The sequence below is a fragment of the Haliotis rufescens genome, unplaced genomic scaffold, assembly GCF_023055435.1.
Source record: "Haliotis rufescens isolate VD_foot unplaced genomic scaffold, xgHalRufe1.0.p SCAF_13, whole genome shotgun sequence".
In the NCBI taxonomy this organism is placed as follows: Eukaryota; Metazoa; Mollusca; class Gastropoda; order Lepetellida; family Haliotidae; genus Haliotis; species Haliotis rufescens.
The window spans coordinates 13,859,087-14,003,265 of record NW_025963813.1 but is presented as its reverse complement, the minus strand read 5'-3'; the positions used below and the strand labels follow the sequence as shown (position 1 = coordinate 14,003,265).

Genomic DNA, 144,179 nt, shown 5'->3' with positions numbered 1-144,179 from the left:
TGTGAGTAGATCCTGACCTCCACCCTTCCATGTGAGTAGATCCCGACCTCCACCCTTCCATGTGAGTAGATCCAGACCTCCACCCTTCCATGTGAGTAGATCCCGACCTCCATCCTTCCATGTGAGTAGATCCTGACCTCCACCCTTCCATGTGAGTAGAGCCCGACCTCCACCCTTCCATGTGAGTAGATCCTGACCTCCACCCTTCCATGTGAGTAGATCCTGACCTCCACCCTTCCATGTGAGTAGATCCCGACCTCCCTCCTTCCATGTGAGTAGATCCCGACCCCCACCCTTCCTTGTGAGTAGATCCCGACCTCCCTCCTTCCATGTGGGTAGATCCCGACCTCCCTCCTTCCATGTGAGTAGAGCCCGACCTCCCTCCATCCATGTGAGTAGATCCGGACCTCCACCCTTCCTTGTGAGTAGATCCTGACCTCCCTCCTTCCATGTGAGTAGATCCCGATCTCCACCCTTCCTTGTGAGTAGATCCTGACCTCCATCCTTCCATGTGAGTAGATCCCGACCTCCCTCCTTCCATGTGAGTAGATCCCGACCTCCACCCTTCCATGTGGGTAGATCCCGACCTCCCTCCATCCATGTGAGTAAGAGATCCCCAAAGTCATCCCTTCATTTTATGAGATCGCAATATGCACCTTCATCTAATGAGACCATTCTCCACCAATCAACAACAAAGATCCCCACCTTAATCATTCAACTGATCAGAGCCCTGGCTTCCATCCACCCACCCACCCTTTATTCATAGGAGAATCTAACTGTCCTGAGACACAGAGTTTGCAAGTATGCTGTGTGTGGAGGGTGTGCTGTATTTTGAGGATGTTCTAGTTCTTTGTTCCTGTTGCAGCTATCGCTTGTCTCTCTTCGGCGTCTTCGATGGACACGGGGGCGGCAGAGCATCCAGGTTGGCATGCCAGGTTTTCCCACGAAATCTGCGGGATAGGTTTCCCAAGGGTAATCCCCAAAGCTAAACCTGAAAATATGTGTACCTAACATTAGCCGATTACCTGTTTTGTTTACCTTAATTCATGGAGATTGTTCGATACATTTCTGAATTCAAAGGATAAGTATACTGAAGTGTCGGCAGGGCTCGATTTTAGGAACTTGATTTAACTTGCACCAGGACATGAAAACCTAGTTTCACCAGACAAAACCAGGTTGCACCTTGGTCAAGTTGAAACATAGATGCATAAACTTGTAATAAATAAAGACTCAGATCTCTCATGACTGTGTCATGATTTTACACCAATTAGTGTAAATTGTAATAGGAACATGTGCACATAATCTTGAAGTACCCACAGTTTGATGACACCAAGCCCCACAAAGTATGACAACTTACACGTAACACAGGGATTAGTGATGTAGTATGGTACATAAGGCTTTGAGGTATTGAATGTGTTGAAAAATTGTTGATGTGGTGAATGTAGACAAAAATATAAGGTTGCACTTTTCAATAATGTGTTGCACTGGTGCATGTTTTCTTTAGCAAAATCGAGTCCTGTCAATAATCATTCAATCGTTATATTATGGATAACGTAGATGTTTCAAGATGTGACTTCTCCATGGAATATCAGTCTCAGTTTAAAATCTTTGTCAGATGATAATTTCTGAATTACTTTTTCTTTCAGGAGATGTGTCCCAGGTGGAGAGAGACATAAAGAAGTGTTTTATCGAGGCATTTAAGAAAACTGATGAAGATTTCCTCAAACAAGCCACAAAAAAGTAAATTTCAAATTATTCTGTTTAGTCATGTGCTGCCTCTGATCTGAAAGGGTCTTAAGTGGCCGTGGCATCTAAGGCGCCACAATGCACTGTGTAGAGTTGTGTCCCTTAGACGTACCAGGAAACTGTGATCACGGGTTTGAATCCCACATTCATGCTTATTATGTTATGGGGTTGTCAGCGCCAGATTTATCATGGGTAAATGTCTGAGACCTGCATCTCTTTGGGTTTTCCTCCCATGTCAGGCTGACTCGCCTTGATATAACTGGAATTAGAGGTGTCGCGATAAATCGTGGACACTGTGAGTGGGACCAGGGTATTGATCACAACGATATGGATCATAACGATATTGATCATAACGATATGGATCATAACGATATTGATATTGATCATAACGATATGGATCATAACGATATTGATATGGATCATAACGATATTGATCATAACGATATGGATCATAACGATATGGGTCATAACGATATGGATCATAACAATATTGATCATAAAGATATTGATCATAACGATATGGATCATAACGATATGGATCATCAAGGATGGAGTTAACAGGGTTGGCTGGAAGTGAAAATGACTCTTCTAAAATGGTTTATTTTATTCCGCACGTACAAAACATATTATCTCACCTTACATTAAAATACTAGCTTCAGATTGGTTAAGGAGCAGGCAATTATTTTCTATGTAGCCCACTCTTGTACCCCGCTGAGAAATCAATTTGAAACCTTAGGAAAAGGAAGAAAGGAAAAAGGAATATCAAGGTCTGCTCGGCCGGTACATGTTAAGTTCAGGAAGCCGTCGGTGTTCATTTCAGAAACTAGAAAAATGGACCCAGTGACCCCTACATTTCTAAGAATTGGGGACATTCGATGAAACCATGATACACACAAATATTTTTGAAATAAAGACGTAAAACTTAGAGAAAGTTGTCTTTATTTACTGTCCATCAGAAATTCAACTTGTCAGTGTCACTGTATGTAGTCAAATATTGTCACACAATTTTACGTGTTACATTTCATTTATTCACTTTTCAAAGGCGGTTCATTCTTCCAGTGAGTTATAGTCTGGAATGTAATATAAGGTACTGACGTTTACTACAATATCTGAACAACTATCGGACCTTCTCCAGTCACAGTTGGTATGAGATTATTAAACAGTCATACATAACTGGATATTACCTTTAAAGACAACTCAACTCGAAAGGGTGCACTGGAATCACGCACGTTGAGACACCCCGCGGTAACACCGTATTCGTGCATGCGTGATTCCTGTGCACCCTTTCGAGTTGAGTTGATTGGTTCAACTGTGTCATATGGCCCTGTGATGCCGGGGTAGCATTATGCAGATGGCTGTTTCAATGAATGCTCGTTCCACCCGTGACGAACAGGTCTGGTTGTTGATGAAATACAGTGATAGCTAAATAGACAGATTTTGTATTCATGCACCGATTGTCTTTAAATGTAATATCCAGTTATGTTTGACTGTTTAATAATCTCTTACCAACTGTGACTGGAGTAGGTCCAATAGTTTTTCAGATATTGTAGTAAACATCAGTACCTTAATTTACGTTCCAGACTATACAGATCTATGCGTTCTTCAGTTCTTTAACAGTGATGTAAGGGAGATAACTCTCAGTTCGGAATTGATTATTCCAGCCAATCAAGACATGCGTTACATTGCAATGGTCAATAACTTCAGAACTTTTCGCTAATCCTAACGTTACTGATGCTACCTGAAGACTTTCAAGGTTACGATAAATGGTTAATGTATTCCAGTCGCTAAAACATGTTTACTTCCATTTTGGACAAAGATTGATGAAGCGTAGTCATTTGTCGGGGTACGATCGACGACATATTTTTGTGTTAGTTTGGGATTTGATGTTGCATCCTTTTGGCGCCGTGATATTTATTTTATTGGCCATTAGGAATTTTGCGTGTAAACGTCCTCATGGCTGCCTTGTGACATAAAAATTGATCGGTGCAAAGTTTTGGGTGTGAAATGCACGAGTTAATGTTTTGAACTTGTATGTATTTCAGTAAACCCACATGGAAGGACGGCACCACAGCTATTCTTGTACTTGTCATCAATGAAACACTGTTTATCGCAAACCTAGGAGACAGCAAGGTAGGACTACTTTCTTAGGCCACACTCTTTTTATGTCTAACAAATTGTTTGCTACTATTAGCATGATTAGTTTGGTTAGGTCGGGATAAAAATATGCAGAGTTGCGTCCCTTGGGATAGCCCGAAACCTATGATCAGGGTTCGAATCCCAGTTTGCCCAAATTATGTTTCAAGGTTTGTCAGCACCCTACCCATGCTCGTGGGTGTCACCAAAGTGGTAAATGTCTGAGACCTGCATCACTTTCTTCCTACATTAAGCTGACACACTGTGATATAACTGGAATACTGTTCAAAGCGGCGTTAAACCTGACTGACCCTCTCACTTATGATTATGTCAGATGTAAATTCAGGAGTTTTTAATGTTGAAGCAAGGTCTGTATCAGAACCAAGGGAAATGTTAATGATAAGCAGTAATGAAGACATGACCTTTGTTATGGATCACTACTTCTTTAGTCCTTGTAACAATGTTTCAGGACTACCATTTTTTGAGTATAGTGCACACTTTTTTTCCAAAAAACACAGCGGTGTATTAGGGGGTGCGCATTATACACGCCATAATGATTTTTTTTTTTGCGCATAATATTCAAATTTTTTCCCCCCAAAGTACTGAATCCGCTCGAGGTGGGTGTGCATTATACGTGGGTGCACACTATACTCAAGAAAATACGGTACTTCTTGTAGTATATTTGTAGTGTTCAGTCAAGAAGTAGCCCTGAAACGTCGTTACAAACAGTAATGAAATTGTTATCAATAAAAACCTGTCATGTCTTCCAATTTCTAAATGCCAGCGGGGCGCTCGGGTAGCCTAGAGGATAAAGCGTTCGCTCGTCACGCCAAAGACCCGGGTTCGAAACCCGACATGGGTACAATGTGTGAAGCCCATTTCTGGTGTCCCCCGCTGTGATATTGCTGGAATATTGCTAAAAGCGGCGTAAAACCATACTCACTCACTCTAAATGCCAGCCAAAAACTTCATTGGTTGTTATATGTTTATTTATTTACTTTTAGATACAATATGGATAGCGTAGCTTTGCATTTAGGTTAACTATTGATATTTAACTGCCATCAATGTGTTGTAAAAAGGCCAGGGATAATCTGATCGGCCATTACACTCATGTTGGACAAGGTCCAAAACATTTAGAATTACATGAGGGGGCGGTCGGGTAGCCTAGTGGTTAAAGCGTTCGCTCGTCACGCCGAAGACCCGGGTTCGATTCCCGACATGGGTACAATGTGTGAAGCCCATTTCTGGTGTCTCCAGCCGTGATATTGCTGGAATATTGCTAAAAGCGGCGTAAAACCATACTCACTCACTCACTCATAATTACATGATGACGTTGTAGATATAGTGTTTTGTTATTTGTTCCTTCAGTCCATCTTGTGTCGCTACAAGGAAGATCAGGCGAAGTGTGTTGCCGTGCCGCTATCTACGGACCACAGTCCCGGGGTGTATGAGGAGAGGATGAGGATACAGAAGTCTGGGGGACATGTTAGGTCAGTTGAAAAGGTCCCCCATCCTCCATTGTCACCTGTATACAGTAAACTAAGTTTATAACAAACATGCTATAACAAACTGACCGATATAACAAACTTATTTTTTAGTCCCGGACATTTGTTGTATATGTGCTGTATACAGTCAAGTCTCGTTAATCCGACACTCTTTAATCTGACAATCGGCTTTATCCGACACTAATGGTGGGAACCAAATAAATCATTGCTATTTAGACTCCGACTATCTCACACTCCGACTCCGACACACCTAATTTGCAACAAATTACCGAAATTACTCATTCTTCAGTCTCGTAAATCCAACACAGCGATCAGCATACTCCGTGGTCATCTGCATGCGAGTACACAGCCCGTGTTTTTATGCAAGACGAGTCGGCTGATAGCTGCATATTACAAAGGCTGCAAAGATAATCTTGCTTAACAATAAACAAGTTATGTTTTAAATAAGGACAACAGGATTAATCACAAATACAAGTTCTTGCTTGATCCCATTTCAAGGTCACAGCAGGCAAATCTGCTTTTGGAGTTGGAAAACGGTGTTGCCGCAATATCTCAAGAACTAAACACTGGATTGTCTTCATATTTGGTACTATGGTGTATATACAGGCGGGGGACATTTCGTCACTTTGTGACAAATACTTGTTATAGGTAACAATCAGGGCTACTGCATGTCCTGTCATCAGGCAGGATCAGGTGATGAACTCTCATGGGTAACAACTTCCTAATTATAGGTAACAATCAGGGCTACTGCATGTCCTGTCATCAGGCAGGATCAGGTGATGAACTCTCATGGGTAACAACTTCCAAATTATAAATAACAATCAGGGCTACTGCATGTCCTGTCATTGAAAACACACTATGTTAATCTCCTGTTTTATCATGTTTTACTTCACTCATTCACTCCAACATGTCCAAGGAATTATATATTATCCCTTATATTGAATCTGAGTGTCATGTCTTCCTTGTCCACCCCTTTGTTTCTAATATTGGATTTGTGGATGGGGTGGTCAGGCTCGGTGACCTAGGATGGGCTGTTCAGGCTCGGTGTCTGTGGATGGGGTGGTCAGGCTCGGTGACCTAGGATGGGCTGGTCAGGCTCGGTGTCTGTGGATGGGGTGGTCAGGCTCGGTGTCTGTGGATGGGGTGGTCCGGCGAGGTGTCTGTGAATCAGGTGGTCAGGCGAGGTGTCTGTGAATCAGGTGGTCCGGCGAGGTGTCTGTAAATCAGGTGGTCCGACGAGGTGTCTGTGAATCAGGTGGTCAGGCGAGGTGTCTGTGAATCAGGGGGTCAGCCTCGGTGACTTGGTTGCTTGCATGTTGTCAATCATTATAACCAGACACTTTGGATTGACAATAACTGGATTGTTTACAGGCTGTCATGTCTTCCTTGTCCACCCCTTTGTTTCTAATATTGGATTTGTGGATGGGGTGGTCAGGCTCGGTGACCTAGGATGGGCTGTTCAGGCTCGGTGTCTGTGGATGGGGTGGTCAGGCTCGGTGACCTAGGATGGGCTGGTCAGGCTCGGTGTCTGTGGATGGGGTGGTCAGGCTCGGTGACTGGATGGGGTGGTCAGGCTCGGTGACCTAGAATGGGCTGGTCAGGCTCGGTGACTGTGGATGGGCTGGTCAGGCTCGGTGTCTGTGGATGGGGTGGTCAGGCTCGGTGACCTAGGATGGGCTGGTCAGGCTCACTGTCTGTGGATGGGGTGGTCAGGCTCGGTGACCAAGGATGGGCTGGTCAGGCTCGGTGTCTGTGGATGGGGTGGTCAGGCTCGGTGTCTGTGGATGGGGTGGTCAGGCTCGGTGACCTAGGATGGGCTGGTCAGGCTCGGTGTCTGTGGATGGGGTGGTCAGGCTGGGTGACCAAGGATGGGCTGGTCAGGCTCGGGGACTGGATGGGGTGGTCAGGCTCGGTGACCTAGGATGGGCTGGTCAGGCTCGGTGACTGTGGATGGGCTGGTCAGGCTTGGTGTCTGTGGATGGGGTGGTCAGGCTCGGTGACCAAGGATGGGCTGGTCAGGCTCAGTGTTTGTGGATGGGGTGGTCAGGCTCGGTGTCTGTGGATGGGGTGGTCAGGCTCGGTGACCAAGAATGGGCTGGTCAGGCTCGGTGACTGGATGAGGTGGTCAGGCTCGGTGACCTAGGATGGGCTGGTCAGGCTCGGTGTCTGTGGATGGGGTGGTCAGGCTCGGTGACCTAGGATGGGCTGGTCAGGCTCGGTGTCTGTGGATGGGCTGGTCAGGCTCAGTGTGTGGATCAGGTGGTCAGGCTCACTGTCTGTGGATGGGGTGGTCAGGCTTGGTGTCAGTGGATCAGGTGGTCAGGCTCACTGTCTGTGGATCAGGTGGTCAGGCTCACTGTCTGTGAATCAGGTGGTCAGGCGAGGTGTCTGTGAATCAGGTGGTCAGGCGAGGTGTCTATGAATCAGGTGGTCAGGCGGGGTGTCTGTGAATCAGGTGGTCAGGCGAGGTGTCTGTGAATCAGGTGGTCAGGCGAGGTGTCTATGAATCAGGTGGTCAGTCTTGGCATCTGTGAATGGTGGGGTCAGGCAAGGTGTCTGTGAATCAGGTGGTCAGGCGAGGTGTCTGTGAATCAGGTGGTCAGGCGAGGTGTCTGTAAATCAGGTGGTCAGGCGAGGTGTCTTTGAATCAGGTGGTCAGGCGAGTTGTCTGTAAATCAGGTGGTCAGGCGAGGTGTCTGTGAATCAGGTGGTCAGGCTAGGTGTCTGTGAATCATGTGGTCAGGCTAGGTGTCTGTGAATCAGGTGGTCCGGCGAGGTGTCTGTAAATCAGGTGGTCAGGCGAGGTGTCTGTGAATCAGGTGGTCAGGCTAGGTGTCTGTGAATCAGGTGGTCAGGCTAGGTGTCTGTGAATCAGGTGGTCAGGCGAGGTGTCTGTTAATCAGGTGGTCAGGCGAGGTGTCTGTGAATCAGGTGGTCCGGCGAGGTGTCTGTGAATCAGGTGGTCAGGCGAGGTGTCTGTGAATCAGGTGGTCAAGCTAGGTGTCTTTGAATCAGGTGGTCAGGCGAGGTGTCTGTAAATCAGGTGGTCAGGCGAGGTGTCTGTGAATCAGGTGGTCCGGGGAGGTGTCTGTGAATCAGGTGATCAGGCGAGGTGTCTGTGAATCAGGTGTTCAGGCGAGGTGTCTGTGAATCAGGTGGTCCGGCGAGGTGTCTGCAAATCAGGTGATCAGGCGAGGTGTCTGTGAATCAGGTGGTCAGGCGAGGTGTCTGTGAATCAGGTGGTCCGGCGGGGTGTCTGTGAATCAGGTGGTCAGGCGAGGTGTCTGTGAATCAGGTGGTCCGGCGAGGTGTCTGTGAATCAGGTGGTCAGGCGAGGTGTCTGTGAATCAGGTGGTCCGGCGAGGTGTCTGTAAATCAGGTGGTCCGACGAGGTGTCTGTGAATCAGGTGGTCAGGCGAGGTGTCTGTGAATCAGGGGGTCAGCCTCGGTGACTTGGTTGCTTGCATGTTGTCAATCATTATAACCAGACACTTTGGATTGACAATAACTGGATTGTTTACAGGCTGCCATCATACAGCTGGAATATTTCTGAGTGTGGCGTTAAACAACAAACAAAATGAAGAAATAAATAAAGCAATGCATGTGTCTGTTGTTGCAGAGAAGGACGAGTGATGGGTCAGCTGGAGGTTTCTCGGTCTATCGGGGACGGGCCCTACAAGAACCACGGTGTCATCTGCCTCCCTGATGTCAAGCGGTGCCAACTCACCGATCATGATCGGTCAGCTTTGTCTCATTGCTTAAGTGTATACTCTACATAGAGTTCAAAAGACTTCTTGAATGAAATGTCATAATATCAATCAGTGGATTGTCTGGTCCAGACTTGATTATTTACAGACTGCCCGTGATGATCCAGTGTAGAACTGGTCTTCAGCAACAAATGCTTTGCGTAAAAGGCGACTATGCTTGTCATAAGAGGCGACAAATAGGATTGGTTGGTTATCCCAATTGCGATGCTGATGATATCAATCACTGGATTGTCTGTTCCAGACTCGAATATTGCTTAGTGCAACAACAAACAACAGCAAACAAATCAGAGGCTTGATCCAGACTGGCCGACATGATATTGTTGGAATATTGTTGAGTGCGGCATAAAAACAACATTCACCCACTCACAAGGATGAAGATCCGGGTAGAATAGGTCTTCAGCAACCCATGCTTGCCATAAAAGCGACTATGCTTGTTGTAAGAGGCGACTAATTGGATCGATCGGGTAGTCTGGCTCGCTGACTTAGTTGATGCTCATGATATCAATCACTGGATCGTCTGGTCCTGACTCAATTATTTACAGACCGCCGTCATATAGCTGGAATATTGCTGAGTGAGGCATTAAACAACAAACAAACAAACAAACAAACAAACACTCACAAGGAGGTAATTTGGATCCAATAATGCGAGGGAGTGTATATTTATCCCAGCAGTACCTTGGTGAGAATTACCCTATTTATGGTGCTATTCGGGCGGTCGTGTAGCCTAATGGTTAAAGCGTTCGCTCGTCATGCCAAAACCCCGGGTTCGATTCCCGACATGGGTACAATGTGTGAAGCCCATTTCTGGTGTCCACCGCCGTGATATTGCTGGAATATTGCTAAAAGCGGCGTAAAACCATACTCACTCACTCACTCACTATGGTGCTGTTCCAGTAATGTCATGGCTTGTTGCACCAGAAATGGACTCTCCACATTATACTCAAGTGGGAATCAAACTCTCTGGCCTTCAGTGCGATGGACCAACAATATAGGCTACCCCACGCACCCCCAGTACCACGATGCCGGACACCCAGAAATGGGCTTCACACATTATACCTATGTCCTACACATTGGTGACATGGTTACAGGTTCCTGCTGCTGGCCTGTGATGGTCTGTGGAAGAGCTTCAGTTTGCAGGAGAGTGTAGATCTGGTCAACAACATTGTTAACTCACAGGTGAGTGTATCACTATTAGTTGTAGCAGGATCACGAAGGGTACATGGAGCCGGAGGCGATTGGTATGATACCTAACACGGGACATATAAAAACCCTTGTACCCTTTGGGATCTTGCTACAAGGAATGTATCTTACTGACAGTGTAAATGAATTAAAACAAGTTCAAAATTGATAGAAAACAGCTGTTAGATTGACCTGAAGTTAACTTGCGCTATGTCACTTCCATTGATTCGGGACCCGTGAAGATTCCGGGGTAGAATAGGTCTTCAGCAACCCATGCTTGCCGTAAATGGTGACTATGCTTGTCGTAAAAGGCGACTAACGGGATCGGGTGATCAGGCTTGCTGACTTGGTTGATGCATGTCATTGATCCCAATTGCGTGGATCGATGCTCATGATATTAATCACTGGATTGTCTGGTCCAGACTCGATTATTTACAGACCACCGTCATATAGCTGGAATATTGCTGAGTGCGGCATTAAACAACAAACCAACCAACCAATCCATTGATTCGGGGAAAAAAAGTGCAGGTTTTTGTTCGAAGCCAGGTATAAGGGATTTATTCAGCCTCTCACAAACCCATGTGCAGCCTGACTTGCTTGTGGCAGGTTATAAGGGATTTATTATCCCGCTGAGAAGTTTATTCCCTCCAAGGCGGGATACATAGTATTTTATCAAGATCACATGGACCAATCAGATGGCATCATTCTGACATGGAGGTATGATAGTTGATATTACACACTTATCAGTGCTAAACTTGGCCTGTGATTTGATGATGCTACACTACTTTGATTAACTTTCCTATGTTTCTGGGAAAGAATAATACTTGTCCTTAATTAGAATCAGTGAACACACAATGCCATTTAGAAATTGGTCAAATGTTATAATTGGGATAACACTTTGTTAGTAAAGTACAGATTCTAGTACTTTTGGGGGTTGAGTCTCATCTGGGATTCAAACCCATACTGCCAGAGTGAGGTAACTTATTGCCAGCACACCAAGTCAGCGATCTAACCCACTCAGCCACCGAGACTTCCACATAAATGAAAGTCTGACAACTGGTAGTCAAGATCACATACTTTGTGTACCCCTCTGACAAGTGCAAATTGGCATGGCTCCCTTGGAGCCTCGGTGGCTGAGTGGGTTAGATCACTGACTTTGTGTGCTGGCGATTAGGTGCCTCACTCTGGCAGTGTGGGTTCGAATCCTGGATGGGACTCAACCCAAAAAAGTAATAGAACCTGTTCTTTACAAAGAAGGTGTTATCCCAAATATAACATGTGATATAATTTGAATCAGGTAGCAGGCTCTGACACTTGGTTAATTGCATGTCATTTTACTCTGTTGGTGTTCATAATATCAACCACTGGTTTGTCTGTCAGAGACTTGATTATTTACATGCCATTGGGATAAAGCTGGAATATTAGTACCATCTAAATCAAGAAACAAAAAAAAATATCCAAAACCTCACCTTCACCAAGCTGATCATAATTCACCTATGTCACCAGTCATCATGTCAAGATTTTATTTTATTTTTCAGCCCAAAGGAGAAGACAAGAAGACCTCGGCAGACACCTTGTACGAAGCAGCGTGTAACAAGCTTGCCAATGATGCCGTTTTAAGATTCAGTGGTGATAATGTCACCGTTGCCATTGTTAGCATCACACGATCACAACATGCCGGTTCCTGATGTCTTTCAAAGAGTATAAAAACAAAGTTATTGATTAATATATGGCAAGGTGAATCTGCTATCCTTGCATGTTACCATGGTAACTGGCCATAACTTACCCCTAACTGTAAAGGTGCTATGTGTTCCTGTCTGCCTGGCTGTACTGGTTGCACATTAACAAAACATTGAGAAGAGAAGGCAACAGCATTTCCTTCTTATGCTCTGGCAGTGTGGTTGACATTTATCACACTTGGCAATGACAAGACGTGTTTCTCATCATGTGGGTTGTTTAAAACATGCTTTTTGAACAATTTGTTCATTTAATCCCTTGTGTAATTGGATATGTGCTCTTGTTGCCAGATGATGATCTGTAGCATATGTCTAAATAACAGCTCAGTTAATTTTACAGCGTTCGAAACTAACAGTTTTAATCCACTAGTCCTTGTCATGAAAACATGTAGCAAAATCCTTTAAAAGGGCAGATGTATACTCGTCCTTATGATGCCTTAACTATTGGGCAGTTTGGCAAGGACTGTAGGACAAGTGCCAGTTTCTAACACTGTTACTTAGGTACTACCATTTGTTACAGGGGTGGGGTGGATGGGGCTTTTTTCATGGGGGTTGGGTGTCATGACAAAACTACAGCAAGAGAGGAATGAATGATGAATGATGTTTATTCTCGTAAATCACGGCAGTGATACAGAGATGTAATTGGATACAGGAATTAGATACAATAGGAGAAAACATGAGGAGGGGTTGCCAATATTTATCACAACTATGTACGGGTGGGATGTGAGGGTGGTTGTGGGTGGTTTTTTTTGTAATAGTTTTTTGTCATGAAGAAATGACATCCAATATTTATATGGGGGTGGGTATGAAAAATGACAGATTTGGGTGGCCATGAATAATGACATAGTTCTGTTGAAAATTTCATTGTGAGGAATCAAAAGGGAGAGGAATAGGGAAATTAATATGGTCTCCTCTGTGATTTATTAACCGGGGGATGGGGGGTTATTTATTAGGGGTATGACACAGCAAAAGGGGGAGGGTCACCAAAATTTAACACAACCATAACTAAAAATATGATACAGTCCTAAGATCAATCTCACTGGCCCCACCATAACCGCCACCCCCACCCCCACCCCAATAGGTGGCAATTTCAGGGTTGCCTCATATATCCATTCATTTATGAGGCAATATTGTCTCTCCTGACATGATGCGATTTAACTGAAACATTGTTCAAAGCAGTGTTAAAACATCTCACTCATTATTTCTGTTGGTGCATATCAAGGGCAGGTAACTCTAACCACATATGTTGACCTATCCCTGCTCACCTCTGACTCATCGAAAATGGCTGACTTCTTGAAGGAAATAATGTCTAGATGTCATGTCTGTGTCCATGGAATATTGTTGTTACTGAGGGTTTCAAACCACGCTGGAAGGAATCCATATTAAACATATGGAACTTGTTTCAAACACCTGACACAAGATAAGCTGGCGACCATTAGGCCAGTTTTTGTGTTTATTTTTTGTATTTTTTAAACACATATTTGGCTGAAAAACTCAGGTCAGTAGGTCAAGAAAAGTAACTAAGATTTCAGTTACAAATTCATTATAATTTGTGTGTGTCTTGAAGTTCTTAAGATATAAATTCAACACTTTTTGATCATGGTATTTTAAATGATTTATGTATTTTGAAAGCGACAGTAAACAAGTATTTTTGTAACATTTTATGTATTTCTCGGGGTCGGAACATTCATAAGCCAAGTTAAAAAAACCATCCCACCTTACCATTTGCCTTTGTCTTCAAATCCAGGGGGCACGGGTGGCCCAGTCGTCTAAGTCACCACGATTTGCTGTGCAGAGTTGCGTCCCTTTGGCAAGACAGGAACTTATGATTGTGGGTTCGAATCCCGGTTCGCCCCAATTATGTTTCTAGGTTTGTCAGCACCATACCCGAGCTCGTGGGTTTCACCGAAGTGGTACGGGCTTTCCTCCCACATTAAGCTGACATGCCGCGATATAACTGGAATACTGTTAAAAGCGGCGTTAAACCCAACTCACTCACTCACTCATTGTGTATCCTGATTACTGTTCCACACAGATCCGGAATAATATGTTTTCAGACATGGCCATCATCTTGTACAAATTATACTACTCAACAGTTGGTAAGGGCCAATATAGTCCTCTTCAGGGAGAGGTGTGGACCTTAGTACATGTTGTGTAGTATATTACCAGACATCACTGGTTGTGTGTGTGTTGCTCAGTGGTGGTGAGGTGAGGTGTATTTTTCCAGATTAATGTCATTTGAAGTCACTGTTTCTTGCAGCTTGTCTGGAGTATTGAAATTTGATTCACAAGACGTTGAGTGTTCTTGCCGTGGATACACAAAATAGTAAATGACGAAAGACTTTTCTGCTGTATTTTCTTACAAGCTCTGAATCATGAATAGAATCTTATTTATCACACAGAATCTTTTGGCTGAATTGTTGTTAGTGTCGCCATGCAGTCACAGTGTAGGGATGGCGACTCATGATGAACTAATATGGATAATTCAAGACTGTTGGCATTTTAAAGGTGCAAGATTTGGATTTCAAGATTATTTTTACATTATTTTAGAGTTATATGGAAAAGAAAATTCCTGTTATATAAAAATTGTTACACTTATCCAATCACACACATGCATTTCTTCTTTCGATCCTATATGTCATGGTTGAACAAAGTTTCCAGCTTCTAAAAAAACAAATAACCCGAACACATCCCAGCATTACCATGGCCACTACCCAAACAAATGGTGTGAGATTGGATAAGTTTATGAATATACAATTTATTGTGAAAGTTCTAATTTTGTAATGTCTACTGTGCATTGTAATCTGCTGTTAAACAAATGGGTGTCCCAACATACTTATTGGCTAAAAATAGATTAATAAAATTTACTTGCCTAATATTAAGCAAATTAGATTGCCATCTCAATGGGTTCTTACATAGATTACACTGTTTGGCCTTGAAATACACATATACATTGTTGAGGTAATGAAAACCTAGAAACATTTGAGTGTGAGATCATCTGGACAAAAAACAAATGTTTGACCTTGTAATAAAATACATAACCCAGGGCCCACATGCACAAATTGACTGTAGCATTATGACTATTGTAAATCTGTAAAACAATAGGAGTTTGAAGAGATTTATAGCTTTGTCTCTTCACTCTGAACAGATATTGAAAAGTTTTCCTTATAACTTTCATGTTGCATAATAAGTAATTGAGTATATATGAACTACATGGGGTGCAGGTTCTCTTTAGAGCAGGTCCCCGTATAGTCTGTCTTACAGACCCTGACACAAATATATATCAAATACAGCCCATGCAAGTCTATAATGTTTGGCAAGTCTAGATCACTGCAGTATCTGAAAATGAAGAGAGTCACTGGGCTCCTTTTTATTGTATTTTTATTAAGATAACTGAACAACTGTTTTTTTATGTACGATATGTTCATTTCAGAGACTAGATGTTAGTCTAGTCCCCGTATCAACTCCAGTTTTAAGATTAGATCCAGCCCTTTGGAAAACTGCTGTCATTAGAGACTTGACCATGGTCCCCTTTGTATTTATTTAAGCATTACACAATGTTTAAACTGCTTTGAAATTTTAGACAACAAGAAAAATAAATAACATTGACTTTTTTGCCATGCAATGTGCTTAGAAGGGCAGGTTTTGTTTTGGGTATTTTGGGGAGAAAATTAAAAGCTGAAACTGACTCTGCCCTAATTTGAGGCCCAAATTATACATTTCCAAACCTTACATCTTAAAAAAGTTGATGAAAATTGCAGTATTGCAAATATCAGCATCAGCTTGTGAAAGCAAAGAGCATAAGACATGATGTCACAGACTACCGTATTTCCTCTGTTAGATGCCTGAGCACCAATACATAACCTCGAATTGAGGCAAGGTCATATGATCTGTCAAAAAATTGAACCAGGGTCCATCATTTTCATCGATGAATTTAATGATCCCCCCCATCACATTAACATATGGCATGTAATGATTACTCCCTTTTTCTTCCGGTATCTGGGCGTCTAATAGAGGAAATACAGTGCGTGGTTGCCATAGTTACTAAAATATTGTTAACTGCAATACAGCAATAAACCATAATTTGATGAATTGTTTTTGAATGTTGCTGCATATCAATGGCGCAGTTTAATTTCTGTTGGGAGACATAGACTGGTTATGATTTGTGTGAATGTTTGTCATGCACACAATACATTGTTCCTCCACTTTCAACCCCTCATTCATTTAATTAAGGGACCGCCTCCGTGGTCTAGTGGTAGAGTGTCCGCCCGGAGAGCGGAATGTCCGTGGTTCGATCCCCGGCCATATCAGACGTTAAAAGATGGTACTTGTTGTGACCCTGTCTGGCGCTCGGCATTAAGGGGCTAAAACAGGGACTGGGCGGCTCGGAGTCAGTATACTGTGTCCGAGTGGGGTATTCATGTTAAACTGCGGCATGGTATCTCAGTGGGCTAGCACTATAAATCGGCATCAGTAGTACAAGCAGCCACACACACACACACACGTGCATGCAAGTCGCTATATAAGTGCAATAATCTTGGGCGCGACGTTAAACCCAATTTCACCTCACCTCATCTATTAAGGGGGCTATGGGTGGTCCAGTTGTCTAAGGGACAGCAATTCCCCTGTGCAGAGTTGCATCTCTTGGTCTCGCCAGAAACCTATTATTATGGGCTTGAGTCCCAGTTTGTTCCGATTATTATTCTAGGTCTGTCAGCACCATGTTGGTTTCACCAAAGTGGTAAAAGTCTGAGAACTGCATAGCCTGAAATGACACAAAAGAAAAGTCACACACGACAGATATATTTTCCAGAACTTAATTGCCTTTAATTAAGGGTGCAAATAACACACAATTGTGTATTTTACACGAATAAATAAGTGTACATTGATCAATTGGAAGTGGTGCTAATTGGGATTGTTCACTTGCCAATATATAACCAAATATTGCCGTGGGCGCTTATTAGGTCGAATGCGGTAATTTTAAAGATATCCTTCTGAAATCTCGAGAATAATGATAACATTGTTTTGAGCATCAAAGTTACCAGCATCGAAAAGGGAACTATGCAAAAGGAGACTGTTTTTCACATGGTTCTATTTCCCGCCTCAGTGGCGACAGGTATGGTGGATAGAGCAACTGCCGGAGTGCGGAGGGCAAGTGATTTGATTCTCAGCCGAATCATATCAGAATGTTAAAAGTTGGTACTTGTTGTACTCCCTGGCGCTTGGCATCAAGGGGATAAAACAAGAACTGGTAGGCTCGGAGTCAATATTCTGTCCCCTATTGGGGTATCTCAGTGGGCACTATTAAACTGGCATTTGTCCAGACTTGTAGAAGCAGACACTGCAAACTCACTTCGCTATTGAAATGCAATAATCTTGAATGCTATGTTTAAACCCCATTTACCTCATGTATTTTATAGATCGCCTCTGTGGTCTAGTGGTAGAGTGGAAGGTCCGGGGTACAATCCTAGGCCGCGTCATACCAAAAGACGTTAAAAGATGGTACTTGTTGTTACCCTGTCTGGCGCTCGGCATTAAGGGGCTAAAACAAGGACTGGTCGGCTCGGAGTCAGTATACTGTGTCTGAGTGGGGTATTCATGTTAAACTGCGGCATGGTATCTCAGTGAGCTAGCACTATAATTCGGCATCAGTCTGGACTAATACAAGCAGCCACACACACACGTGTATGCACGTCGCTATATAAGTGCAATAATCTTGGACGCGACGTTAAACCCAATTTCATTTCACCTCACGTATTTTATTAATTTGTCAATTAACAATTTCAAGACATGTTGACCGAAATGTATAGACGTAAAAAAAAAAGTGAAACTGATGTATTTTATTAACCGACTATAAAAGTCCAGTTTCTACCCTTGCCGAACTAGGATCGAATATCTGGGTTCGATCTTAGCGTCACTTGTGGCTATTATGAGTTATGTCCCTTCTATGTCCCTCCTACTGACCAATCAGATTCCACCTCTGATATCACTTGCATTTCAAACAACATGCTAGCGCCCAGTGAAGAGCACCTTTATCCAAAACATGAAAAGATTTGAAAAATATCTGTTGACAGTAAACATGCTTTGCAAATCCTGCAGTCAACCCAAATCTGCATAGCATGATCTAGATGTTGATTTCATTACGCGATTTTGATTGGACTGTTTAGTCCTGCCAAAATGTAAGTCCATAACTGCAGTTAACTCCTTTGCCTCTTGAAGATGGATGTGATGAATCGTCAATCTCACTGGTATGTGGCAGAGTTACTGACATTCTTGAGTGAGTGAGTGAGTATGGTTTTACGCCGCTTTTAGCAATATTCCAGCAATATCACGGTGGGGGACACCAGAAATTGGCTTCACACATTGTACCCATGTCGGGAATCGAACCGCTGTCTTCGGCGTGGCGTGCGAACGCTTTAACCACTAGGCTACCCGACCACCCCGACATTCTTGAAGAAAGAACACCAACACAAATGCTCATTACTAGAAAATGTAGTTTATGCATACAAACACTGAAATATGCAAAAGTCAACAACAATGTACAAGTCCACATTAATACAGATCGATGTGAAGGTATGCTGGTTATGAGCAAACACATTCTAATTCCAGTTCGATGGACGCACTCCGATTCACAAACTATTGTTCCAGTAACCCCCTTGTAATGTCAAAAATGACTGCAGAAAATATTCAACATTTAATTCAAAATCTGAAAATAGGCTTGCACAAACAAATATTTGAACAATATTTTTCCGGATTTAACAAATTGGTCATACTGATGAAATAGTATGGTTTTATTATTGATTGTGTTTGTTACTTTGTTGTACACTGACGATAATCGCCTATAGACATAAGCAATTCATTGGTCCAACTCCGCCATGCTCAGTGGGTCCATTATAAGTGAAGGGGTGGAAGACAATGATATCACTGACACAAAGGTTAACATCATAAGTACATACTGAAAAAGTTTAAAAGGGTTAAGTACAAATAGGGGTGGGGCTATTGCACAAAAACATGACTTCCTGTTAAAACACGTTCTTCGAGACCAAACCGCATCTTGTGTGACAAGGAATGGGGAGTACAGGTATGGCACCAAAATTAAAATATCCATTGCCAAATCTGAACTTGTGCCATTTTCTAAGATTTCAGGAACTGTTGTTGACGTTCCACAAGACTTGCAATAAATGTTGGTATGTTTATGTTTATTGGAAGTGGCTTTACATATACTACCAAGGAAGTTTAGGACCATCCGATTCTTTCATATAACCATAGTTGATCTATCTTGCCTTAATATATTAACTATAGTAATATGAAAGACTCGGGTGGTCCTTAACTTTTTTTGAGTAGTATATTTTCAGAAAAACTATGGCATAAATCTTCGTAGGTTTGACACAACTACTGAAGTAAAGCGATCTCCCATTTCATCCCTCAAGCCTGGCATTCATGGAGGATGTCACCTAGTGTCTTATGACATATTTTAAATATTCATTTTTCCAACTTTTTCAGTTTGTAAACAGTATATACCAGTGTTTTCAGTGTAAAAAGTACAGCTAACCAGCTTCATTGTGGAGAATAGTGATGTCATTTGATTGTGATGTCATTTGATTGTGATGTCATCACAATGATCTGCAAAGCATTGTGATGCAATTTCATTGGGGGATTATCTGCTGTGGAAATATGACATTTTAAGAATTAATTTCATGTGTAACGTGCTGTTGGTGGGATTCATTTGATTACTGTCCTATTCTTAAGCTATTAAGAAATCAGTAGTTTGAGTGTCAGTTATACAGAGCTTGGTGGGAAGTTCAAAAAGAACTTATTTCAACCCAGAGTGACAGAAACGGCCACTCGTAAATATCATTCTTATTATCAACAATCAACAACCAACACACGATGGAGAGTTGGTCTGCTGTCACTTTACCACATTCTAACATGTATACGTCACTCTGACAGCACACGTCTTATCAACCATATGGACTCAACGACATCACCGCTAAGACATGACATGCATATATATATATACTTTTACCACATTCACAATCAACATTGTTTACAATGCAATTATAGACTGAAAAAGTAAATATATCTGGTTCTCAGGCCAATGACTCATCTCAAAACAGCATCTTAGTGCTTAAGTTGCTCTGGTTATGTGACATGGAAACGAAATGAAAGCAATCATACTTTTCAGAAATCACTTTTTAAAAAAAAGTTGTTTTTTTATTTTCAATATTATTCTTATTTCATTTATAGAAACTGTCTATGATATAACTTTTTCAAAAGTATAAAATATGAGTAGAGAACCATTTGTTTATATTTTTAAAGCCTTGGCATGAAACATCCTTTCTTGAGCAAATGAATGATATTAATCTAATACTCGCACACCAGACTTTTCCTCAAATCTGTTTTCAAAACTCAATACACATTAAAGACATCATTAATGTTAACAAAAAAAAAAGAAGTACATAAGTTCTCTGGCATCAGTCAAGGTAATTCCAAATATACAGCTCCCATTTGACAGTGTTACTGAGAAAGACAGACTGTTAGGCTAAAATAAAATAAAAAGTCATGGTTCTCAGGCTCCGCCCACATCATCATGAAGTCTGCTTCATGTGACGTTTTTATTTCCATTTTCCCCCCAAAATAAATCCTAATACTTAAAAACAATGTGATCATTGACCTTTTCATTGCACTGCTTTACTGCACATCTCGTGTTATGGTGACAGGTCATGGTGGGAATTGGAGTTTGTATGCTTATTTATGAAGTGAGACCTTTTCTCAGCTTGATGGTACACAACTGTTTATTTGATTACATACTAGTTTTAACAAGCCAAAAATAAACGCTCTATATTTCAAAAGTCATTGCCTGAGAACCAATCCTTTTATTTATTTAAGCCTTACAAAACAACAGCCCTTAGAAATGTGTACATACACTGAAATGAAGATGCCGCACAAGTAATATTTGATATTTGATATTTGATATTTTTATCTCCAAACAACTGGACACATTCACTTTCCAACTGGACTTTTAGAATATCCCAAACCACAGTATATTTGGACTTGCATCATAAACATTCCATGTTTTTCTTTTGTCTTGCATAGGATATGCATAAAGCATGAGACACGAACAAAAAAACAGCTGTACCCAAAAATATGTTTTGTGTCTATGCCACAAGAAGATGCACTGTTGGAGAATGTGATCATGGTCTGATATTTATACATCCTTCAAGAATATTATACAACCATAACCATTAAAATACCTGTTTTACATAATTCTCACTGTGTACAAAATGAATTTTCAAAGGCAGGATTTGAGAAAAATGCAAAAACAATTCCTCTATTAAGAATATATAATTAATTGATTAAACTTTATTACCCCCAAGGTGTCTTCTAGTCTGCTTCGAAAGAGAGATGAAAAGTAAAACAGCAACTCATCTGCTCCGGTTCATCAATTCACCTGCCACAGATCATCAGCTTTGAGTTGCAGGGCTCTCTAACTCCCCTTTTCTATTGCATCAAAAGTAAAGTATTGATCGTTGACAAATATCCACCCTTGTAACTAAATATTAAACTAAAACTCCAGCTATTTGTGGAAATTGGCCCTCCTCCCATAATCTTGTGGGACTACAGTTACATTTGTCAGTTGTTGTTTTTTAAATTACAAATAAAAACGGTAACCATGGCAACAGTCAACAAATGTTAAGGCAGACATACAAATCTAGCTACATGAGCAAAGTGATGTAAATAGTATATATAACAAGTCAACAATGATATTGTTCTCTTTTGCTGCCAATAGATAACATTGTGATGTCTTGAAGAAATCTTTTAAACCCAATACTCTCATGTTGAACTACTCAAAATCTCAGAGTCATCATCAAAATGATGGTCTGTCCACTGTGCTGGTATTTAGAAACATACAGAGGACTATGACAACAAAAATAATATCAGTCTTTCATATAAAATGGAGAATTTGATGATGTCCTCAACCTGGGCTAATCTAAATGTTGGGAGGACATGGAACATGGATAGAAAAAAAATGAAAACTGGTTTACACTATGCATTAGCATGTCTTGAATACTTTGTACAAAGTTTCATCTTGATTATAAATCGCAACTGGGACAAATCATCCATAATTGGCAAGAGAAAGCACACAAGCACTTAAATAGCTATACTTCTACAAAACATGGCTGTAAATATAGCACATCTAAATCAACAAGGATGCTTCATAGAATTATATTCAACTCATGATATCTCAGAGGGAACTGTGGCAAACAATAACCAACATATGCTCCACAGGGAGCTGAGAATGCAGAATGGATCTACACTGATCTGATGACTTGGGTAATACATGCTTGGTAGTAGTGGTGAGTAAATTGGGCTTAATGCCGCTTTGATTGGTTGGTTTGTTGTTTAACGCCGCACTCAGCAATATTCCAGCTATATGACGGCGGTCTGTAAATAATTGAGTCTGGACCAGAAAATCCAGTGATTAATATCATGAGCATCAATCCAGGCAATTGGAATCGATGACATGCATCAACCAAGTCAGCGAGCCTGACCACCCGATCCCGTTAGTGGCCTTTTACGACAAGCATAGTCGCCATTTTACAGCAAGCATGGGTTGCTGAAGACCTATTCTACCCCAGATCTTCACGGGTCCAATGTCGCTTTGAACAGCATTCCACTCATATCAAGGGTTGCAACTTAATGTGGGAGGAAAGGCCAGTAGCAGCAGCAGCACCACCACCAGCAGCAGCAGCAGCAGCAGCTGTGAATTCAGAATGTATTGTCCACACTGAAAACTGACTGTGGTAATACTTGCATTGAAGTAGTTGCCACGAGAAAATTTGCTAATTTCTAATTCCATTGGTGTGTGCATGTTAATATTCAAGCATTAATATTTGTTACTCTCATTGAAATCTAATTACCAGACTAACATTTAGTCTATGAAATCTTATATTACACAATACCCTTTTCGACTCTAAAAATAAAATAAAAATTTTCCCTATGCTGTGGAATAGAGCTAGCTAGAGCTTGCTAGACTTTTGTATACGTTTCTAGATTGGTTTTCTTTTCATAAAATAAATTTATTCAAGTCATGGTGCAGGACTATCTCATTACTAGCACTGAATGAATACTCACCGGAAAGAACAGTTGCAGTCTAACATAAATACAAGTGCCAAGCGATGTTTTATGAAACAGACCTTTCCCCTCTTTTATTATTTCAGGTATTTTTTTCACTCTTGTTTATTTATTTGGAACTCATTTCACTTCCTATTTTATAAGTTTGCCACAACCTGCTCTGAAATAACTTGAGTCGATTCAATTACACATAAAAATATGGAGGGAAAAAGCAAGAAAAACAAAGAAAATATGTATAACAAGAAAAACTATAACATAAAAAAGAAACATACGTTCACACTTGTGGCGGCAGATGAATATAACATTGTAGGATGTTTCCCGGAATTAATATCTCTCATTCAAAGAAGTTATTCAAAGCAATGAATTCAGAACCAAAATTAAAGCGCACCAATGCATCTCTACCAATACTCTGGTAATAGTTGAGCACGCCATACTAGGACAACGAAGGAATACTGCATCATGCACTTGGTCATCTTCCCGAGGCAAGTGAGTTAACTGACTATAAAAGTCCAGTTTCAACCCTTGTCGAACTAGGCTGGTATTATGGAGTTACATTTTGGCTGGACTAACGAGTCTATCCATAGTCCAATCAAAATCGCGCACTGAAATCGAAGTCCAGTTCGTAAACTGTCATGTGCACCACCAACCTCGTTGTCAGCAGATATTTTCCAAATCTTTTCATGTTTTTAATCAAGGTGCTCACGTGATTTGATGCATTTCGCGATGTAAGACCCGTTTTATCACAATATAGATCTTGATTATTGATCAGATCGTCCTGACTGGGCACCACCATTTTGTGTGAAGCAAACGCAAGTGATACGAGTGGTGGAATCTGATTGGTCCATAGGAGAGGCTTAGAAGGGACATAGCTGGTAATATCCACTGGTGGCGCTACGATCGAGCCCAGTAATCCCAGCCTTGTTCGGCAAGGGTGGAAACTGGACTTGTAAAGTCAGTTAACTCTCTTGCCTCGGGAAGATGGCACTTGGTAGATGGATAGCGATACAAAACTTAGGCACAAAAATAGTAATTGCCAAATGTGTAATATGCTGAACAAGGCATACTATGAACTGCCATTGACTATACCACAAGAACATATATACCATATGGGCATCTGTACAAGTTGGGGCAGGGAAAACGAAAATATGTTGACACAGATACATCTGACAGCTACTGTTGAAATCAGTGTTTATTTTTTATCTTTGTCACTTCAGTCACCTATTGTTCATACCAAGGTGTCGGGTCTTCAACTTGACGACTTTAATAGAAAAATACAAAAATAACAAATAAAAAGCCTCTCTCCTCACTTTTTAAAAAAAAAGTGGATAATAACGTAGCAATTAATTTATTATGAGCTTATTCACTTATTTCGTGACATTCAACAGAAAAAGAGATTCAACACAATTTAATCAATATGTTGAATTCAGGTGAAAGTATGATACCGGTACCATCTTTAACATAATTAATATGCCAGTGTTTCCAATATTCCCCATCAGAAGTGATCATGATGATGACCACTCAAAGTGCAGCTTTTTCTCAATTAATTTCATTATTTGAAAAGATTAATTATACTGAATTATTGTCATTTATATTGAAACTTACTCCATCACTCCTACTGTCCTAATCTAATGATTCACCCCCAAATAGATGTCGTAGGGTCCTGTCCTCAAGTGGCCGCAGTGATAGGATTGCCACTAGTCTGTTAGTTATGGGAGTTATGATCATCTTAGTGCTAAGATCGTTTTCTGAACAGTGCTCAGGGAATTATAGCCAAACCACAGACTTGCAAACAGCAATCTGAGGTGTATCCAACACGTACCGTATTCGATGTAATAAGCGCCCCGCTCTAATAAGCGCCCACGGCGATATTTGCTAATATATTTGCTAGTGAACAATCCAAATTAGCACCCCTTCCGATTGATCAATGTACACAAGACTTATTTATTCGTGTATAATATGCACTTGTGCGTTATATGCGTGGTGGGTGAGTTCGGTTTTACGCCGCTTTTAGCAATATTCCAGCAATATCACGGCTGGGGACACCAGAAATGGGCTTCACACATTGTACCCATGTCGGGAATCGAACCCGGGTCTTCGGCATGACGAGCTAACGCTTTAACCACTAAGCTACCCGACCGCCCCGTGATATATGCACCCTTAATTATGGGCAATTAAATTCTGGAAAATATATCTGTCATGTATAATACGCACACACTTTTCTTTTGCATCATTTCGGGCTGTCAGCATAAACCACGAAATTTACGATCTTTTGATTCTGTTTTTTTCTCACTAAAATTATATTCTAATAAGAGCCCCCTATTTCTAATTTGGAGAGCGCCCTTGGCGTTTATTACGTCGAATGCGGTATGTCTATAAGTTTCAGCTACAACCTATGTAGGCTGACCTCTAATGGTCAAAATAATGTCTGGCTTCTATATTTTCAAATAATGCCAAAGCTACAGTGACGATAATTTGTGTGCATGAACAAAAGATATTAAAGAATACGTATTCTTATCTGACAATCAACATGTAAATATGGATGAAATATGCTTGCTTTAGGTGATAAAGCTAAATATATATATGCCACACAGAGTAAACAGAACTTGATTAAGAAACCCTGAATCCTAAGCCAGACTATGCCAAGCTATGAATATGCAATGATAATTTTCACAAAAACTGTTCATTATTCATAATCAGTGTTATCATGATCAACATGATATAAATTTTCTTCATCATACATCTGAATGAATTTAAGTTCATTTGTAAATATCACTGACAATGAAAAAAAGCACAACATTTTAAAAAACATTCATTTCCATAGCCATTATAAAATCAGGCCAAAGTTTATCGAAGATTTCTTGACATGAGAAAAGTTTCTTGCTAACATATGATTTTTATTACCACGTAATTGTAGTATCATCTAAGTGTTATTGATGGATTCAATGTTGAACAAATACTCCATGCACACAGAGCTTGCCTCTTGGCTTAAAAAAACAAACATTGAAGATTCGGGATATGAAACGGAAACCTCCAACCATGAATCCTTGTTTCCGCACTATTCCAGCTCCATGACACCCATCTGTAAACGATCGAGTCTGGACCAGACAATCCAGTGATTGATATAGCAGTTTCGGGGTACGATGTCACACAATCAACCAAGTCACTGAGTATGATCACCCAATCCATGTTGTCGCCTCTTACGACAAGTAAAGGCTGCTGGGGATCTATTCTACCCCTGGGGGGGGGGGGGGGGGGGGGGGGCAAACCACAAAAGTACATGATAGACCCAACCTCTGCCATTCTCAGACTTCACTTCAATCTGTAACAGACCGCCTCTGTGGTCTAATGGTAGAACGTCTGCCCGGAGAGCGGAAGGTCCGGGGTTCGATCCCTGGCCACGTTATACCAAAAGATATGTTAAAAGATGGTACTTGTTGTTACCCTGTCTGGCGCTCAGCATTAAGGGGCTAAAACAAGGACTGGTCGGCTCGGGGTCAGTATACTGTGTCTGAGTGGGGTATTCCTGTTAAACTGCGGCATGGTATCTCAGTGGGCTAGCACTATAAATCGGCATCAGTCCGGACTAGTTCAAGCAGCCACACACACACACGTGCATGCACGTCGCTATATAAGTGCAATAATCTTGGACGTGACGTTAAACCGCATTTTACCTCACCTCAACCTGTAACATGAAACATGCTGATAAATGTATGCACTTCGATCGAATTTGTCATCTGTGTTTAGCAAGCAGAAATGTTGAACTGAAACCTTCAAACTTGTTGGAAATTAGTACACAATTCAGGGTTTGACAAAGCAAGACTTCCTATTGCACAAAACTATATATTTTGTTGAAACAAAAAGAATAAACTCCAATCTGCGAAAGATTATGACATTATTTTGACTTCCTTTAGAATGGTTAGAATATGAAACATTAACATGACAATATTTAGACTTCAAGTTCTGCATCGAGACATTTATATATGCCAAAGTAACCATCACATAGCCATCTTTTGATCTTACTGGTTTACAGATTGACCAACTGGAGCTAGCAGCCTGATCCCACAGAACATTTGTACCTGCCATAAGTCTTGAGTGGAATAGAAAGATATATATATCACTTGAAAGTCCAAACATTGCTTCATGCATGGTTTGTATCCTGCTAATACGACCCCCTGGTCGAGTGGATAGAGTGTAAACCTGGGACGAGTCCAAATTTACTACCCGGGTACTCGACACACTGTTACCCGGCCCTACCCGGATACCCGCTATAGGTCTCAAGAGTTGGGTACAAAATGTCCGAAGAGGAATTGTTTTACTGCAGCCCTGGCAAAAACTATTTAGATACACGTAATACACTGCAGTTGATAGACGCTTTATCCTTACTCAAACATATAAAAGTCAGTACAAATGCTTGCATAGTGAGAAAGAAATGTGAACATTAGCTATACTTGTAGTGTAACATTGAGTTTTATTGTTAATGTCATTAAACAGTATATCACGTGACTAACCACGGGTCCGGGTAGTCATGTGGGTACCCGGGTCCTACTCAGGACCCACCCGACCCCCGAGTTCCCGAATTACCTGTCCCAGGCCTAAAAGAGGGTTGGCCTGGAAGGTTGGTGGTTCGATCTCTTGGCCATGATACTTTTTGTTACTCCTCTAAGCACTCGGCATTAAGAGGACAAAACAAGGACTAGTTGGCATTGGGAACCTATAATGACCCGAAAGTCTCCCACAGTTTACCCTAAGCTTGTAGGACCTATTCCAGCCTACATTCCTACGGTGTGTGGGGCACTGGCGATCCGGACTAGTACATGCTGACAGACAGACAGTGAGTGAGTGAGTTGGGTTTAACGCTGCTTTTAACAGTATTCCAGTTATATCACGGCGTGTCAGCTTAATGTGGGAGGAAAGCCCGAAGTGATGCAGGTCTCAGACGTTTACCACTTCGGTGAAACCCACGAGCACGGGTATGGTGCTAACAAACCTAGAAACATAATCAGGGCGAACCCGGGATTCAAACCCACAATCATAGGTTTCTGGCGTGCCCAAGGGACGCAACTCTGCACAGCGAATCACGGCGCCTCAGACGACTGGGCCACCTGTGCCCCCGAGAGACAGACAGACTATATACATGATATAAATGCAATAATCTTGAACACCACATTAAAACCCATTTCATCTCACCTCGGTCTACTCTTCATCAATGGAGGTGAATACTGGTTTTAACATGAAGCTTGGCTGAACTACACCATACCACCTCACCAAAAATAATACAAATCATTTTAATTTGTCAGAAGAAGTCTGTAAACAATAAGATAAAAAAGTATGGCCTAAGTATAATTTTATGATAAACAATTAACAGACCCTGTAAAGTATTACGCCAATAAACATTAATACTGTAATCAGATCTATAAAACAAAGCACCTTAGAATGATCACCAATGATTAGCATAATAAAAAATATAATAATACAAAATTAATTAATAACTGAGGACGTTGTGGCAATGGAATGACTAATGTTTGATAAATCAATATACATTACACAATATTTCTCGTATCATCAATACTTGTCAGCAAAATATATTCAGATCGAATTAATATAAATTAATATAAACTGTGAACATGAAATCAAAACCTTGATCCATTTTTTATACTTCTTGTTTGTTCTAAATGAACAAAGTGTAAATGAGAAATATGTTTTTTACATGTTTCCCTCAGAATAATATATGATGTATAATACAATATAACCTTCTTATATTTGCTCGTGATAAATTATCTAATATAAGCTTATGTCTTGCAGGATATGTTGTTTTCTTATTTCAAATTCAGTTTCCATCTTGAAATCATACAAACAGTGTATTGAGCATAGAATATGTATTATGACACTTCTATATGATTTCATGACAATTATTATCGTATGCACTATCACTGCCTCAAAATATTACACAACAGCAAGGTAAAACGTTCCATTGCTATATCACCATTTAAGAACACTGAACAAAGTTTTAAACATTCAACTGTACAATCCTCTTTTGCAGTTATTCAACAAGATCAAAATGGCAAAATATCTTACTAATGTCACCAAGACATTAGAACTACAAACCTGTACAAACATCCACATGTCCCGTCAAACATTTAAGCCAATTACATCTCAAAATACTTTCTTACTTTCTTATTTCAAATATCCTAACACCAACCAATAATTAATTCTTGAATGTTATTTTGGAAATACAACTACATTCTATGTGAGAGTTAACTCCCTTATTCTATATTTCCAGGACATAAAATGAGAGTTGTCTCCCCATTCGTTTTCCTCTGGTCGTACGGGAGTGACCTCCCTTACTGCTGACCAAACACTTCCCTTTTTGCCTTAAACGCTTGTCTTCTTTCTTTAGCTTCCTCAGCTTCACGTTTCTTATCCTCCTGCTCTTGACGAATCTCATCCTCAAATTTGCTCTGAATAGTTTGTGTCTTGATCTGGAAGGGAAACATGGGGATTTTTGTTGATACAGTGAGTGAGAGAGTGAGCATGGTTTTATGCCGCTTTTAGCAATATGCCAGCAATATCACGGCAGGGGACACCAGAAATGGGCTTCACACGTTGTACCCTTGTGGGAATCGAACCCGGATCTTAGGCGTGATGAGCGAACGCTTTAACCACTAGGCTACCCCACTGCCCCTATTTGATACAGCTTGTCAACAGGAATAGTGCAATATTTTGTCATATATACTACATCCATCATGTACTACACACTCTACAGAACATGAAATATTTCACTCAGATCATTCCTTTTCAGTATCTAGTAATAACAAAATTATAACTGAGTGAGCATGGTTTTATGCCGCTTTTAGCAATATTCCAGCAAAATCACGGCAGGGGACACCAGAAATGGGCAACACACATTGTCCCCATGTGAGGATCTGAGACGGGTCTTCGGCATGACGAGCGAACGCTTTACCACTTAGACCAAACTGCCCTACAAAATTATAAGGCAGCAAGTATTATTTTACTTCACAAGCTTATCGCTGTGCAGAGTTGCGTCCCTTAGGCACGCCAGAAACCTATTATTGTGGGTTCGAATCCCGGGTTCGCCCTAATAATGTTTCAAGGTTTGTCAGCACCATACCCGTGCTTGTGGGTTTCACAAAAGTGGTAAACGTCTGAGACCTGCATCACTTCGGGCTTTCCTCCCACATTAAGCTGACATGCCTTGATATAACTGGAATACTGTTAAAAGTGGCGTTAATTCCAACTCACTCACAAGCCTATCTTCCATTTATCTAGTTGGGGCTACTACTGCAACAGGCCTTCATATTGTCTGTTATTAGACCTTGGGTGCTTCATACATATTACACCCTGTATATTTCCCCCGAAATGAATTGAAATGAACTAATACAACAGTTAAACAATTCCACATATTTCATGACTGATTCAATGCAATCAACTATATAGAACATGCTGTGCCACCGATCGAAATGCAGGTCATACGCCTGATCAGAGCAAATTCTGATTAACTAAAAGTTGTAGTTGTATGATAATCAGTACTGCTGACTTAAAAGAGAAATATTCTGCTGACTGAGAAAGGCCATCAGAAGGGCTGGCTTGGCAAGAATACCAAAACTGCTGACGTAGCTAGAATATCAAAACTGCTGACTTAGCAAGAATATCAAAACTGCTGACAGCAGGAATATCAAAACTGCTGACTTTGCAAGAAATTGAAGAATATCAAAACTGCTGACAGAAAGAATATCAAAGCTGATGACTAAGCAAGAATATCAAAACTGCTGACAGCAAGAATATCAAAACTGCTGACTTTGCAAGAATATCAAAGCTACTGATAAAACTACCTTTGCTTCGAAGAAGTCCTTGGCCCCTCTGACTCCTGTCTCGTCAACGTCAATCTCGGATATGTTGGCATACAGCTCGTACAGACCGCTGTCCTCAGCAAGCTCCCCAGCAGCAGCTTTGCGGAATATCAGCAGGAACTGGAGGGATGATGGAAATGTGAATAGTGAGGTCATGTTTGAAAGAAGCAAGTACAGGTGTAACCCAAATAACACTACTACTACATTGATAGTAACGACATAATCATGATAATTGGAACTGTTTTCTGTCCATTATTTTATACCAGTAAGGTGAAAACAGACAAGCAGATTTTTACCGAGTAAGTTGTCTCAGGTTTTAATACCCTTGTTCTTACACAGTGGCACAGACATGTGATGATGATAAAAGCTTCATAAATCTCTAACAATTGCCTTGGGCAACAAATAATCATGCCTTGTCAACATCTTTCAAAGAAGTTATAAAACATCAAAATGAACATTCAGGTGAGGTGAGGTGAAATGGGATTTAACGTCGCATCCAAGATTATTGCACTTATATAGCGACGTGCATGTACGTGTGTGTGTGTGTGTTTGTGTGGCTGCTTGTACTAGTCCGGACTGATGCCGATTTATAGTGCTAGCTCACTGAGATAACATGCCGCAGTTTAACATGAATACCCCACTCAGACACAGTATACTGACTCCGAGCCGACCAGTCCTTGTTTTGCACCTAAATGCCGAGCGCCAGACAGGGTAACAACAAGTACCATCTTTTAACGTCTTTTGGTATGACGCGGCCGGGGATCGAACCCCGGACCTTCCGCTCTCCGGGCGGACGCTCTACCACTAGACCACGGAGGCGGTGAACATTCAGGAAATGGAAAGCAAACTTTACCCAAGTTTAAATAATTTCCCTTCCATTATATTTTTTAATTTAACATTTGGAGTTCAAATATTGTAAAACTGCTGTCAAATTGGTCATGATAACATGAATGATAACTAAAACACTGAGAAATAAACTGTTATGTCAACACATGGTGAAGTGAATGAATAATGCAGCAGTCAGCAATATTCCAATTACATACAGGTATTGTATTCAGTCCTTCAGGCCATATGGTTCACAGTTCAGTTTGTCTTACATATAGTCACGGACCGACCATCTGATATTCTGGGAGGGGCCTGGGATTCGGTGTAGAGACTGGATATGGTTTCGGCTTTAGATACAAAACCAGACATATCTTTATTTCTCACTATGTGTCTAAATATCTATTTGGAAAAAACATCTTGTAATTTTTATTTTTTTTAAAAGTCAAAAGGATAAATATTTTTTCAAATTTCTACAACAATATATTTTGGTGGATAAAATCTCAGCTCATTCTATTATTTTTACTGAAAACAGTAACCTCCCTGATGGTAATATGTTTACTCCTGTCACACTGTCCAAAAGTGCTAACATCTCTCTACACGGAAACTCAGTCAACGTTTCCCACATTACGATAGGCTATTGACCTGTCTCCATCCCTCTTGACAGACAGACAGACCGTTTCACGGCAATGGGTCAATGTTTCAATACAGCAAAATGCTGATGGTGAAATATGTCAGATTGAGCTAGACATGTACCCTGCCTTCCTTCTCCATGTAGCTACAGATGAGGCATGCAAGCCCTCTAGGGCAGGTTGGTTGGTTTGTTGTTTTACACCGCACTCAGCAATATTCCAGCTTTATGACGGCGTTATGTAAATAAACGAGTTTGGACCAGACAATCCAGTGATTAATATCATGAGCATCGATCCACGCAATTGGGATCAATGACATGCATCAACCAAGTCAGCGAGCCTGACCACCCGATCCCGTTAGTCGCCTTTTACGGCAAGCAGGGGTTGCTGAAGACCTATTCTACCCTGGAATCTTCACGGGTCTCTAGGGCAGGTAAACCAGCTAAGGACAGGACATTGCTCACTGTTTTGATTGTTGACGAATAACATAAGCATGTTAAGTGTAATAATCTACAGTTAGGAATGTTTAAAAAAATATTTTCATTCAGTAAGCTACGGTTATAACAAACTCAAAGGGACTACTTGTTCTTTTAACATGTTAAACCGTAATTCGTTATGAGCATGCATACAGCATGTATACAGTAAATGGCCAGGAATAAAAAACACAGTTCGTTACATCCGTCAGTTTATCATTAGCTTATTCGTTATTAACATAGTTTACTGTAATTATTTACGTATTTCGTACGTATGCACATCATTATACACGTGCGAGACAAAGATAAAGTTTCTTTTAAAAGTTTGGTCACATCTTCCCGACAGTTACTCATCCCCATGGCCCAAGCTCCAATGTAATTTTTCAAACCCCTAAAAAATAAGGCATGGCTCCTGGTGCTGTGCAACAAGGAAGTAAGTAATCTGAACAGTATTTAGTTATGTCACAACATGTCAGATCGTGGGAGGGAAGCTGAAGGAGAAGGTCTTTGGTGAGACTGACAGGCAGTGACCTGTAAATAATCATGTTTAGGTCACACAAACACGGTACAGTATTATACGTAATAAGCGCCCACGGCAATATTTGTCAATATATTGGCTATTGAACTATCCCAATTAGCACCCCTTCCGATTGATCAATGTACACAAGACTTATTTATTCTCATATAATATGCAGGGGCACAGGTGGCCCAGTCGTCTGAGGCGCCGTGATTCGCTGTGCAGAGTTGCGTCCCTTGGGCACGCCAGAAACCTATGATTGTGGGTTCGAATCCCGGTTCGCCCTGATTATGTTTCTAGGTTTGTCAGCACTATACCCGTGCTCGTGGGTTTTACCGAAGTGGTAAACGTCAGAGACCTGCATCACTTCGGGCTTTCCTCCCACGTTAAGCAGTGTTATATCAAACTCACTCACACTCGCTCATATAATATGCGCTCGTGTCTTATATGCATCCTTAATTATGGGCAATTATATTCTGGAAAAATATATCTGTCGTATATAAACATTTCAGGCTGTCAGCATAAACCACAAAATTTACAATCTTTCAACTCTTGTTTTTTCCCACCAAAATAATATTCTAAGAGCCCCCTATTTCTAATATTGAGAGTGCCCTGGGTGCTTATTACGTCGAATACGGTAAATTAAAATATTTATCGGACATTAAATTATGAAATTCTCCCCGAGTTCTATGGTGGCAAGACCAAAAAGAAATGTTGGATGAACAAAGTGAGGTTGGTGAAACGGGATTTATTGTTGTGTTCAAGATCCTTTCACTTGTATAGCAATGTGTATGCATGTGTGTGCGAGTATGTTTGCTCAAGTCCACTGTCTGCAGTTCATTGCTGGATATCCTACTTAGTGACACGAGACTGACTCCCGACCCGGTGAGTCCTAGTTTTACCCCCATTATGCCGAGGGCCAGGCAAGGTAACAGCAAGTTCCATCTTTTAATGTCCCCCACCCCATTGAGAAGGATGAACAAAATGGAGAAATGTTTAAGATGATGTAGGTACTTCTCTGAAGCTGATCTTGGAGTCGTTGTCCTCATCCACCTCGTTTATCATGTTCTTCAGGGAGACGTGGGTCTGGGGTGCACCCAGCTTCTCCATCATCCGCTTCAACTCCATCAAATCGATAAACTTGTCCTCGTTCACATCGTACCTGCAAAAGAAGTTGCTGATGAATGTCTCTGCCTTGCTACATTCCCTCCTGAAGGCAGCCTGGGCAGAGGATTTGGTTGGTCGGTTGGTTTGTTGTTTAACGCCCCACTCAGCAATATTCCAGCTATATGACGCCGGTTAGTAAATAATCGAGTCAGGACCAGACAATCCAGTGATTGACATCATCAGCATCAATCCAATTGGGATACGATGACATGCATCAACCAAGTCAGCGAGCCTGACCACCCGATCCCGTTAGTCGCCTCTTGCGACAAACATAGTCGCCTTTTACGGCAAGTATGGGTTGCTGAAGACGTACTCTCCCCCCGGAATCTTCACGGGTCCAAACACTGTTGTATCAAAGTTGAATGGACCTACATAAATACTTTGAGTTATTTGAGATTCAATATAATCCAAAGCATAACGTTGACACATCTGATTTTTTTTTGATAACGGAGTTAGAATCTACACCGAAACGTCGCCCAATTGTAATAAAGAAGTTGCTCATCCATAACAATTTTGTCTTAGTCAATACAGACTTGTTGATTCATTTCAACGACCAAGTTAATACCTCGGCTTATGTATGAGATCGGCTTATCTCCAGTCATATCCGGTATTGAATGTATACATTGATTTATTTTTTTACTGTGGTAAATAGGAATTACGAATTATGATTTACATATCCCTTGTGAATTTATCCTGTAAATATGTAATTCACCATGTTCACTGGGAAAGATTATATTTATTTATTTATATATTTATTAGCTCATATCAACTGTCAACAACATGAAATGACTACAAAATAACTGAGGAAGATAAAATGTCTGCAACTTGACACGCTGAAGTATGCACAGGGTCATGTATCCCTTTGGGAGACAAGCATCAACGTGTTTCAAACAATGACAGTTTGCATCCTGCTTCCTTTATTCCAGCTGATATTGATATCATATATCATCAACAGGGGAATGTACTTGACCCTGTTTATGCGTCATGTCTCTTGCTGTGACACAGAATGTCACAGAATATCAGTTGTAACAAGAAAATACATGTAGTAATTAAATTTTACATGGGCTTATTACCTATGCTTTGTTTGCTAATGCTAATAACAGTCAATTAATTTTGCAGCAACAAAATTTGATTTAAGTACCATCAAAATGTAAAATGTTTTGTTTATTTGTTGTTTAACATGTTTAAAGCTGCACTCAGCAACAATCAAGCAATATGACGGCAATGTTGATAAATGTTATGTTTTCAGATTTGGTGGTGTTAACGGGTATTTTATGCCTGAAATTTTAACATTTGAATTAAGTTGAAAAGAATGAAATAAAAAGCATAAGTTTAAATTTTATATCATTTACTAAACATGTGAAATGTGCTTTTAATGCATTGTTTAAAAATACTCAAAGGAAACATGAAATGGCAATAGCAAAATGTTGATGCAGACTTTCCTGGAATGTTTGACTTGGCATGCTTTGTGTGTTTATTCTAAGCGTGTGGTTGAATAAATTTTACTTGGGAGTTTAAATCTACAAAACAATGCCATGTTAACTTTAAGAATACTTTCCACTGATACCCAGTTTGCATGACGTGTCTTGTCACTGTCTTTTTAGATTCAGAAGTAAATGCACATATTTGCACAACATTTGTTTTATCCGTCAGGGATTTTGCACGAAACAAACTGAAATAGGGCATTTTCATGATTTTATCACCTTTTAGAGGACATTCTTCTATATCATTACCAAATTTGAAATAAATCTATCAGACTTTTTGGAAGACAATCAGTCAAAGTCCGAGTTTGTGATCTTCAGTCCATATTAACACAATAAACAGATCACTGTTTAGTTCGTTTTTCAATGCAGTCTGAGTGTCCGTTTGATTTTAATAGACAACACCGATTGAACTATCAATGAGTATGAAATAAACATGATATAAACCGCGCAGCTTTCAAAACACATACTGTATTGCTTGCCACGCCCCCTGTCAAGTTGAAAACATGTGCTTGTCAAGATTGGATTGTTCGTTTCGTATGTAGGTCAGCAAGTCGGATCTCTATGCTTTCTGCTACAGTGATGTGCATTGTCTACGACATATCTGCGTCTATATGAGATGGGTTTATCAAACCAAATTGTGACTGGTAGAAGGTGACACGAAAATGACAATGAGTCCGGAAAAAAAACTTACTTTTTAAATGTCGCTTCGAAATCTTTGATTTGCTTCCGAGAGAACTCTTTAAACTCGGTGTACGGATTAAAGACACGTGCCGAGGGCAATGACCCTTCTTCTATTCCATCATTGATATTGTTTCTTCTCATCAGTTTCTGGGCAAGCTCGTCTGTTTCGGACATTTTTTTACTTAGTGATCGGGGATATATCGCCACGGGCCTTGACACACGGAGGTACTTGAATGGCTTCCGTTCTGCTTGGGGATTTCCTCGTCACGTGATACCAAATAATGACGTAGCATGCGAAAGGTCGGAGGTCAAAATGGTGTTTTCCTAATACGGAAATAGCGTGCTGAAGAAGTGTTTCGTGTGGAAACAAACTGTGTGTTTTTTTCATGATTGTGCTGAAAGTTTGTCTTTACAAATTCCAGTTCAAAAAGTAATTTATGATATTTCGCATTTATTTAATTATGCCTAAAAGTATGGGCGGCCATTCGGTCAAAAAATACAAAGTTGAAAAATAGGACAAAAGTACGCAATTAAGGTCAAATATTACGAATAAAGAACTAAATGTTTCTACTAAAGGTCAAAATACAATATTCATACTCAAATGTTACGAAAAGACGTCATAAGAAAAGAAAGAACAACGTGTACGAAAGAACGTTTTCAGTAAAGAACGTCAGTGAGCACGAAAGGACATTTTCAATAAAGAACGCCAGTGAGCACGAAAGGAAATTGACAATAAAGAACGTCAGTGAGCACGAAAGGATGTTGACAATAAAGAACGCCAGATGGCGTTGCAATTTGTAAAACATTCCGAGTTTGAACGAGTTGAGTAATATTTGACCTTAATTGCGTATTTTTGTCCTTTTTTTAAACTTTGTATTTTTGACCGAATGGCCGCCCATACTTTTCGTAACATTTGACTATTAATATTGTATTTTGACTTTCAGTAGTAACATTTAGTTCTTTATTCGTAATATTTGACCTTAATTGCGTACTTTTGTCCTTTTTTTCAACTTTGTATTTTTTGACCGAATGGCCGCCCATAAAAAGGTTTTATCTCGTTTTAAACGACGTAAATTACAAGACTATTTAAATGTTTGAACGATAACTTGCTAACTCGTTTGGAACACGTGCGTCCTCTCTCTCATTTAAACAACCTGCTATCTCGTTAAAGTGACGTACCACATCATTTAAACGAATAATTTCATCCAAGTGATCGTCGCATCAAATACGTTCTAATTACTTTTATTACCGTATTTCCTCTATTGGACGCCAGGACTTCTATTTATTTCGGACAAGCCTTTGACCCGGCGTCAATTAGAGGCCCGGCTTCTATTAATACCCCTATTTCAGTATGACCACGAGTGTCCCGAATCGTCACGAAATGGAAATATTTTGTGTTCGTAGATATCCATAGATATAGGTCCCAAAAAGGGATCATTAATTGTATCAATTGATCGACCCGGCGTCTATTAGAGGCCCGGCTTCTATATTTTGCACTGAATAATTGACCCGGCTTCTATAAGAGACAGGCGTCTATTAGAGGCCCGGCGCCTAATAGAGGAAATACGGTAACTCACCTGACTCCAAAATATAACTGTGTGCTACTTCTATTTTAATAACGTTTTTTTAATTAACAAAGAGGACCATTGAAGCCATAGAACCTAAACTTATACCCCGTTCACATGCACCTCTGTACATATGTGTGCATATTTGCATCCGTGTGTAGAAATACATACGTGAGTGTACTTGTCACGTGAACGCGTTTACTCATGTGTGTATATTTACACCAGGAGCAAATTTGCATCATATCTGGAGCAGGTGCAAATGTAAGTGTAAATTTGCACTGTGTGTATATGTTGCAATTTGAACATTCATGCCAACGTCAGAGGACGATCGAATTAATATACCCACGGCCAAAAGAAACGTGAACCATAGAAACATATATAGAGAGGTACATGCGAATTATCCTGTTTTCTTTATTTAAAGCAGTAATTGTTGATTGTTAAGCAAGTTTATCTCTGCAGCCGTTGTAATATGCAGATACCAGCCGATTCGTCTCGCATCAAAACACGGGCTGTGTACTCGGGGGCAGATGACCACGGAGTACGCTGATCACTGTGTCGGATTAACGAGACTGATTAATGAGTGATTTCGGTATTTTGTTGCAAGTTAGGTGTGTCGGAGTCGGAGTGCGAGATTGTCGGATTAACGGGACTAAATAGCACTGATTTAATCGGTTCCCATCATTAGTGTCGGATAAAGCCGATTGTCGGATTAACGAGTGTCGGATTAACGAGACTTGACTGTATGTACGTTAAGAAGAGATGTTTCTTTTGTGTACCAATTAATGACAAAACTAACAATCCATCAAATGTAACCACAAAGTGTCTTTATTTTTATCACGATATGCTTGCAGGTGTTTCCAAGCTTTACACGCTAATCCTGCACGAGACAAATGGTGCATCGCGAGTCATGGATCTATGACGTCACTTGTGATGCGTTGATGAGCGTCGGTTCACACAGCATACCAGTATGATCGTTTGTGCAACTTAAAGCCCCATTCACATGGACAAAATTTACTCATGTAAGCAAATTTACTCACGGAGTATATTTACTCATGTAAGCAAAAGTATATTTACATTGCGTTCGCATGAAGTTTATGCAAGGCAGAAGTAAACATCATTAATACATAAATTGTGTACTTTTATCACTTGAGGCCATGTCGCTGTCGAAGATAGTCAACCAGAGGCGAAAGAGAGACTTTCCATACTTTTTTTAGTATGGGATTAGTCTTAGAATTATGCCAGGAAAGAGAACTGTGGAAGAGAGAACGTTCTCAACACTGGTGAAACGATCATTTTATGATAAACTGTGGATCGATAACTTTCGCATGACACGCGAAACATTTTATGAACATGTTATGTTCTTTGCAAGGAACTACAGCCGTATTTTCCTGATTATCAGTATCTTGGATTTAATATGCTTACGTAAGCAAATAGAAAATCTGTTCTCATGACCAGAAATACTCCAGGAGCATTTATACTTATGAGTAAATATACTTTTACTAGACCTCATCAGGTGTAGCAAATATACTTTTACTCATGTCTCTTTACTCCTGGAGTATATTTACTCACGTAAGCAAATGCGTTCACATGCCACCATAAGTAAATTTACTTATGTAAGTATATATACTCACGTAAGTAAAAGTGTCCATGTGAATGGGGCTTAGGATAATATCTCTTGAATATGAGTAATTCTTCATACATTAACCAACATGTCTCGTCCTCGCGTTTCTCTTGTCGGTGAGTATATATCTGTTGAGTATATATCTGAACTATCTATTAGCCATTCCAGAATGTTCTTTAATTTGTTCAGGTTTCAAATTTTAAATCGAGAATTTGTCAAAATATGTTTCGAAGCGTAGTCGCCAATTTGAAATTAGTGCCGTAAAGCACGAGAAATCTGTCTTCTGATTGGTCATTCCATTGGTCGGTCAAAGTTCGCGCAAGGTCGGTCTGACGTGACTCGTACTGGGATGTCCTCAGATCTTTGTTTAGCTGTAGCGAGAACTAAGAACTGGTTTTAATGAGTAGCGAGAACTAAGAACTGGTTTTAATGAGATTGAATTACTTACGTGAGTAAATGTTGTGCATGTGAACGGGGTATTAGACAGGGAATGCTGTTTTGTATGGTTCACTGATTGTATTATTTTGCCTTGCTCATATATTGACAACACTATGTAAGGATCTATACCGAAAAGTCGCTGTTACAGGTGTGAGTCAGTATGGCTTTACGTTGCTTTAAGCAATATTCCAGCAATATCACGGCGGGGGACACCAGAAATGGGCTTCACACATTGTACCCATGTGGGAATCGAACCCGGGTCTTCGGCGTGACGAGCGAACGCCTTAACCACTAGGCTACGGCTATTACAGTATAAGAAGTTGTTATCCATAAATTGTGTCTACTTTCTCCACGGTCAACTTCAAACGTCCGTTTATGAATCACGATCAAATGACACCAGGTGTATCGGAAAGGTGAACATACCCTGCCCCACCGGTGGCACGCGTCACAAACACATGCAAAGGCAATTCAATTGTTCACTGAAAAAATACCACGGGAACATAATTGTGGTAGTCCAAACAGGAATTTGCATCATTTTTGTGAATGATGCGTCAAATTTGGTAATGTCCTCCATATGTCTGCTATAAAACGTCTTGAATTAAAGCTTCACGGGTGCCTTGAATGTATAGTTTGAGTCGTATGCCGTAGAAAGAGCATGCTCCATTGTACCTTTAAAAGTTGAGAAACACTGACACCAAATCCTGGAGCAGCTGGAATATTGCTCGACATAAAGGGAAAGTTGGCTATTGGGAAGTCGTAGTCATCCCTCTTGTCAGTTTTGTGGAAAGGTTTGTGTCCTTGTGAATCTTGATGCACAGATATAAATATACAACATGACGAGGCGGTTTCGTTTGTCTCTTTTATTTCTGGTTCAGGTGGGTAAATGCTTGGAATGGAATCGGCTTTTTTCACCATTGTTGAAATATACCAGATCAACGATATATTACAGCTCAATCTCATTAAAATAAGATCTTAGTTCTCGCTGCCGCTAAACAAAGTTCTGAGGACATCCCATTACGGGTCACGTCAGACCGACCTTGCGCGAACTTTGACCGACCAATTGAATGACCGATCAGAAGGCAGCTTTCTCGTGCTTTACGGCACTAATTTCAAATTGGCGACAATGCATCGAAACATATTTTGACAAATTTAAAATTTGAAACCTGAACAAAAGAACATTCTGGAAAGGGTAATAGATGGTATGGATTGTATGGATTCAGTCGTTAAACCCGCACCTATCGTACGGAATACCCCGTGTTAAAGTTTTCGAGGTTGCAGGATTAGAAATCACATTCCGACTGCCACCTTCATAATCTGGTAAGCGACGGTCTCATTGGTCGGATGAAAGGTCGTTCTGACGAGACCCCTAATGGGATGTCCTCAGATCTTTGTTTAGCGGTAGCGAGAACTAAGGTCTGATTTTAATGAGATTGGCTTCAGTTAAGCGTCTTGGCCAAACAGCCTTGATTTGAGTTTGGCACTCTGGGAAGAAAATTCTTTTTCAAGCTTGCTGGTAACTGTTGTACTGCAAATGTGTATAAAGTCGAAACGAAATTACGTATAATCTGATATAAATCTTGAGGTGAGGTTTGTTTTCAGTTGAAGACTGAACAAATGTTAATATTCTAAACTAACAATCACTACAAAATGTGTGCTAGTTAAACATTATCAGTAGTAAATTACCGTTTTCGTATGGGTAACATCTTAGCTTGGCTCCGTCTGTACATGTCACTAGTTGTCGCAGCGGACATTGATCCGGGAACCAGTTGGACATCTGATCCCAATTTGCGCGTCGTCAACTTGTGACACCGGGCCCAGCTGTCACGTTCGGCTATTTCCGCCCCCTGTTGGCAGAACCAATGGACCTTATCAAAAGGTAAGAATCTATTGCTAACTCCGCAGCCCTCACCAGGCTAACCCTAAGGATCGAAAGGGGATGTTGGATCAGAAAGACGTGTCAGCTCCCCAAGATCGATAAGGGGTGTTGGATCAGAAAGACGTGTCAGCTCCCAGAGATCGATAAGGGGTGTTGGATCGAAAAGGCGTGTCAGCTCCCCAAGATCGATAAGGGGTGTTGGCTCGAAAAGACGTGTCAGCTCCCCAATATCGATAAGGGGTGTTGGATCAGAAAGGCATGTCAGCTCCCCAAGATCGATAAGGGGTGTTGAATCGGAAAGGCGTGCCAGCTCCCCAAAATCGATAAGGGGTGTTGGATCGGAAAGGCGTGCCAGCTCCCCAATATCGATAAGGGGTGTTGGATCGGAAAGGCCTGCCAGCTCCCCAAGATCGATAAGGGGTGTTGAATCGGAAAGGCGTGCCAGCTCCCCAAGATCGATAAGGGGTGTTGGATAAGAAAGGCGTGCCAGCTCCCCAAGATCGATAAGGGGTGTTGGATCAGAAAGACGTGTCAGCTCCCCAAGATCGATAAGGGGTGTTGGATAAGAAAGGCGTGCCAGCTCCCCAAGATCGATAAGGGGCGTTGGATCAGAAAGTCGTGTCAGCTCCCCAAGATCGATAAGGGGTGTATGATCAGAAAGACGTGTCAGCTCCCCAAGATCGATAAGGGGTGTTGGATAAGAAAGACGTCTCAGCTAGCTCCTCAAGATCGATAAGGGGTGTTGGATCAGAAAGGCGTGCCAGCTCCCCAAGATCGATAAGGGGTGTTGGATCAGAAAGACGTGTCAGCTCCCAGAGATCGATAAGGGGTGTTGGATCGAAAAGGCGTGTCAGCTCCCCAAGATCGATAAGGGGTGTTGGCTCGAAAAGACGTGTCAGCTCCCCAATATCGATAAGGGGTGTTGGATCAGAAAGGCATGTCAGCTCCCCAAGATCGATAAGGGGTGTTGAATCGGAAAGGCGTGCCAGCTCCCCAAAATCGATAAGGGGTGTTGGATCGGAAAGGCGTGCCAGCTCCCCAATATCGATAAGGGGTGTTGGATCGGAAAGGCCTGCCAGCTCCCCAAGATCGATAAGGGGTGTTGAATCGGAAAGGCGTGCCAGCTCCCCAAGATCGATAAGGGGTGTTGGATAAGAAAGGCGTGCCAGCTCCCCAAGATCGATAAGGGGTGTTGGATCAGAAAGACGTGTCAGCTCCCCAAGATCGATAAGGGGTGTTGGATAAGAAAGGCGTGCCAGCTCCCCAAGATCGATAAGGGGCGTTGGATCAGAAAGTCGTGTCAGCTCCCCAAGATCGATAAGGGGTGTATGATCAGAAAGACGTGTCAGCTCCCCAAGATCGATAAGGGGTGTTGGATAAGAAAGACGTGTCAGCTAGCTCCTCAAGATCGATAAGGGGTGTTGGATCAGAAAGGCGTGCCAGCTCCCCAAGATCGATAAGGGGTGTTGGATCAGAAAGACGTGTCAGCTCCCCAAGATCGATAAGGGGTGTTGGATAAGAAAGGCGTGTCAGCTCCCCAAGATCGATAAGGGGTGTTGGCTCGAAAAGGCGTGCCAGCTCCCCAAGATCGATAAGGGGTGTTGGATCGGAAAGGCGTGCCAGCTCCCCAAGATCGATAAGGGGGGTTGAATCGGAAAGGCGTGCCAGCTCCCCAAGATCGATAAGGGGTGTTGGATCGGAAAGGCGTGCCAGCTCCCCAAGATCGATAAGGGGTGTTGGATCAGAAAGGCGTGCCAGCTCCCCACGATCGATAAGGGGTGTTGGATAAGAAAGGCGTGTCAGCTCCCCAAGATCGATAAGGGGTGTTGGATCGGAAAGGCGTGCCAGCTCCCCAAGATCGATGAGGGTGTTGAATCGGAAAGGCGTGCCAGCTCCCCAAGATCGATAAGGGGTGTTGGATCAGAAAGGCGTGCCAGCTCCCCAAGATCGATAAGGGGTGTTGGATAAGAAAGGCGTGTCAGCTCCCCAAGATCGATAAGGGGTGTTGGATCAGAAAGACGTGTCAGCTCCCCAAGACCGATAAGGGGTGTTGGATCAGAAAGGCGTGTCAGCTCCCCAAGATCGATAAGGGGTGTTGGATCGGAAAGGCGTGCCAGCTCCCCAAGATCGATGAGGGTGTTGAATCGGGAAGGCGTGCCAGCTCCCCGAGATCGATAAGGGGTGTTGGATCTGAAAGGCGTGTCAGCTCCCCAAGATCGATAAGGGGTGTTGGATCAGAAAGGCGTGCCAGCTCCCCGAGATCGATAAGGGGTGTTGGATCTGAAAGGCGTGTCAGCTCCCCAAGATCGATAAGGGGTTTTGGATCAGAAAAACGTGTCAGCTCCCCAAGATCGATAAGGGGTGTTGGATAAGAAAGGCGTGCCAGCTCCCCAAGATTGATAAGGGGTGTTGGATTAGAAAGACGTGTCAGCTCCCCAAGATCGAAAGGGTGTTGGATCGCCAAGGCGTGTCTTTCCCTAAGATCGAAAGGGTGTTCGATCGTCAAGGCGTGTCTTTCCCTAAGATCGAAAAGGGTGTTGGATCGCCAAGGCGTGTCTTTCCCTAAGATCGAAAAGGGTGTTGGATCGCCAAGGCATGTCTTTCCCTAAGATCAAAAAGGCTGTTGGATCGCCAAGGCGTGTCTTTCCCTTAGATCGAAAAGGCTGTTTGATCGCCAAGGCATGTCTTTCCCTAAGATCGAAAAGGCTGTTGGATCGCCAAGGCGTGTCTTTCCCTAAGATCGAAAAGGCTGTTGGATCGCCAAGGCGTGTCTTTCCCTAAGATCGAAAAGGCTGTTGGATCGCCAAGGCATGTCTTTCCCTAAGATCGAAAAGGGTGTTGGATCGCCAAGGCGTGTCTTTCCCTAAGATCGAAAAGGGTGTTGGATCGCCAAGGCATGTCTGCTCTCTGAGACGAGAGCGTGTGCATTCTGGCGTGATCTAGATCTAATGGTGAAGCGAAACCGCGGTAGCGCGGTCATGAGCTGTTGGAAGCGGGCGTAAAGTTATCGTCTGCCATAACTGATACGTAAGTCCCCAAGATGTCACGAAAGTTCGTCAGTGGCGGAATAGTGGGGTAACTTTTGACCAGCAAAATAGGCTATATGAAAAGCATTTGATGGAAACTTTCTGTATTTGGTGAAATGTCCTCGTACTCGCAACATATCACAATATTTTTCGGATAACTCTGAAGAAGCTCTGTTCCTATGGGCAGAAACCATATACCGATATATATATATGGTCTCGGATATGGGTTGCTATCTGGGCCCACTCATCACAAACTGTCTGCAGCAGATCATCTTTGTTTTTGATCTCCACAAATGTCTTCCCACTTCATATTTCAGTGCTCACTAAACATTTTCTATAATATCAGTGTCTGGTCTCTGTGGTGCATGGCCACTTTAGAGTGTGTATCCCATGTAAGATTTCCACAGGTTAGCCCCCGTTAAAACATGGTAAGGGGCGTCATCTTCTTGGAAGTCTTGGAAGATCCAGTCATCATCATGAAAATGTCTGGCAATAACCAGCCATAGACAAATTTCTAGGATTGAAATATACTTGCCAGTGTTTAAATTGCCATCAACAGGAATAAGTGTACCCACGCCATGATAGGTTTGGTTTAGTTTGTTGTTTAACGCCGCACTCAGCAATATTCAAACTTGTGACGGCGGTCTGTGAATAATCGAGTCGGGACCAGACAATCCAGTGATTGACATCATGAGCATCAATTGGGGATACTATGACATGCATCAACCAAGTCATCGAGCCTGATCATCCGATCCCGTAAGTTGCCTCTTACGACAAGCATAGTCGCCTTTTACGACAAGCATGGGTTGCTGAAGACCTATCCTCACCTGGATCTTCACGGGTCGTGCCATAATAGGTTACACGGCCCAAAATCATGACCAAGGCATATTTTGACCTGGTCAGACCACCCTCACCCCTACCATGCATTCGGGCCTCAAACACCCATTCACTTTTGGGTCTTTACCATTGAGTCTCATGACTAAATATAATGTTTGACCAATTTTTGTCAACTGTCCAGTGAAGTTTTGTTCAACTAAACTTAATCCTCTTGACACGGTTCAACGGTGATATGGTTAATTTCTTGGACACAACACAGCACTGGAACCCCTGGAACACTAGGGTGAGTGAGTGAGTTGTGTTTAACGCCGCTTTTAACAGTATTCCAGTTATCGCGGCGTGTCAGCTTAATGTGGGAGGAAAGCCCGAAGTGATAAACGTCGGAGACCTGCATCACTTCGGGCTTTCCTCCCACGAGCACGGGTATGGTGCTGACAAAGCTAGAAACATAATCGGGATTCGAACCCACAATCATATAGGTTTCTGGAGTGTCCACGGGACGCAACTCTGCACAGCGAATCGCGGCGCCTTAGACGACTGGGCCACTCGTGTCCCCCTGGAACGTCAGCAGCTAACGTTGTAATCTCAACGTGGTTCTTGTAAATTTGGAACTAACAAAATTTGAATTAGTCAAAATGCCATGAGATGCAGAAAGTGAATCTCGCTATTCACTGCATTATTTAGCCTACTGTGTGTTTAGAAATCCAAATATCGGATATTTCCTCGAAAACACTGAATTCCAAAAATAGCATATCAGTGATCACGGGTATCTGTTTTTCATCAAATCGCTTATAAATGATAATTCTGAAATGTCCCTGATAAGCCTAGAATTGTTTAGAATGTTTTGGAAAACACGCAAACACAAACGCTGAAGTGTATGTTCCGCCATCTTTGATAGTGTTTACAAAATCATGTTTCACGAACGCCGGTTATGAGTCACCTATTACATCACGTATATTTCAAACTCAGATGCGATACAGGCTTCCCTGAAGTCTTCCAAATGATAATTGGTTTCTGTCACCAATGCAAATGATCTAGATGAAATCAAGCCAAATAAATTAGGTGTGGAAACGATAACTGTGCTCGGAAAACTGTACTTGTTGAAATGTAAACAAAGCAAAATTCAGATTTTACACAGTACATGTATAGCAATTTCTCCTATTTTGAGAAATCCATTCGTCTATTGGGGCGTGTTGCTAAATTATCTTCCCCATAGGGGGCGCGCGTGCTCCGACGGTCCTACAGTCGGCACTTCCGGTTTATGGTCACTCAGCCGAGTCTGAAGGCGGTGACCCCATTGTTCCAATTAAACATACCTCAGTATTGTTGTGTACCTGGCTGCAATTCAAGAACTGGAGGACACATTTTCCCCCGAGACCCAGATGACAGGATGAAATGGAGGATCGCGATTAAACGCATCGACGAAGTGTCAAAGAAAGTGTGGGAGCCGGGAAAGTATGACATCGTTTGTCGGAAGCATTTTCGGACGGAGGACTATGTAGAGCACTCAACATTCTAACATGGTCCTGATAGCCTGGGAGGTTTCGATACTGCATCGGTCGTGGATCAGACATTGATGGCTTCTGCTTAGTTGGGAGATCTTCAGCTCTGATGGGAGATCCTAAACAATCAAGTGGAGTAAAGTGAAAATGATATCTGTTAAAATCATTGTTAAGGTCATATTGTGGTATACTGCAAATACTGTGAAGTATATAAAGAGTTTCTCTGCATATCTACACTATTTTATTAAAACAATACACTTACATCTAGTCTCTGAAATGAAAATAGTTTGCAGTGAAAAACAGTTGTTAATTCATAGTCATACAATATAAACCAAAAGGAGCCAAGAGACTCTTCATTTCAGATACTGTAATAACCTAGACTTCAGTCTCGCCAAGTATTATGGACTTGCATGGGCTGTATTGAAGAGATTTGTCTCATTGTTTTTGTGACAGACTAATTAAAACAGTCTTATTTTATAATATATGATTACCATCATGTGTACATCTAGGCTTGTGGAAGGTCTGTAAGTTTTCTGTGCAAGTTTTGTTGACTGTTGGTGCATCTGATTGTAGCATGAGCAGCACACAAGCTAGATGTTTGCAGGTTCCATGAGGCCCTTTCCCTGCAGGACATTCACAGTGTGAGTTGATCACTTCACCACTTCTTCTACTTATCCGAAGCCTGTAGGATGAAAACTTGTCATATAAAAAATATGCATTGATATATATCAAATCATACAATAGGATTATCACCCTCACTTTATGCACATTTCATAAATAGTGGTCACTAAACTTCACATGCATTTCCACATTAATTATGAAAGTGAAGCAAATATCTGCGCATTTTATGTTGTATTAATTGGGATGAAAGTCTGCAGTGATATGACTTTAAAAATATTGGATACATGGTTAAGTGGGAGACAAAAATTGTACTTGAGAAAACCAACCTTTTTCTTCATAGCTGCTTTGACAATGCCAGTGAAGTACAGATCATCCTGCGATATGTGAACGCTGCAGGCATCTATCCGCTTGGATTCAAACATCAACTTCCCTTTCTCCAATGCTTTTAGGTCTGACATGCACAGCTTGTCAACAGCTGCACGGTGGTTCAGATACACTTCTATTTGTCCTTCAGATAGCTTCAGAAGCAGATGTCTGTGTTCTGGTACCAACTGTCGAAAACCAGAACTTGGCCAATCTGGGATGATCTGCATGGGCATTGACACCAACTCTCCTCTTAAGTCGTCATTTCTGTCATATGCCTCTAGGCCTAATCTGAAACAATGACAAAAATCTTTTATTGATTATATCCCAAGTACAAATTGAAATATTCTATTGTTATTAGTAGTATTAATTAGTGTTTATTATTATTGAATTCCAGACAACATGCCTAACCTAATAGCAACAAAACAGGTCCCATTAACATGACTACTCATTACTCATCATGGATTGGAATAGATCGTTACAATGATGAAAAGATCACTTTATCGACTTACAGTATATGACTCGATGTTATCAAAGTATCGGTAAATCTCGTAATCCACACCCCATGTTGACTTTACTTATGCAAACCTAAGCACGATATGTCATCGTTTGATCGAATACAGGACTCGTTGCGGTTGGCCCTACACGTTAACTTTTAATGATTGTTTCTGGAATGTTTTTGATGTGGAATAACCCGTACCTCCATTCGAAATTGATCAGAAAAGAATCCATTTGTTTGAACGAAGTCCCTTGACCCACATTGGTCGAATGAATACTGATTTTGCGTAACCCAAAAGAGGAAGTGTCATAAAAGTTGAAAAAGAAACAATGACACATTTAGGGCCCAGTTAGGCCTATAGGTAAGTAAGCGCGCGCATTCACGATCCATTATAAATTAACTAGGCCTACCGCGATAGCATATCGTGCAATTTTCATTTAGATTGTAAAGTTTCTACAATTTTAGTTTAATAGCGGAGAATATTAGACGTTTAAAGTATGATTCATTTTCGATACAACTGATCAAAATGTGAATATTCACTGAAAAACTAGCCGATCGGACCATCAACAAAACAACATGATGAATGAACATGGGGATCGTTACTCACCTGTTTATCAAATCTTCTTTTCTACCCTTTGTATGTGCCCCTCTTCTATTTAGCTCTGTTTTTAACTTCTCTACTGTCCATTTGCCGTAACTAGACATGTTAGAGGCAAATAGCATCAAGGATGCCTCACAGGTTTATAAAATTGCAACGGTTTGACAGCTAGCAGACGACGCGCACTTGTTGAACTTAGCACGGCCGGAAGTAGGGAAGGACTGATAGAGCGGTCACGCCACCTGGCGACAAATCGGCCGACTCGCCCCAATATGCATACATTGGTTTGACAATATTCATGGGAAGAGTGTCGTAGCACGAATTATGGAATGAAAATATATAGATTATCTACATTACAATGATCAGGTTAATTGGACGGAAATTTTTACGGTAAACTTTTATTTCAATTACAACCGATAGGTGGCGCGAATTTTAATTTCCGACAAGTCAGGAGTGGCGTCATGTATTACGAGGATCGCATCAGTACGAGACAGCATCGAAAGACCGCATGCAGGTAGGAGCAGCAAAAGTGAACGGTGGAATTAGTTTCCCTGGGAAACCAACTGGCAGGCACACTGCCCCTGTCAGGACTTTCATCTGATAAGGTCTCTTACCATGTTAACTGTCCAACAAATGACCATGCTGATACTCTGATATGTACCAGATGTTCAACAGTCAAAACACAAATGTTCAGGATGTCTAATCAGGTCAACTAGGCAAAGTCTACACACAGGTTTATTTTGCTATTTTCTGCTGATACAATAATAATAATAATAATAATAATAATAATAATAATAATAATAATTCCAATAAATCCAATGAAATCATTTATATCATTGAATTTTCTGTCCTTTTGACACTAATGTGATTGACTTGGTTGATGCACGTCATCGATCTCAATTGCAAAGTGTAAATGTAACTGCAGCAGGTACGTATTTCTTGGGATGTGCAATAGGCCTAGTCAATATTGTAAGTTCATATTAGCAATGTCCATGAATAGCCGTTTTATTTTATAACTAAAACTGACTATATTACTTTCACAAAATGGATAATATTTTTTCGGTAAAATATATGCACACATTTCAGAAAGAATTGTCTTGGTCTTGGAATTGTTTTTTTTATTTCGTTTGATACACAGAACAGTGATATCTAACGATTCGCCAGGTGCGCGTGAGTCACAAATAATTCCTCTCGTTGCATTATATAATCAATGGGTTCATTCTTTTTTCAATATTGTGATCACAGGATATTAAACTGTTTACTTAATTTCTCCAGGAATTGTAAAATGTATAAAATCAAATCCATGCCAGGTACACGTTGGTTCAACCTCATACGATTATCCTGATAATTGTATACCAATAGAGCTTTCTTCGCATCTTTCATTGTGTAATTCTGAGACGAGATGAAGAGAAATAATAACATTATAATAAACAAATATATGTCCAATATTGAATATAATTTTGGCTGTTTTCAAATATTCTTTTGGGTTACGTAAATTGATGCCAAACAGGTGCGTGTCTTGTCCAATTAAGATACACGATAAACTATCTAATTGTTTACATTCAAGACATTAACTTGGTGAAAGCAGTAATTTTATGGTGTGTCGAAAAAGCGTCAAATTCCGTTTTACACATCGAGATTTTCCATACCATGAACGAAAATTAGGGGAGATATATATTAATCAAAATACCAGTGTCGTTTTTCTCCGACGTTATCAAAGACATAAGACCAGCCATGACGTCAAAAGGAATGGTGTTATTTTTGGGGTATTTCAATTTCATTTGATGATAAGGCTAGTGCTCCATTAACAGTGGTGCAACATTAGTCAAATTACACTTACACAATCAGGAGAATGTTGGAATCTAAGGACTAAGTTATAGGTTAGATCAGGCCATCCATTTCTCTATTACCTCTTTTTTTATGAAGTACGATTTCATCGTTTCTTATGGTTTTTTTTAAATAACTAAACGTATAAAGTTTCAATATGGATATTTGTGTTGGAATAGTTTGGTTCCTCGTAAACGAAACACCACAAAAATATATTGTCCTTACCCACAGCTAATTCTCACCAATTGACCTGAGTTACAACAAGTAGAGATTGCTGCAGAGCATCAATAGCTCCCCGCAATATAATGTTATGTGCAGAGGAAGGAAGTGTAAGCTATGGGAGGAGAGAATTTGTGTTAAGTACAAATTGGTTGTTATTAATGTACTTAATAAAAGTAGCACAATAAAAGAAACAGTGTCTTTAATTGGTCAGCACAAAGAGAACCCAGGCAAAACTTGATATATACCCACTATTAGTACCAATAAAAAAAATCCTATATAGATAACACAACAAATGTCATTCTAAAGCATGCTTTTGCAGCAAATATCAATATTTCTGGTCAAAATGTTTAAAATAGTAAACACAAAAAATGTAATGAATCCACTCTAAATATACTTCAGTTCAAATGTAAAAATTCACGCAATCATTAATGGATTCCCATTTATCTAGCAGCAAGTTAGGAACATACAGTTTGGTCACGTTATTTATAAATATTGAGAATTATCTTACATATTGTAAAAACAAAGGCCATAGGTCACTTTTTCTCAAAACTTCGTTTAAGTAATCACAAACTAAAAATTGAAACAATTGTAGATATACAAAAACACCAACCCCATTTGAACAACGTCTGTGAAACATGTGATGTCTCAGAAGATGAACAACATTACGCACTGTCTTACATAATACAACCAAGACAGAGAATCACAAATAATCCCCAATCATGATAAAGAATTTGGTACACTCTATTAAAAGGAGCAGATTCTTAATAAGTTTACCAACAGTTATCCAGAAACAACTTCCAAGATCTGTTAACATATCAACAATTACAAACAAATTCCTTGTACATGTATGTACAACATTACCGTAGTTTTGCTCAATTCTCATATTGTTTCCATATCATTATAATACACTTGTTTTTTTAAATAAAATTCTTATAATGTCCCTCCTTTGAATGTTAAAATGTTCCTGTGTTTTTTAATTGTCGTTTATTGTGCATGTATTTTGTAGTTTGTGATTGTGTAATATTGCCACTGTTTCTTCATGGAATGTTCCGCAATACATATCTCATCTAAAACATCTTTGTTGTATAATAGTTTCTTACAGTTGTTTACGGGGGCATGGTTGGCCCAGTCGCCGAAGGCGCTGCAATTCGCTATGCAGAGTTGTGTCCCTTTGGCACACCAGAAACCTATGACAGTGTGTTTGAATCTCGGTTCGCCCCGATTTTGTTGTCAGCAGAAAACCCTTGCTCGTTGGTTTCACCAAAGTGGTGAACGTCTAAGACCTGCATCACTTCAGACTTTCCTCCCACATCAAGCTGACACGGAATACTATTCAAGACGGCGTTAAACCCAACTACCTCACTCACTCTTGTGTATGGTTCCGTTTGGTTAACTGGGTTTGTGTTGTGATTGCTTCCGGCTTAGATTTGAAATTTGTTTAAAAGAATGTTACTATGTTCAACCCAAACATCGTGAAGATATCATGCAACCGTATTATCCTTTTGGAAAATAATTGCAAACTACAGACCAACCTGTTGATTTCCTATGTATCCAGAAGCAAAGAACATATATAGGTGTATGATCTCTGCTGGAAGTTGTTGTTTTTTGGTCAAAGCAATAAACCATGCAGAAACGTAAACCGCCGCATGAAACGGTATGTACCATACATTACATACAGTGAAGTATTTAAAACAATGCTGTGCTCAACTATGCACAGCAAGCGCCATACATGTGATTATGAAGACAACTAATAAAATATTTCTCATATCAAAGCCGTTATTTTACATGTGTTGTTTATTGAACAAAGTCATATTTTATAGAAGCCTGTTATTTAATCGTGTTGAACAATATGTTGCAATGGCAGTGTGAAAATCGAGTGCGCGTGACAGGCTTGGCCTAAATTCCTTCCTGGAACGTTTCTCGATGGCTGCCTGAATAAATTACGATTCATTGCAAAGGTAGTGCGCAATTGAGCTGTTCGGGTAAGGGAGATAATCACTCACTCTCAGTATTACAGCTTGAATAAGATACGATGTACAGCAATGCAAGGTCAGTGCGTGATTTATCACTTCTATACTATGCCTATAGCTAAAGGAGATAATCACCCAATGTGCAATAGTTTATTCTTACAAAATATAGACCGGTTAACTTTAGCGAAATGGGATCATTTTTAGATCTTTTAAAAACAAAATGAACAAATGTCATGGGTTATCAGCATTACGAAAAGTGACTAAGTCTCTGCATGAATAGCAAGACGATTTTGAAGTATCTCTTATTGCTGGAAAAGATAAACATCAACATTTCACGCACATTTCACATGATTTGTATATTTCGTTTCGGTAACTGTGTGGCTTGAAATTTATAAGAAACCAACATGTCGACTTACATGCTATAAATTTAACCTCTCTCGTATACTTCCCCGCCTTAAGGGCGGGGAAGAATAAACTAGTGCTAAGCATAGCGGAGTTATGCCCCCTTTTCTTTGTACGTGTGTAACCTCTCTGTCGCCTTTTGACGTCATAGAGAAAAATCAGTTTTCGTCATTTACGGCATCCTATTTTTGACATTGAATGTATGTCGTCATACATACGCATATAACTCCATTTGATATATAGTTATGTCGTTCAGATATTAGGCAGTATTTTGTTCGCTGACAGTTCCCGTAAAGCTTCGAAATAAAAAAAATCTTTGCACAGTACTTTTATCGATGTGCGATAAAAAGGGGAGAAATTTACTGTTTTTCAACGCAGAATATATTCTCGATCAAAACTTAGAAGTGTATTTTTTTTAAAAACGGTTTACTATTTGTAGTTTACTTTACACCATCAAATAGGGAATTTAATATTCTCCACCTCTGCGTAATTTTATAGCGAGAGGTATATCCGGTGGCGCGTGAGCGCGATTCTCGCACCACCTTCACTTTTCCGATCTTTGCAAAAGTGCGTCAGAAAAAAACCTTGGCATCCAGAGGGTTAAAGCGTTCGCTCGTCACGCCGAAGACCCGGGTTCATCCCGACGTGGGTACAATGTGTGAAGCCCATTTCTGGTGTCCCCCGCCCTGATATTGCTGGAATATTGCTAAAAGCGGCGTAAAACCATACTCACTCACTCATCTTCATCACAGTTTACAATATCGGCCCATGTACCACCGAGCATTGTGATAGTAGCTGACGCAGGGTTCTTATTTCTAATGTAAACTTGTTTTAACATTTCACAATTATTGGTGTTTGCAAGCGACCATTTAAGTTTAATTCCATTTATTTTACCAAAGTAAAAAAAAAAATAGGGTGCCGTTTTCGCCAGGCAATAGTAGCCGTTTTCGCTTGAGGCGAGGTGACGTTTTCGCCAGGTGACGTTTTGCTGAGGTGCCGTTTTAGCTATAACCCGGCCTAGAAGAACAAAAGGTTGAAGAAAGTACAAGGGAACAACTGGAGGACTAAACTAACAGATTTGTTCTTCTCAGAACCCGACCATGATTGTCAACAGGACATTGTTTCTCAACAGGACATTGTTTCTCTTTTTATAAATTTGATAGACTGCCATCATGACTTTGCATCAAGTCCACAGAGTGTATGATAGACATTTTTTACTCTCACCAGTATGGACCAGAGTTTGATCCCCTGTCTGTTGTCCTCTTTGCAGTAGGTTTCTGCGAAAAGTTGAACACCTTGTAGATTGTGGGTTCATTTAAATTTGTGAAGAATTCTATATTTTTGACGGATGTGTTGAAGAACTTATTATGTAGAACAATGGTGAGAAATTACAAGTGAAAATCCCAGCAAGCAAACTATGGGACAGAGGCCCTGCAACGTGCACATGACGCTTTGAGGTCTGGCTCATCTGTGCGTCAAGTATCACGTGACTATGAGATTCCAAGAAAAACGCCGACTCGGCACTTTAAGGGACTTGTCAAAGCACCAGGAAAATTAGGTAGATTCAGAACTGTGTTCGACGACACGTTTGAAAATGAGTTGGTTGCACATATTGTGCAAATGCCACACATGTTTTATTGCCTAAAACCAACTGACGTGCGGAAAATAGCTTTTGAACTTGCCGAGAAATATAACCTCGAAAACTCATTTAACCAAGCAACAAAGAAAGCAGGAACCGACTGGTTGGCAAACTTTTTGAGACGACATCCAGAGCTATCAATAAGAAACCTGAAGCCACTAGCATCTCAAGAGCTGTTGGCTTTAACAAACCATCAGAAGACAGATTTTATCACCTCGTGAGACAGGAGATGGAAAAGAAATCATTCGCCCCCAGCTCCATTTGGAACATGGATGAAAGCGGAATAACAGCTGTGCATAGGCCTATGAACATTCTAGCGAAAAAGGTTGACAAACAAGTGGGCAAAATGACAAGTGGTGAACGTGGCAAAACTGTTACGGTTGTGTGTTGCTTTAATGCCACAGGCACTTATGTCCCACCTATGCTCATATTTCCCAGGAAAAGGATGCCGACAGCTTTTATGAAGGGGGCTCCAGCTGGATCGGTTGGTAGAGCAAGCAAGAATGGTTGGATTAATCAAGAGCTATTCCCCGATTGGCTGAAACATTTCACAGGGTTTGCAAGGCCAAGCAAAGAGAACCCATGCATGCTTATCCTCGACGGTCACAGCTCTCACAAGACACTCGAGGCTCTAACGTACGCCCGGGAAAATGCCATTACGATGATTGTGTTACCACCACATACCACATACCACGAGTGGACCAGACGAAGATAATAAAAAAACAATTCTAAAACATTTTTGTCCATTTCTTTAAAAAAATATTGATCTTTTTAGAGTTACTTGAAAAATCGATCAACATTCCACTTCAAGCTTCTTCCCAGCTCGTGACACCTTCGTTACACTCTTGGTAACATTGCTGCCACCAGTGTGGGCGCGGCCATTACAAGAATCTTGAAATTTGCCTCGAACCCCAAATGAAGTAACGTTCATACTTTTGTTAATAATGTCTTGGTATAGAGAGCTCCGCGAACGGGCTGTCTCTGTGAGGAGCTTGCAAGCTATTGGTGTCAGGGAGATAACTCTCATTCCTGAAGTTCTGGTGTTGCCGTGTGTTTTGGTAAAGTTGACAGTAACTGTTGTAAGTATAGAATGTTACCTTGATTGTGTTGTGTGTTATCATAGTGTTTTGGGCATGATTGTGTGTGTGTGGAGATGATCGTTTTGTCAGTTATATGATGAAAGTCTAACGAATAACAACGTTTGACCTGAAGCAGCGAGTTCTGTTGTCTATCACAATTTAATTATAGACGTAAACGTCATTTTGAAAGCTGTCACTTACGGACAAACCTGCATTCATGATTATGAATTAGGGCTGGGACGGGTGGTTCCTGAGTAGGACCCGGTTACCCACAGTACTACCCGGACCCGTGGTTAGTCATGTGATAGATATATTTGTTAACCCTCTTGGTGCCACGGGACCATATATGGTCCCTCACTTTTCACACCCGCATAGTGCCAGGGGACCATACATGGTCCCGAGAAAATGCCCTTTTTAAACTGTGAATTTTGATATTGAACACTGAGTGCGCAAAGTCAAAACTATAACCATCATCACCCCAATCATCTTAGCTTTAACATCGTGTAACTCATACTTTATACAATGCTACGGATTGCGAAATATGGCGAGATTAGTAAAGTGGCTACCGCTCTTCTCGGCCTTTTTCTGCCATGTTTGAACGCCAAGCGAACGACGGCGAATTTTGATTATGCACCAATGTCACATACACGTAAATATTTTCAGACAAAATCCTTGTTCATAAGAAAAAATATGACCTGAGTGGTCAGAAAGACATATTTTTCCCAACTGTGTACTTATTCACGTAAATACAATTCTGTTCACTCCTTTATGAACAAGTTTATTTACACGTTTTGTATATTTTTATCGACTATCGGTAATGGCGGAATGGTCGGTAAACATGAGAAAACGACTGTATATTTCCATTACATTTATGCCGTTCATTGAATTAATTTATAACCATCATCACCCTAATCATCTCAACGTTAATATCGTGTAACTCATATTTTATGCAGTGCTACGGATTGCGAAATATGGCGAGATTAGTAATGTGGTTACCGCGCTTCTCGATCTTTTTCTGCCATGTTGAACTTCATGCGAATGAAGGCAATTTTTTATTATGCACCGTTGTCACATACACGTAACTATTATTATATCAGACAGCCAATTTGAAAAAGAAATATGATCGGACTGGTCAGAAAGATTTACTAGTCCCCACTGTACAGTTATTGGCGTAAGAGTACTAACGTTTAGTCGGTCACGGAAGTTTTTTGTTCAAGCATTGCGTATGTTTATCGACTGTGTGTCATGGCGATTTAGCACGGCGCTACATACAAACCGACAGTGCAGATTGTCTTTTTGTTTATGATGCTGATTTACAGAAAATATTCAAATCAAAGATACGGAAAGATAGCTATAATCGTTAATATTAAGTTGGTATAGTGTATATTTATGGGCAGGAGGTTCATGATCAAAACCTAAACATTGAATGGCCAAGCCCGAAGTGATGAACAGTACACGTTCGCATCATAGCAGTGCCGCGATTTCTTGTTTACCAGTTGTCCTACATACTCGCCCGTTCAGACAAATAACTGCTATTTTTTTCATATGAAATGACTAAGAGTCATGTGTGATTGCTCAAACTAGCTGACCGTGTGAGTGACTTGCCCTGACTGTTTCACATTTTGTCGCAAATGGAGATTTTAAAAGTGTGGCCACGACATCTAACGTGAGTCGACGCCATATTGTAAACAAATTGTGCCAAGGTCGGTTCCACATGTGGTAGCTCGGCCCCCGTTTCTGTCGATTGTACACGCGATACAAACATAATGCAACTACTGAAAACATCAACATAACTTCTACAATGATGCCAGCAATACCTTTTTGCATTTGGGTTAACCGTTTATAGATACGATGTGTTTTAAAGTTCGATTTCGATTTGTTTTTCCTTTCATTGAAACTGATAATGGCGCTGTGATTGGTTTGCTGAAATAGTATTTTCCATGAGTCTAATGTACATGGTACATGCTGTGATTGGAGAAGATAATTGATAACCAATTGTGTATGCATATATATCATCAAATACACATTACTAATCTCTTCAGAAAATGGAATATATTATAGCTCGTTTTCAAACATTCTGCCATGGATATTAGATCAAAAATTAATATTAGATTTACAAATTATTTATGTACATTGATGATTGTACTCTCGATTAACGTATGATAATCTATTGCAAGTCTTCAACTCTTATTTGATATGTCATCGGAAATGTCAGCAATGAGTAAAATTAATTTTATTTCGTTACAATCTGCAATTTTATTCAAATAGGCTAATAGACGGTCGGTGATTTCCCGCCGATGTGAATTTGTCGTCTGGACAGGTGCGCGTGATTTGACCTCGCGTATAGTTAAATTTATGTCTTTTTTTCACTTTGCATTATCTAAATTACCAAATACTTCGACCAGTGACTTGTAGTAATTAGATTCTACTTTGTTTTGTATCCTAAGTATGAAATAGATATTATTTTAAATAAATGTTTGTCTAAGAGCAAAATCAATGCATTCTTGTGTTGTTTTTTTCACCATTTTAATTTGTATATCTTCCCTCCAAGCTATAGTTTAGCTGGGCCCAAAATTAAGGGGGGGGGGGGGGGGGGAGGAGGAGAGGAAAGGAAAGACATAATAAACCATTTTTATTAAAGATTTTGCTGGTTAGATTTTCGAAGTTCAATACCAAGAATATATTTTTCCTTTTATGGCAAATAATTCCATTACTTTCATTGACCTACGATCATGATCTATTACAAACTTTTCCTTTAGTAGAATGGGATGGAATGGGAAACTAGTGGAAATAAACTATCACGTATGTCCTTAAATGTACATGTACATACCTGGCTAGGTGTAAATACACTTCTAAAGTCGTATTTATAAATCAAATGAATAAATGAAAGAAAAAGTGGTGTTTCATGGACTGGCCATACAAGTATATTTTGAGCAAAGGTCTAAGTTAGGCAGCCAAGTGCGAAATACGAGCTGATACGAGGATGTATGTTTTCTGGTGGCCATAGTGAAACGATGACATATGGCGCCCGAGTTGCGAGTGATCGAAAATAGGTTTGTTGAATAGATTTGCTGCCCATGAAAACGTTTCAACAATTTTGATTGAATCTACATGTACTTACTCTTGGGTGGTGTAACGTTAGTATAATCTTGTTCATTATTAAAAAATAATAATGATGCCCGATATTGAGCGATGTCAATTTGAGTATTGTTAGGGCTGTTTAGCGATCTTTCACATTTTGTCCTTTGAAAATGTACGATGTCAGTTACCCCAAATTGTTTTTATAACTAATAAAAGAGCACGGTAACTGAAACATACATGGACGTAACCGGGATTTCTTCAAGATATACATTCCAAACTGTCATTCGTTTTGTGACATAATCTTTGAAACAGTCTGCTATGAATTAATCACGACCACTTCCGTCAATGTTGTTTTGACGTCAAAAACACGCACAATTTCATCGGGATTTTTTATCGGTAAATATAACTCACGGAAAATTGTCAGTGAATGTGTACTTCAACATAAATATCATATGTCTATCACTGTTAGGACATGTACTTGCCAATGATATGAATTATTGGTCATTTAGATTTCAAACAAGGGCGCTTTCTTGACTTTGCTTGCCATATTCGGGTGCGTCCATATTACGATTAATGTGGAAAATTAGGAAACTTATTATACCAGCACTTTTATCGATGGCTGGGCAGTGCATAGATCTTTTGGATTTGGTGACTTTAGATACTGTTGGAAAGACAATCAACTCGAGTTGCATGTTATACAATTTGGTTACACTGTGTGAAGAAATAAAGACGTTACAACACTTTTGATACAATGTATACGTTTTTGTAACCGCGACGTCAGCACAGTGCGGCACTGATAAGCGAAGGTCTGTTTCTCATATCTGACACTCCAATTGTACCCGCTTTACAAACTAAGTTCACCTATTTAGATTGATAGATTATGTGATGAGAAAGAATATTTTTTTGGTGTGCTCAATTTTTTTCACTGCGGTCACCCTGAAATCCAAGATGGCCGCCAATATGGCCGCCACTTTTCTACCTAACCTATTAACTTCACTATATATCCTATTTGTTTATCAAATATTAATCATAAATCACTACTGACCATCAACAGCTGATGTGTACTATATATATTTTGTTTGGGCACCAAATTTAACATTTTGGAACGGAATTACTAGTTCAAAATGGATGCCAAGTTCAAATTAATGATATTCTTTTATCGAAAACGGGGTATTTTTTGTATGGATATACCAATCAGAACTTCAATTTGGAATAGGATAATACAAATTAACCACTTTTGGCTCAGTAAATATTCATTAAAGGTATATAAGGTTTATTAAAACTACAAATAATGACCAAAAATATGGAATTCATCTGTTAATAAGGGTGAGAAATTAAAAAGCATAGCATCACAAAAATATCTTCTGCACTGTAAACCAATACATGCATTCAGTATATTCAATGGATAACATCATTTAACAGTTAAAAAAAAACAAATAAAAAAACCCAAAACATTGAAAGTGGTTATGCTTATAATCACTACTATAAACAGTTGTCTTGCAAGTAGTACAGGAAGTGCTGTCTCAGAGAATGTTGCCAAGGACAAACAGACTCCACTGGAGGACAGAATTTGTTGATTTTTGCAAATTTATCTTCGTCTCGGTAAGTACATTGCTTTGTTATTGTACAGAACAGATTTGTGCATTCAAAAATACAGAAAAGAGTATAAAATAGTAATCTTTTCAGGTATTCATATTTCCCCAATCCAAAACTTTTTGGTAATATACTATCTTCCTAAAAGCAAATATCAAATGTTAAGGACCTGAGATGGCATACATTAAAATCACTGTCACTCACAATTTTATGACAGTATTGAATGGTTAGTTTGTGTTTACTGAATTGTATACGTTTTAAAACTGTTACAGATGGAGTTCTAATGGTTTCACAGGCATGAACAGGCCAGTTGAAATAGAAGATCATATTCAGTCAGATACTGTAACGAATGACTTTGTTACCGTGAAGGAAAATACAAAATATGGTACTGACAGTGATGATAGTTATGGTGATACTAACCTATACCCAGTTGCATCATTTCACTCACCTGCCAAGAAATCAAAATACCAGGATTTCAACTGCTGTCTCATTTGTAACTGTCAAAGTTCAAAGACAAACGAAAAAGCATAGAGATGGACACAGTCAGCGTGGCAAACATTTTGTTCAGCTGCACGTCGTATCCAAGAGACATTCAACAGACTAGAGGACTATGTTACAGGAAGAGAGTCTCTTCCTGATGATATTACACACCTGTGGAAACATCCTTCATGCTATAGCCAATACAAAAATCCCAAGACTGTTGAACAAAAAGAGAGACGCAGACTCAGCAAAAAATCAACAAAACTGGTAACTAGAAACATTGAAATTCTACAAGATTTAGAAATGTAAAGATTATCAACAGTAACAATACATAATTATTGTGAAAATATCAATTTTAACATAGCATTAAGACTACAGAAATGTGTTGTATAGCATAGAGATAATGGATTATTATATAATAAATGTCCATCTCATTTCAGGGTTGCTTTGGGCAAAGCGTTCCGGCTACAAAAAGTGAAAAGCATCTCCCAATTACCAGGTCACAAACGCCAAGACACAAATATGATCACAGCTGTCTCATTTGTATGAAAGAAAGAAAATAGCTGTCTCGTAAAAAGAAGATGGAACATTGTATGAAACTAACACTAACATCAGCAGGGGATGCACTAATTGACAGTGCTAACAAAAGAAATGACAGAAGGATACTTCATGAAATTGGCAACATAACAGAAGGTGGAGACATGATCGCCAAGGATGTTATGGTACATAACTCTTGTCGTGCTGCTTTTATCAGTAACACAAATATCAGATCTTCAATGTCTCAAAAGTCAGAAGGAACAATTCATGAAAAGGCTTTTATGAAAGTTGCCCAAGAGGTTCAGCTTCGAATTATTGACGGGAAAGAAGTTCTTCTGATGAAAGATCTGACCAGCTTTATGAACAATACACTAGTCACTCTGAATGTTAACGCATCATACCCATCCGCAAAACTCAAGTCACGTTTATTGCAAACATTTGGTGACAAAATTGTCTTTTGGCACCCAAAATGGCGTGGTGAATCTGAACTGATTTACTCAAATGAGATACCAAGTGGTCAGTTCTTGCACAAATCTATTCAGTTAGATGAGGAATTGCTTGAAACTAGTCACGAAGCTGAATTTGATGACAGAGCATCCAGTCAAAGTTCCAAAGAACTACGCTCTGCCTTCACTACTTGCCTTCAAATTCACAATGATATCCAAACTGTACCACAACTTCCATGGCCACCACGTCCAGAAGACATGACTGAAGACAACATCAAGCTTCCAAATAGTTTGTATAATGCTCTTGCGTGGATACTAGGCGGTGATCAGTTCAATGAAAACTATATCCTTGAAGCGGAACAGACAACCCAGTCATCAAGTTTTCCAAAAACCAGGTCTCAGGGAAAAGTTGGTTCTGTTGATGCCTCCTGTGACCTACACTGGATGAGCAAACCAATAAAAGTACGACCAGAACTTCATAGAAAAATCCTTTCGATTGGTCAGGATATTGTCCATGCAGCAACCAACAGTCGTGTGCTCACAGTAGAGCATGTGCTACTTGCAAAAGCAATTCAACCAAAAACAGGAAGCTTGTCTTTGGTGACTCTGTTGAACAAACATCAGCACTGCATAAATAAATCACTTCTTCAAGAGATGGATACTGCAAATGCAGAGATTCTGACATCTCAGAACGATCTTGGCTACCATATGCCACAAGGAATGGCTCCAAATGTACCTTCTTTGTTTGGTTGGGACAACAATGACTACAAAAACAGAGGTCATTTCTCAGGATCATTACAGGTCCATGATACAACTGGATACATGGCTCAAGCAAGATTACCTGGACATGATGCTAATCGAGAACCTCCTACAGGTCAATCAGAGAATCACCCCCGAACTGGACGCAAATCCATATCTGTCTCTGAGGATAATCTTCTATCATGCATCATCAGCAAAAGACCCAAACCTCCTCGATATAATAATGCTGCTCAACTGCTGACTGCACTGGATTCAAAAAGTGCAAAAAAGGCTAAGGAGGTCGATTTGGTATGGCAGCTGTCCCGAATGGATTTCAACTTAGGCGAAAACGTGGAACCATCAGTGCAAGCTGTCCCAGGATGGAAGGGATTTAACACCACCACCCAGCCCTCTACACCAATGGAGCCTCACAGAATTGGATACTGCCAAACCATCCACAAACCCCCTGATCATAGTGTGATCTATACATTTCTGACCAGATCAGTTGAGATGACTGACAAAACAATGGATGATGATCATGGCAGAGGTTCTTGTTCTGTCCAAGTGGTAGTTGATATGGGAATATGGACCAAAGCCATAGAAGTTATCCACAGCAAACGGGATTCTGATCCTGAAATGAACAGAATTGTGTTGCATCAGGGGCCTTTTCATACCAGTATGCGGTTCATGGCATGTGCTGGTTTCCTCTTTGGTAGTGCTGGACTGCGTGACATCTTCATAGAGGCAGGAATTTTGGCAGAAGGATCAGTTGACAAGGTCCTTCAAGGAGAGCACTGGGAGCGTGGGTTCTATGCCCACATGCTTGTTGCTGAAGCTTGTGAGAGACTTCGTTTTGCAGCGTTTGTCAACCACCTTGATCATAGAAGATGTCTTGAAATCTTGAAGTCTGAAATTGATGGTATTCGTCATGATATGTCACCTGAGAGACTTGCCACTCTAACAACCTCAGACACCTTCAGATTTGTGTTGTCACTGTACAACTCATACATCAAATCTCTTGGACCAAATGGAAAGTTCTGGTCGATGTATCTAGAAATTGTTGGGATACTCTTGCGGCATGTGAGAGCAGCTCGAACAGGTGACTGGAAACTAAGTCTACACTCTGAAATTGAAATGCTCCCCTGGTTTATTGCCTGTGGAAGAAATGTATATGGATGATACAAACCTCTCTATCTGCTCATGATGCTGAACCTTGAAAACACACACCCAGATTGCCAAGAGCAGCTTCTTAATGGATCCCTCTTCACGATCCAGAAGAGTAAAAATAACCCATTTGGCAGAGTTCCTGCTGACCAAGAAACTGAAATGGGTGTTAACAGAGATTCTAAGGCTCCAGGAGGTGTAGCAGATATCAGCATGAAACCAGCACCAACACGGAAATGGGAAATCCTGTCAACTCTGAGAGCTGAGTTTATGAGACGTTGCACTTCTCTGACTGGGGATGAGAAAGACAAACCCTTCATTGCTGATGATGCAGGCAAGATACAGGTCAGAGAAGATGAAGAGAAAGTGCAGCACATCATGAACACAATAACAAAATGGAATAATCCATTTGAAGGGGAAGGACCACTTTGTCACATCTCATCTGGTAGACAAGCCACTGAAGAAGTTGCAAGAGATATGCTACTTGCCCATGATAAAGGACAATCTGTGCTTGTGACTTTTGTGAAGGAGAGATTAGAAGAAACCTGTTCTCCATCAGATGAGGACGTTCCAACGCTGAGTTCAATTCAGACAGAAACTCCTACAACTCAGGTAAAGAAGAGTTTCTATGATGCATGGCCAAAACCTGGTCTGCAGAACTTTGCCTCAATGACAAAGAAAAAGAAAACAACAGTAAAAAGTCAAACAACAAGACTCAGAAATACTCGAGACATCTTTTACAAAATGACTGTCATAGCTGTGGAGAGAGGTTTATCAATAGATGAAGTTATGGCATTTCCACTCGGGCCTTTGCCATATTCTCTAGCAACTGCTGAAGGAAAATTAGCTAAGACATCAAAGTCTGTACTCATGCACGAATTAGAAAAGATGACACAACAAGAAGAGACTCCCTGCCGAAGGACACACCAAGCCATCATTGTAGATGCTATGGCACAGATTCAGCAATTGAAACTTGCTAAGAATGCCACATTTGGCGACCTGGCTGAAGCTGTAATGAAAATGGTCCCGAGACATGTTTCAACAAGCAGTACTGCATCTGTGCATTGGGTAGCAGATACATATCCAGAAATGTCAATTAAGAATGCTGAACATGAGTCTCGCTTGCTGTCTGCAGAAGGAAGCTTTGCAACTACAATAAACAGCCGGGATCAGAAGGTAGATACACAGCTTAAAAAAGCTCTACGAGATGGTCAATTCAAAGAGTCTTTGACACAGTTTTTAGTTGAAGAATGGAAGAGTCACAAGTATGCATCCATAATTGGCTATCATACTCTGTTTGCAACAACAGCAAATAAATGTTATGCCTTCAGTGTGTCCTCTGGACAGATGGAATGCCAAGAAATTCCAGAGTTGATATACAGGATGGAAGAAGCTGATCAGAGGCTTATTCTTCACGCACACTATGCATCACATCAAACTCCAGAACCTGATGTTGTTATCATTAACTCGCCGGACACAGATGTCATGGTGTTAGCAACAGCTGCGTGTGGACTGGAATGGATCAAAATGAAGTGCCTTTTCTTCACTGGTTCTGGATCCAAATCACGTTATCTGGATCTTAGAAGAATTGGAAGGACTCTTGGAGAAGATGCATGTGAAGGTCTTATAGGAGCTCATCCTTTCACTGGTTGCGACAGTACTAGTGCCTTCAAGGGACGAGGAAAAATGGGCATACTCTGGCTTCTCCAAAATGATGCAATCTTCTGCCATGCAATGGCTTCACTTGGAAAAAGCTCAGAAGTAACTGACGATCTATTGAAATCGTGTGAAGCAGCAACTTGCATCTTCTACAGCTTCAATTCCAGAACCAAAAGTCTGAATCCGGTTTTGACATACAGTGTAAATACACTGCGGACAATCATGTTTGGACCAGAATGTTCTGAGAAAGAAAGTACAGCGTGCTAATTACCAAGCATTCCTCTCCCGAAATTGTCTGAAACAGGACCAGCAACCACCTTCCCCAAATGGACATGGATGGTTTGTGGCAGATAAAAAGTTGGAAATTGAATGGATGGATATACAACCAGCACCGTCATCAGTCCTAGCAATGACCTGCTGCAGCTGCAAAACTGATTGCCGAACAAAGAGGTGTGGATGTGTGAAGAACAGTCTGAAATGTACAGGACTGTGTTCTTGTGTCTCAGGATGCCAGAACAAGTCAAGAAACACTGGTGCTGTAGTGGACATACTTTCTTCGGAAGATTCTTCAGTTGAAATACCTGATGGCGATATCCATGATTTAGACATGGAGTCAAACTCATCTTCAGACACAGACAGTGATATCTGAATCAACTTTGTCCAATGAAAATGATGCATCTGAATTCATTAAAGCTCTTCAAACATCATTTACTGAATCAAATACAGTACTAGTTAATGTGAAACATTTTGACATCATGAAAATGGACTTTGATTTAAAAACAATTTTCCTTTGAGTTTGAGTCTAATCTCAGATATGTAAATATGTTGCATTTTTTCTACACAATTCATTATTTAACTTTATAAAAGTACTATTTTTGCAGAATTCTGAATTATTATGCATTAAAAATGTATATTTGCACCTATAAATGCATTTCTGATTTTGAAAAAGCTGCCTTGTTATTGTTTTGACAGAGTAATGAGTGCATTGAGAAATTTTCCCACTTGGGCGGCCATCTTGGACGCCATTTTGGATTTCGGGGTGACCGCAGTAAATTTTTACGAGCACACCAAGAAATAATGTTAGGTGATAGTTTAAGCAAGCTAAAAAACATGGTGAACTTAGTTTGTAAGATGGGTACAATGACATCCAAAAACTAAGCATGCTACGGGAATCAGACCGTCGATTATGAGCGGTTTGCAGGCTGACTGACGTCCAGGCACCATGAGGGTTAATAGCAAGAATTATCTATAACTTCCATGGTTGCACTATAAGTGACTAATGTCCGCATTTCTTTCTGACTATGCACGCATTCCTTCTGACTGTATAAGTTTGAATAGAGATAAAACTTCAGTCAACTTCAGTGTATGTATGATCAGATCGTTTTATTTGAGTATCTAAGTACATTTGGCCAGGGCTACGGTCAAACTATCCCCAATCAGAAAATTGTACCTATCTCTTGAGACTAACAGCGGGTACCCGGGTAGGGTCGGGGAATAGTGGGGTGGGTACCCGGGTAGTAAATTTGGACTTGTGCCAGCCCTATTATGAATGCACATTTTTGTGCATTTATTAAATATAAATGCAAGTTTATAGGTTTGCCAACTTTTGTGTAACAAATTCATTTTTTACTTATTGCACTATTTATTGATATTACATGTATCATATCTATAAAGAATCTCACATTAGTTTATGTGCATGTAGCAGGGTACCTTTTAGTCAGTTGGCCAGGGGTGAAAAACAAGATTTTCGTTCCCACATTTTCCTGTATACCTTAAATCTTTTCTATTGCATAAAGGAGGTATCTGTCCACAATTTCCATTGGGTAGTAAGCTTGCAAGTGTGTGCAGGAATTTTCAGGGGGTCAAAATTGCATAAATTGAAGGAAAAATGCATAATTTGACAAAATTGGGTGTAACATTTTAAATAAGTCATTAAACTATCCAAATTATGTCTTTGATTACAGGTAATATGTTCGGTTATCTGAATTTGGCAAACATTCTGTTTCATTTAACTGTTATTCTAAATCTCAGTGGAAACATTGGTAAAAATCATGTTTTTTTACTTCATTTTCAAATCTTGTGAGTAGGTAAAACACTAATTCCATTGAATTGTGACAATAAAACCACTATAACTGGGTATTAAAATCAGCCTTAACCATTGTACTATCCTATACAAAAAACAAAATGAAAATATATTACATAGGGGTTGAGATATTGTATACAATGTGACCCCACCCCCCAAAAAACAATTTTGACGAAAATTGCTTTTTGAGATATTGTGGTAGATGCTGCTGCTGTAGTTGATGAGTGGGATAATTGCAACAATGCTTAAAAAAAACAAAATAGTAAACTCATAAAGAAAAGTGATGTTTCAAGTTTTTCTGTGAGCATTTATGGTGGCCATCTTGACCTGTTTTCAAAATCAAGATCTTATATAGTTCTTCAACATGGTCATGTAATATATCATATGAAAGCTTTTCACATTGTCTTTTCAATGATGTACATTATTCACTGACTCCTGTGGTAAATTGATCCCCAACAATGAAAAAAGGAAATATTGAAAGCTAATTTCTCTCGCGACTTCAACCCAAATTTAGATTTAAATTAACATGGACATATTTTCACTCAAAATTGTAGATATGCTGCACTTTTGTCTGAGCATTTCACTGGTATATAATTTGAGTGAAGAAACAAACATGAGAATACTTGTGGTATTATGAAGTATTAAAAATAAAATGTGAAATAATGTCATCTCTAGTCACCGAGTCATCTGGAGAGGTAGGTAAGTTGTTTCTGTTTAGGCATGACATAGCACAACTGCACCCAAGGGAACATCCCATGATGTTCTTGGCGCAGCTACACCTGGATGATGAGCATCTGCCTGTTGTGCATTTACATGTGAGCAATTCTAGACACAGTGCTGGCATTTGTTTCTGGGTCATTGGGATGGGTTCTATGACATCGCCTGTACACGTCCACCTATACCCTTTTGGTGGTGGAATGTCAGCCCCTCCTTTGTGGGCAGAACACCATGTGATGCACTGGTGCTGACATCTGAGTAGAGGTTGTGTGGTGGGAGTTCCTCTAGGTCTCAAACTCTGTGAAACATGTCAGCTGTAAGTGTATTAATGCTAGTTGCAGTCGATGCTGGATTGTACACTTTGATGACAAGTGAGTCTGTCTCTTTCATGTTGAAGGCACCAGTTTCTTCTGTTGGTTGCAACAAATCTGGTTGTGCGATAAATATGTTCCCGGTCCACAACCTGTGACCGCATGGAATGCTGATAGAGCTGCTATAACATCTGAGAGAATGCGAGATTGATGTACATCATCAACTGGTATGCACCCATTCATATCTGAGCAGAAAACCGATGTTTATGATGTTTCAACTGTACTAACACATCAGTTTCTCGGCTGTGAATGACTCTGTGGTCGTATCCATTGCAGGAGGCATCCATTACATTGATCACCATTTGTGTATCTGCCTCTTCATGTGTTGACAGTAGATTTGGCATTGCTTCAGATTGATCTATGGAAGATACTGCTGTATCTGGGCTGCTTAATCCACCTGCAATGATGATGATTTGATGATTATGATGGAGATGCTGTGCCTGTGTGTGCAATTCTGTGGTCAAGAATTGTATCAAATTTTGCTTGTTCATTTCAATAAAACTGGACAATGAAGCCAGCAGAAGGATGTCTCATTAATCTATTATTCTTCGAATTTTCTCTGATTCTTATTTGATTTGATTTTACTGACTTTGAAAAATTTTGGTCAAAGTCATCATCGACTTTAGTACAAGTTTCACTGAAGTTCTTCAGCACATTCCAATTGAACATCAGCCAAATCTCCAAAGGTCCTAGCTTTGCTTGGTTTGCCTATAGCCTGTACAAGAACCATGCCAGAAATAGCAATGCATGTTGTGTCATCATTTGACGGTAGCATGAGAATGTGCAAGCAAATGTGATAATGCAGCTTTGTTGTACAAAGTAGGCCATCTGTTGTTGCCAGGGAAGATGGGGTCTGGGACAGCTCATGTGTTAAAAGATGTGGTACGTTTACTTCTCTTCCACTGTGGGTGGCACTCAGCAACCTTCTGAAAAGTTTTCTTCCTTGCTTAAAGGTATTGGTTTGAGTTGACTTCTTTGATACCTGCATGGTGTACAGTGCGGAACATGTACTGTTGGACATTTTTATCTGATATTTTGTCATGAATACTCTTAGCATTATCCCTCAATCGATTGTCAATGAACTCTGACAAAAGCTTGTCACCTCGAATCATACCATGATGATGTAATATCTTCCTTAGATCAATCTGCAGCAATACCAAATCTACTATAAACACATGAAGAGGCAGATACACGAATGATGCCTCCTGCAATGTATACGACCACATTGTCATTCACAATCGAGACACTGATGTGTTAGTACCGTTGATACATCATAAACATCAGTTTTCTGCTCAGATATAGATGGGTGCAGGTACTGCAAAGGACCCTCTATTCATACAAGTTGATGATGTACATCAATCTCTCACTCCAGATGTTGTAGCAACTCTACCAGCATTCCATGCGGTCATGGTTGTGACACAACAAGCCAGTTCAGTGGTTATGGCAAGAAGTTGACCTGGAACATATTTATCGCACAACCAGATTTGTTGCCACCAACAGAAGAAACTGGTGCCTTCAACATGAAAGAGACAGACTCACTTGTCATCAAAGTGTACAATCCAGCATCAACTGCAACTAGCATTAACAGTCGGAGTCGGAGACCTAGAGGAACTCCCACCACACAACCTCTACTCAGATGTCAGCACCAGTGCATCACGTGGTGTTCTGCCCACAAAGGAAAGGCTGACATTCCAGCACCAGAAGAGTATAGGTGGTCGTCTACTGAGACTGTCATAGAACCCATCCCAATGACCCAGAAACAAATGCCAGCACTGTGTCTAGAATTGCTCACATGTAAATGCACAACAGACAGATGCTCATCATCCAGGTGTAGCTGCGCCAAGAAGATCATGGGATGTTCCCTTGGATGCAGTTGTGCTATGTCATGCCTAAACAGAAACAACTTACCCACCTTTCCAGAAGAGATGGACTCTGATGGTGACTAAAGATGACATTATTTCACAGCCCTTGACTCTGTGATGTAATTTTTAATACTTCAAAATACTACAAGTATTCTCATGGTTTTTGTCACTCAAACGATAAACTAGTGAAATGCTCAGACAAAAGTGCAGTATATCTACAATTTTGAGTGAAACGATGTCCATTTTATAAAAATACGACTTTGGAGGTTAGTTGGTGTGACTAGAGAAATTAGCTTTCGATATATCATTTGTTGTATTATTGGGGGATAAGATTACCACAGAAGTCAGTGAATAAGGTTCATCATTGAAAAGACATTGTAAAAAAGCTTCTATATGATATATTACAAGACCATGTTGAAGAACTAAAGTGCAGTATATCTACAATTTTGAGTGAAAATATGTCCATTTTAATTTAAATCTAAATTTGGGTATGGGTTGAAGTCGCGAGAGAAATTAGCTTTCAATATTTCTTTTTTTCATTGTTGGGGATCAATTTACCACAGGAGTCAGTGAATAATGTACATCATTGAAAAGACAATGTGAAAAGCTTTCATATGATATATTACATGACCATGTTGAAGAACTATATAAGATCTTGATTTTGAAAACAGGTCAAAATGGTGGCCATCTTGAAATTCAAGATGGCCACCATACATGCTCACAGAAAAACTTGAAACATCATTTTTCTTTATGCGTTTACTATTTTGGTGTTTTTAAGCATTGTTGCAATTATCCCACTTATCCACTACAGCAACATCATCTACCACAATATCTCAATAAGCAATTTTCGTCAAAATTGTTTTTTTGGGGGTGGGGTCACATTGTATACAATATCTCAACCCCTATGTAATATATTTTAATTTTGTTTTTTTGTATAGGATAGTACAATGGTTAAGGCTGATTTTAATACCAGTTATAGTGGTTTTATTGTCACAATCCAATGGAATTAGTGTTTTACCTACTCACAAGATTTGAAAATGAAGTAAAAAAACATGATTTTTTACCAATGTTTCCACTGAGAATTAGAATAGCAGTTAAATGAAACAGAATGTTTGCCAAATTCAGATAACCGAACATTTTACCTGTAATCAAAGACATAATTTGGATAGTTTAATGACTTAATAAAAATGTTACACCCAATTTTGTCAAATTATGCATTTTTCCTTCAATTTATGCAATTTTGACCCCCTGAAAATTCCTGCACACACTTGCAAGCTTACTACCCAATGGAAATTGTGGACAGATACCTCCTTTATGCAATAGAAAAGGTTTAAGGTATACAGGAAAATGTGGGAACGAAAATCTAAACTAAGCCTCTTTTCCGCTGGTGGCCAACTGACTATTTATCATATTCTTCCTAGTTATAGCATTCATACATTATCATCATAATCATCTATACCGTATTCGACGTAATAAGCGCCCAGGGGGCTCTTTTTAGAATAATATTTTGTCAAAAAAACCCCGAGAGATTCCGTGGTTTATGCTGACAGCCTGAAATGTTTATGTACAACAGATATATTTTTCCAGAATTTAATTGCCCATAATTCAGGGTGCATACAACACACGAATGCGTATTATACGCGAATATATAAGTATTGTGTACATTGATCAATCGGAAAGGGTGCTAATTGGGATTGTTCACGAGCCAATATATTAGCAAATATCGCCATGGGTGCTTATTAGAGCGGGGCGCTTATTACGTCCAATCATCTATATGTTCAATGTTTGTCTTGTCTACAGTTGAATGTCAGTCAATAACTCTTTAAACAACTCAACACCCTTATTTTCAGTCTCTGGGAATCTCTCACCAGATCTTCCCCTTCAACCTTCTGTCTATCTTTAGACATTTTTTCACACCTGTAGGGTGTCCCTCAGTCTATTTATATTTTGCATTAAGCACTTCATTTGATGCTTAATGCAATCTGTCTTCTAATTGGCCACCCTGGTCCTCTACAGGTAGCTTCCTTCCATACCTGACTTCCTCCTCACTTCATGTGCTGCTGTTGAGGAGGAAGGACATTTTCTTTTCTTCAGGTATGGAATGGCCCCTTTTCAATCTGTTTTCATCTGCTTCTGTTAGAAATTAATATCTATATTAGGGTGCTGAATTAAATTGAATAATATATATAATATCATTTAAAGTAAAATTAAACTAGTAAATGGAATATTAATATTATAAAACTTGTTTGTAAAATAATTAACCACATGGTCCATTTTGGCCCATGTGCTTTTCAAGTGTCCTATAGTGAACTTATAACAGTAATTTAACATTTAAGTTAGTTTTACCATAGTTATAAAATGGCTTTTGTATTTATATATTTAAGATAAATGATACCTGTAAACTTGCAAATATATGACTTCATGTGCTGCTGTTGAGGAGGAAGGACATTTTCTTTTCTTCAGATAGTTCAACAGCAGCCACCCCCATTATAATAAACAAATTATCATCATCTGCCTGTGTCTGTGTTCTCCAACGGCCCGAGCCGGATCATAAACACTACCCCGGCGACATGCACATGACGTCTCAAGGAACATGGGGGGTCCATTGTTTGAAATAGACAATGGCCCGTTGGCCCGAGGTCGACAGATTTGTTCTCAGTCTGATTGTTTTAAATTTCAGCAGACCCTTATGGCCTGCAGTTTATTTTAAGCTGTAAACATGGTAAATGAATCATAACACTGAGATTGCTTGGTGAAACAGGATCCAGCTTCAAAGTACTCCGCTCGTTTACTCTTTCAACATCGCAGCACGGTGTTCCACACACAACGTAGCCACGTCAAAATAATACATTAACCTACCTGTGATATATTCATTTATTAATTAAATCTATCACTTTTCAGAAAGTCAGAAAATATCAACCGTATTCGATGTAATAAGCACTCCACTTTAATAAGCGCCCACGGCCATATTTGCTAATATATTGGCTAGTGAACGATCCCAATTAGCACCCCTTCCGATTGATCAATGTACACAAAACTTATTGATTTGCGTATAATACGCACTTGTGTGTTATATGCACCCTTAATTATCGGCAATTAAATTCTGGAAACATATATCTGTCGTATATAAACATTTGAGGCTGTCAGCATAAACCTCAAAATTTATCCTTTAACTCTGTTTTTTTTTCACCAAAATAATTTTCTAATAAGAGCCCCCTATTTCTAATTTTGAGAGCGCCCTGGGCGGTTATTACGTCGAATACGGTAATACATAAACCTACCTGTGATATATTAATTTATTAATTAAATCTATCACTTTTTACAAAGTCAGAAAATATCTATTTCATTTCAAATTATATTTTATTAATAGGTTTTAAAATTATGAACTATTTCCTGCAATGTTATTGATAAAAAATAATGAGGGATACATGCTTTGACAACGAGTTCATATCGAACATGTCAAAAAGCAATATAAAGACATTTCAATCCAGCATAAATAGAGTAAATAAAGTATTAAATAAAGTCAACCAACATATTCCTATAAAATGTCAAACTTACATCTGAGTTACTTTTTTCGTTTAAAGTCAAATGACATCTCGCCCTTTCTTGCCTCGCTTTTAGGCTTGGACACGATGTTGATGCCAAAATATATTGATGAGAAATCTTTGTCACAGGTCTTAACCTGGCATATGTCCACAAATTTCCATATTTTGAACATATGTCACGGTTTCCTGCTATAAATGTTCAAAATAACACAATTTAACCAAACACCTTCGTCTAAATCTGAAATGTTTCATACACGAAGACAGTACCCATTGCTGTAATTTTATTGGCTGCCTTAGGTCATGTTCTTGATTTTAATCACTCACGATCCTCATATAAGTTTGTGTCAAAATGTCATTGGAGACCAATTTCTATCCAATAAGATCGCATGTTACAACTACGAATATACTCCTGGCGAGGTTACTGTAATATTGATGTTCAGAGCTTACAAACGATACCAAACATGAAATGAATCTTGGCACATGTTATTTATACATAGCTTCGAAAACGGGAGGTATTTCACGGTATTTTCTCATGTCAGTGAGGGGAAAGCTATTATTATCGGGAACTGTGTGATCATAGATGATACTTAAATTTGTTCTTATCATCATTTTCCGATTACTTTAACAATCCAAAAAGAAATATTCAGGGTACAATGACAACAAGAATTTGCCACTAACGTCGCTATATCCCCCGCCCCTGGTGCAGAATTTATGACATAATTAAATCAAAACAAACCCTAACCTTTTTTAACCGAGGTGGAACTTGTCATGGAAATTGTAAAAAAAAGAAGAGTTTGGAACCTAAGTCCATCTTGTTGCCATGGAAACGTAAAAAATAAAAAATTCTAAAATTTCTAAATAGCAATTGGCACCCAGAAGGTGAGTGGGTTGGGAATTTCAGGATTAGATCTTGTCGTTCATGCCTTGCGGGTGGATGGTTTTCAGATCAAATATCCATTTGAGTTCAATGGATTGGCGTCTAGCCGTGCTCTGAGCTGACTCAGGGTCTGTTTTGAGCTGTTGTATGATTTGATAGTGTAGGTCTCTGGTTGAGTGACCTTCGGAGTTGAAATGTTTAGCGACAGGTTTGTCCCTCTGATGGTTTGTGTCCGCAGAGTGTTCTTTGAGTCTGGTACCGAAGTGGCGTTTGGTTTCGCCTACGTATTGTTTACCACGTTTAGTGCAGCTTAGCAAGTAGATTATGTTTCTGCTTTTGCAAGTGAAATGCGAATGGCATTTATATGTCTTGCCTGTTGTGTGGCTGGTGAAGGTGTTGACCTGCTTCATATTTATGCGGGGCGGTCGGGTAGCCTAGTGGTTAAAGCGTTTGCTCGTGACGCCGAAGACCCGGGTTCGATTCCCGACATGGGTACAATGTGTGAAGCCCATTTCTGGTGTCCCCCGCCCTGATATTGCTGGAATATTGCTAAAAGCGGCATAAAACCATACTCACTCACTCATATCTATGCAGATTTTGCATGATTGTTTGTGACAGCTGTCATCTAGGTTTGGCACAGTGCGGCCACTGATTTGTGGTTTAGGTGGTATATGTGATTGTTGTCTCATGAGGATATCTCTGAGTGTGCGGTTCTTCCTATATGCCGTGATGTGCGGGACCCGGAAGGTGTCTTTGCAGGTGTCTGAACCTTGAAGTAGGTGCCAGGACCTTTTGATCATAGAGCTAACCTTGAGTGCAGTGGGGTTGTAATCTGTGATAAAGAACACTGGTTTAGTGTCTTTTGAGGGTGACTGTTTTTGTAATAAGAGGGACATTCTCTCTTTAGCGTTTGCTTTCGTTTCTTTGTCCAAGAGAATTTTCTTGGGGTAACCTCTCCTTAGGTAGTACTTTAATAGATTATTACTGTGGAACTCATATTGTGACTGCGAGCTGCATATATTTTTGAGTCGGAGGAATTGGCTATATGGTCCTTTGACTTTGATGTGACGCGGGTGGCAGGAGGTATATAGCAGATAATAATGTGTATCTGTGGGTTTACAGTATAGGTCAAAGTCCAGTTTGTTGGTAGCTTGGTTAAATATGACCCATGTATCTAAGAAAGCCACTTTTTCCCTGGAAAATTCGGCCGTGAATTTAATGGTGGGATGTGATTGGTTCATTTCTTTGATGAAAGATTCTAACCTAGTGTAACCCAGAGTCCAAATGAGGGAAATGTCGTCTATAAATCTGACGTATAAGTTTGGGCTATCAGTGGGTTTTTTTTAGAAGTTTTTCTTTCAGTTCTCTCATAAAAATGTTTGCATATGATGGGGCCAGTTTGGTACCCATGGCTGTTCCTCCAGTTTGTACAAAGTGTACATTGTTAAAGACAAAATTGTTTTTGTATGGCACAAGTCTGAGTAAAGCTTGTAAACAAGTAAGCTTGTGGGGCTATTGGACCAGTCAGGTTTGAAGCGCCTAATGGCCTGAGCTACTGTACGGAGGCCTTCCGTGTTGAGTATATTGGTGTAAAGGGATGCAATAGGCACCAGTTAAGCATGTACCTGACAAACCTGCAAAGTTTCATAAAAAATATTGAACGGTTTATGAGTTATGCTCCAGAAATGAACCCTACCCTCCATCTTGTTGCCCTGGAAACGTAAAAAATAAAAAATTCTAAAATTTCTAAATTGTAAAAGGCACCAGTTCAGCATGTACCTGACAGACCTGCAAAGTTTGATGAAAAAATATTGAACAGTTTATGAGTTATGCACCGGAAACGAAACGTGACGGACGGACGTATTGACGGATAGACGGAGCCCATTTCTATATCCCCCCAACTTCATTGGGCGGGGGATAATAAGTTAGTGGATAGCTCTATTATGAAGTCTTAAAATTGCCGAAAATCGCTGTAATTTTCGCTTCCTTGGTGCTTAATCTGGACGTGATGAAATTGTTAGCATAAATGTTCATTACCGTAAAAATGAATGATTTCCTTCAACTATCACCACAGAGTCTCTGGAAACTCCTTGTTTGATATCAGTAAAGCTTCTGGTTGACTGGTTGTGTTTTGTAATTTATATTGCAAGTCTATTTCTCCCTGCTTCAGCTAAAATGTGTGTTTGGGACTACAGTTTTTTTCCACTGGCCCTACAGTTTTTTAATTGTGCTGGCCCTTTAGTTTCAGACACTGGGGGTCGCAATTTCAAATCCAATTTTCAAGTGTATACGTTCTTTTGCCTTGCAGTTTAGACACTGGGTTCGGACTCGTAGGTTGAGATTAACAACTATTTGTTTGGACATATTGCATTCTATTTTCCGTGTTCACAATCCTGGGCCCACTTGCTCAAAGCTATCTTCGTGCTTAGACTGTCGTAAGCCTTTGTTAACGTATGGGAGTTATGATCTTCTTAGCGCTAAGATCGTGTTGTGCAAGTAGGTCCAGAAAAGGTGAGCTGCTCAGCCCATGACTGTGTTTTGTTTCTGTTTCCAGGTGCAGAGTAATGTTCTGTCTCCAACATGGGAGTCCGAGGTCTGTGGACATATTGTAAAGAAAATCTGTCTTCATGTGCAAAGCTGGTGGACCTTATTCGTGTTGCTCGTCAACGACATGGCATAGACATTCTTGTTGACCTTTGTGCCTTTCAAGTGTTCCTCAGCAGTAAAATCTTTGAGGCCCTGGCAAATGTCACAGACAATCCATACCTTGAAATTTTAGGGGGTGAATATGGTGCAATTGATGCATATACGTCCAAATTGATATCAGATTTGAGAAGCCTTGGGATTGAACTCATATTCTTTGTGGATGGCTGCCAAGGAAGTTCACTGGAGGTTAATGTTCGAAAGACGCCGGTTTGGAAAGAAAGATATGAGGGTTGTGTTGAGGTTCAAAGAAATACCATTAGAATGTGTGCTGGGGACATTGGTCGGGATGATTTAACTCACATTTTAGGTTCACATTTGACCACCTTGCAATTTACAAGTACCTTGGAAGCCTGTGGCTGTAGAGTCCACAACGTGCCAGAGGAAGCAGATACTTTTATTGCCAAAACATTTGAGACGATGAAAAATGCTTATGCTGTTTTGACCAATGACACTGACTTTTGCATCTTCAATGGATGCATTAGCATATTCAATGACCTGTTTGATATGACCAATAGTCTCAAACCAGAGCCAGGAGCATCTGTACCTGATAAGCCCAAAGAGCTTATATGTCTTGTGTTTAAATCTGAAGTGATTGGAAAGAGTCTTGGGGTATGTTGATGCATTTGCACTCCGTGCAAAAAGGCAGAAGTATCTGTGGTTACCGTATTCGACGTAATAAGCGCCCCGCTCTAATAAGCGCCCACGGCGATACTTGCTAATATATTGGTTAGTGAACAATCCCAATTAGCACCCCTTCCGATTGATCAATGTACACAAGACTTATTTATTTGTGTATAATACGTGTGCTATATGCATCCTTAATTATGGAAATTAAATTCTGGAAAAAATATATCTGTCGTATATAACCATTTCAGGCTGTCGGCATAAACCATGAAATTTACAAACTTTCAACTCTGTTGTTTTTCACCAAAATAATATTCTAATAAGAGCCCCCTACTTCTAATTTTGAGAGCACCCTGGGCGCTTATTATGTCGAATATGGTACATGAATTTATTGATGATTGAAGGGAATAATTTAAGTGCAGATATACACCAGTGCACTTTAAAAATTCAAAGAAAGGGAATGTTTTCAAGTGATCCCTGTTGCTTGCGCCTGTTTTCTCAGAACAGCTTGGGGGCATGCCTTGAGTGGATGCTGTGTGTGATTTCTCATTATCAGCTCAGGGGCATGCCTTGAGTGGATGCTGTGTGTGTTTTCTCATTACCAGCTCGGGGGCATGCCTTGAGTGGATGCTGTGTGTGCTTTTTCATTACCAGCTCGGGGGCATGCCTTGAGTGGATGCTGTGTGTGTTTTTTCATTACCAGCTCAGGGGCATGCCTTGAGTGGATGCTGTGTGTGCTTTCTCATTACCAGCTCGGGGGCTTTTACCAGCTCAGGGGCATGCCTTGAGTGGATGCTGTGTGTGTTTTCTCATTACCAGCTTGGGGGCATGCCTTGAGTGGATGCTGTGTGTGATTTCTCATTACCAGCTCAGGGGCATGCCTTGAGTGGATGCTGTGTGTGTTTTCTCATTACCAGCTCGGGGGCTTGCCTTGAGTGGATGCTGTGTGTGTTTTCTCATTACCAGCTCAGGGGCATGCCTTGAGTGGATGCTGTGTGTGATTTCTCATTATCAGCTCAGGGGCATGCCTTGAGTGGATGCTGTGTGTGTTTTCTCATTACCAGCTCGGGGGCATGCCTTGAGTGGATGCTGTGTGTGCTTTTTCATTACCAGTTCGGGGGCATGCCTTGAGTGGATGCTGTGTGTGTTTTCTCATTACCAGCTCAGGGGCATGCCTTGAGTGGATGCTGTGTGTGCTTTCTCATTACCAGCTCGGGGGCTTTTACCAGCTCGGGGGCATGCCTTGAGTGGATGCTGTGTGTGTTTTCTCATTACCAGCTCGGGGGCATGCCTTGAGTGGATGCTGTGTGTGTTTTCTCATTACCAGCTCGGGGGCTTGCCTTGAGTGGATGCTGTGTGTGTTTTCTCATTACCAGCTCAGGGGCATGCCTTGAGTGGATGCTGTGTGTGCTTTCTCATTACCAGCTTGGGGGCATGCCTTGAGTGGATGCTGTGTGTGATTTCTCATTATCAGCTCAGGGGCATGCCTTGAGTGGATGCTGTGTGTGTTTTCTCATTACCAGCTCGGGGGCATGCCTTGAGTGGATGCTGTGTGTGCTTTTTCATTACCAGTTCAGGGGCATGCCTTGAGTGGATGCTGTGTGTGTTTTCTCATTACCAGCTCAGGGGCATGCCTTGAGTGGATGCTGTGTGTGCTTTCTCATTACCAGCTCGGGGGCTTTTACCAGCTCGGGGGCATGCCTTGAGTGGATGCTGTGTGTGTTTTCTCATTACCAGCTCAGGGGCATGCCTTGAGTGGATGCTGTGTGTGTTTTCTCATTACCAGCTCGGGGGCTTGCCTTGAGTGGATGCTGTGTGTGTTTTCTCATTACCAGCTCAGGGGCATGCCTTGAGTGGATGCTGTGTGTGTTTTCTCATTACCAGCTCGGGGGCATGCCTTGAGTGGATGCTGTGTGTGTTTTCTCATTACCAGCTCAGGGGCATGCCTTGAGTGGATGCTGTGTGTGTTTTCTCATTACCAGCTCAGGGGCATGCCTTGAGTGGATGCTGTGTGTGTTTTCTCATAACCAGCTCAGGGGCATGCCTTGAGTGGATGCTGTGTGTGTTTTCTCTTTACCAGCTCAGGGGCATGCCTTGAGTGGATGCTGTGTGTGTTTTCTCATTACCAGCTCAGGGGCATGCCTTGAGTGGATGCTGTGTGTGCTTTCTCATTACCAGCTCGGGGGCTTTTACCAGCTCGGGGGCATGCCTTGAGTGGATGCTGTGTGTGTTTTCTCATTACCAGCTCGGGGGCTTGCCTTGAGTGGATGCTGTGTGTGTTTTCTCATTACCAGCTCAGGGGCATGCCTTGAGTGGATGCTGTGTGTGTTTTCTCATTACCAGCTCAGGGGCATGCCTTGAGTGGATGCTGTGTGTGCTTTCTCATTACCAGCTCGGGGGCTTTTACCAGCTCGGGGGCATGCCTTGAGTGGATGCTGTGTGTGTTTTCTCATTACCAGCTCGGGGGCTTGCCTTGAGTGGATGCTGTGTGTGTTTTCTCATTACCAGCTCAGGGGCATGCCTTGAGTGGATGCTGTGTGTGTTTTCTCATTACCAGCTCAGGAACATGCCTTCAGTGGATGCTGTTTATTTTTCGCATAACCAGCCTTTGAGTGCATGTTGGGTTGATAATTATGCCAACACCTGGTATCAGCACTATTTGGTAGTGATTCATAAATCATGCTTATGATGTCTTAAGAATCATACAATGGACACTGCTTTTTGAAAAGATTTTTTATGATTATTGAAATGTTTTTTGTTGCTTTTATTTTGTATTCTCATTACAAGCTAGACCACCCCCATATTGCCAAGTGCGTCATCAAACATCAAACAAACAAACAAAAAAACATTAAAGCTAGGGGCATGCCTTTATGTGTTTACTGTATCTGTATCTCTTTGCTCTCTACAAGCCTTTGAGTACGTACATGTGTACAATCTAAATATTAAAATAGAATTTCAATATTTCACTCCTTGGTCCATGAAAATAATGAGTCCTGCTTTATAGTAATTGTACCAGATTAACAGTACACTTGTCTGACATATCTTTTTCATTTATGGGTGTCTCTGAATTACTAATAATTGGTTCAAAGACCTTGTGCCATTCAATTAAGCTAAACACATTAACATTCCTTATCTGGTAAGGGGGCACGGGTGGCCCAGTCGTCTAAGGCGCCGCGATTAGCTGTGCAGAGTTGCGTCCTTTGGGCACGCCAGAAACCTATGATTGTGGGTTCGAATCCCCGGTTCGCTCCGATTATGTTTCTAGGTTTGTCAGCACCATACCCGTGCTTGTTGGTTTCACCGAAGTGGTAAACGTCTGAGACCTGCATCACTTCGGTCTTTCCTCCCACATTAAGCTGACACACCACGCTATAACTGGAATACTGTTAAAAGCGGCGTTAAACATACTCACTCACTGACTATTTACAATATACTGTAAGTGTCAGTTTCTTCTTCAAAGTGACCTGTAATGGGATGTCCTCGGTTTATTGTTGAGCAAAGTTTATCTCTGCAGCTTTGTGATATGTAGCTACCAGCCGACTCATCTCAAAACACGGGCTGGGTACGCGTGGGCAGTCTCATGACCACGGAGTTCGCTGATCACTGTGTCGGATTAACGAGACTGATTAATGAGTGATTTCAGTAATTCGTTGCAAATTAGGTGTGTTGGAGTCGGAGTGCGAGACTGTCGGATTAACAGGTCTAAATAGTACTGATTTAATTGGTTTCCATTATTAGTGTCAGATAAAGCCAATTGTCAGATTAACGAGTGTTGGTTTAGCGAAACTTGACTGTAATGGGGAAAAATGAATCCTGTAATAATGTATAGTCTGACTAGATTCTACATACGCAAAATTTAATTACATTTACATTTCAAACAAAACTGACTGAGTACTGGGTTTTCAGTGAGGCAGCTATTGCAGCTGTAATAGAAATCTGATTCAAACCTCTTGGAACAAATTGGGTCCCCTTCAGTCGAGTTGGAACATGCCTGTTACATTTGAGGGTCACTGCATCGGTTGTTTCTGAGGAGATGTGTATAGTGCACAGAAATGAATTTTAAAATTAATCATTGGCATGGTCCAAAAGGTCAAATCAAGATCAAAATATAAAATATTGCTAGGAATGGAACATGTTGAGTTCCACTACTAATTTTACATACCGTATTCGACGTAATAAGCGCCCCGCTCTAATAAGCGCCCACAGCGATATTTGCTAATATTTTGGCTAGTGAACAAACCCAATTAGAACCCTTCTGATTGATCAATGTACACAAGACTTATTTATTTGCGTATTATACGCACTCGTGGGCAATTATGGGCAAATGAATTCTGGAAAAATATATCTGCCAGAAACCTATGATTGTGGGCTAACACTACCAAACCAGCATGCTCGGTATCTCAGTGGGCTAACACTACCAAACCAGCATGCACGGTATCTCGGTCAGCTAACACTACCAAACCAGCATGCACGGTATCTCGGTCAGCTAACACTACCAAACCAGCATGCATGGTATCTCGGTCAGCTAACACTACCAAACCAGCATGCACGGTATCTCGGTCAGCTAACACTACCAAACCAGCATGCTCTGTATCTCAGTGGGCTAACACTACCAAACCAGCATGCACGGTATCTCAGTGGGCTAACACTACCAAACCAGCATGCACGGTATCTTGGTCAGCTAACACTACCAAACCAGCATGCACGGTATCTCGGTCAGCTAACACTACCAAACCAGCATGCACGGAACCTCGGTCAGCTAACACTACCAAACCAGCATGCACGGTATCTCGGTCAGCTAACACTACCAAACCAGCATGCTCTGTATCTCAGTGGGCTAACACTACCAAACCAGCATGCTCGGTATCTCAGTGGGCTAACACTACCAAACCAGCATGCACGGTATCTCGGTCAGCTAACACTACCAAACCAGCATGCACGGTATCTCGGTCAGCTAACACTACCAAACCAGCATGCACGGTATCTCGGTCAGCTAACACTACCAAACCAGCATGCACGGTATCTCGGTCAGCTAACACTACCAAACCAGCATGCTCTGTATCTCAGTGGGCTAACACTACCAAACCAGCATGCACGGTATCTCAGTGGGCTAACACTACCAAACCAGCATGCACGGTATCTTGGTCAGCTAACACTACCAAACCAGCATGCACGGTATCTCGGTCAGCTAACACTACCAAACCAGCATGCACGGTATCTCGGTCAGCTAACACTACCAAACCAGCATGCACGGTATCTCGGTCAGCTAACACTACCAAACCAGCATGCTCTGTATCTCAGTGGGCTAACACTACCAAACCAGCATGCACGGTATCTCAGTGGGCTAACACTACCAAACCAGCATGCACGGTATCTTGGTCAGCTAACACTACCAAACCAGCATGCACGGTATCTCGGTCAGCTAACACTACCAAACCAGCATGCACGGTATCTCGGTCAGCAAACACTACCAAACCAGCATGCTCTGTATCTCAGTGGGCTAACACTACCAAACCAGCATGCACGGTATCTCAGTGGGCTAACACTACCAAACCAGCATGCACGGTATCTTGGTCAGCTAACACTACCAAACCAGCATGCACGGTATCTCGGTCAGCTAACACTACCAAACCAGCATGCACGGTATCTCAGTGGGCTAACACTACCAAACCAGCATGCACCGTATCTCGGTCAGCTAACACTACCAAACCAGCATGCTCTGTATCTCAGTGGGCTAACACTACCAAACCAGCATGCTCGGTATCTCAGTGGGCTAACACTACCAAACCAGCTTGCACGGTATCTTGGTCAGCTAACACTACCAAACCAGCATGCACGGTATCTCGGTCAGCTAACACTACCAAACCAGCATGCACGGTATCTCGGTCAGCTAACACTACCAAACCAGCATGCACGGTATCTCGGTCAGCTAACACTACCAAACCAGCATGCTCTGTATCTCAGTGGGCTAACACTACCAAACCAGCATGCACGGTATCTCGGTCAGCTAACACTACCAAACCAGCATGCACGGTATCTCAGTGGGCTAACACTACCAAACCAGCATGCACGGTATCTCGGTCAGCTAACACTACCAAACCAGCATGCTCTGTATCTCAGTGGGCTAACACTACCAAACCAGCATGCTCGGTATCTCAGTGGGCTAACACTACCAAACCAGCATGCACGGTATCTTGGTCAGCTAACACTACCAAACCAGCATGCACGGTATCTCGGTCAGCTAACACTACCAAACTAGCATGCACGGTATCTCGGTCAGCTAACACTACCAAACCAGCATGCACGGTATCTCGGTCAGCTAACACTACCAAACCAGCATGCTCTGTATCTCAGTGGGCTAACACTACCAAACCAGCATGCTCGGTATCTCAGTGGGCTAACACTACCAAACCAGCATGCACGGTATCTTGGTCAGCTAACACTACCAAACCAGCATGCACGGTATCTCGGTCAGCTAACACTACCAAACCAGCATGCACGGTATCTCGGTCAGCTAACACTACCAAACCAGCATGCACGGTATCTCGGTCAGCTAACACTACCAAACCAGCATGCACGGTATCTCGGTCAGCTAACACTACCAAACCAGCATGCACGGTATCTCGGTCAGCTAACACTACCAAACCAGCATGCTCTGTATCTCAGTGGGCTAACACTACCAAACCAGCATGCACGGTATCTCAGTGGGCTAACACTACCAAACCAGCATGCACGGTATCTCGGTCAGCTAACACTACCAAACCAGCATGCACGGTATCTCGGTCAGCTAACACTACCAAACCAGCATGCACGGTATCTCGGTCAGCTAACACTACCAAACCAGCATGCTCTGTATCTCAGTGGGCTAACACTACCAAACCAGCATGCACGGTATCTCGGTCAGCTAACACTACCAAACCAGCATGCACGGTATCTCAGTGGGCTAACACTACCAAACCAGCATGCACGGTATCTCGGTCAGCTAACACTACCAAACCAGCATGCTCTGTATCTCAGTGGGCTAACACTACCAAACCAGCATGCTCGGTATCTCAGTGGGCTAACACTACCAAACCAGCATGCACGGTATCTTGGTCAGCTAACACTACCAAACCAGCATGCACGGTATCTCGGTCAGCTAACACTACCAAACCAGCATGCACGGTATCTCGGTCAGCTAACACTACCAAACCAGCATGCACGGTATCTCGGTCAGCTAACACTACCAAACCAGCATGCTCGGTATCTCAGTGGGCTAACACTACCAAACCAGCATGCTCGGTATCTCAGTGGGCTAACACTACCAAACCAGCATGCACGGTATCTTGGTCAGCTAACACTACCAAACCAGCATGCACGGTATCTCGGTCAGCTAACACTACCAAACCAGCATGCACGGTATCTCGGTCAGCTAACACTACCAAACCAGCATGCACGGTATCTCGGTCAGCTAACACTACCAATCCAGCATGCACGGTATCTCGGTCAGCTAACACTACCAAACCAGCATGCACGGTATCTCGGTCAGCTAACACTACCAAACCAGCATGCTCTGTATCTCAGTGGGCTAACACTACCAAACCAGCATGCACGGTATCTCAGTGGGCTAACACTACCAAACCAGCATGCACGGTATCTTGGTCAGCTAACACTACCAAACCAGCATGCACGGTATCTCGGTCAGCTAACACTACCAAACCAGCATGCACGGTATCTCGGTCAGCTAACACTACCAAACCAGCATGCACGGTATCTCGGTCAGCTAACACTACCAAACCAGCATGCTCTGTATCTCAGTGGGCTAACACTACCAAACCAGCATGCTCGGTATCTCAGTGGGCTAACACTACCAAACCAGCATGCACGGTATCTCGGTCAGCTAACACTACCAAACCAGCATGCACGGTATCTCGGTCAGCTAACACTACCAAACCAGCATGCACGGTATCTCGGTCAGCTAACACTACCAAACCAGCATGCACGGTATCTTGGTCAGCTAACACTACCAAACCAGCATGCACGGTATCTCGGTCAGCTTACACTACCAAACCAGCATGCACGGTATCTCAGTGGGCTAACACTACCAAACCAGCATGCACGGTATCTCGGTCAGCTAACACTACCAAACCAGCATGCTCGGTATCTCAGTGGGCTAACACTACCAAACCAGCATGCACGGTATCTCGGTCAGCTAACACTACCAAACCAGCATGCTCGGTTTTTCAGTGGGCTAACACTACCAAACCAGCATGCACGGTATCTCGGTCAGCTAACACTACCAAACCAGCATGCACGGTATCTCAGTGGGCTAACACTACCAAACCAGCATGCACGGTATCTCAGTGGGCTAACACTACCAAACCAGCATATGTCCGGACAAGTACATGCAGCCACACACAGAAACATGTGCATGCAGGTAGCTATGTAAGTTCATCATCTTGAATGTGATGTCACCTTTTCCCACCTCGATCAGTTTCAGCATCATTCGCAGCTTATAGAACTCAGCATCATCGCCGGTAATGACAACACTGGGCGATTTATGAGGGAGTTTCGCTACCTGCTTTCCTTGAGGGGTAGATTTTCAATGCAGAAGGCAGCCAATTGGGTGAAGGAATATGGACGAGTCGAAAACCATCCTGCGTTTGCCAAAAAATTGGTTTGTATTAATAGTATTAGGGGTTTTAACAATTGATCAAACTACTGATGCTTTGAAATTGACAAATGATCAAGTTTAGTTTCTAAATTGAGCTCTGTAAACTGTTAGTTGTATACATGAGGCTTAATTTTTTTTATAATTGTTCTTCACGAAATAGCTTTTGAAAAGATAGTGTGGATGGGCGGTGTTTTTTTTGTTTTTGTTTTTGTTGTTTGGTTGTTCAAACTAGTATGTAACAAAATAACAGTTGCGTACAATCAAAGTGGGAAAGGACCTCCCTACATAAATGTATTCCTTGATGAGTAAAATACTGGAATACAGATTTTGACTACCGTTGGACTTGGAATATTTAAGGATTTTTTAATTTAAAATAAAAAATGGAAATATATATTAAACGTGCGGTGAACTTTATGATGATAAACCAAGAGAACCAAGACTTTATTTTTTAGCCTAACTTTTATTATGCAGGATCAATATCCAGCCTTCCGCCAAGCTGTAAAAGACTCCAGACTGTTCTACTTATTGCAATGTTGCGAGCCTGACGGAGACAAGGGTGAAGTTCATTCCTTGCTGAATGATGGTATTCTAAGGGGAAGCTTACCAAGTGAACTGCTAGCAATCCACAACCGTGTGTTCTGGCATGGTGTTTCCATAGAGCAGCCGTCGTTGTGTGACCACACGTCTGACACTGCTCTCACGGAGCTGAGGCGGAGGATCTACAGGATGGTGCTTCCCCAAAACGTTGACACAGTTGACGAATTTGGACTTAATTCGCAGGGACACAAATGTGAATGTATCAGTGTTAGTAGAATTCAAAATATGTTTATCAAAATGATACAAAATCTCACAAAACAGGCAGCTTTTTTTATCTTTTTGTTAAAAAAATGTCAAATGATCAGTTCAGTTCATTTGCAAAACCCAAATCATTCAGTATGATTATGACTCCACTGATGATTAAAAATACAATGCTAATGCTACAAGAGTTCAGGCTACAACTGAACCAAGGTTCAACTTGAAACAACCAAAAATATTTTGGGCAACAATTATGATTACGATTTAACTGATGAACGTGAAAACAACCAGAAATATTTTGGTCAACAATATGATTATGACTAAGCAGATGGTTTATTGATACGATAAATGCTTTAAAAGATACCTGCAACAAAATAGCAGATATCGAGTTGGGAGTTGGCCAAAAGTAGAGTGAGTGAGGTAGGCTTAACACTGCTTCAAACAGCAGTTCAGATGTATCACGGGGGGCACGGGTGGCCCAGTCGTCTAAGGCGCCGCGATTCGCTGTGCAGAGTTGCGTCCCTTGGGCACGACAGAAACTTATGATTGTGGGTTCGAATCCCGGTTCGCCCCAATTATGTTTCTAGGTTTGTCAGCACCATACCCGTGGTCGTTGGTTTCACCGAAGTGGTAAACGTCTGAGACCTGCATCACTTCGGGCTTTCCTCCCACATTAAGCTGACGCGCTGCGATATAACTGGAATACTGTTAAAAGCGGCGTTAAACCCAACTCACTCACTCACTCACTCAGATGTATCATGACATGTCAGGGTATTACTGCAGTAAAACACATTTACCACTTTGGTGAACAAATTGTAATCAGGGATTCGAACTATAAATAGGAGGATATGATTGACCCAAGAAATGTTTTCCCCGTTAAACAACAAACCAACCCACCTACTAAGATCAATGTTTAAGTTAGGATATCGAATACTTGTTTGAAAGGTTTGTGTCTGGTTTAGGATTAAACAGACTCCCAGAAGGGCCCAGCACACAGAATGTTTGTGTTCATCTATATTTTAATTTATGAATGAAACCTTTATTTTACAGGTCAAAGCTATTAATGATGAGAGAGTTCCACACATCTGTAGTATACAACAAGATGCAATACATGAAAACCTCCTTCATTTTGAATGGATGATTACTCACTTGGAGGGTGGCGGTAGGTTTTACACTCATAATTAGATTTCATTGTATGAAAACTTCTATCCAGTTATACCACCAACTCACTCCTCATACCCATAACACTACCCTACACTGATACCAGCACCCGTACAACCACAGACATGACCATCACCACCCCCCTACACTGATACCAGCACCCACACAACCACAGACATGACCATCACCACCCCCAAACACTGATACCAGCACCCACACAACCACAGACATCACCACCCCCCAACACTGATACCAGCACCCACACAACCACAGACATGACCATCACCACCCCCAAACACTGATACCAGCACCCACACAACCACAGACATGACCATCACCACCCCCCAACACTGATACCAGCGCCCACACAACCACAGACATGACCATCACCACCCCCAAACACTGATACCAGCGCCCACACAACCACAGACATGACCATCACCTCCCCCCTACACTGATACCAGCGCCCACACAACCACAGACATGACCATCACGGCCCCTCCAACACACACACACAGACACTGATACCAGCGCCCACACAACCACAGACATGACCATCACTGATACCAGCGCCCACACAACAACAGACATGACCATCACCTCCCCCCTACACTGATACCAGCACCCACACAACCACAGACATGACCATCACGGCCCCCCCCCACACACACACAGACACTGATACCAGCGCCCACACAACCACAGACATGACCATCACCACCCCCAAACACTGATACCAGCGCCCACACAACAACAGACATCACCACCCCCCAACACTGGTACCAGCGCCTACACAACCACAGACATGACCATCACCACCCCCCTTCACTTATACCAGCACCCACACAACCACAGACATGACCATCACCACCCCCCAATACTGATACCAGCGCCTACATGATGCATGTCATCGATCCCAATTGCGTGGATCGTGGCTTATGATGTCAATCACGGAATTGTCTGGTCCAAATACGATTATTCTACAGACCGATGTCATATACCTGGAATATTGCTGAGTGTGGTGTTAAACAACAAACAAACAAAAAAACAAACAAACCTACACCACCAATACAAATGAACACCCTCATCACCATCACCATCACCATCATGCCCACCATCAACATGGCGCAATATTTTCTGTCTCTGTGTATAGATTGTGTGAATTTTTACTGAGGAACATTGCTTTGTCCTGTTTTACAGCTGTGAAATCCTGGTTTGAAATGTTTGAAAGGACAGAGGGCTTCCTGTGCTACATCCTCCGCTACTTCCTACTCCTCAACTGGAAACACAACCTCTGCATCACAGAGATGGAGTTCTGTGCGCTCGTCGCCCTCGTGTTTGGTCACAGAGACGAACGATGGTACCAAGGACTCAGCTTGAAGCCTTCTCCACGCTGTGTGACCATGAGTGCCTGGTTCCAGGTGAGTTCTGGTTGCCGTAGCAACTTTGATGTTTGGTAACAGAAATGAATCTTCCAATGCTGTTAAGATAACAACTTCAGTGCGTGTTTCTGGTAACCTGGCTTGATCAAAGATGAACCCAAGTGCTAGTGTTAAAGCCTCCTTACTCTCCAGTATGATGACATTGTTACATGTCGATTCCCAAATTGAAACATGTTCACCCAGAAATCTGTACGTAAAAGAACTTAGTGTGAAACCAACAAACAACCAACAAATGGTATACAATTGTATTACAAACTCAACTTAGTTTACAAATCAACACAAATTACTGCATAGCAATTACAATGGCAGTACACATTTGAGTGGTAGTACAATATTCAATGGCAGTATGTGATATGTTGGCAGTGGTCAGTATCAAATACATAAAAAACAGTAGTCATAGCAAAAGTCAGTGATAATAGTATATTATAATGGTGGTCAAGCTTCCGAGATGGGCTTTGGCAGGGAATCAGGGTGTTGAGTGAAACTCACAGGAAAGCTGGTCTTGATATTGTGAAATGCGTGAGAGATGCGAGAGGCATGCTCTTGACCCCTTATATACGGTCAAACTAGCTGCGGACCACTTCCTTGGTCTAGTGGTAGAGCGTCTGCCCGGAGAGCGGAAGGTCCGGGGTTCGATCCCCGACCGCGTCATACCAAAAGACGTTAAAAGATGGTACTTGTTGTTACCCTGTCCGGCGCTCGGCAATAAGGGGCTAAAACAAGGACTGGTTGGCTCGGAGTCAGTATACTGTGTCTGAGTGGGGTATTCATGTTAAACTGCGGCATGGTATCTCAGTGAGCTAGCACTTTAAATCGGCATCAGTCCGGACTAGTACAAGCAGCCACACACACACACACACACATACACGTGCATGCACGTCGCTATATAAGTGCAATAATCTTGGACGCGACGTTAAACCCCATTTCACTTCACCTCACCAAACTAGCTACGGGGAAGTTCCTCATGGTGCCCTCACAACATAGAACATTCTCCATGTTTCTATAACACACATTCACAGTCAATGTTATACAGTCGTTTACATACCACACCAGCATCTAGATATAGAAACTTCCTGACGACTGCTTACATTAAATAGTACTACATTCCTGACAACTAATCACTGTTCAAACAATGCAATGAGCGTCTACCAAATCTCAACAGAAACAATGTAACACAGTTACAATCATTGTTCAACAATAAAATTCACTGCCATGTTACAAGATGTTCATGGTCTAAGGTGGGTTCTTGTGACCTTTAGAACTGTCGTGTTTGCATGGAGAATGAGGGGACTCTGTAACAGATATTCGGAGGAAAAGATGCTTTGACGGTTTGTTCTGATGTATGTTATCCGCTGGCATGAACATATTTCACTGGATCACTGAAGCTGAAGCTTGCCATTCTTCATCCCACTATTATAGGACCGCCTCCGTGGTCTAGTGGTTGAGCGTCCGCCCGGAGAGCGGAAGGTCCGGGGTTCGATCCCCGACCTCGTCATACCAAAAGACGTTAAAAGATGGTACTTGTTGTTACCCTGTCCGGGCGCTCGGCAATAAGGGGCTAAAACAAGGACCGGTTGGCTCGGAGTCAGTATACTGTGTCTGAGTGGGGTATTCATGTTAAACTGCGGCATGGTATCTCAGTGGGCTGGCACTATAAATCGGCATCAGTCACACACACACACACACACACACACGTGCATGCACGTTGCTATATAAGTGCAATAATCTTGGACGCGACGTTAAACCCAATTTCCCCTCACCTCACAACCACCATTATAGAATCTAAAATGATACAATTTTCAATATGGCTGCCAGTCTCGGAAACTGCTGGACTGATTGATTACGCTGACATTTGAGACATTTGCATGTACAGTACCTTCCTATTGTGACATCATAGTTGTTGAAATCGTTGGGATCTTATCGAGTTTTTTGTTGGAAATATTCGAAACAAATACAGCAAACCTTATAAATCTTCTTTCACAACTCATAGGGCTTTCAAAGCTGTTAAATGTGTAATCATTGCACAAATTTGGCTTTCCACTGTCCCTGCTGAGTGCGTTGTAATTTTTAAAACTATATTTAAAATTTTGTGTGGAAAAATAATGTATATTTTTTAAACTTAGATAAAATAATGTTTAAACAATTTAAAATAGTTTGTGGGGTGGTTTTAAGCTGCTGTGAACAGAATTTCAGAACTGTTATAGCATCCCGGCTTATGTGGGAGGAAACTAATGGTTATGGTGCACACTCAGGATCCGTGTCCAGCGGATCCTGGTAAGACCAAGGGATGTAACTCTGCCTGGCACTTTTGACAACTTCAATGGGCTAATCATGCTCTCTATAATATAATATTACAGTATACCCAAACTTCAATACTGCAGATTAAGAAGCACTGATTAAATTTAGTAATTGTTTAAATACATCAAGTGTCACGTTCATGATGGCCTTCCGGATAGGTTTTACATTTGTCAAGGTCAGACATATTGACAGGACAAATATGTGCTAAATTCAAATTACAAACAAAAGAAATCATTGGTAAAATTAATGTTGCCGATTTGGTGAACTGGTATGAGGGGTGATTGATAAATGGTTGAGCCTCACATAGAAAGATGTGACCTAAAAATATTAACATTATATTTTTTCCAGCACAATCCCTTTCCGCATAATACACTTTTGCCACTAACAGTGTGGAGGAATTTCATCCTTGTCTCGTAGAAGTCCCTCTCTTGTCAGTCCAAAAGGTTCTCAACAGCTGCTGTGACATCATTTTTCGAGTAAAAATGGGTTCAGGCTAGAACTCAAAACAAAACATTGGTGATATTCATAGAAGTACATTTGTCGAGCAAAGTCAGCTTGTCTGTTACCATCAGGGTTTAGTCTTGTCTATTTCTGGGTTAAATATCCAGTTGTAGCGTTCTTGTCTTGAAATATTAAAAAATAAAGAGAAAATTGTGACTGAAATTTGTGTGAATGACGTATAGATCTAACCAAGTTACTTCAGAGAAGACATCTTTGCAATGAACATGAAGTTGAAAGAATTAAAACCAAACAATTTTCATATGTTTTTTTATTGGTTGAAAGTTGGGACTGGCAAAAATTAGGGGGGACTGGAGTATGGTTCTGATGGAAGAGCACATTTTTACTCATCTTCCCGTGTCTCATAGTCTTAATATCATTCCGTAATTTTCTCAAAAGTCTCTGATTATTGTCTGGTCTTTGGGAAGACAGTCCACCATGATGACAACCTTGGCATCCCAGAACATGGTGACTATCACCTTTCTTGTTGATGGGACAGACATTGCCTTCTTTGGTGGTGATGCTGTCAAATGCTTCCACTGTTTTGGTTGTTCTTTGAATGCAGATTCATTGTCATAAATTATTGCAAGAACCTTTCTGGATAAGCTTCAAACAGATGTCCGAAGCTTTGGAACCCAATGAGCTGATACATTCTTCATTGCCAAAGTTTCTGTGATGACTGAATGTACTCCCTCCCGGGAAGTGCCCACTATAGTTTCAATATTCCACTCAGTAATGTCCACAGCTCCTTCTATCATTGTCTATGTGAGGCTCAGAAGTTATCAACCAACCCTTGCATCCATACATAATTTCTCAGAGTGTTTTTAAATGTCATAGCCTGTTATTAAACCCTGCGGGGGCACAGGTGGCCAAGTCGTCTGAGGCGCCGCTATTCGCTGTGCAGAGTTGTGTCCCTTGGACACGCCAGAAACCTATGATTGTGGGTTCGAATCCGGGTTCACCCCGATTATGTTTCTAGGTTTGTCAGCACCATACCCGTGCTTGTGGGTTTCACCGAAGTGGTAAACGTCTGAGACCTGCATCACTTCGGGCTTTCCTCCCACATTAAGGTGACACGCCGTGATATAACTGGAATACTGTTTAAAACGGCGTTAAACTCAACTCACTCACTCACTATTATCCCCTGCCACAAAAGGGGGCGGTGGTGGATACAGCACGTAGTTCTTCCATCGGTCTGTCTGGCCCGCTTCTCAATGGTGACAAATTTTCTCCAAAATTATTTAAGTTTGAAAAATGAAATTTTACACACTGATGTAACTGGTCACAATCTTAAATGAGTTCAAAAATTGGTGTCTAAAATTCATTTTGTACAGAGTTATGGCCCTTGCTCTGTGCTTTTCAACTTTGTGCATACTGCATGAAATGGGGACAAATTTTCTCCCAAACTATTTAATTTACATAAATGAAACTTTGCAAACTTATCTAAGAGATACTGATCAAGACCGAGTTCAAAATTTGGTGCCATAAATTATTGTTTTCCAGAATTACTTCCCTTGCTACAAGTTTTTAGATTTTGTGCACACATAGTAACTGTCCTTAATCCATGTTATTTTACAAAGCGCACAATGTCTACAAAGGGGCGATGTTTGTGTTTCCTTGGCAACAAACTGGACCTAGACTCAGATACACCTAGCATCGGAAACTGTTTAATATTTTATTTTGATACTTTTTATATATGGGTCATTCTCTAAAAAAGTAACATTTCCTGTCCAAATGAATTTTCTTGAAAACAACTCATAATTCTGTTTTCAGATTACTTGACAATGAAGATATTTATTAGATGTATCCAATATTCTGATCAAATTACTGCTATAACCTTATGTTAGCCAGAAAAATACCTTAAATGTGCAGAAATGTGCAGAAATTTGTTGCCCATAAATAAAAAATCAAACTTTCTCAAATTATCTTAAGTCTCTGGGAACAAATACTTCCCAAAGCCCTGGTGATTTATGTAGCATGACATCATGAAAGGCTGATAACAGCAGAAAAGCTGTTGGTTTTCCACTTGGATTCATTATTTTTGGCAATAGTAATCTTGTCCAGAGTAATAGTGTCTTTCCTGTCACCAGATAGTACAAATACAAATAATAATTGCTCCTTTGGTAAGCCAGAAGGCTAAGGTCTTTGCAGGTCACTTCCTTTCCAGTACTATCATGGCACCATATGCTCGAGCAATTTATATTGGTGCAGTGTCTTCAAAATAACTGGTAAATGTTGTCTTTTGATGTGTACTTTTTGTAGGTGTCTGTGCTGTCAAAAAAACCAAACTAAGCATTCAACAGCTATTACCTGTACGTGTGTGCACAGTTTGGCCTTAGAGCAGCAATAAAAAATAAAAAATGACTAGCTTAGCCAGCTCCTTTTTCGAGTACCAGAAGCTAACCCCCAGTTTCGCACCAAATGTCACCTACTTGAAAATAGCTGTGGTCACATTCAGCATAAGTCATCATGTTGAAAAAGACAGTACTAAATATAGAAAAACATGGTCAGTTTTAATAACTGGATGGATGTACATTTGAAAGACATAAAAATCTTACAGAATATCCTCCAATCACAGCCTGCAGATATCTCTCGATCTGCACTGAAGGCTCCCTACGAAAACCGCACTGTCCAAACTAGTTCTGATTTGGTGTAGTAGAACCTTTACACTCCATAAACAAACAGTATTGTAATGAGGGATGGTGATGCTGCTATTTTCCTGTTCTGATTTGTGTTGATGGTATTGCTTCAGTAATGTTGAAACATGCTTAATATTTCTTTTATTCCAGAGTTTATACATGCATGCTTATATACTTATTACACTACAGTATTGTAATGAGGGATGGTGGTGCTGCTGTTTTCCTGTTCTGTTTTGTGTTGTAAGATGGTATTGCTTCAGTAATGTTGAAACATGCTTAATATTTCTTTTATTCCAGAGTTTATACATGCATGCTTATATACTTATTACACTACAGTATTGTAATGAGGGATGGTGATGCTGCTGTTTTCCTGTTCTGATTTGTGTTGTAAGATGGTATTGCTTCAGTAATGTTGAAACATGCTTAATATTTCTTTTATTCCAGAGTTTATACATGCATGCTTATATACTTCTTGGAGGGGCGTTATACCTAACCAAGGAGTTCCCAACACCAGCTGATGTGTTCTCTGGAGCCGTGTGGACTGCATACTATAAGTGCTCAACAGACAAAGGTAAATATAAAATGTCAATGCCAGAGAACAACTTAACATCCACCGAAATAGATTCCATTGTATAGTAAAGGCTAAAAAGTGGTGAAAATTATATGAATGGATCACCGAAAATCAGTGATCACACCAGGTGCTTGCAACAAGTGGAAGCATCTCCTGACTATCCGGTAGCACCCACAACTCACACACTTCGCATACAAGACATACAGCGGGGGGGCGGTCGGGTAGCCTAGTGGTTAAAGCGTTCGCTCGTCACGCCGAAGACCCGGGTTCGATTCCCGACATGGGTACAATGTGTGAAGCCCATTTCTGGTGTCCCCCGCCGTGATATTGCTGGAATATTGCTAAAAGCGGCGTAAAACCTTACTCACTCACTCACTCACATACAGCGGGGGACACCATGCCAGAAATGGGCTTCACACATCGATCCTGGATCTTTGTCATGATAAACCGATGATTTTACCACCAGGCTTCCGCACTGCTCACTTTGTGGTCAGTTTGTACTGATGCCCTAAGTAGGTGAGGTGAAATGGGGTTTAACGTCGCGTCCAAGATTATTGCACTTATATAGCGATGTGCATGCATGTGTGTGCGTGTGAGTTTGCATGTACGTGCGCGTGTGAGTGTGCGTGTGCGTGTGTGTGTGTGTGTGTGTACACTAGTCCGGACTGATGCCGATTTATAGTGCTAGCTCACTGAGATACCATGCCGCAGTTTAACATGAATACCCCACTCAGACACAGTATACTCGGGGCGGTCGGGTAGCCTAGTGGTTGAAGCGTTCGCTCGTCACGCCGAAGACCCGGGTTCGATTCCCGACATGGGTACAATGTGTGAAGCCCATTTCTGGTGTCCCTCGCCGTGATATTGCTGGAATATTGCTAAAAGCGGCGTAAAACCTCACTCACTCACTCACAGTATACTCACTCCGAGTCGACCAGTCCTTGTTTTAGCCCCTTAATGCCGAGCGCCAGACAGGGTAACAACAAGTTCCATCTTTTAAAGTCTTTTAATATGACGCGATGCCCTAAGTAACCCCAGTACTCTTTTCTAATTAATCTCGTTTGTTGGAATATTGGCTGTTGTGTCAAATTGGACAACACATATCAATACTCCATTCCATCATTAGCATGGAGCTTGTTGTACTGAATTCAACATTATGACATGAAAGACAGAATTCTGTAGTATTTGTTTGTTTTTTGTTTTACGCCGCACTCAGCAATATTCCAGCTATATGTGGCGGTCTTTAAATTATCGAGTCTGGACCAGACAATCCAGTGATTGACATCATGAACGGCCTACGCAATCGGGATACGATGACATGCATCAACCAAGTCACCGCGTCTGACTACCAGATCTCGTTAGTCGCCTTTTACAGCAAGCATGGGTTGCTGAAGACGTATACTACCCCGGATCTTCACAGGTTGAATGCTGTAGTAAATAGTTAGTTTTTGATTCTCTCTATATCCAATATCAGAGCTGCACATCTGGAACACCAGAGTGAATTTCAACTTTATTTTGAACTGACTGAAGTTTTTATGTCTTTAAAAATATGAGTTTAAAAAATGGAACATGACATGAAAAGCTTGAAAGTTCAGCATCTACTTCCATGTAGTAAAGATGACATGAATTCTCAAAACTTTAAAGGTAATTTTTCTGGTAAGACCAAGGGATGTTACTCTGCCTGACACTTTTGACGACTTCAATGTGCTAATCATGCTCTCTATAATATAATATTATAGTTTACCCAAAATTCATTACTGCTGATTAAGAAGCACTGATTAAATTTAGTAATTGTTTAAATACATCAAGTGTCACGTTCATGATGGCCTTCCGGATAGGTTTTACATTTGTCAAGGTCAGACATATTGACAGGACAAATATGTGCCAAATTCAAATTACAAACAAAAGAAATCGTGGGAAAAATTAATGTTGCCGATTTGGTGAACTGGTATGAGGGATGAATGATAAATGTTTGAGCCTCACATAGAAAGACGTGACCTAATAGATAGAACACCAGAGTGAATTTCAACTTTATTTTGAACTGAATGTGAAGTTTTTAAAATATGAGTTTAAAAAATGGATTATGATATGAAAAGCTTGATAGTTCAACATCTACTTCCATGTAGTAAAGATGACATGAATTCTCAAAACTTTAAAGGTAATTTTTCTTTTTGCAAAGAAGAATATAAACTCTTTCAGAACTGCCCAAGACAGCGTTGAGGCGCTGTAGTCGAGACCTGGAGCTGGCCTTTAGGCTAAACAGGGACATCATCCGAGAACTAAGCCAGGATGTATTTGACTGTGATGACCTTGGAGTCCTGCTCAATAAGTCAGTCAAGTCAACAAGATAACTTGTGGTCAAGGAGAGAATGGGCATTTTTTGTTACTTATTTAACACAAAGCAATGACATTTTCAACTTGTGTTGTCTACAGAATCTGGTTTACATCAAACCTGAGCAATAGATTCCTTATCAATGATGTCTGATCTCAAACACACATCTTCCCGACCCAAGGGAGTTAACTGATTATAAAAGTCCAGTTTCCAACCTTGGTGAACTAGACTGGAATCATGGAGTTATATTATGGCTGGACTTACGAATCTATGCATTGTCCAATCAAAATCACGAAAGCGACATCCGGTTCGTAAACTGCCGTGCATATTTCATTTGATTGCAGGACTTTGCATCAACAGATATTTTCCAAATCTTTCCTTGTTTTAGTCAAGGTGCTGACATGATTTGATGAACTTTGCGAAGTAAGACCAGTTTTATTACAATATAGATCTTGATTATCGATCACATTCTATTTGAAGCTAATGCAAATGATATGAGAAGTGGAATTTGATTGGTCAATAGGAGGGATGTGGAAGGGACATAACTCGTAATAGCCTCTGGTGGCGCTACTAAGATCCAGCCAAGAAATTCCAGTCTTGTTCGGCAAGGTTGAAAACTTTACGTTTACAGTCAATGAATTCCCTTGCCTGGGGAAGATGTCAAACACAAGGATCTGTCCTGGGACCTTTGTTAGCCCAGTGTTGGTAACCCTATGTTGTTTACCAGATACACACAAGATCTATACTAAACCACAAAAGAAACGTCACCCCAAGTAACATTGCATGAAAAGTTGTCATTTAAATATCCTGGTAATTTTTGTCAAAGTTTCTAAAATTTAACATTACCCTGTCCGAAAAATGAAATTTGATGATAAAATAACAATGCAGATGACAATAAAACCGATCGCCCAAACGCATCACGGCAACGGCCATGGTAACCAAATGGACGTGAGTTCCGTGCAGATTGAAATGCACATGCATTCCCCCATTACTTGCCCTATAAAAATCCACCCAGATCGGATAACATTCATTCATTATTGAATTGCTGCCACATGCCAAGATTGACAAGAAATCCGCGACACCAAGCCCTTGGACGATTGCAAGCTGGACAAACCGCCCGGCAAGTAGCCAATGCATTTCAAGTCCACGTAAGGACCATATACAGGCTTCATCAATGGTACCAGACCACCAACAGTACAGATGACCGACCACGTAGTGGAAGACCAAGGGTCACCACCCGACGTCAGGATCATCAGTTTGTGTGACAGCATCTTCAAGATTGCTTTGTTACTGCTGGGGAAACTGCTTGGGACACACCAGTGACACATTAGTGGGGACAACGTGCGTCGACGATTGACGAGCAGACACCCTCACTGTCACAGGCCACACCGAGGACCCATTCTGACACCACGTCATCGCTGGGACCGTCTTCAGTGGGCAACATAGCACCAGCATTGGCGCCATCAGCAGTGGAGAAGAGTCCTCTTCTCAGCCGTTACTGTATCTCAACAGCAGATGGCAGAGAGGGAGTCTGGCGATGCCATGGGAAACGTTATTCAGATGCTTGTGTTGTTGAGAGAGACTTGCGGGGTGGTCTAAGCATCATGGTGTGGGGTGGAATTGGTCTTGCACAATTGCAACAATTGGTCGTCCCTGTGGTCTTCCAGAACATCGGTTCAGGGAGAGGCAATGGTGTCACAGCAGCTCGGTACATTGATCAAGTCTTGAGACCACACGCCACACCTCATTTGGCACGTCGCCACAACCACAAGTTTCAGCATGATAACGCCCGTGCCCACACTGCGAGAGCAACAAGAGTCTTCCTCCAGCAGAATGGCATCAGAACCAGGCAGTGGCCTGCCCTCAGTCCCCAATATATACCACTGACCACCTGTGGGACGAGATTCAAAAATGGCTGAATGACTTCTCACCAAGGCCGACAACTGAAGCTGAACTGCATCAGGCGTTCCTCGGAGTGTTGGCTCAAGTGCCTATGGCCTTCATCAACCGCCTCATCCATTCCAGGTATCGAGGTTGCACGGCAGTCATCAATGCACATGGCGGACACTGTATGAGATACTGACTTGTGATGCCATTTTCTCAGAGACAAGAGTTGTTTTTCACTTTAAGAACATTTGACACTTTAATTTCAACCTTGATGATCAGTTTTGCTAAGTTTCATCTTTTTAGTATGTTTCAAAGTATGTTTACAGTGTTTGGAAAAATAAGGTTTCTCATATATCAATCCATGGTGATGTTTCTTTGGCGGTTCAGTATACTTTATGATGTTCATATTGAATGAACAAGTGCTAGTCGTGGAGTGCAAATCAGTTGTCACGGTGATACCCAACATCTCAAACATCCCAAGGTCTTGGCACTGGGAAATACGTCCATTAAAAAATTAACTTGAAATGTCGTGGCGATGATATGTTGTTGATGCAACATAATGCACTTATGTTATATTGATGAAGCCAAAAAGAAGGATTCATAAAATTTCACCAGAGGCATGGAAAATCGGGATTCCATGCAGTAAACACCATTAATGGGGTAATGCGACTACCGTTGTTGACGAAATACAGACATTATTTTGGCGTCATGATTAGTGATGATATCATTTTGGCGTCATGTTTCGTGATGTTGCTATGACTCCTGTCCGTTTCCTACTACTATTGGGGGCACGGGTGGCCCAGTCGTCTAAGGCGCCGCGATTCGCTGTGCAGAGCTGCGTCCCTTGGGCACGCCAGAAACCTATGATTGTGGGTTCGAATCCCGGTTCATCCCAATTATGTTTCTAGGTTTGTCAGCACAATACCGTGCTCGTGGGTTTCACCGAAGTGGTAAACGTCTGAGACCTGCATCGTTTTGGGCTTTCCTCCCACATTAAGCTGACACGTCTGGATATATAACTGGAATACTGTTAAAAGTGGCGATAAACACCACTCACTCACTCACCCACTACCACTAATTTTGTCTCAAAATTCTGTCGCTTGAGAAATTTTAACATTCAGCCAATCTGTATACTAACAGTAGGATTCACAACTTGATGAAATAATCTCTGTGTACTACATGATTGGTTTGTTTTGTTTGTTGTTTTACGCCGCACTCAGCAATATTCCAGCTATGTGACGGCTGTCTGTAAATAGTCTGGACCAGACAATCCAGTACATCGATCCACGCAATTGGGATCGATGACATGCATCAACCGAGTCAGCAAGCCTGACAACCCGATCCCGTTAGTCGCCTTTAACGACAAGCAAAGTCGCCATTTACGGCAAGCATGGGTTGCTGAAGACGTATCCTAACCCGGATCTTCACGGGTCGTGTACTACATGAACAATCAGATTTTGTGGTGTGAATTTCAACTTGTGTCTATTTCTGGTTTTGTATCTTCCTGTGATGACCTGAGTTAATGTTGGTGTACTACAAAGTGCATTGAATGAAGAGTTTAAATTGAAGAACTGAGGAATTATTTTTTTAATATGATTATTAATAATTTAATTTGTACTTTTTGATGTTCATATTGAATAAAACAAAATATGCAACTTCCCATCTGTACGTTTGCTTCACAGTTTATTTTCTCAACAACGTCTAAGAACTATGTGAGTTATTATGATGACAACAGTTTCTTATTGATAAGGGGCGGTCGGGTATCCTAGTGGTTAAAGCGTTCGCTCGTCACGCCGTAGACACGGGTCCGATTCCTGACATGGGTACAATGTGTGAAGCCCATTTCTGGTGTTCCCCGCCGTAATATTGCTGGAATATTGCTAAAAGCGGCTTAAAACCATACTCACTCACTCACTCTTATTTATAATCGTTAATATTTCTTTCCATCGACGATAATTCTCATTATCGATCTTTGTAGCGAGTCCGGATGCTTCATCGATCTTAACTGCGTGGATTGATGCTCATATTGTCAATCACTGGATTGTCTGGTCAAGACTCTATTACTTACAGACGCCGTCACATAGCTGGAATATTGCTGAGTGCGGTGATAAACAACAAACAAGTATGTATACACCGACGCTTTTTCTCCATTAGGAATTCTGATTGCGTGCTTGTAATAGTGGGATACTAAAGTGAAAGTCAGGGTCACTGACTTGGCATCTTCCAAAGATGTCTTGAAGTCTTGCCAAGCTAGACTGGAATTCCTGGACTCGATCGTAGCGCCACCAGTGGCTATTACGAGTTTTGTCCCTTCTATGCCTCTCCTGTGTTCATCTGTAACAGGCTTCTGTATATCAGTTCATTCCCAGAACCACCACCCGATCATCTTCCCGAGGCAAGTGAGTTAACTGACTGTAAAAGTCCAGTTTCCACCCTTGCCGAACTAGGCAGGTAATTATGGAGTTACATTTTGGCTGGACTAACGAGTCTATGCATAGTCCAATCAAAATCGCGCACCGAAATCGAAATCCGGTTCGTAAACTGTCATGCATAGTTCGGTCGACTGCAGGATTTGCAAAGCTTGTGCACCGATAACTCGTTGTCAACAGAATATATCTTTTCATGTTTTTAATCAAGGTGCTCACGTGATTTGATGCACTTCGCGATGTAAGACTCGTTTGATCACACTGTAGATCTTGATTATCGATCAGATCGTCTTGACTGGGCGCCGCCGTTTTGTTTGAAGCAAATGCTTGTGATACGAGAGGTTGAATCTGATTGGTCAATAGGAGACGCATAGAAAGGACATTATTCGTAATAGCTACTGGTGGCGCTACGATCGAGCCCAGGAATTCCAGCCTAGTTCGGCAAGGGTGGAAACTGGACTTTTAACGTCAGTTAACTCTCTTGCCTCGGGAAGATGCTCTTCATCTTGCACAGCAAGTCTCTCACACGCTTTTGTGAATATATGTTTACAAGAAATGGAATGTCGTAAGGAAAAATAACAAGAGACAAGTCCCACTGATTGGATTTAATAAGCAGGAAGAACCGAGGCGTCAAATGCGTCAGGGAGGAGACTGACGAACTCGGGTGGGCCTGAACAAACGGGCGGCATGTCGGCAACAAGACCTGCTGTAACTAACTGGCCGGTCTGGTCGGGGCATATCAGAGGGCCACCTGCGTCCCCCTGAAACAGATGATGTTAGAATGTGTATGTGTTTATCAGTGAATGAGTCAGCATGGCGATATCCCAGCCATACCACGAAGTGGTGGTCTCGCGTTCGCTCGTCACGCCAAAGACCCGGGTTCGATTCCCCACATCGTGGGTACAATGTGTGAAGCCCATTTCTCGTGTCTCCGCCGTGATGTTGCTGGAATATTGCTAAAAGCGGCGTAAAACCATGCTTACTCACTCACTCCAAGCCATACCACGAATTGCCTCCCGTTGGGACTGAATAGGTCTCCAGCATCCTGTGCAGGTAGTAAGAGACGACTGAACGGATTGGGGGGTCAGGCTGGGTGACTTGGTTGATGGCGTGTCATCGTACCCCGACGGTGTGGGACATGGCTCATAACGTCAGACCCGTGAAGACCTGGGGTAGAATAGGTCTTCAGCAACCCATGCTTGCCGTAAAAGGGACTATGCTTGTCGTAAGAGGCGACTAACGGGATCGGGTGGACAGGCTCGCTGACTTGGTTGTTGCATGTCATCGTATTCCAATTGCGTGGATCGATGCTCATGATGTCAATCACTGGTTTGTCCAGATTCGATTGTTTACAAACCGACGTCGTATAGCTGGAATATTGCTGAGTGCGTCGTCAAACAAATATAATGTCAATCACTGGATTGTCTGGCCTAGACTTGGCTATTTACAGTCCACCACCGTCACAATGCTGGGATATTGCGGAGTGTAGCTTGAGCAACAAACATACTATAACAGACTTCAGACACGACGCTCATCATGGGTTATAAACCAGAACCTAGGGTAACTAACCAGCGCATTAACCTCTGGGCTACCCTCCTTGCATAGAAATCAAAATGTATATAGTTCCTTTTTCCTGATACGTTTGGCTGAAATTATTTGACGCCATCGTTTAAAAAGACAAACTTTAAGGTACAAGAGGAAGGGATGTTTCCGTAAAAAGTAACCGTCTTTTGGTGAAAATACATCTCCAAACAAATTATTTATAGTATTGTAATACGTGTACTTTGGTGTTCCCGATCACCTTTTAAGTTAGCTAATCTATTAATGTTCAGTATGCTTCAAAAGAATTAGGAGGGGGTGGGGGGTCTCTTGAAGAAAAATGTGGAAGTCACGTACAATACATGTTTGAGCCGTTGATTCGCTGCAGACGTTGGTGTTGTCAGTACACGTTCCCGTGATGGAGACCGCAGCTGACTGGATTCCTTGGAATGTTGATGCTGTCTCTGTAGCAATGAAACCAAAGAATAGTTATTTTCATAGAAGTGGAGGGGTGACAAATCACATTTTTGTTGGATAACAACTTCTTTATTATACTGCAATAGCAATGTTTCGGTGTAGATCATTATATATCTTTTCATGTTTTTAATCAAGGTGCTCACGTGATTTGATGCACTTCGCGATGTAAGACTCGTTTGATCACAATATAGATCTTGATTATCGATCAGATCGTCTTGACTTGGCGCCACCGTTTTGTTTGAAGCAAATGCTAGTGATACGAGAGGTTGAATCTGATTGGTCAATAGGAGACGCATAGAAAGGACATTATTCGTAATAGCCACTGGTGGCGCTACGATCGAGCCCAGGAATTCCAGCCTAGTTCGGCAAGGGTGGAAACTGGACTTTTAACGTCAGTTAACTCTCTTGCCCCGGGAAGATGCTCTTCATCTTGCACAGCAAGTATCTCACACGCTTTTGTGAATATATGTCTACAAGAAATGGAATGTCGTAAGGAAAAATAACAAGAGACAAGTCCCACTGATTACGCCGAAGACCCGGGTTCGATTTTCCCGACATGGGTACAATGTGTGAAGCCCATTTCTGGTGTCCCCCCACCCCCGTCATATTGCTGGAATAATTCTGAGTGGGGCGTTAAACAACAAACAAACAAAACAAACAAACTGAATGGATACATGGATGAGTCGTACCGTCGATGACTCCTGCGCCGAACATCGTGCAGGATGCCATGTCTAGCTCCATTGTATCGTCAGCAATACAGGCAGGCAAGAGGCAACTAGCCCCATCAAAGGTCAAGGGTGCGTCAAGAGTTAGCAGACCGTCTGAAAGAAACAATCTCAATCGTTTTGCACAGTTTCTGATTTCGGTGGTTTCTGGAAACCCGTTTTACAGTAGTACGCGATGGTCGGTGTGCGATTTAGTCATGTTTGATGGAAGACTTGGACCCTGTCTTCGAAAGAGTTTCCAGCAGTTATCTTAGGTTATGTTAAGCTATATGAACTGCCTCCGTGGTCTAGTGGTTGAGCGTCTGCCCTGAGACTGGAAGGTCATAACAAAAGACGTTAAAAGATGGTACTTGTTGTTACCCTGCCTGGCGCGCGGCATTACGGGGCTAAAACAAGGACTGGTCGGCTTGTAGAGTGTATCCTGTGTCTTGAGAGGGGTTTTCATGTTAAACTGTGGCATGATATCTCAGTGGGCTTGCACTATAAACTCAGCAATAGTCCGGACATACAAACAGCCACACACACACGCACGCACGCACGTCGCAATAAAAGGACAATAACCTTGAGCGCGACGTTAAGCTCTAGTTCACCCACCTCAAACTATTTGATTTTCGACAATCATAGCGCTAAGAACTGATTCTGGAGCGGCTGAGGTCTCTGGCCACAGGAGGTCTTGGAGGTTATTTTAACAGTAAACACAACTGAAATTCATAATCGCAGTCTGAAACTGAATCTTGATATTTTCACTTTCTCCGTATTCATCAATAAATTGTACTGTTTTTGAAACTATAAGCGAGATACATAATAACACATTCACTTTATATATACGTACTTATCCCATTCGAACATTCGACAGGAAGACAGGCTTAACTCTGGTATGAAGCGCGATAACATTACAGTAGTATCACAGTTTGTAACAACTGGTTGATATAGGTTCTGGTAAATGTACCAAAGCATTGAAAAAATACGAAGTTGAAATCCATAACAAAATGCAAAAGCACGTTATCTTGCCCAGAATGTTGAGATCTGATTGGTTCACGTGATCTTGATTAAATACTATGTATCCCAGTTGGGAGGGCAAAAAATGAGAGCGGGAGAATATATCCCTTTATAATATCTTTATAATAGGTTGTAGCAGGATCAGTCGGGGTAATTATGACATTGTAAAATAATTAAAACAAATTCAAAATTTATAGAAAACTGTTGTTCGATTGAGAAGAGGTCAGCTTGCTTCAAAGCGAAGGTATAAGGGATTTATTCTGCATCAGAAATCTACGTACAGTCTGTCTTGCTCGTGGCGGGGTATAAGGGATTTATTCTGCGTCCTTCGTTGGGTTTTATACTACGAGCCGGAGTTTCTCACCTTCGCCTGTTCTTGCAGGGATTGTGGCCACCTGTGTACCGCTGAAGTCATTGACAGCAACTGTGAATGCCCTAAAACCAATAAATGACGAGATAATTTCACATAACTCTTCGACTCCTTGCTATCATAAATTTCAGAGTGGTTGGTGTGTGAATATTGTATATAGCCACCAGCAGCAATAAAACAGTACGGAAGGTCGGAGGTTCGATGCCCCGCCGGGTCATACCAATAGACGGAAAAGATGGTACTTATTTCCTTGCCCGTCGCTCAGCATTAAGGGATAAAACAAAGTCTCGTTGGTTAATAGTGCAGTGTATCTCAGTGAGCTATCCATGTCAAAACTGCGGTGTGGTATCTCACTGGGCTTGCATTGTAAAAAACGCATAAGTCGGGACTAGTACACGTAACCACATACACACGCACGCACGCACGGCTACACGTGCAATAATCGTGAACGCGACGTTAACCCCATTTCACCTCACCACCACTGGGAACCTAATTTCATAAGTATCTTATCAGAGTTTACCACAAGCATGGGGCATTAGGAAACTATAAGGAGCCGGTATAGTGGTAGAGCGTCTGCCCGTAGAGCGGTTGGTCCGGGGTTCGAACAAAATACGTCAAAAGATGGTACTTGTTGTTAACCTGTCTGGCGCTCGGCATTAAGGGGCTAAAACAGAACTGGTCTTATGGAAGTCAGTATACTGTATCTGAGTGGGGTATTCAGGTTAAACTGGTATGGTATCTCGGCAAGCACTATAAAATCGGCATTAGTCTGGACAAGTACAATCAGCCACACACGTGCATGCACGTCGCTATATAAGTGTAATAATCTTGGACGTGGCTTTAAACCCCATTTCACCTCATTTGATCTGATTTGAATAGGAACTAATTTAACGACAAACAAATGTTACTACTTTCACGTACTCTGGAATCGCAGCCAGCTGTGTCATACAAAAGTCGGATGTGAAGATAGTGTCAGGAGAGACGAGAACGGCAGAACAGATTGGTAGAGGATCACCCCCGGGAACTACAACGTTGATACTGACAAATCCTGGTGCATCCTGGCACGACGTTGCTTCAGTGCCACCTAATATCCTTGTTGTTGTCAGGAAGTCATTATATGCACACCCTGGAATTGCAAGTAGTTGTTAGGAGAATACTACAATTATACATGTACTTATGTACTATTTCCCTACCGACTGGACGTTTTTTTACTTCAGAGAAATCAGGTTGGTTGTGGGAGAAACAGCGCGAGTGCATGCTGCATGAGTGAATATGATTTTACACCGCTTTTAGCAATATTCCAGCAATATCACGGCGGGGGACACCAGAAATGGGCTTCACACATTGTACCCATGTCGGGAATCGAACCCGGGTCTTCGGCGTGACGAGCGAACGCTTTAACCACTAGGCTTAGGCCTCACGTCACAAAAGAGATTCGAATGACGTCAAAAATGCCGTCCGGATCACGGAAACAATACACGTCTCGTGACGTGATATGACCCAAGGGCACATATGATTTTTATGAACCCGATATGTTTGCTCTCGTAGGTAATAATTAATTTCCAACTTAAAGTTTTTGTTCTCTTGTCAAAAGTACGAAGGGGTCACGGGTGGCCCAGTCGTCTGTATCGCCGCTGTTCGCTGTGTAGAGTAACGTAGGCACGCCAAAAACCTATAACCGTGGTTCGAATTCCGGTTCGCCCTGAGTATGTTTCAGCACAATATCCGTGTTCGAGGGTTTCACCAAAGTGGTAAACGTCCCAGACTTGCATCTCTTAGGGCTACCCTCCCACATTAAGCTGACACGCCGTGATATAATTGGAATACTGTTTAAAGAGGCGTTAAACCCAACTCATTCTCTCACTCAAAAGTACGTACTTGTCACAGCGGCAACTGTCGTTGGCTCCTCCGTTGTCGTTGGCTCCTCCGTTGTCGTTGGCTCCTCCGTTGTCGTTGGTTCCTCCGTTGTCGTTGGCTCCTCTGTCGTTGTTGTCTCTGGGTCCTCTGGTTCCTCCGTTGTCGTCAGTTCCTCCGTTGTCGTTGGTTCCTCCGTTGTCGTTGGCTCCTCTGTCGTTGTTGTCTCTGGCTCCTCCGTTGTTGTCAGTTCCTCCGTTGTCGTCAGCTCCTCCGTTGTCGTTGCCTCCTCAGTCGTCGTTGGCTCCTCTGTCGTCGTTGTCTCCGGCTCCTCTGGCTCCTCTGTCGTTGTCTCTGGTGGCACTACAATGTACATAACCGACACCAGTACGTGTCGTTAATCAACTACACAGCCTTGTTGTTTAAGTGCCTTCATACCTTAAACACACCTATCATTTCTCTCAGTTCCGCTTTATTATGCCCACCAAAGAGGGTATGGCATGGACAAGTATGAATGCTGGTAATGCACAGAGATACTCACATGAAGGGTGTTTTCTATTTTAAAACGATGATGTTGCATTACATTGTAAAACAAATGGAAGGGTATGCTGCATTCTAATTGGTTGAAAACGTTGTCAAATGGACTTCGAAAAGTTCTTGAGAGCGAAATAATACTTTTCTTGTTTTTTGTCCCTCTGAATTTCACAATTGAAAACAATGTGATATTCCTCTTTGCAAAATGGATATGTATTTTTCTCATACGTTTAGTTGAAAAATATTTATCAGAAAAATTTAGTCATCACTAAGCATATGAAGCCAGAAAGCTGCGGAAATATACGGATGACCTTTCTACTGCGCAATGTCGATAAAAGTGATGTATTTTTAAATTTGCATGCCTTATTGAGTATTTGACGCTGCTGGTTCCAAATGAAACATGGCCGGTCTTTTCTATCTTTTCAATAAAACCGGATGACCTTTCTACTGCGCAATGTCGATAAAAGTGATGTATTTTAAAATCTGCATGCCTTACTGAGTATTTGACGCTGCTGGTTCCAAATGAAACATGGCCAGTCTTTTCTATCTTTTCAATAAAACCATTCGATGGCCCCAGGAATCCTTTTAGATTCTTTGGCTGTGTTATACTATGAATACATTCACAACGCTCCTTCGTATATTGCTGTGAGTGCAAATTATCCGAGGAGAAACACAAAAGAGACTTACCGAAACAGTTTGGATGTTCCGCACAGGCGTCGGCAGGACAACAGATATCAAACCCACAGTACACTGGAAATAATGAATATTGAATGAGTTACACGTATTTAACGTTGCTTGGGCAGTATTTCGGCATATAGTAGAGGAAGGCAAAAAACAGTCAGATCGTAGACGTTTGTTGTATAAACGCTTAGGTGCTTTTGGAGAATGGTCATAATCAGGGCGAATCTGGAATTAGAAAACACCATCATCGGATCCTGGTACATCTGAGGGAGGCAATCATGCGAAGACCACTGTGCATTTAACTACTTGGACACCCCTGTCCCCTAATGACCATGAACACCATAGAATTCGCCTCGTGATTTTATGAAAGTTTGTAAACTATATGAAGATCGTAAATGTTATTGTCAGTCGGCTCTTAAATATAGCACTATTTGTCGTGTATCCGTGTACTATATTATTCACGATATAATTACATTGATGTTCTATTTGTCCACGCCACCAACTAAATATGTTTGTTATCTGGGTCTATGGCCTTTCAAACAATAAAGCATTATCAAAATCAATATATGTCCACAGAAAAAGGATCCAGACCATAATCTCCTCACCATCAATCAGGTTCTCAGAATTCATCATGCCCCAATGACGGAGCTGGCAAACACTTACCAATCTGTTGTGGTGCTAGCAGAGCAGTGAGTGAGTATGGTTTTACGTTGCTTCTAGCAATATCATGCCGCGGGACACCAGAAATGGACTTTAAGCATTTTTTGTTTGTTATGTAACACCGCACTCAGCAATATTCCAGCTATATGACGGCGGTGTGTAAATAATCGAATCTGGACCAGACAATCCAGTGATTGACATCTTGGCGTCTCAGTACTTTCTAGATATATCAAATATGCCATGTGGTGAATTAGTAGATGTGTTGCAGAGGCATTCTATGTGAAACATTATTACCAACTACAGCGTTGACGACACAGAAAATGACAATAGTTGCATCAGCGTATTTTTTGGACAGGATATCTGGTCTACATTCTTAAATAACTAAAGGTATACTAGTTATGGATAGCCAAGCAAATTTAGTAATGATTAAGATGTCTTTTCTTTGACGATTGACATCATGAGCATCGAACCACGCAATTGGGATACGATGACATGCATAAACCAAGTCAGCGGGCCTGACCACCCGATCGCCTCTTACAACAAGCATAGTCGCCTTTTATGAAAGGGCAAGCATGGGTTGCTGAAGACCTATTCTACCCCGGATCTTCACGGGTCTTGAGCATTGTCCATGGGGAATCGAACGCACAACCTACCCCATCGCTCTGCTAGCAGAGGGATGGTATATGAATAATATTTGCACAACTGGGATTTCAACTCCCAAGAAGGCAACGGGAGAAGCAGGACACCCGGTGTTCGGGTGCTTTAAGTCCTGAGCCCACTTGCACAAAGGGATCCTAGCGCTAAGATGATCGTAACTACCATACTTTAACATAGGCTTACAATACTCTTAGCGCTAAGATCGCTTTGTGCAAGTGGGCCCTGAAGTGTGCACACTTGTCCCCGATGACTGAATCAGAGTGAGTGAGTGAGTATGGTTTTACGCCGCTTTTAGCAATATTCCAGCAATATCAGGGCGGGGGACACCAGAAATGGGCTTCACACATTGTACCCATGTCGGGAATCGAACCCGGGTCTTCGGCGTGACGAGCGAACGCTTTAACCACTAGGCTACCCGACCGCCCGACTGAATCAGATAGAAGCAATATGAATCATTCACGAGGTGCAAGGAAAGAAAAAATGCATTGTATTGATTTCTGTTGATATAAAACACACTTACGTCCTCCTCCAAGACAGAAGACTGGTACTGACACCGCTGTTGTTGTCGTAGCTGTTGTCGTTGTTGTTGGCGGTACGTAACATTTTGAGCACATATTGCTATAGACGGAATCGCAAGAAACTGAAAATTCCAAAAGAAAACAATGCCAATTATCGTTCTCTTCTCACGAATTTGTCTTCAGCATCATATTACATTTTACCGCATGACATGGACGAGCTACTGGACCGTATTTTTGTCCCACTTAAAATGTCTAAGTTCATATCTGTTAAATATATGTTTGTTTGTTTAACGCCACCCTCACCAAAATTCCAGCTACATGATGCGGTCTGTAAGTAATCGAGTCTGGACCAGACAATCCAGTGATTGACATCATGAGCATCGATCCACGCAATTGGGGTACGATGACATGCATCAACAAAGTCAGCGAGCCTGACCACCCGATCCCGTCAGTCACCTCTATTCGACATTTCAAGTGCAAATTATCGGACATATTAACATAACAACCATTTTCTCAAATACACTATTGAATTTTGGTATTCTTGATCAAGTACATGATTGTATATAAAATGAGTGCAAAAGGGACGAGAATCTCTAACATGAAGGTGTTCGTGACCAGTATTGGGTCTTTTGACCTTCAATGTATGTAAGTGAGTGAGTGTGTGAGTTGGGTTAAACGCCGCTTTTAACAGTATACCAGTTAAATCGCGGCGTGTCAGCTTGATGTGGGAGGAAAGCCCGAAGTGATGCAGGTCTCAGGCGTTTACCACTTCGGTGAAACCCACGAGCACGGATATGGTGCTGACAAACCAAGAAACATAATTTGGGCGAACCGGGAATCGAACCCACAATCATAGGTTTCTGGCGTGCCCAAGGGACGCAACTCTGCACAGCTAATCGCGGCGCCTTAGACGACTGGGCCACCCGTGCCCCCGTGCACCCGTGCACGATGACGTGCATCAACCAAGCCTGACCAGCCGACCCCGTTAGTCGCCTCTTACGACAAGCATGGGTTGCTGAAGACCAATTCTGACCTGGTTGTTCTAAGAGCACAGAAGACGCCATGAGTCATACTTACAAATTTGACAGTATATGGAGTCTGGCGCTTCACACGAACAGTCAACCTCTGGACATGCGGATGGATCTATAATAGAAAATGATTCACTGGTTAAAGTTTTAAATAAAATAAATGTAGGATCGGGCCAATGCCAGCTTCCCTTAATTTCACAGAAAGAGTGCCTCAGTTTCCTACGTGGCACTAATGACAACGTCTTGGCCTTATGAGCATCAAGTAGTTGTTCAATCATTATGTAGTTGACACAGATTTCCCCAAATCTTAAAACGCAGGACTTTTGACTCCCAGCGCCCCAAATAATGTTGTTAACTTCCTGCCTTAACCCAGACGGATGACACATAATGCTTCATGAATGTTGTGCCTGTCAAACATTCTTGATAATGAATCGTCCTCATGTTACATGTGATGTCATGGATATAAACCGAAAAATAGGCCACGCTCAATAACGGACAAATGTTTCCTGATTGGCTGATAACAGAATGGGCGGGGCTTGTATTGCATTATTTGGCTGTACGTTGTCACTGATTGCGTACAGTTTTCTCGAGTTAATATTTAAGCATTCTGACGTTATTGTTGACGTATCTATTTATAAGAATGGATTTCAATATACATTTGCGTTTATGAAGTTTTTACACGTGCATACGCGGATTTACAGTTGTCACACTGGGTTTTACGTTAAAACTTCCCTTTTCTTAGTAAGTAAATTTTAAAACTCCTTTTTGGGGGAGCGACCATTTAATTTTCTGGAAGGGTCTGTGAATTTTGTTTAAAACCCCACCACCACCACCCATCTCCAGCCCCAACGCACAAGTGATTGTCCATCACTTTATGAAGTAACGTAAACTATCGCCGTGCCATACCAGTGTCACAGCAGAGTCGATCATCGTTGTTTGCCATACACTTTGGTGGGGGAAGTGTCGTCGTTGTCGTCGTTGGCTCACAATCAGTGCAGTATAGGGAGCCGTACAGACTGTTGCAATCATAGACTGAAAAAAAGTGGAAAAAAGTATGTACTGAAATCCTGGATTGAATAAAAGTAGAAAAGGATATATTGTCAGCTACTTTCATAGACTGAATAAAAGTTTAAACAAATATGAAACAGATAATGGTATCGAATTTCGCAATCATAGACTGAATAACAGTAAAGAAGCGATTTTGAGATTTGCCGACTGTCGCAACCGTTCTTTCAAAACCGAAGGGCTCATGAGTGTAAAACTCGCTGACTTGATGCACATTGCTCCAGATGTCAGTCATTGGGCACTCGCGTCCAGACTCGATTATTTACAGACCGCCGTCATATAGGTGAATTAAAACAATAAACTCAACAGTTCAAAATGATTGCACTTGCCCCAATCCAATGCCCTGCAGAACATTTCTAAATGAGGATTCACCGCAAAGGTTTAACCTTTAAACCTTAAGATCTTATGCGCATCATTCGTTTTTCGATTTGCGGCGCCAACTATTGAAGAAGAAAGAAGACCCGTGAAGATCGGGGTAGAATAGGTCTTCAGCAACCCATGCTTGCCGTACACGGCGACTATGCTTGTGGTAAGAGGCGACTAACGGGATCGAGTGGTCAGGCTCGCTGACTTGGTTGATGCATGTCATCGTAACCCAATTGCGTGGATCAATGTTCTTGATGTCAATCACTGGATTGTCTGGTCCAGATTCGATTATTTAAAGACCACCGTCGTATAGCAGGAATATTGCTGAATGCGGCGTTAAACAAAAACAAACAAAATCTTCCGACAATGCTTTAGCTGTCGGGCAGCAAAGCGTCAAGACGCATGTCGCTTATTGCGGTCATTACAAGAATCTTGTTGACAAATTCCAGTTTGCAATCCCAACAACACATTAATGAGTTGTCACTTACTGCATGCATTGGCGGCACCGGCTAGGACAGCCAGAGCGAGAAAAAGACCTGACATCATTTTGAGTACTTTTCTTGTCCTTCCAATGATCCAGGCAAGGCTGTGCATTTTATACTGTTCTCTTAACCGTCGTGTGACATCAGGGCAAATAGAACCAAATCCAATATTTGTTTGTAAAATATTTGCAGATTTCATATCGCACTTTTTCGACAAGTCATCATATGGCCCCTGAGAAACAATTCACATCGTATACTGAACCGCAAAAGAAACGTCACTTCATGAAACTACTTTATGGACGTGTTTCCAAGTATCAAAGAATATTTTGCAGAAAATGTTCTGTATGTGTGCATATCTCTCTTTTTGCAGGGTCGTAAACTAGTGTTTAGGGTTCCGGTGTCAAAATACTATCATCTAAACAAAGCTTAATAATCAGATGACGATCATATGTAATTTAAGATAATTAATAATAATGATAGTAAATGAAATTATTATCCTGGGGAATTCCTGGTTGGTGTAAACATGAAAATGAAAAAAGAGATCATGCTATTTATTTAAACAATTTCAGGATGTAACAATATGTTATGAAAATAAAGCAATTGATATATATATAAAGCACAGTAAAGTTCTAACTCTCAGGCACAATATAGTAATAATTAAATAAGTTCAATCTTACTCCACTTATTTAATTATTACTATATATATATATATATATATATATATAGACACACACACACACTCAACCATCATCATTGTAATCATAAGATGTCTGACAAATGGGGACAGCGACCAACTAGTTTGGAGGGTCAGGGTCGGTGACTTGGTTGATTGTGCGACATCGACGTGCGACGGCGTGGATCGGTTCTCACAATATCGATCACTGGATTGTCTGGTGCAGACTTGATTCTTGACAGACCGCCGCCACAAATCTTTAATATTGCTGAGTGCGACGGCGTTAAACATAAAGTAAGAAAAGACAAACAAAATGATTATTATTATTATTATTGATATGCGGATCTGTGAACATCCGGGTTAGAACTGGTCTTCGGCAACCCATGCTTGTCATGAGAGCCGACTAACGGGATCGGGTGGTCAGGCTCGCTGACGTAGTTGATGCTTGATATCGTGTCTTAATGGCGTGGATCGATGCTCATGTCAATCACTGGACTGTCTGGTCCGGATTATTATTTACAGACCGCCGTCATAAACATTTAGCTGGAATATTACAGAGTGCATCTTCCCGAGGCAAGTGAGATATCTGACCATAAAAGTCCACTTTCCAGGCTTGCCGAACTAGGCTGGTATTATGGAGCTATATTTTAGCTGGACTAACGAGTCTTTGCACAGTCCAATCAAAACCGCAGGACTAAATCGAAATCCGGTTCGTAAACTGTCATACTGATTTCGGTTGATTGCAGGATTTGCAAAGCATGAGCACCGCTTACTCGTTGTCAGCAGATATTTTCTAAATCTTTTCATGTTTTTAATCAAGGTGCTCACGTGATTTGATGCACTTTGCGGTGTAAGGCCCGTTTTATCACAACGCAGATTTTGATTATTGATCAGATCGTCTTGACTGGGCGCCGCCATTTTGTTAGAAGCAAATGTAAGTGATACGAGAGGTGGAATCGGAATGGTCTATAGGCGAGATACAGAAGGGACATAACCCGTAATAGCCACTGGTGGCGCTACGATCGAGCCCAGGAATTCCAGCCTTGTTCGGCATGGGTTGAAACTGGACTTTTGAAGTAATTTATCAACAAACAAACAAATTGTTACGGGGCACTAAACTGCACTTATACACAATATACTTGAAAATACAATCATCATTCTGCTCATGAGTGTGCGTCCCGTGAAGATCCGGGGTAGAATAGGTCTTCAGGATCCCATGCTTGCCGTAAAAGGCGACTAACGGGATCGGGTGGTCAGGCTCGTTGGAATGTAAATTATATATTTTGTGCCAACAAACTGTAACACAATTTACAACTGTCGCTATTCAAGTCATCGCTTTGAATATATTAAATTACGATCTTAACAGACATTGTCGAAGACCTAGAAATTATTTGTTCTCCGCATGCCAACGAAATGAACAGCTGATGGTGGTAAACATGCCTTATCTATAATTATTCTCGCAAATAATTCCTCCTAAAGTCAACAATTGACTGAAATTCATAAATATTAATGTATTTTCTCCCAAAGTAGACAATGAACAGAAATATAAATACTAATGCGAACATTTTTCAATACTTACAGTGGAATAATTAATGTTCGAAAATATCGGAGGATATATATATATATATATATATATAAAATATAAAACATAATTTCGGAGTCACAAATACCGAATATCAAATACAGTTTCCACTTCGGGAGGACAAAATGTCTCTGAAAATTGGCAAAGTCTCACCACACGCCAACAAATCTCATTGATTTTAGATAAGGGAGGATTTTAACTCATTGGTGAAACATTCAAGGTTAATCCTTGTAACAGTCGACTATGCTTGTCATTTGAGGCGACTACCGGGATCGGGTGGTCAGGGTCGCTGACTTGGTTGATGCATGTCATCGTATCCCAATTGCGTAGATCGATGCTCATGATATCAACCACTGGATTGTCTGGTCCAGACTCGATTATTTACAGACCGCCGCCATACAGCTGGAATATTGCTGATGGCGGCGTTGAACAACACACAAGCAAGCAGTCCCTTGCAACGTGCAGCTGTTAACGGAGCGTGTGTTCAGGCTCAGTGACTGACAGCATACCCAAACGCTGCGGACCACTCCTCATCTCAATAGTGTTTATTTACAGGCTTTCATCATATACACATACACATTATATACTTACGACCAGCATTGGTTGGCCCAACTTTAACATGGAGTATCCACGTGTGCAGTGTGCATTAACAAAACCCCGAACAATTAATGTTCAATTAAAAAAAAGAAAGTATTTTGTCTACATGGATAAGTTGTATTCTTCTTCGATCTTCCTTGACTACTTTTTATCTTACCTTCAAGGACGTTTAAATAAATTTCCATGTACACCGCTAAAGGCAAACCACGATAAATACACTGATTTTCTTTGGAGATCAGATATATTTTCAGCTTCAGCTTCAAAACATGATAATGAGCCTGATCATTAAAAAAAGAATTAATCCTTAATGTAATTTTTGTGGCAGGTAGTTTGTTTTTTTTGGTCAAGTTCTGAAACATGTCGGCATTGAAAATAAACATATCCCCACTCCTCTGTTGCGCTGTCTCCAATCAATAACCGTATGTTACCAATCTGTTGCAATCCCACACCACGCGTGCTAGGATCCGCCGAACCAAAGACAAATAGAGCTATGTGCTTTTGTTTACCGGTCGAGTTTGTCCAACTCTAATACACACAGTAATCACCTGTACCAGGTTCTTTGTTCAGTCAGTTTTAAGCCTCAGATTCTGTTTCAGCGACAGGTGTTAATGGCAACCTAGGATGGCACAGGCGGAAAAAGTCTTACAGCAAAATACATTGGGTTTTAGGTGGAGAGTTATTTGGCTGTGGAGTTACTTTAAAATGGCTAGAATGACCAAAGTGGCTATACTGTGACTTTGCATGTGTTTGTGACGGGTGGCACCGTTGAGGTGCGCTCACCTTTTCGCGAACACCTGGTATCATCACTATTGGACAGTGAGTCATAAACACATGATTATAATATAGTTGGAATCCTACAATCGACTCTCTCTTCAGAAGGGATTAACTATGACTATGGAATGGTTTTAAATGCTTTTATTTATTTGAGGTGACTATATATAGTGTCTTTGTGGCAAAACAATGTCATTAGATAGTGTCTGATTGTTGTTTAATGCCGCACTCTGCACTATTCCAGATGTGTGACGATGGGCTGTAAATTACCAGGCAATCAAGTGATTGACATCATGAGCATCTACCAATTCATCGAGCCTGACCACCCGGTCCGTTAAGTCGCCTCAAGTTGCGAGCACACGTTCGAATCTCCAGAAATGACGTCGTATTAGGATTTACTCGGTGGGTAAGTTATACGTTGCTACTGTTAGAATGATTTAAGAAATATGATGAAACATAAATTTTATATAGTAAAATTGATTTACATCAGAATGAATGTTGTAGGAATCAGGTGCTTGCTTCACACACTGTTTAGACACAGACGTTTGTTTAGCTTGTCACCAAGGATAAACAAAAGTCTGGATGTAAACATTTCAACACGGCGTTTCTTCAACCGATAGGCTTGTTCTATTTTAGCAGTACATTGCGAAATATTTGCTTGTAAGTTTCATCCTTTGAACTGATTATAATATACAACTGAGGCGGAAGACCCGACTAGACTATATGAGACCCCTTAATCTGTCCCGACATGGGTACAATGTGTGAAGCCTATTTCTGGTGTCCCCCGCCGTGATATTGCTGGAATATTGCTAAAACCGGCCTTAAACCAAACTCACTCATTCACACTAAATCTGCCCAATCAAGTATGGGATATGATGTTCGTTTCTCAGTTTTTAAAACTTTGCTTTAAATCATAGAATGGGAAATGAATTGCCATACATTCCCACTACAGCCCGGGGCCAAATATATCTGCCTAATTCTGTTAACACACTAGCTTTCTGTTATTTCGTGTGTTTGTTTGTTGTATAATGCCGCCCTCAGCAATATTTCAGCTATATGACGTCGGTCTGTAAAGAATCGAGTCTGGACCAGATAATCCAGTGATTGGGATACGATGACATGCATCAATCGTCAGCGAGCCTGACCACCCGATCCCGTTAGTCGCCTCTTACATCAAACCAAACAACGTGTTAACATCTTGTGAGTGAGTGAGTGAGTGAGTATGGTTTTACGCCGCTTTTAGCAATATTACAGCAATATCACGGCGGGGGACACCAGAAATGGGCTTCACACATTGGACCCATGTTGGGAATCGAACCCGGGTCTTCAGCGTGACGAGCGAACGCTTTAACCACTAGGCTACCCGACCGCCCCCAACATCTATTACTGTTGTGTCGAGGCTAAGTAAGATTTACCTTGGAACAAATTGCAACAGAGTATATTTCAGCACAATGCATTTCTACAAGATCCCCAAAACAACATACAAAGAGTCCCAAGCAATCCCAGTTTGGGAAATGTCAAATAGCATAATCCAATATGGCCACCAATTATCAGTATATCTTCCATATTTCAGATGAGGTTCCATCTTTTGATGAAAAAAAGCATGTGTTGCCTTACGAAATAGCCATACTGTGTTTCAAAAATGCTATTCACAACTACTGAACCTTTTCGACAATTGACAAATCTACAAAAATTCAAGATGGCCGCCATTTTCAAGATGGCCGACAAGTTTAAAAAATGTTTAACTGTTTAATCATTTAACACTAAAACAGTGTGATAGGACTTAACATGTTTTGGCGAGTTTAAATATTAATGTTGATTGTTATGTTATTGTATGTACATACTTATTAACAGGACAAACACTATAGCAAGTTTTATTTTCATTCATGTAAATACTTGTTGGAAACAAGACTTTGTGTGACCCCATGAGGTCCTCTCAGAATTTACCAACAACCAGTTGTTTCACAAGAACTCGGTGAGTTATCTCCCTCTCCAATATAACCACCAATACCAACATTTGAGACCGCCTCCGTGGTCTAGTGGTAGAGCGTTACCCTGTGTGGCGCTCGGCATTAAGGGGCTTAAACAAGGACTGGTCGGCTCGGAGTCTGGGTCTAAGTTGGGTATTCATGTTAAACTGCGGCATGGTATCTCAGTGAGCTAGCACTATAAATCGGCATCAGTCCAGACTTGAACAAGCACACACACACACACACACACACACACACACACACACACACACACACACACACACACAGAGACACAGACAGACACACACACACACACACACAAACACACACACAGACACAGACAGACAGACACAGACAGACAGACAGACAGACAGACAGACAGACCGACACACATACACGTCGCTATATAAGTGCAATAATCTTGGACGGGACGTTAAACCCCATTTCACCTCACCTCACCAACATTTGAATATGCTCATTCAGTTACATGATTTTGTGAATAGTAGCAAAGTTGTAGTGGTGAATTCTGTGGCTATTCGTTGCAGGGAACGTCGTTAGCTATGTCGTTTAAGAGATAAATATAGATATTTGGTGGTTGTATTGGATTTATGTAAAGGGTTGAGCATTCTACATGCATCCTTGGGTCTGTTTACCCTAATGTAGAAGTTCAAATCACTTAAATATGTCATCAGAGTCCAACATTGTATTGATATTCCATGTCTATCCAACAATCTCTTGGCGGCCATCTTGGACATTTTGGCTCAAGTGACGGTGTTTCTTTTCTAAAAGTGTTAGCTATACTTCTGTGAGTTATATGCATTTACGTCCTTGCTCACTTTTTTAAAGTTAAAAGTTTCTGAAGTCTAAAGACCCATTTTGGAAATTTTTGAATAGGCGGCCATCTTGAATTCTTGTAGATCTGTCAAAAGTCGAAACCGTTCAGTAGTTGTTAATATTTTTTTATAAACAAAAATAGCTTTTTCGCAATGCAACACGTTTTTTCATCAGAAGATCGACCTCATCTGAAATATGGAAGAAAGCTTGACAACTGGTGGCCATATTGGATTTTTGCAGACTTGACATATTTCACGAACTGGGATTGCTTGGGACTTTTTGTATGTTGTTTTTGGGACCTTGTAGAAATCCATTGAAGTTATATAAATTCTGTTAAAATTCGTTCCAAGTTGAGTGAAAACATGGCCTAGATTGCCTGAACTATTCTGCCTCAGATGGTAAGCTGATCTGTGATGAGTTTACTGCAGCCATAATAGCCATCGGGGCGGTCGGGTAGCCTAGTGGTTAAAGCGTTCGCTCGTCACACCGAAGACCCGGGTTCGAATCCCGACATGGGTACAATGTGTGAAGCCCATTTGTGGTGTCCCCCGCCGTGATATTGCTGGAATATTGCTAAAAGCGGCGTAAAACCATACTCACTCACTCATAATAGCCATCCCTCGGATTGTTCAAATTATGACAATACTACAAAGTGTGCCGGACACAAAATTACAAATTGTTGCACAAGCGCCGAGTCAAGTAGACCTTGCTCCTCTTTAAATTACATCACTTTTACATTCTCACTGGTCATATTTCCTGAGTATGACGGGATATTCCTTGGTGTTATGGGGTGTTCCTGGGTATGACAGGATATTCCTTGGTATTTTTGGGTGTTCCTGGGTATGAAAGGATATTCCTGGATATTGTTGGCGGTTCCTCGGTTTGACATGATATTCCTTGGTATGGCAGGATATTCCTTGGTATTTTGGGGTGTTCCTGGGTATTGTAGGGTGTTCCTGGGAATGACTGGATATTCCTGGATATTGTGGGGTGTTCCTGCATGGGTATTGTGGGGTATTCTTGACAGGATATTCCTGTGTATGACAGTATATTCCTGGGTATGACAGGGTCTTTCTGGGTATGGCAGGATATTCCTGGGTATTTTTGGGTGTTCCTGGGTATGAAAGGATGTTCCTGGGTATTGTGGGGTGTTCCTGGGTATGGCGGGGTATTCATGGGTATTGTGGGGTGTTCCTGGTTATGACGGGATAATGCTTGGTATTCTGGGGTGTTCCTGGGTATGACGGGATATCCTTGGGTATGGTGGGGTGTTCCTAGGTATAACGGGGCATTCCTGGGTTTTGTGTGGTGTTTCTGGGTATGAAAGGATATTCCTGGGTATTGTGGGGTGTTCCTGGATATGGCGGGGTATTCCTGGGTATTGTGGGGTGTTCCTGGGTATGACGGGATATTCCTTGGTATTCTGGGGTGTTTCTGGGTATGACGCGGTATTCCTGGGTAATGTGGGGTGTTCCTAGGTATAACGGGGCATTCCTTGGGTTTGTGTGGTGTTTCTGGGTATGACAGGATATTCCTGGGTATTGAGGGGTGTTCCTGGCTATGACGGGTTATTCCTGGTGTCTGTGGGGTGTTCCTGGGTATGACGCGGTATTCCTGGGTATTGTGAGGTGTTCCTTGGTATGACGGGGTATTCCTGGGTATGACGGTATGTTCCTGGGTATGACGGGGTATTCCTTGGTATGACCGTATGTTCCTGGGTATGACGGGGTATTCAAGGGTTTTGTGGGCTATTCCTCGGTATTGTTGAGTGTTACTGGGTATGACGGGGTATTCCTGGGTAATACGGGGTGTTCTTGGGTATGGCAGGATATCCCGGGTATTGTAGGGTGTTCCTGGGTATGACGGGGTATTCCTGGGTATTGTGGGGTGTTCCTGCATGGTTATTGTGGGGTATTCCTGGGTATTATATGGTCGTCCTGGGTATGACGGGGTGTCCCTGCATGGGTATGACGGGGTATTCCTGGGAATTGTGGGGTGTTCCTGGGTATGACTGGGTATTCCTGGGAATTGTGGGGTGTTCCTGGGTATGACAGGATATTCCTTGGTATTCGGGGGTGTTCCTTGGTATTACGGGATATCCCTGGGTATTGTGGGGTGTTCCTGGGTAGGACGCGGTATTCCTGGGTATTGTGGGGTGTTCCTGGGTATAACGGAGCATTCCTGGGAATTGTAGGGTGTTCCTGCATGGGTATTCTGGGGTGTTCCTGCATGGGTATGACGGGGTATTTCTGGGTATTCTGGGGTGTTCCTGCATGGGTAGACTGGGTATTTCTTGGTATTCTGAGGTGTTCCTGCATGGGTATTACGGTGTATTCCTGGGTATTCTGGGGTGTTCCTGCATGGGTAGAAGGGGTATTCCTGGGTATTCTGGGGTGTTCCTGCGTGGGTATGACGGGGTATTTCTGGGAATTGTGGGGTGTTCCTGGGAATGACGGGATATTCCTGGGTAATCTTCGGGTGTTTGTGCATGGGTATGACGGGGTGTTCCTGCATGGGTATGACGGGGTATTTCTGGGTATTCTGGGGTGTTCCTGCATGGGTATTACGGTGTATTCCTGGGTATTCTGGGGTGTTCCTGCATGGGTATTACCTTGTATTCCTGGGTATTCTGGGGTGTTCCTGCATGGGTAGAAGGGGTATTCCTGGGTATTCTGGGGTGTTCCTGCATGGGTATGACGGGGTATTTCTGGGAATTGTGGGGTGTTCCTGGGAATGACGGGGTATTCCTTGGTATTCTGGGGTGTTGCTGCATGGGTATTCTGGGGTGTTCCTGCAGGGGTATGACGGGGTGTTCCTGGGTATGACGCGGCATTCCTGGGAATTGTGGGGTGTTCGTGCATGGGTATGACGGGGTATTCCTGTGTATTCTGGGGTGTTCTTGCATGGGTATGACGGGGTATTTCTAGGAAATGTGGGGTGATCCTGGGAATGACGGGGTATTCCTGGGTATGACGCGGCATTCCTGGGAATTGTGGGGTGTTCCTGCATGGGTATGACGGGGTATTCCTGTGTATTCTGGGGTGTTCTTGCATGGGTATGACGGGGTATTCCTGTGTATTCTGGGGTGTTCCTGTATGGGTATGACGGGGTATTCCTGGGTATGACGCGGCATTCCTGGGAATTGTGGGGTGTTCTTGCATGGGTATGACGGGGTATTCCTGTGTATTCTGGGGTGTTCTTGCATGGGTATGACGGGGTATTCCTGTGTATTCTGGGGTGTTCCTGCATGGGTATGACGGGGTATTCCTGTGTATTCTGGGGTGTTCCTGCATGGGTATGACGGGGTATTTCTATGTATATCTATGATCTTCTTATCTATGACCAGACTTTAATAAGTAATTTGTCTGACATCGGGGTCCTCTAAGTAAGTATTAACCGTTAGATATAGTATATGCTGAATCAAATCTTGATACAGGCAGTAGTGTTATAAGGATATTATTCAAACTGGGTCTTCAGAAACCCATGCTTTTGTATGAGGTGACTAACGGGATCGGGTTGCCATGGATATCATCGTATACCAACTGCATAGATCGATGACCATGAGGTCAATCACTGGATTGTCTGGTACAGATAGATTATTTACAGACCCCCGTCAGCTGGATTATCGCTGTGTGGCTTGGAGCAACAAACACGATGTGAGTAATTGTGAGTAACCTTACTCTCCCATGTCAGGCAATCACGTCAGAAACATTCCCCTTGAGGTAAACTGGAAGTATGTAAGACGAGAAATCGTGAAAGGAAAGGCCAACAGTACATGCAGAGTAAGTGAGCGAGTAGGATTTTACGCCGCTTTTAGCAATATTCCAACAAAATCACGGCGGAGGACACCAGAAAGGGCTTCACACATCGTACCCATGTGGGGAATCGAACCCGGGTTTTCGGCGTGACAAGCGAACACTTTAACCACTTGCCCACCCCAACGCCCAGTACATGCAGAAACGTGTGGCAGCTTCATGTATTTAGTGGTGGACTGTCAATCACTGGATTGTCTGGTCCAGACTCGATTATTTACAGACCACCGTCAAAAAGCTGGAATATTGCTGAGTGCGGTGTTAAACAACAAACACACACATACAGTGGTTGATTGAACATATCCCTAGATTTACGGTGGGGATCAAAGTAACTGGTGGCTCTAGAGGTGTGTCCAGTGGCTGCACATGCCCTTATTTCACCTTGTATTTAAGTGTCAATCTATTGTGAGATGTAAACATTGTGACAGAATTACTTTAAAAATGACAATATCCACGGACCACGGCACGTGACACGACAAGCCAATCAGGAGCGACTTTGGTAAATGGGTCGTCCGTGCAGCATGTGCAGATCAGCCTTGTCCTCCGCCCTGTGTGGTCGAGCTGTGAATGTTTAGCGTTCCGGCGGGCAGCCTTCCTTGTTGACACTTACATTTGGTGGCAGGTGAAGAACATTTGAAGATACAACAAATGAAAATACACCGTGTGAGTGAAAATTGACTTTGTATTTTATTTTCGTCAAAGTTTTTGTTGAGTGTGCCACAAAGTCGGGCCAGCATGCCCGACCCAGAGAGTTTTCGGGTGGCTCTGGGACCCCCAAACAGCTTGGACTTTCGGGGGAAGTTTGAAAATGGCAATTAATTATCCTAAGCAAATAACATTTTCGCCATGGATCGAGATCATTTACGAAATGAAAGCCTGGGGATTTGTTTCTTTTTTGACGACCCGCACTTTGTTTTGAGTGTTTCATCTGTCCCTGTGAATCAAAGTCTGACAGGACTATTTTACGTAAACAAAACGCAGGTACTGATTTCCATACTTTGGCTCAGAAAGCTCCTCAAAACATTGATGATTTTGCATTTAAAATACAGGAGGCTGGTCTTTCATGTACAAAGTTAAATAAGGAAGAGTTTTGTGCTCTACGTGAAGTGATGTTCTGTATTCCAAGTCATTGTTTGTCAAAACCTGCCCACATATGACAGTATCTTGCAGGCGACGAGTCATGTCTGCATGAATGAATCCCAGATCATGCTGACAATACTGCAGTTTGCGTGTTAAATGTTTATTTTGAAAAAGATGAACAGATTGAACGGAGTGAGTATTTTCAAACCAATACAGGTTTAAGTTGCCAGGTCTATTGGTTCCGGAAGACCCGGGTTAGAATAGGTCTTCAGCAACCCATGCTTGACGTAAAGGGCGACTAGGCTTGTCGTAAGAGGCGACTAACGGGATCGGGTGGTCAGGCTCGCTGACTTGGTTGATGCATCTCATCGTATCCCAATTGCGTGGATCGATGCTCATGACGTCAATCACAGGATTCTGGTCCAGACCGCCGTCATGTAGCTGAGCGCGGCGTTAAACAACAAACAGTAAGTGAGTATATATGGTTTTACGCCGCTTTTAGCAATATTCCAGCAATATGACGGCGGGGGACGCCAGAAATGGGCTTTACTCATTGTACCCACTGGATGTCTTGACCCGTGACGATCCGGGGTAGAATAGGTCTTCAGCAACCCATGCTTGACGTAAGAGGGACTATCATGATCGCGTGGTCAGGCTCGCTTACTTAGGTGGTGTATGTCATCGTATCCCAATGGCGTGGATCGATGCTCATGATGTCAATCATTGTCTGGTCCAGACTCGATTATTTACAGACCGCCATCATATAGCTGGAATATTGCTGAGTGCGGCGTTAAACAACAAATAAACATATGCACAATAACAGGTTAGGTTAAGTCAGTGAGTGGGTATGGTTTTAAGCCGCTTTTAGCAATATGACGGCGGGGGGGGGGGCGCATGAAATGGGCTTTACTGATTGTAACCGGCCTTCAGGGTGACGAGCGAACGCTTTAAACCACTTGGCTACCCGACCGCCCAACATGTGATGATCGAGTGATAGGAAGGTCTATGTTCAAACAAACCAACAGCTGTGGGACTTCAGCGAGCCTGAGTTTAAAATAGGGCATGTGGATGATTTACACCCGAAAGAGTCGGTAGCATTGCGTAGTGAATACAAATTCAGGAGTGCCATTACGTATATTATCAAGTGCACTTAAATTCACCTTCTGTTTCAATTAACTTGCTGCACTATGACACTTACAGTACACTTGCCTGCTCCTTGTTTACGTTGTCTTGTCCCAACTCCGTGTATTCAGTGTGTGTATATAGGGGCGGTCGGGTAGCCTAGTGGTTAAAGCGTTCGCTCGTCACGCCGAAGACCCTGGTTCGATTCCCGACATGGGTACAATGTGTGAAGCCCATTTCTGGTGTCCCCCGCCGTGATATTGCTAGAATATTGCTAAAAGCGGCGTAAAACCAAACTCACTCACTCACTCAGTGTGTGTATACCGTGTGTGACTGCAAAATTTCATTGAAGTCTCTCTTGGGTGCAAGTATATTAAACAAAAACTGTCTTGCAACAATGTATTCCTTGTGGCCGACAATTTATCTTTTTCAACAGTTTGAAGCATAATTCTTTCCCCTAAAATTTACCATCGAACGATCATGTCCCTAACTAGGTTTTCTAATGTTGTAAATATGATGTGTACATACATTATATCAATTTACCTTCAAACTAATTAAAAAAAACCCATTCTCCCCAATTTGTTACAGATTCTGGGTAGAATAGGTTTTTAGCAACCCATGCTTGCCGTAAAAGGCGACTATGCTTGTCGTGAGAGGCGGCTAACGGGATCGGGTGGTCAGGCTCGCTGACTTGGTTGATACATGCCATCGTATCCCAATTGCGTGGATCGATGCTCATGATGTCAATCACTTGATTCTGGTCCAGATTCGATTATTTACAGACCGCCATCATATAACAGGAATATTGCTGAGTGAGGCGTTAAACAACAAACAGTGAGTGAGTGAGTATGGTTTTACGCCACTTTTAGCTTCATATATTACATGTATTAGTGTACATATATCTATTTACGTTCAAAAAGTTCGATTATGGATAAAAATCTTAATTCCTTGAGTTAGGTCCATCTTGTGCTGTGCGTGGTACAGAATGGCGGATCACACTTGTTTATGTAAAGTTACTTTGTACTGACTTATATATTTACATTCAAGTGGTACCCAATGACTAATTCTATACCTGGCGTATCTGACATGACAAAAGTTGTTTGGGGGCACGGGTGACCCAGTCCTCCCTGTACATAGTTGCATCCCTTGAACACGCCAGAAACACATGATCGTGAGTTCGAATTCCTTTTCGTCCCGGTTGTTTCTAGGTCCGTCAGCACCATACCATGCTTTCCTCCCACGCTGGACCGCCTCCGTGGTCTAGTGGTAGAGCGTCCGCCCGGAGAGCGGAAGGCCCGGGTTTCGATCCCCGGCCGCGTCATACCAAAAGACGGTACTTGTTGTTACCCTGTCTGTCGCTCGACATTAAGGGGCTAAAACAAGGACTGGTCGGCTCGGAGTCAGTATACTGTGTCTGAGTGGGGTATTCATGTTAAACTGCGGCATGGTATCTCAGTGAGCTAGCACTATAAATCGGCATCAGTCCGGACTAGTACAAGCAGCCACACAAACACACACACGTACATGTACGCCGCTATATTAGTGCAATAATCTTGGACGCGACGTTAAACCCCATTTCACCTCACCTCCTCCCACACTGTGATATGACCGGAATGAGTGGAGTTAAACCCGACTCACTCACGTTCGTTATGCGTGTCAATGTGTGATATCAGATTGTAATGTTTTATGTGGACGTTGCACAACTTGACTCTGTATTATTTGTCCACAGGGCCTGTCATCAGTCTTCCTAGCTGAGGAAACTATCATCTTGAGAACTAAGTCTTCAACATGCGTTTGCGATTCCATCAAACTACACAGGTTTAGGCAGGAGGCATGGTCATACATTCAGGCTTACACTTGAGCCCGTGGATTTGACCTTCAAAGTGTCATTCTTTAAGGAAAGCGTAGAACATCTTGGTTTCTCAATTTCAGTTGATGGCGTCGGTCCCCCCGTAGTAAGCAGTCCAGGATGGTCCTGTTCCTGGACATGGGAGCAGGTTTGGTTCACTACATTACTTTGATGTATTCCCAATGTTTCGGATTTTGTTTTGCCATGAAAGTATGGGTGTCGCCATGGCGCTGGAGGGCATGGGCATGGGTTGCCCAGTCGCCGCAATATGCGTTCCAATCCCGGTTTGCCAGCACCAAGCATGTAAAAACACGCCCTGGAATATTGACTCGGTGAAACTGAAACAAATATCAAATGTCTGGCGGTGTCTACATCACTAATTCATTTCATGTACAGACCCGAGTATGCCAATTGTGTATTTGAGGAGAAATAAATGTGTAACAACCGCCAGTCTTTCTTGTTATCCATAACACCACCCGGGTAAGAATAGGTGATACATGTGAAGCTGATCCGTGAAGAACCGGGATAGAATAGGTCTTCAGCAGCCCAGGCTTGCCGTAAAAGGCGACTATGCTTGTCGTAAGAAGCGACTAACGGGATCGGGTGGTCAGGCTCGCGGATGTCAATGATGTGTGAAAGTCCGCAAAAGCAATTTCCAGCTAGCAATCGTTGACTTGGAAAGGATTCCACATGCCGAATTCTGTCAACGCATATAAATTTGTCCATTATATTGGAATGACACTGAGAATCGGCACAGTACAGAAGACCCAAAACTATTGTCAACACGTGCGATTGCTAGCTTGAAATTGCTTTTGCGGTCTTTCAGTGTTGAATATTGCAGTCTGCACCAGACAATCAAGTGATTCCAGACTCAATTTATGCAGACTGTCGTCAAAGTTTAAAAAAAAGCAATATTTTCTCGGAAAATCCACACTGCTTGTAGAGAAACTGTACCCGCAATTGGAAAGGAATCCATGAAGTAGTCGCAAAAATATAGCCCTTGTAGTTTCCGAGTACATACCGACGGGATGCAGCTGATAAGAAAACCCTGATGGCTTTTAGACAGTTTATTCAGTCTGCTTGGATCGATGTTCATTTTTTTTAGCCCCCGCCGGGCCAGAATGACCGAAGGGGGATTATGTCGTGGCGCAGTCTGTCCGTCCCCTGTTTTACGGAGCTTCATTTCATTTGCCTAATTGTGAGAGAGGTACTGAGCTTGTGAAATCAAGTCCTACAGATACAAGAGAATATCCCTGACACTCTACACACAAGATGTCAAGAAATCTACTCTTCCAGTTTCCAAAGAATATCACAATATCTAACTATAACTATAGGGAGTTTCCTTGTATAATGCTTTTGTGGTTGGTTGTTTAACGCCGCACTCAGCAATATTCCAGCTATATGACGGCGGTCTGTAAATAATCGAGTCTGGACCAGACAATCCAGTGATTAATATCATGAGCATCGATCCACGCAATTGTGATCGATGACATGCATCAACCAAGTCAGCGAGCCTGACCACCCGATCCCGTAAGTCGCCTTTTACGACAAGCATGGGTTGCTGAAGACCTATTCTACCCCGGATCTTCACGGGTTGATGAAGACCTTCTCCACTTCAACCAGTCTTAAATGAACTGAGCTTGTAACAAGGGAGATAACCAGTAATTTCTAAGCTTCTCAGTGCGTCAATGGGGCTACCGCTGCGAGGACCTGCTACTCATTAGGCATTATGCCGAGCGACATAAAGCAAAAATCAGGAAATGACGTCTCCCCACTGGCATTGTGATGACCTCCAGCTGCTGCCCATCGTGCGATGTGATGTGTAGGGTCGACGACATCGGATGTGACATGCAGCAAGGCGACGTCCGGTAACTGATGGGCCTTCCCCTTGTTCCTGTATTAGTCTTACCTTACCGGTTGATTACGTTCAAATTGTATGTGGTCCACACACACACACTGAAAACACCTGAAAAAAATTGTGTTATTTTAGTTTACATCCTTGTTTCAATATTCAGATCACAACTACTGCTAGGGCACTGACAGATGGTAAGCAAATATAGAGCCACAGCTATACAACAATGTTTTTGTTTTGTTTTCTGTTCCCTATAATAGTAATATAGGTGTTTTCAATCAACATGTATTTGCATCCTTTCAATAATACATGTAATACATTTAAGTTTAAAATAGTATACTGCATTGCAATGCGTTTGTTCTCATATACATATCCTGATTGCTTCAGCACATACAGTGTCTTGATGTAACCACACGGCTCTAAATTCATATTTGACAGGTTGTCGAGTTATCTATGGTATATTACGTGCGCTTCAAACAATTAACTTTTGCTGACTGCTCCCCGTTATTGCGCTGGAGAAGACCCGCGCTGGAACACATGATATTCGCTGATATTTTAAAGGCTTATTTAGTAGTAAATGAGTGAGCTAAAACTTAACCTCACGTCAATATTTCAGCCATATTGTGACGAGAATACAATTATAACAAATATATTTGGACTGAATAAGAAACCTTTCAGTGACGGACAGTATACTAACTAGAGTATCACAGTTTCGAATTTCGAATAAATTATCATTCAACAATACAGTATAAAAATGAACTACAGATCTCCAGCAACCAAGGTTAGGCCACCAAACTAAGGGGACTTACTATTCTCCCTCTCCCTGCGCGGTTCCCCAGCAGGATTTAGAACCAACCCTCAAGGTTCTGGTGATGGTAAGCAATTAAGCCATCAGCTAAATTAGACACATATGCCATGTTTAAAACTGTGGTATGAATAAACATACTTAGAAAAAAATACTATCTACACAATTCAAAATTTATCAATAAGTTCTATTTCTTTACAAAAAACTAAAATAAAAAAAGTATAAATAATATTTTTAAAAAAGATCCATTAGAGATGATTTGAAATATTTATCTCTTTGTGATGGAAAAATCAACAGTCAAGCAGGATCTTCACCTTTTAATAAGTATTCCTGTGTTTATCGTGAATGGCCAATATGACGTCTCAGTAAGACCTATTCAATTCTGAACTGACAACCCAAGTAGGTCTAACCGATAGTTGGTTTTATTGCAAGTAATTTATTTATACTTTTTGTGTGTCCCACGTCTGCATCTCTGATGTAGCATCTAATTACAGGTTTATAGTCACTCTATGGTATAAAAAGTGGTGTCAGATTTGTTGAGTGCTGCCTTAGCTGCAGCATCAGCCAAAGTGTTACCAACGGTTCCAACGTGGCTGGGTAACCAACAAAAGACGATGTTGTATTGGCCAGTAGCAATATTTTTATATAGAAAAGTATTTTTCATTGCCTGAAGACAGGAGAGCGAGTCTAGAGCAGTTAAAATGGCCTCTGATTCAGCTGTTAAAACTGAAGAGTCATTTGGTAACCTAGTTAATAAAGTTCTGGCAACAGCATCACCATCCTTGGATCCATCTGTAAATATAGATTTGTAGGTGTTATATTGGCTTCTAAACTGATTATATTCTTGTTGATATTGTTGTTTCAGATTTCTTTAGTTTAGATAAGGTAAGATCCACCTGTGGCTTTACCAATTGGCAAGGAGAAGAAAGTAGGCGGGAAGAGATATATTTTCGACTTCAATATTTGCAGTCCTTTGAGGATGGATTTCGCTGTTATGGTTATATCTATGTTTTAATTTTAAAGTCATTCATAAATTGTATCCACTTTTTCAACTTACGAAGAAATACCCATCGTCAAAGAATTCATAAAGATCGCCGACCGACGCCATTACAAATATCTTCTGCTTTGAGGCGTTAAGTGATCACGTAACGCCGGGAACATGTACTGGCGTGAACATGTATCATGTCAGGCTGTCAACGTTATGGTTTTGAAGGATAACTTAAGCAGGTTGGGGAAACCCACGAAACGGGCTATAAAAGCCCATTCGGGCCAGAATAGCCCAATCGGGCTATATGTGGATAGCCCAATTGGGCTATACGAGAACGTTTTCGGAATTGAGAGCGGGCCCCCAAAATACCGCATTTGCGATACCCCATCAGCACATCGACTGACATTAACCACCTATGAAAATAAGGAAAAAAACACAAAAACACACATCGTTCAAGAGGTGCATATTCACAAATATACATACCCAACATGCTCAAAGACTTTCAGACAGCCATAACGGGAACAAACATTAAAGATGTAGTCATGAAAGCCGAGGCACACTTCACCGACACAACATGCCGCCATTGGGATGCAACTGCGCATGAACGGAAGCGACATATACGTAAAAAAACGGAAAATATACATGCACACAAATTGATTTGAGGAATGTATGGGAGGTGGATATTGACATACGTGTAGTTATGCACTACTTGGAAATAAGAAACAAAGACAAAAAGAAAAAAGAAAATTAGGTGTCATGAAATGTAAAGTCATTCATTGGTCGTAAAACATACACAATTACTTGAGACCATATAAAAGGGGCCGATCTGGGAATAATCATTCCCACACAACACAGCAACATGGAATGCGGATGCAAGAATCACAGTGAATTTTCACATGGAAAGCAGTTTAAGGTACTAAAACTTACTTGGAAAAAAATACCAAAATGCATTGTGAAGAAATTAATTGATAAACAATTGTTGACAGAAAAACAAAATCTGCTGTGCACTGCCTGTGCTGATTATTGCCGTGATAACAGACGCAATGAACATTCACAAAGTGTGAGAACTGTCATCGATGAAAATAACAACGGCAAATGTACACTGGACGAACAAGCAGCCATTGCATCAGCGTTAGGCAATTACCAACATGACGCAATACAAATGGAAGCACGTGCCATCAAATGTTTAACACTTGACGATTTCATGAACTATGACGCCCAAAAATGGCTAAATGACAGAAATCCCATATGTATTGCATTCCTAAGGGGATTATGCAACCTTCAGGAAGGCGATTGCAACAAAAAGCTATTGTCCATGATACTCTATGTAGAACAGTTATTGTTATGCTGTTGTTTGTCAGTTGTTGCTCCATTGTCCTTCATGACAAATGTATTTACTTATCTATGTACTGGCAGCAAAACTGCTTGTCAGTTAAATTCAAAGTCATCCCCATCAGGGTCATACACCACCATATGCAACTGGCTAAATGATCAAGCAGCTGCTCCCATAAATTGCCCCACTGGTTATGATCTCATAACTTTTTTTGATAATAACCAGGTGTTGGCAAGAAAATGGCGAGTTAGTGTGAAAAACACCAACCGTCTTAGCTGTGTGACGACACTGATCCACATCACCCCGTCCCAGGACTATGTCCTGCAAACACAGCCTCAGTTGTCGCCATGTGTGTGGTTAAACATGAGCCCCGCTACCCTAAACGTGACAAGACAGGTTTATGATTCAAACATAGATGATTGTAACAACTTCCGCGTACACAGGAAGAAGTTCATTGAAGAACAAATTAATCATGTGTTACAACAGCAAATACATGATGTGAACATCACTGATATGTTTGATCCTGTACCAGTCACTTCACCCCACACCACCCAGGCCAACCCCGCTGTACCTAAAACGAAAGGGAATAGTAAAGGGAAGGGCAAGGGTAAAACTAGTGCCAAAGTTAACAAAAACGTTACAGACAGTAAACATGCTTCATCAGCCACACCACATTACACTGCTGTGTCATGTGGAAGCGGTGCCAGTGTAAAGATGAGAAAGGTGACAACAGAAGCAAACAAATATGACATGGTTGAAGCCGTACCAATGTTCAAACCGAAAATTGATGTTGGTAATCCTGTCATGGTGAACCCATGTTCTTACAAAGCAGTTGAGGAGGTCATGGGTTCCATCCAAAAACAAACATTAGACGAGACTCCTCGTTGTTGGACAGTGATGGTTGTGACGGTCTACCATACAACCTTGCTTCCAGATTAGTGACGTCAGAGTTCACATGTGACATATGTGACGAATCACTATCTGGAAGTGAGGCTTGTGTGGAGCATCTGAAAGCTGTCCACAACAAGGATGTTTCTGATGTAACAAACCTCAGAAGCTTTGGTAATCTACTCCTCGTCCCTGGACCTGGTCATAAAGAAATGAACATGGTCAAGGGGTTGTTTAAAATATTGTGGGAAGTTTTATTGAAGGACATGGCCCATATGTTGCATTTCAGATCCCCCAAAGTAATGGCCTCCTGTAAAAATGCCTCTGACCATCACAAGTCGTGGCAAATTGTTGAAATTCTGTTATATGGCACAAGCACGTTTTCGCCCTTTACCTTTACCGTGTGGCTAGTCGTAGGGGCGATTCACGTTTGGCGAGGGAGGCCTACCTGAAATACAGCTGTTGAATCTGGTGAGATTTCATACTTTTTCAGCATGCTTTAATATTAATATTATTTACTTTGTTTGCAAGGCCTATACGTGTAATATCACATAATTACATCTTTTTGTGTTACATGTCGATAATCAGAATATGTTGGAAAAAAAGATTATGACATGTATGATTTATTCCAATAATGTTATTTCATCATCAGGTTTGACCGCATCAGATGACACACCCATCGACTAGAGGTAATCCCTTTTTTCATGGATGTTTTAGGGTATCAGTGTTTTCTTATTTACCTTATTGGAACAATCATATGTAACCAAACAGTGTGTGTGAATGTATAAACAGAAACAACGTATATACTCCAATGACAGTAATTGGTAATTTTGACGATTCCAATGTTACATTTACAGTGTAGTATACACAAAAAACACAGATGATGTTTTATCATATTTATTGATGTCGTGCACAGTAAAATGGTATTTTTTTCATTATATTTGATTGTATTTGTTGACTTTGAATCCTATGCACGACAGGTGCACCCAGTAGTGACATGCTTCATTATTACAACCCACCCACATCCCCTTATCTTCATCCTGTCGTTCCATATTGCACACCGCATACGGAGCAGTGGTTTTCCATTCGTCGCCACTCGCCCCTTTCCGTAACCTGCAAGAAGACTCGTCCCCCATTCGTCACCACTCGCCCCTTTCCGTAACCTGCAAGAAGACTCGTCCCCCATTCGTCACCACTCGCCCCTTTCCGTAACCTGCAAGAAGACTCGTCCCCCTATCGATGAATGTTATGTGCGAAAATACGACAAACCAATCAGAATGCGTGTATGATTTCAAGTTCTTCGTCAAAGAATCCCTCAGAAATAATATGATTTTACATATGTCTTGCATCTAAAAATATACCAAAGACACAGTTAAATGTGTTCAATCATACTGTATAATTTCGCATGTCCCGATGTGCTTTAAATTGTATCTGAAATATATATAATATATGGGGAAAGATGTGTGAACCATTACGCAACGAGTTGACAAATGTTTTAGGTATGCTCGTTTGCGCTAAGACGGAGCCAGGTCGCAAAAATGGCCATGAGAGGGGCACGAGTCGCTATTCGGCTTGTCCCGGAATAACACGAGTTGGTCACGAATGAGTGGTTTTCGTCACTCTCCTTGAAGGTGGATTCATCGGTTTGTGTCCCTTGGCAGTGTATTATTTCTTTTCCGGGGGATGGGAACGATAGGTCTGTGCTTGAAGTGGACGGCTGGGGCTCCTTATTCGTCTTTTCCTTGCATGTATTCTAAAATATTGGCAATCGGTCAATGTATGTGATATTCATGTAACATATATCATTGTTTATCTATTTCACTTCGTCACTCAAGCATCTGTTACTTAACAGTTATCGCAATCAACGTTTATGGCAATGGCATTCCTGTTTCTGTTTACTTTAATCTTTATTCATACACAGAATCATTATGTACATAATGTTCAACCTTCATACCTTGTACGATTTCACCATATCTTCTGTTCCCCAGTAACAGTGCCGTTCCGTCTTTGTCTTTACTTCTATATACACTTGGGAGCCAGTAATTATGGACAGTTCCCTACCATGTGACAGATGAGTCATATTATAGTCTTCTATGTTATGTCATTTATCAGCACAAAAACATAATGCATTCCTCATTATTTATGTATTGTATTTATTTTTATGTTTTTTTATGCTGTCCGTTTACCTTTTTATACAGTGTTGTCGGCCGCTTTGACTGACTCCCACTCCTAGCCTTGGCATTCATCTTGTATTCAATGGGGATTTGGCCTGTATGGTGTACCTTGCTGGCTGCATCCTGCCCCTTCACTTGCTGATTGGTTGGTTTTTCTTTTCTTTTTGAAAACGTACTGTGAATATATGGAATATATTAGTGCTTTTACGACATTTTTTGGTCTTGGTATCATTAATGTCTTAGTTATTTGTTATGTGCATTATTTATTTTTCACTTATTGTTGTTACAATACTTAATCGATTTATACTAACATTTCCATGATGTTTTAAATTATATTTACCTCTTCCCCTGTATCGCTGACATCGCCCATCATTCATATTCCACGAACTGGTGTATATGATATTTTCATTATCCGCTTTTATACTGTTTTGTGGGTTGTTTAGAATTACGGAACCAATTACATGCGTTTACGTGGCATAACATCGTGTCTTTCCATGTTCAAATCATGCTGTTTTCACATAACAACTTTCATTTATGGTATTATGTCCCTAACGTGTTTCCATACCATAGGGTTTTCTTTCTTTCATTTTCAGTTGTTTCCCGATTTTCATCGTCCGCGATCAGTCGCTGACGTAGTACGCACACATTGCCGAGGAGACAGTGCCCTGCTGATGGCAGCGTGACTTTTGCAACATTTTTACTCAGTTTTGTTCCCGTTATGGCTGTCTGAAAGTCTTTGAGCATGTTGGGTATGTATATTTGTGAATATGTACCTCTTGAACGATGTGTGTTTTTGTGTTTTTTCCCCTTATTTTCATAGGTGGTTAATGTCAGTCGATGTGCTGATGGGGTATCGCAAATGCGGTATTTTTGGGGGTCCGCTCTCAATTCCGAAAACGTTCTCGTATAGCCCAATTGGGCTATCCACATATAGCCCGATTGGGCTATTCTGGCCCGAATTGGCTTTTATAGCCCGTTTCGTGGGTTTCCCCAACCTGTTAGGTGCTTGCTACGGAACCGCAAAAGAAACGTCACCTCATGAAAATAATTCATGGAAGTTCCCATTGCAAAATCAATGCACTTATGAAGGTATGTCGTGTTTGACAAGGTATGTATCCAATTTAATGTTTACGGCCAAAAAGTGACAACTATGGTTATAATGGGTTGCCAAAACGCAGCTTTCACGTCTGTGATCCCGAATGCTTTCCACGAAAATCAAACTTCACTTACTTTTCCTTGTGCCTTTTCTGCTGAACAGCACCCCAGTACGTGTATCCAACATTCTGGTATTGACACCAGCGCCACTCCATGACTTTGGAAGAATCAGAGAAACCAGACTGGGAAAGTAGTTCTTTTGCATCCTCCCAACCAACGATGCTCCTCAGAGAAAATGTGAGATGGATCTAAAGGATGTGTATTGCCCAAATGAAACTGTAGTTCGTGGTGAAAGTTAAAACACTGTATCTTCCATTCACAACACGTCTATGAAATTGACACGTCTGCTCACTGGTGTCGTCTTCTCAAACGTTTGAAGACGGAGCGACCCAACAGCTGCACGTGAAAAGCGCAAAGAGCGAGGGTCGTGTTTAGGAGGATGTGAAGCGTATCGGGAACATATTCCCGTGTAAGTGTGCTTCATGCTATAATGCAATTACACGTAAATCTAATGTTCTGGGATTGTAAAACTGTATAAAATTTGCGGATCACAAATAGATACATATCTTAATATTATAACTGTCAACTACATGATATACGCAGGTTTGTGCGTATCATACTATGCCATGACAACTGTAAACTTATAAACCAGTCCCGTTGGGGTGGACGTTGACGTGCTAGTTTAGGTCCCCCTCCCCCCATCACACACACAAACACACACACACACACATACACACACACACACATACACACACACACACGTTTTTGTTGGCATTAATTTCATAGACCGACAATAATTTATTTATATCTAACTTCTGTACAACATTTAAATTGACATTTGGCGATTATGAGAGACAAAACAACATAAAACATTAAAACAGATTAATTTGCATCAGTGTTTCATTCCTGTAACATTTGCTTTCTTAGATTGGGTATTAAAAATAAGGTTTTGTCAAATAAAAGCACATATAAGTATCTTGTAAAATGGAAATGTTTTCATTTTCATTTTCGGTTTCACCGAAGTCTTTTTTTGTGTTGACGACCACCTCAATATCATTAAACCCCCGTTAATATTTTATACACTGTAAAAGCAATATTTTCTGAAGGATTGTGCTCCATGTGAACTGATTAACGAGAAAGAAAATTGTGGCTATAACAGAGTAATTATTTTCATGTGTATACTCATGGTTTCATGGGTGTTATTATTGATTCCGATGTGAGCACGTACAAGCACATCAGGTAGATATCACGCGTATGCTATATGCAGGTACGCAATATCGGGATGATCAGATCGTGGGTAAAATTCTAGAATCTACCCCTGTCTTAAGTCATATCACATATTCACTATTGCAAGAGCCTACTCACAAGGAACTTTATTGGCTCACGATAACAATAGATCCAGCCTCAAACCAGTGCTTCTCAAATACGGCACAACACCTGTGCAAAACGTGGTGAGGTGAAATGGGGTTTAACGTCGCGTCCAAGATTATTGCACTTATATAGCGACGTGCATGCACGTGTGTGTGTGTGGCTGCTTGTACTAGTCCGGACTGATGCCGATTTATAGTGCTAGCACACTGAGATACCATGCCGCAGTTTAACATGGATACCCCACTCAGACACAGTATACTGACTCCGAGTCGACCGGTCCTTGTTTTAGCCCCTTAATGCCGAGCGCCAGACAGGGTAACAACAAGTACCATCTTTTAACGTCTTTTGGTATGACGCGGCCGGGGATCGAACCCTGGACCTTCCGCTCTCCGTGCGGACGCTCTACCACTAGACCACGGAGGCGGTCGTCTGTGCAAAAGGCTACAGCCCCGTGTTCCAACCTGAGCACTGAGATCAGATAATGAAAGCCTGCTTGTTGTGCCGAAGGTCAAGCTCGCCCGTTGTCGAAAAAGATCTTTCGGCAATGCTTTGTTTCATTGTTGTTGTTTAACACCGCTTTCAGCAATATTTCAGCTATATGAGGGCGGTCTGAAAAATAATCGAGTCTGGACCAGACAATCCAGTGATTGACATCATGAGCATCGATCCACGCATCAACCAAGTCATCGAGTCTGACCATCTGGTCCCGTTAGTCGCCTTTCACCTGCAAACATGGGTTCCCGAAGACCTAGTCTAACCCGGATCTTCATGGGTCTTTACCGCTTTAAAGTCACCGACTTACACGAACATGCTGCTCACAAACAACGGGTCTTTATCGTGATGAAAGTGTGTCCATGAATATCCAAAAATATATCTTCTCACGAGAGTCATTGTGCTCAGGTGAGGTGAGGTGAAATGGGGTTTAACGTCGCGTCCAAGATTATTGCACTTATATAGCGACGTGCATGTACGTGTGTGTGTTTGTGTGGCTGCTTGTGCTAGCCCGGACTGATGCCGATTTTTAGTGCTAGCACACTGAGATACCATGCCGCAGTTTAACATGAATACCCCACTCAGACACAGTATACTGACTCCGAGCCGACCAGTCCTTGTTTCAGCCCCTTAATGCCGAGCGCCAGACAGGGTAACAACAAGTACCATCTTTTAACGTCTTTTGGTATGACGCGGCAGGGGATCGAACCCGGACGCTCTACCACTAGATCACGGAGGCCGTCGATTCTTCTATGACGTTCGCCTGTATTCCAGTTCACTGTCATCGTACAGGCTTGTCGGGACTAATAGTGTTGCAGTTGTTTATGAGAGGTAATATACTGAGCGGGATAAAACAAAGTGTACCGAGTTTGTGTATTGTGTAATTGAAATTTGAAAGAGTTGTTCTTAAATTTGATTATGTCTTTTTAACCATCACACATTCCTGCAACAGTTAGTAAAATGCAATCTGTTTATTGGTAGTTTTGTGGATAAATAAATTGGTTCAATGAAGACTGGGTAAGAAATGAATTTGCAACCACGTGACATCTACGATTTTTGAAATGTTTGGCCGAAAAAAGCTTATTTATTATTTCTCAAACATAATGTGTCCAAGATACCCATCAGAGGCTGTGTATGAGGCGACGTTTTTTAATCAAATGATATTTTTAAAAAATAAAACCATGTGGAAGTATTTTTGAGAGCCGACTAAACGCCAGTACAATTCATATTTTACTTATAATATCATTAACTTAAGCTATTTTCAACTGGGGGGCACGGTTGGCCCAGTCGCCTAAGGCGCCGCGATTCGCTGTGCAGAGTTGCGTCCCTTGGGCACGCCAGAAACCTATGATTGTGGGTTCGAATCCCGGTTCGCCCCAATTATGTTTCTAGGTTTGTCAGCACCATACCCGTGGAAAACGTCTGAGACCTGCATCACTTCGGGCTTTCCTCCGACATTAAGCTGACACGCCGTGGTATAACTGGAATACTGTTAAAAGCGGCGTTAAACCCAACTCACTCACTCACTCACTATTTTCACCTGCAAATTGAACATGTGATAAAGTCAACTGAATGGTATAGATTTATTTTGCCATTCAGTTATTGATAAAAGTTTCACAAAAAAGCAGTTACGATTTCCACCAAGTGAAGCATTTTTGGTTTGTAACCACAATTGCTGAAATATTGATAAATAAATAAAATTAAACAACACATCAAAGGCCACAAAAGAATTGCTGAAGAAATTCGACCTTATACATAGCGACAGCGTACCAATTGGCATGTATATACCACAGACAGCGATATTGAAAACTAGATACTTGTAACACAGGCCCAGGTTAAGGGATTAAGCATGTTTATCAATGAAAAATGCCTGCGTTGATGTGACATTATGAAAATCAGTCGGTATCTGGTTATTGAAAGCTTTCAATATAGACATACATTTCTGGAGGTTCAGGGTAGGGTCACGAACGCCGATAACGACGCCGCCATTTGGTTTGATAAGGGACGCAAAAGGACAGGATTTCAGCAGTCTCACCTGGGACTTCCACGGCTGAACAATGCTAGCAGCGGTTGTCGTGATTCTAGGCGTGGTCGGAGGGGCGTGGGGCCATGGGTATGTGTATGACCCCCCGGGACGGTCAACTATGTGGAGATGGGGGTTCAAGGTACCCATCAACTACAACGACAATGCACTCAACTGTGGTGGATTCTCTGTAAGTATTAGCGAGTGAGTGGGTTTGTTTTTTCGCTGCGTTTTGCAATATATTTTAGCGTACCGTATTTCCTCTATTAGACGCCCGGGCTTCTATGTATTTCGGACAAGCCTTTGACCCGGCGTCAATTAGAGGCCCGGCTTCTATTAATACCCCCATTTCCCCAAAAAGGGATAACTAATTGTTTCAATTGATCGACCCGGCGTCTATTAGAGGCCCGGCTTCTATTTTTTGCACTGAACAATTGATCCAGTTTCTATTAGAGGAAATACGGTCAGCATGGTGGACGACGCCAAGATTGAGCTTAAAATATTGCGCGTATGTCGGGATCGAACCCGGTGTTTTTTGGTGTGAGACGCGTGCACAATTTAACCACTTGACTACCCAACGCCTCTGTATGCACTGGTATTTCATGAGGAGTCAATGCTCATTGTACCACTCTAATTTTAACATCGGAAACCTCACGCTGTTACGAATTCAAATTAGCGCAGTTAAAATATCTGCAGGTAACCGAGTTCTATTGAAAGCACACGAAAGTTAATCTTGT

At 41.5% G+C, this 144,179-nt stretch overlaps 5 protein-coding genes and 1 long non-coding RNA gene across 10 annotated transcripts in view; 4 read left to right on the top strand and 2 right to left on the bottom strand.

Moving 5' to 3' along the window:
- Positions 1 to 13,760, top strand: part of LOC124111197 (integrin-linked kinase-associated serine/threonine phosphatase 2C-like) — a 16,652-nt gene extending 2,892 nt beyond the window's left edge. The window contains exons 4-10 of the mRNA XM_048394214.1: positions 866 to 972; positions 1,647 to 1,740; positions 3,789 to 3,876; positions 5,248 to 5,369; positions 9,004 to 9,123; positions 10,240 to 10,327; positions 11,869 to 13,760. Coding sequence (XP_048250171.1) covers positions 866 to 972; positions 1,647 to 1,740; positions 3,789 to 3,876; positions 5,248 to 5,369; positions 9,004 to 9,123; positions 10,240 to 10,327; positions 11,869 to 12,018 — 769 coding nt within the window. The 3' untranslated portion in view covers positions 12,019 to 13,760. The remainder of the gene's footprint in view (positions 1 to 865; positions 973 to 1,646; positions 1,741 to 3,788; positions 3,877 to 5,247; positions 5,370 to 9,003; positions 9,124 to 10,239; positions 10,328 to 11,868) is intronic.
- Positions 13,761 to 28,277: 14,517 nt separating this feature from the next.
- LOC124111196 (EF-hand domain-containing protein D2-like) lies at positions 28,278 to 37,102 on the bottom strand. Its single transcript, XM_046470815.2, has 4 exons — positions 36,857 to 37,102; positions 34,529 to 34,676; positions 31,053 to 31,190; positions 28,278 to 29,681 (listed from the first exon to the last, which is right to left on the bottom strand). The coding sequence occupies exons 1-4, from the start codon at positions 37,018 to 37,020 to the stop codon at positions 29,544 to 29,546; spliced, it is 588 nt and encodes a 195-aa protein (XP_046326771.1). The 5' UTR covers positions 37,021 to 37,102; the 3' UTR covers positions 28,278 to 29,543.
- Positions 37,103 to 49,943: 12,841 nt separating this feature from the next.
- Positions 49,944 to 100,653, top strand: LOC124111193. Of its 4 annotated transcripts, none has more exons than XM_046470808.2 (8): positions 49,949 to 50,306; positions 78,639 to 79,399; positions 87,888 to 88,070; positions 88,539 to 88,871; positions 89,913 to 90,024; positions 91,224 to 91,444; positions 97,345 to 97,471; positions 99,671 to 100,653. In XM_046470808.2, exons 2-8 carry the CDS (start codon positions 78,665 to 78,667, stop codon positions 99,820 to 99,822), a joined length of 1,863 nt encoding a protein of 620 aa, XP_046326764.2. In that variant the 5' UTR covers positions 49,949 to 50,306; positions 78,639 to 78,664; the 3' UTR covers positions 99,823 to 100,653. The 4 variants fall into 4 exon arrangements, with proteins under 4 accessions (XP_048250170.1, XP_046326764.2, XP_046326766.2 ...); XM_046470810.2 differs by lacking the exon at positions 49,949 to 50,306 and adding an exon at positions 50,323 to 50,397; XM_046470809.2 differs by lacking the exon at positions 49,949 to 50,306 and adding an exon at positions 56,866 to 56,931.
- Positions 100,654 to 104,706: 4,053 nt separating this feature from the next.
- Positions 104,707 to 116,181, bottom strand: LOC124111195 (flocculation protein FLO11-like). 2 transcript variants are annotated; one of them, XM_046470812.2, is made up of 12 exons: positions 116,078 to 116,181; positions 115,065 to 115,190; positions 114,208 to 114,273; positions 113,133 to 113,252; positions 111,302 to 111,364; positions 110,388 to 110,443; positions 110,105 to 110,291; positions 109,148 to 109,352; positions 108,221 to 108,291; positions 106,822 to 106,953; positions 106,013 to 106,119; positions 104,707 to 104,877 (listed from the first exon to the last, which is right to left on the bottom strand). In XM_046470812.2, the coding sequence occupies exons 1-12, from the start codon at positions 116,133 to 116,135 to the stop codon at positions 104,722 to 104,724; spliced, it is 1,347 nt and encodes a 448-aa protein (XP_046326768.2). In that variant the 5' UTR covers positions 116,136 to 116,181; the 3' UTR covers positions 104,707 to 104,721. The 2 variants fall into 2 exon arrangements, with proteins under 2 accessions (XP_046326768.2, XP_046326767.2); XM_046470811.2 differs by having other exon boundaries at positions 110,105 to 110,443.
- Positions 116,182 to 126,554: 10,373 nt separating this feature from the next.
- LOC124111184 lies at positions 126,555 to 130,807 on the top strand. The gene is made up of 2 exons (XR_007220505.1): positions 126,555 to 126,973; positions 130,242 to 130,807. It is a non-coding gene; the product is annotated as an uncharacterized LOC124111184 (long non-coding RNA).
- A 12,611-nt stretch (positions 130,808 to 143,418) lies between these two features.
- The window catches only part of LOC124111183, a 16,283-nt gene continuing 15,522 nt past the window's right edge, over positions 143,419 to 144,179 (top strand). Inside the window, exon 1 of the mRNA XM_046470797.2 lies at positions 143,419 to 143,632. Coding sequence (XP_046326753.2) covers positions 143,477 to 143,632 — 156 coding nt within the window. The 5' untranslated portion in view covers positions 143,419 to 143,476. The remainder of the gene's footprint in view (positions 143,633 to 144,179) is intronic.

Excerpts from the sequence above, each read along its gene's own strand:
- LOC124111195 (XM_046470811.2), bottom strand. The coding sequence starts at position 116,135 with ATGATGTCAGGTCTTTTTCTCGCTCTGGCTGTCCTAGCCGGTGCCGCC. Across the intron at positions 115,191-116,077 it reads CGGTGCCGCCAATGCATGCA|TCTATGATTGCAACAGTCTG; the intron begins GTAAGTGACAAC and ends ACTTTTTTTCAG. Across the intron at positions 114,274-115,064 it reads TCGACTCTGCTGTGACACTG|ATCCATCCGCATGTCCAGAG; the intron begins GTATGGCACGGC and ends TTTCTATTATAG.
- LOC124111196 (XM_046470815.2), bottom strand. The coding sequence starts at position 37,020 with ATGTCCGAAACAGACGAGCTTGCCCAGAAACTGATGAGAAGAAACAAT. Across the intron at positions 31,191-34,528 it reads CCAAGATCAGCTTCAGAGAA|TTCCTGCTGATATTCCGCAA; the intron begins GTACCTACATCA and ends TCATCCCTCCAG. Across the intron at positions 29,682-31,052 it reads AGGACTTCTTCGAAGCAAAG|ATCAAGACACAAACTATTCA; the intron begins GTAGTTTTATCA and ends TTTCCCTTCCAG.
- LOC124111193 (XM_046470808.2), top strand. The coding sequence starts at position 78,665 with ATGGGAGTCCGAGGTCTGTGGACATATTGTAAAGAAAATCTGTCTTCA. Across the intron at positions 88,872-89,912 it reads ACAAATGTGAATGTATCAGT|GTCAAAGCTATTAATGATGA; the intron begins GTTAGTAGAATT and ends TTTATTTTACAG. Across the intron at positions 91,445-97,344 it reads CCATGAGTGCCTGGTTCCAG|AGTTTATACATGCATGCTTA; the intron begins GTGAGTTCTGGT and ends CTTTTATTCCAG.